The sequence below is a fragment of the Scophthalmus maximus genome, chromosome 17, assembly GCF_022379125.1.
Source record: "Scophthalmus maximus strain ysfricsl-2021 chromosome 17, ASM2237912v1, whole genome shotgun sequence".
In the NCBI taxonomy this organism is placed as follows: domain Eukaryota; kingdom Metazoa; phylum Chordata; class Actinopteri; order Pleuronectiformes; family Scophthalmidae; genus Scophthalmus; species Scophthalmus maximus.
In genome coordinates this window covers 3,097,058-3,235,000 of record NC_061531.1, presented here as the reverse complement: position 1 = coordinate 3,235,000, position 137,943 = coordinate 3,097,058, and the positions used below count along the sequence as shown (strand labels likewise).

Genomic DNA, 137,943 nt, shown 5'->3' with positions numbered 1-137,943 from the left:
AAACGTTAAGGCTAACATCACTGATGCATACAGATGTGTGCGTCTGGGTGTGTGTGTGTCAGTGTGTGTGTGTGATGTCAGATGGAAATGGTGATGGCCCTTCCCCCCCATTTGCTGCTGGATGTTTGACCAAGTCTGCATCTCGCTACCTGGCCCAGACGGACTGGACGAGTGCTTGAATCTTAATTGCCATGCACTTCAACTGGGACAACCAACACAAACACACACACACACACACACACACACACACACACACACACACAACATATGCAACATGCAAATGTATATCGCCTATATGTTCACATGCTACAAGCACATCAAATTTCCCGTCTACACATGATCACAATTGCTGTGTGTTGCACATTTCATGTGAAAAAATAAATGCGTGTAATACACACACAAACACACACTCACACTATTATCACACAAAATTCCCAAAGAACAAATGCACATTCAAATTGCACACACACAAAAAAAGCCCATCCTGCACAAACTCACAAACACACACACACACACACACACACACACACACACACAGGAAGTCACATGAGAAATCATGAATGAAAATCCACATTGTGCAGAAAACACTCACTCTTCTGCGTTGGCATGCCGCCCTGCTCGTCTCTTTACTACATCCGTGTCCATGCTTGCACTCTGCACTCGTCCCCTCTGCCTCTCTGGGCGTTCCTCCTTGCCTCCTGCATGCACATCGGTGTGTCGGCAAACATGCACTGACACACTGTCACAACGCATTCATGTCTGCCGACAAGCAGCCGGGAGAGGCTGGGATCAGAGCCCTGCACCACATGCACAACAACCCATCTGGGGGGGGGGGGGGGGGGGGGGGGTGTGTAGGAGATGAAGGTGCAAACGGACTTACCCAAAATCCTCTTCTGCAGGAGTGGCGGTGTCGCCGTCCCTCTTTCTCTGCATTCCTCTGTCTCTAAACCTCTGTTTTTACCCCTCCCATTGAAAAACCCAGCCACCACTCTCTCTCTCTCTCCCTCTCTCTCTCTCTTTCATCCCTTGTTCTCGTCTTTTACTCATCACCTCTTCTCCAAACCCCTACTTTTCACCGCTTCCTTCCTGCTCCCCGTTTCACTTCCTACAGCTCCGTCTCTCATTCATCACAGTCTCTCTCTCTCTCTCTCTTCTTCCTCTCCAGTGGCTGCCCGGCATCTCCTTCCTGCTGCTGGAAACTGCAGACTGTCTGGAGAGAGAGAGAGAGAGAGAGAGAGAGAGAGAGAGAGAGAGAGAGAGAGGGAGAGGGGTCGAGGGAAAGGGGGGGGGGGGGTGTCGAAAGACACTGGGGAGCAGTGGGAAGTGCAAACCAGGACACACACAGCCTCTGTCAGTTTGAATGAAATTTGTGCACACTCGGCTTGCCCCCCCCCCCTTCTCTCTCTCTTTTTCCCTCTCCCTCCCTCCCTCCCTCCTTCTCTCTGTCTACCAGACACCCCTCCTCCACTCTCCTCTCTCACTTTGCCCTCCTTCGCTGTGTCCTCGTCCCTCTGCCTCACTGCTGCCTTCAAACATGTTCACACTCCTAGACTGACATTATGGAGCTGCACTTACCAACACCCCTCCAGTCCACGCACACACACACACACACACACACACACACACACACACACACACACACACACACACACACACACACACACACACACACACACACACACACACACACACACACACACACACACACACACACACACACACACACACACACACACACACACACACACACACACACACACACACACACACACACACACATCTCACTCTCCGGGACCCAGACGGTTAACCCTTCTGATGCAGCTGCATGTCCCGCCTGTTTGTATTATCGTCTTCTTCGTAGTTGCACCAGTCAGTGCATTTTTATGTAACGACTGCATTTTTTCATAATGTCCTAAAATAACTTGTGCATAATCTGTATGGAAATGTTGTTCGCCTTACAAAAACCCACACACGGCAATTGCGATCTTGCCTCATGTGACGTGTAGAAGTGAAATTTACATCTGACCACCACATGTGCTTGTTTCATGTGAATTTCCACACATGCCTGTTGGCGAAAGTAGGTGTTTCAGATAGTATATTCGATCCGAAAACCTAATATTTTCAAAATATGATGGTTTACATTTGAGATGTGGAGTGTATAAAGGTATTGTGTCTGAGAAGTGAAATCTAATGTGACAGAGTGAGAGTGACAGTAAGTGAGTATTGTGAAGTTAGTATCACATGGAATGTTTTTATTTTTTGGTCAAATATTTCAAAGTCATGTGTTTTTATCACGGGAATTGATCACATTTTAATTATCTGATAATTGCATGTGTATATCACATGGAATGCCGTTTTACATTGATATTGTTCATTTCACATGACTTTATTACATGTTAAAAGCTTCATGTGTGTTTACATATTTTACATAAGCATGAATATACCATGTGAATTTATCATGTCATTGATACTTAAAATAAAAAAATCCTTGTGAAATGCTTTGTTACTACGTGCAAAACAGATAATTTTAGATGATGTACAAGTCTCAATCATTAGCATATATATCACGTGTCGGCTGTTTTCAGACAATGTTGTACATTGCACATATAAAACGTGTGACCATCAATAAGCGTGTTGTGAGTTCATCGGTGTGAACATTTTGTTGACTGAGACAAACCATGTTTTTACATACAAATGTTTATGTACTTGAAGAATCTCGCATATAATGTCTTACGTTTAATGTCAAATCCCATGTGTCTGTATCATGTTTCTAACATGTAAACTAACATGTAATACTATATGAGAAACTGATATTTACCATACGAGCAGCATTGCCGGAAGCAGGGTATTGTTTTCTCCCCTTCTGTGTGTGCGCGTGTGTGTGCTTGTGTGCGTGCGTGCATGTGTGTGTGTGTGTGTGTGTGTGTGTATGTGTGTGTGTGTGTGTGTGTGTGTGTGTGTGAGATGACTGAAAAACACGGAAAGATTTGCTAAAAACTTGGTGAGTGTATCTCCAGATGATTAACTTTTGAAGCTGATCAGTCAAAGGTCAGGGACAACAAGGACATGGTCTGAAAAACACATTTTCCAGGATATTACTGAAAGTAACTTAGAGACAATCCAAGCCATTAATCATAATGACGTCACTCTGAAGTCAGAAAACGACATCATATAGTGTAGTGATGCATTAACTTCTGCAATGACTAAGATCAGATCTGCAGCTTATTTAGATTAACCAATCATTTGTCATATGTACAGTCATGATGCTGTCATTATGAAATGGCATTATTTCAATATAACCGAAAAGCGGGAGAGGCCTGAAGCGCACATTGTATATAGGCTTATATATATATATATATATATATATATATATATATATATATATATATATATATATGTATAATATATAATATTTGTCCCACTTCAGTTTTCATAATGACACAAAATTGTTTTACACAATATCACAGATCTCTGTAGCAAAGTTAACATTACCTGGCTGGGGTATGCACAGTGTGCAGGGTATACACACTGTACATACCTATGTAAGATGTTTTCTTTAAAAAAAGAAAAAATATAAGATGTATAACATTAACATTGAGTGTAAGATTAAACCTAAGATGTAAGTGTAGAGATCACGCTACCATCGATTATCTAAAACATTTATAAATCCAGTTATACTAATAATGAATGGCACCATTCCCAATACTGATACTTCGTTGAACACCTTTTAGGAACACAGCTTCACCTGTCATACTTTTCATTTTAAGAGTTTCTTAAACCCCGGCACATGATACTACTGTAATATTGGGTACATCACTGTCCATGGCAGATCGTTGCGATCAATGATTATGAAACCATTTCTCAGATGTTCCTTCAGGTATATCTCTGTTCCTGTGGTTTGCCTCCATCCGCACCACCCCCTTTACTTGTATTACCATTACCACCGTTCCTTCACCCTCTTCCATCCCCCATCTCTCTCCATCATCCTCCCTCCTTCCTTAGTTACATATTGATTAGGTCACTCAGTGTGTGTGTGTGTGTGTGTGTGTGTGCGTGCATGTGTGTGTGGGTGTGTGTGTGTGTGCATACAAGCCTGGTCCTGCTGTGGTCAATGAGGTCAACATGGTGGCCAGACAGACATCCCCACCCCCATCGTTTTTCTTTTCTTTTTTTCCCCCCTGCCTCCTCCATCACCTTCTGCCTGCTCTTCTGAGGGTTAACGAGTGCAGTCGAGATTAAAGGAGAAAAAAAAAAAAGCGAACAGAAAAAAGCGAGGCAAACGATAACGTCAGCATCATTCCTGAGCTCATCTCACAGCTAGGTTGATAGCAGCTGACAGAAAATGAACGCGCTGACTTGTGATGTATATGACAGCTTCACATCCTGAGCTTAATGTGTTCGTGTGACAGGGTTCAGCACATTGCACCAAACCTTTATGTGGAGGGATGTTGGAATACTAAGAAAGAAGAGAAATCAATACAACCGCATTGTATTATCGTAGTTATAGAAACAAAAGGCACTGATATTATTCTTTGAACATAGTTAGGTGTTGTACCTCACCTCACCAATCTCACACCGCATTTAAAGAAGAAGAAAAAGATGGCGTGCTTTTTCAAACACCACTTGACAGTGACCGTCCCAGCTGACCCCTGCGGCCAACAGACTCAGTGTCTGCGTGGAGGAGGGGGCAGGATGGAGAGGAGTGCAGGGGTCAACGAAGGCAGAGGAAGCCTGAGAGGATGCACCACAAGAGGGAGGCAAGAGAGACAAATTAGTGTGATATAAAGATTAAATATGAACTCAGGTCAAGGAACTTACAATGTCACTGCATGCAGGTTGTCTGGCGAGGTCGTCTGTTGGTCCATCTGCTCGAGTTCAAATGCTGAGAAGCTCTTGTGAGCTGGGTGGACTCGAGTGCGAACGCGCTCCCACCTTATCACGTTGGACTGCAGCGTTATTACAGAGACCTGTGAGGCTTCACATTGCTTTATGTGTGGTAAAAACTAGGGCTGGGTTAATTTGGCTTTTCTTATGCCTTTAAGAAGCATTGAGAAGTAAAGGTGGTCAAAAATGTATTGATTTATCTTCACTCCACCTCCACTGTCATTCTGTTACTGTTGTCTGGCTCTCAGCTCGAGTGTTAGTCCTCTTCAGTAATTAACTGCTGACAGCATTCACGCAGTGCATTGATAGCTTCTTGTGGTTATCGTGCAATATCCTTCAGTCTTAGTATTTTAGGGGGGTGGAATTTGTATTTTCGAATCTGAATACAGAATAAAATCTAAATCCTTGTGAAAAACCTATGAAACTCATTAGTACTGACTTGCAAGTCATTTCAGTTAAACATAATAATAAAAAAAACACCTGTAAAAAAGTGTTTTTGGAGCAGCCCAAATAGTGTTGAAAACTGGAGAATTCACAATGTATGAATTGTTACTTTTTTCTGTTTGACACATTGAAATAAAAATTGGAAAACAATTGATCCTCCTCATTTAAAACAATACGCATTCAAGACTCTTTTATACGAGAATCATAAGCATCACACCATATCCAGGTAATTTATCAACTTCTACGCTAAACCGAGACAAACCTAAATGTCGTTTTGTAAAAGCTCTTTTAATTATGACCAGTTTTGTAAAATGCAAGTTTTTAAAAAACAAATCTTAAACCAAGAAAAATGCAATGGAAATACCCAACTTAATAACCCAAAATTAAATAATTAGCAGAGCCCACAACTGATACTACTTCAGTTCACTTAGATAAAGGACTTAGAGAAAGTGCTGGACAAGTTAACTTGTTTTAACTTGGAGCATATGATGTAGAGTACACAATATATCATATTTGGACAACAACTGTCCTCAAAGTTGAATAAACTAAAAGAAATAAAAACAGTTCAACTTTTCAGTTCATGCTTTCAAGTTGTGCCTAATATCAAACGTTTCACAGTGTAAGGATCTGAGGTCGTGCGTGTTTAAATTAGCAAAATACTTTTATTACATTACTACTTTCAGGGTTTGAATGCAAGCGTCGTTTTCAATGAACTATAACAACAGTCACTTGTGGAAAAACACTAATCCGAGTACTTTTTTCACCACTGGTTGCTATTAACGCTCACAGAGAGTTTTAATGTGGGTGATATTAATCAATGAGTGATGCTGTTTAAACGGATCTACTCTCTTTTCCATATAAGTGTGTTTTGGAATGTGATTAGTAGTAAATAGTACTTACCAACCAACACCGTTGCCGACGCTGCAGTGGCTGCCACTGGGCCGATGCACCGGGCTCCACACCGCCCCCTGGTGTCAGAATCAAGAATCACAGGCTTGCCCCCGCCTCCAACTTCCCCTGGTCCGACACCTGAGAGCCGACGCCAGCCAGTCGAAACGTGACATCATGAGCCACCTTTGACCCCCATTATGGATCAATCTCCTTCTTCCTGTAAATGGGGGATCAGGTCCAGGGATCAGTGTCTGTGCACTACGGCTCTCTCATAGGAATATCTGTACAACTGACTAAACATATAGTTCAATAAAACTTTACCTCAGTGTTTCCATTCTAAGTGACTTTGCGTATCTTCTTTTTTTTTTTTTTTACTGCACTGCATTTATTTGACAACTTGTCCCTTTCAAAATTGGATTTTACATCAAAGTTTTTTTTGCTTTTGCTACATAGCCAATATGTAGCACTGACAGCTGTTTTCTTAATACATCTACAGTGGTGAAAAACAACATTGATGTTGACTGTTGTTGTTCAAAAAGAAAATCAGTTTGAAGCCCAAAAAACACTGTAAAGAAGTCCAGAAATGGACACAAATTTGTGTATATTTGTTTGTTGTTGTTTTTCGTTTCCTCTTTATCTCCTGACACTTCGGCCTGACCCCTACTTTGACACCCACTGGGGAAAAGATATCAACATTTATATTGGGGGTCGATGGTCAATTTGGTGAATTATCTTCAGAGTGAATTACATTCATTTATCATTAATACATTTAGCAAAATTCCTGTTTTGTTGAGTTTCTTTTGCTAATAATACTTCAGTACATTTACTTAAGATTGTGAGGGTTTATACTTTTTCGCTTTCTCGTATTTAAATGGTAAACAGACTGTATTTATATAACACTTCTCCAGTCTTATGAACCACTCAAAGTAATTTACAGTACAGGTCACCCACACACACAGCGTGACTGTTTACCACACTTTTTCTGTCACATTCATACACTGCTGGAAGAGCCGGCAGCCGGGTCTTGCCCAAGGACTCTTTGATCGAACCAGTTTGTGAACGACCTCTAACTCCTGAGCCACAGTAGCCCGCTCAGGTACTACTCAAGTTAAGAAACCGAGTACTTTGTCCCCCACTTTACATTGCCACTCCACCTACACGTCAGTTTGCTGCAAGAGGCAAGTGTAAGAATTTGGTGTCAACTGCTCAGAACTATGTGAGGGGGGAGAGAGAGATTTAGCAGATGTTTAAAAAATCATACAAGGAGAAGTGCATTGGAGGAGACATTTTTAAATTGAAATTGTATTTTAAACATTTTAAATCCACAGTTGCAGAAAATAGAGCAAAATCGTACATGATGAAAATGCAAGTTAATTAGGAGAACAAGCCAGATAAGTAAAACAACTGTAAGACACCAGGAAATAACTGACAGATATATTGACAAGTTCTATGGTATAAATGTAATTTATTTTCTGTGAGATAAAACATGTTAGAATAAATAGAACACAACTGAGGATTCTGATGGGCTGCTTTTACTTTGATGAGACAACGATGTGAATGATTCCTCTTTACGTGGCAGCAAACCGTTATGGATAGTTCGTCGCTGAAAATGTGAAATGGTTTTCTGAATCCAGCACCAATGATGAAAGGGAACAAACACCCTGGTTCTTTCTTTTATCAAGCAGTTTGAGATTGAGTCTGTTCCTGGCTCAGCGGCTCCGTTTGGCTCTCCTCACTGACACTCTCCTCCTTTCTGTCCACTACGTGCGCTTCTTTTTCCTCGTCCTCCATTGTCAGTGCTAACCAGGACTCTTTGTGCAGCCTCTCGTTCGTGTCCACCTCCTGAACACTGGGCACTGATGTTACCTGCATGTGAGCCGGCAGGTGCTTGTACTCCTCCTCGTTCACGTCATAGTCCTGCATCTTTGAGTCGAGGATCCACCAGCGGCCGGCGAAGCCCACATCCAGCACGCGCCGGGGGAACTCGGCCCACGGCATTGACAGATTGGAGCACTGGGCTTCGTACAGCGTGGAGTCGAGGTCGTAGTTGGAGCGGTAAACCAGCGAGAGAAAACCCAGGTTCAGGTGGCGGAGTCGGCCGTCATTGCGGAGCTTCACTAGATTCTGCACGTGGCCGTCAGAGGTCCCGTTGCGGATCCACGGGGACAACAGGCCCAGCTGGTTGGAGCGCTCCAGCAGGGCTGCGTCAAAGGATGCGTGGTCTGGACTGGTGTGGAAACAGGCCCAGGCTCCACCAAGTAGGGTCGCGTACACTGTGGCTTTGACCGGTCGCTCCCAGGCACCAACCACTATCTCCTTGCAGGCCTCTTTATAATCTGAGACCAGGCTGCGACACCACACGCCTGCGGACAGCCGAAGAGAAGACATTTAGTCCTGCCTGAATAACCAATCCGATATATATCCTACATCTGCCAATTTTTTTTATTAATCCCTACTGTTAAAACAGTGGAATCTTAATTCGCAAGAAGACTTAAAATTATCCTTGTTTTAGGATTTTACAATGTTGTTTGTTGGGGTTAAATCTTTAAATCTCATAACAACAATTATCATGGGAAATTAACAAGAATAGATATATCAGGTAAATGTACATAAATAATGATGAAATCATAGAAATTGGTCTGAACGAAAACTAATTGTGCTGCGAGACATTGTCAGATAGGCTTAGTGCCACACTGAAAGTCACAATACCTAGTCACTGACTGTAAATACAACTAATGCAAAAACTCTACACGTGTTGTTTGCTGACAGATGATCCCCCCCCCCGAAAAAAAAGATGGTTGCGAACAAGCGGCAGCAATGAAACGGACCACACGCAGGTTAATCACGATTTCTGTTTCTATCGGGTCAAGAAGATGAGGCAAAGGTCAAGGGTCAAATATTCAGACCCTGAGGTTGTCAGCTGGTATGAAGACACTGGCGACAGGCCACCAACATATAGTTAGAACAATATTAATCAGGGAAGAGTCTGTATATCTATGTCCTGATGGCGGCATCATATTAGCAGACTACGATATTAGTGTAGCTACTCCAGTAATAATGCATCTTTCTTAGCCCCCCCACTACCGTTTCCCTTCCGCAGTGTGACAGTATGTCAGGACCTAGCTCGCGCAGCCCCTGTAGCCGGCTCGGTTCCTCACCTGCCCTGCTCTTTTGCAGCCTTCCCCAGCGGCTGGTTGGGGCCGGCGCCGCCGCGGCTTCTGCCGCCGCACAGAACATCCTCGTCGCTGCGCGCAGCGAAGCCATTGGAACGTGTTTGGAACCCCGGGGTACCGGTCACCTTCACGCGGGGGAGACGCTCGGGGCCGACGAGAGCTCGGGCTGACGGCTCGCGTGGAGCCAAAATGGTGGCCGCGGGTGTATCCGTTTTAGCCTTTCGACAAGAAACCCCTACCTCGCAAACGTTCCGCTTATTGACGTCAGAGCGCCACCGTGCAACGTGAACTGAGCATACCGCCCCCTACTGTATCGGAGTGTAACACCATGACGCTACGAGGATTTTACAGTATGCTAGCTATTCGATCAGTTAACTTTATTATCTAAAGAAATTGGACTGTACGTTCATCCGACGCATGGTTTTAGTGTAGACATTATTTCCTCATATATGTGATTATGTTACGGTGTATTTTCTTCAGGCACCAAAAATGATTTAATTTTTCTTAAATGAGTCTGTATTTTTTTTTTTTTAATTTTCATGTGGGCTATATTTTTGTTTCCCGGTCTGTCCTTTTTTGTATTTTTTGTTTTTTGTCGTTGTTGTTTGGTTGTTGTTGTTTTTTGTAGTTTTTCTGCATCCGTTACTCTAAAATAAATATATATTTTTTTAAATTAAACAACATGATCCACGTGACAGCTTTGTTTACGTGGTGACGTGTACCGGAAGACATGCTCATTCGACGGGCAGCCGGGAGAGCAGCTGCTGGGAGACAAGCGTAAGCGGCGTTTTATGATTATTCCCTGTCAGTTTGGTAAGCCTTCGCGACCCGTGTTGTCATATATTTATATCTATTAGCCACATTCACACGGTCGGTGCCAGGGTGCGTTCAGCCGAGCCGTCCTAACGCCAACGCCACCACACTCATCCTCCGGCGGACAGGTGCGACTTTTGAGCCTTTCGCCTTTCTGGTCACGACACATCAGGCGGGATAAAACCGCTACGTGTCTTGAGCACATGAATGTCATTATTGTTGTTGTGCTAACCTCTATATTTCAAGTTGTTTGCTGGTAGGTCACCCTGCATGGTTAGTAGATGAAACAGATGTCTGCCCTGTGAGAAAGATCTGAACTGAGTGATCAGGAGGCTGTGTGGTGAGAACACAGGGTCTTACCTCAGTGCTCATCTTCCCCCAGGTGTTCCGTGAGGCCGCTGAACCATGGCCAGTCCAAATGACCTCCAGTTCCAAGGTAGAGATCAGCGAGTGTAAATGTATCACACGTCTCTGCAGTAGTTCTTTTGTTGCTCGTTTCATGAGTTACGACCGGTGGAAATGAACTAAATCGTTTGAACTGCGACATCCGCTCCTTCTACTGGACCGTATGACCTTATAGAAGAATGAGGCAATGCAATTAGTAGAGACCGCCTAATTGTTTGGCCGATACAATTCTGCTGATGTGAGCCTTTCACAGACATACATGTCTGCAGCGGCGTCTTACGTTTGCCAATATGCCAAAACATTTATCATCCAGAATAAACAATGCAGAAAGATTTGAATGTATATTGGTTACAGTGTATGGAAAAACAACATTGTTTCTTCTTTTATTCATAGTTATTTATAATAAAGCCTGCGGTTAAAATATAATAACGAGCCTCAGTTATATTTCACAAAACGGCTGTGTGGCCCCCAAACAAAAAAATCCATGTCGGTCAGGCTCTAGAAATAAGGCAGGTTAGGGTTATTGTTAACCTGGGACACAGTGACCTCTGGTGGATAAGAGCAGCACAGCTACGGACTTTAAGAGACACGTCATTTGGTTCCACTCAACACAAGTTCAGAGGTTCACAAGCCCTCAAACACTGACATCTGATATTCTGTGGATAAGTTGTGTGTCAGTGATCAAAAACCTCCCGATCTGAATTTGGTTTGCTTCTTGCTTGTGTTGTGCTTTAGTTTCATCGTTTTTTTTCCTCATCACTCTTCTGCCTGATCGGCCAGTAGTAACTGAGAGGAAAACCTGATCTGCAGTAGAACAGTGTGCCTCGTGTGAACCCGGGCCCGGGGCCCATTGCCGCCCCGCTGCGCGACCACTGACTGTCTTTCTTACTCTCTGTCCGTCTGTAGAGTTTGAGGAAGCGGCAGAGCTGTTGTCTGCAGACCCGCAGGCCTCCACACTCAGCATGTCTTCCCCAGACAACACCGCCAGGGAAGGAGGAGTAGGAGGAGGCGAAGATGTGAAACTGGACCTATCGGAGGACGAGGAGGGTCAGGAGGAGAGTTCAGAGGTGAGTGAATCATCTGACTTGGCTCGTGTCACCACGTTATCTTTTGGGATGACGGCACCTGAGAGCGATGTCTTTGCTTTCAGCTGTTGGGAGGACAGAAACCAGCTGGTGGCTTCTGGACGTTTGAGTACTATGAGTCTTTCTTCAATGTGGACACTTTGCAAGTATGAGCCACTCCCTCACTACACACACAGGGCTTATAATGCAACTGCACTTGTGACTGAATGACGGACACAAATGTGACGATTCACAATAGTTGGCGTTGTTGTTTTGTTTGACGCCCCACCCTGCGATGCAGGTACTGGACAGAGTCAAGGGATCAGTGTTGCCGTTACCTGGAAGAAACTTCATCAAGCACCACCTGAGGTCGAACCCAGATCTCTATGGTGAGCCACTGGAGACATATTCACTTCTGTCCCCTTGCGTTAAAGACCATATGTGCAAATGTGATTTTAACATCTTTACTTTTTTTTTTTTATCATGGTGTTTGTTTTTTGTTTGCAGACAAATTTGCATAATTTATTTTAATTAATATTAGATATTTGGCGGGGGGGTCTTAGGTAGGTTAAAGGTCTTTCTCTTATTTTTGGAGTATGTTAGTTATTCAGGAACATACAATGTGCTGTTCTTGTCCATATTGAATTCATCATTCACACATTCACAGATTGGAGGTGCTTGTTAGAGCTATTTGATTCATTTAATTATTTTTAAACACAACATTTTCAGTTTTCTCACCAGGAACACCTGCTGGTGTGAATGATGTTTTGCAGAAAGATCTCAGAAGGCGTGCGATCAATAATTGTTGATTTGCATTAAGCTGGAATTAAGGGTTTAGATACTAATCAGTCCACAGTGAGACGAAGTGTAATTATGGAAAACATGTTAGCAGGACGCCCACTTCTATGGAGACTAGCCACAGAAATAAATTGACTCCAAAGGCACAAAACAGAATGTTCATTGAGTTAAGGAAGAAACCCAGCAACAGCTTCAGGGTTCGAGGAATTATCAGAGCTGGTTCACATCTTAGGTCATGAGTCTGCCTTTTGGAAATCATGGTAACGCATTAGCAATGCGTGCTCATTTGCACTCATTTTCTGTCCATGTGTGTGTGTGTTTGTGCTTCTGTGTGTTTAGGTCCATTCTGGATCTGTGTCACTCTGGTGTTCTCAGTGGCAATAAGTGGGAACCTGTCGACCTTCCTCAGTGAGATGGGAAACCCTGCTTACCACTACAGACCACAGTTCCACCGAGGTCAGTCCTTCACAGGTTCTGTCGTCGACCTGAATTCGTCCTGTTACTGTTATCGAGTTGAACAACTCTGCTTTGTCTCTGTTCCCTGCTTCCTGCTCGCAGTAACGATAGCTGCAGTTGTGATCTTCATGTACGCCTGGCTGGTGCCGATTGGTTTATGGGGTTTCCTGACCTGGCGGCAAGGGACTGAGAGGCAGATCGGAGGCTATTCCTTCCTGGAGACAGTGTGTGTCTATGGCTACTCCCTCTTCATTTATATTCCCACCTCAGTGAGTCCATCCTCCAGATTTACTTATGGGTGTCAGGGTTATAATAGAGGCTTACAAAGAAAGACTATTCCAAAAAAAAACCCACGTTGTTGCTTAGTCGTCGGAGTAAAAATGACAGGAGTTTAAAAACTCCCAACACCGTGCCACCTCTCCAATCACTTTAAAGCATGATCACTACAGGGTTTCTTTTATTGTAGTTGAGATTGATGAATGCAATAACAAATGTTTTCTTAGGATGCAGAAATGCCTCTCAAAAATTAAAATTTCCCCACAACAATGTAAAGTCAATTCCCCAAAATAAGTGAAAACATCATCCCCAGGTTTTGTGGATCATCCCATTCGAGTGGTTGCGCTGGACTCTGATCCTGGTTGCCATGGTGATCTCTGGCTCAGTCCTGGTCCTCACCTTCTGGCCCGTTGTCCGCGAAGACACCAAGGTGATGGCTGTGGCCACAGTTGTGACCATCGTGGTTTTGCACACGCTGCTGGCAATCGGCTGTAAGGTTAGTGAGCTCTGTGGATGTAGCCTCCTGCCAGCTGTGCACAGTTAAAACCTGACCACACAGTTAATTTCAATTTTCTACTCTTTTTTTTCTTCTTTCAGATGTACTTCTTCCAGACGGCCGTCCATGTACCATCACCACCAGCCCCTCCAACGCCCACCGTTCACTTAACACTGGCCACCAAACCCCATTGACCAAGGGCGGGAAGAAATGTTGGCAGGGATGTGAAGGGAAATGAAGGCTATTATGTCTGGAACCACAGGCAGATATAAAACCAAGTATAGATAATAATCATGGTTATTGTCATTGTGTGATTTGTTGAATGCTCCCCCACTGAGCGTGTGTGTGTGTGTGTGTGTGTGTGTGTGTTTGTCTGTCTAATTTATCCTGAGGGTGGTTCTGTTGTATCTGAAGTAGTTCTGCAATAACTGTACATTTTTACTGTGATGTTTTTGAATGTACTACATGTCGTTGGTCTGGAACGACTTCCTCAACACTGTGATCTCCCTCATTTCATCAGCAAGACTGAAACGCACGTTAAAAAAAGAAGAGAAAAAGTGTCATTTTGCTCAAGCAAACACATTCATGGACCCATGTTGCTGCCAATCGTCCCTTTTTATGTCTCACCACAGGGACAAGAGAGTTCTTAAGCTTAGGGAAATAAACTGATTAACTGGTTAGTCTGATGAATTCATGCTGATCCAGGAAAGCGATGACACTTCACCCTTGTTGCACAACCGTGCACCAAAAGCTGTTGAGCTAAAGTCCTCGTGACTATGAAGGATGTTTGTAGTGACTAAAGCTGTGGACAAGAAAATCACAGCTGCTGCAGTATGTCATTGTTTTTATTTGACTCATCATTTTTTAAATATCTATAATACAAGTAGGGAAAACAATGGCTCCTGAATTCTCATTTACTGAGGTCAAGTCAAATTTGAGTTTGTATGATACTTTATGTTTATGGCCAAATGCAGCCAATCACATTAGTCTCTGTAGCCTCATCTCGGCATGTGGATGTGTTTAATTAAAATGTTGAACGTGGTAAACCTTATACCTGCTGAATATAATCGAAGTTAATATTGTTACTTTGTTTAGTTTTTTTCCGGTCAGTGTGAATTTGCAGCTGGTTGAGCCCTCACAGGTCTGTTAGCACGGATGAAGACTTGACAGTCATGTTCCATGATACATTATGAAAATATTCTGTCGTGAAGCAGGGCTCTCTTCCAGAAGCAACAGCTAATACGTAAAATATTTCAACATGCACACAACTAGTGTTCATATTTCAAATCCTGTAAAATGTGTAAATATTTCCCCATGAAGCAGCCTGCTTCAGTCACAGCTGTAGGAAAGGAAGCGATTCCAGACTGTAGTGCAGTGTAGTGAATGTGCATCAGTGAACACTGGAAAGAAACACTAAGAGCTGAGCATCTCAAAACGTCATTTACAAGATGACTTCAGTTGTGTTATTTGCATAGATGATTTATTGTAAATAAAAATAAATAAATGCAAAGGATTCTGTTGTCATCACTGTGATGCGGTTTAGGGTTGTTTTTGTGTGTGCAAATAAACAGACTCTCTTCTGCTTATTGCTTAATGCGCTTCACCCAGTGTTTCATCCATCTTTTATAATAGTATTTACCACTGAAGGAGAATAAAATTGGGACCAAAAGCCATTTTAGATGCAGAGCAAAACCCTGAATTTCTGGATACGATGCCGTGATTCTGGATCCGTCAGGCCTTGCTGACTGAGATCACCTCGGTTACTCTTCCCAGCATCCGATAAACCAGGCTAAAACAAGACTGAAGTGAAAATATTGAGTACCAACCGCAGACAGAAAAGCAGTCACATACCAAAAACCGGCATCACTTGACTGTTGACTTCTTCTCAAATCAGACATGATTAAATGAGAAATTTGCCAAATTTGGTTCTTGTATTTAAGCAAACTTGTACAATGACTACTTGAGTTCAGACATTTAATGGAAAAGTTTGGGACATATGCCTACTACAGTAGGAAAACCAGAGGAAGGTACTATGGAAGTTCACTAAGACATCGTGTGGCACATGTCCCCATTAGAAAAGCACAACTTTTTGTTTTTACACTCAGATTTTTTTAAAAAAAAAACATAAACAAAACAGAACATATGCTGGTAGCTACATTTGTCACCTTTGGACAAAGTTTTTTTGTTCAATTCGAGTCTTCGTGACTCAATTGCCTGCTAGTATTAGTTATTAATCTTCTTTACTAACTCATGACATCGAAAGCAAATTTACCAAGATGTTTTAAGTAATCATGAATATCTAATAACATTCGTTCTTTTTTATGAAAAAAAAAGGATATTGGTCAAAATTCATGAGGTATTGGTACCAACTGTCAAGGAGCTGCGATCGTTTTCTCTTTCACATTTTCATGAGCACGAGATAGAGTTTCTGCGCCCGTTGAGAATCCAGGTCCCTCACATGAGCAGCCACTTCGCAGTCCAGCAGCAGGTGCAGTAAACCTTCACCACATGCATTGTGAGCTTTTATTTTTCTCGAATCTGAATTTCTTCTACTCCCGGAAACGTGCAGGCCCCTTCTTGAATTCTATTTTCTGACAGATTGTGCAGATTAATTCTCCCGAGTCCCAGCTGTACAAGCTTCATGCTGCACTATGGTGAACATGAAACATGTAACATCTACATACTGTACTTCAACATTTAATATTGATAGTAAATGACACAATGTGCGTGACATTTTTTTTTAATCAAACGGTGACTTTGTGCATGTTACCACCAGTACAACTTCACAAATGGACATCAAAATGTTGGGATGGGATAGCATAGCGTCCGCTTTAATATGATTTTTATTAGTTATGTCCAATAGTTGTGATGGTTTTTTTGCTCATCTTTTCCAGCTGCACACGGCTCCTTCAGTTCCTTTGAGCACTGCATTGTGGGAGAGAGAAGTGTGCATCATCAGCACCCGGAAGAACATCTGCTGTACTTAACATGCACTCTCTGGATTAGCTTTACTCCAACTGAATCCTCTTTGCACTGAAACCTGCCTAGAGTCAGTATGTAGTAAGGATTTGGAAAAGTGTCTAAACATTTGCTTATTTAAATTCCCTTTTTTTTTTAATTTTACGTATTGCTTGCCCTGGTGGTTACTGCTGTTCTTGCTGCCAATGTGGTTACACATCTGCTAAAATGATTCCATTCCTGAGGGTACGTCCAGTTACATTTTTAAACATTTTCATCTACATTTCAGCCGTCCGTCCAGAGACTAATATCTTTAGACCCTTCTGAGCAAACATTTCTAAAACCATGGTTTCACTTTGTCATTATAGATTACCGAGGGTCGGTTGTTGGACAGACACTTCATTTTTCCATTTGAAACTAAACCTACAACATATTGAATTGTGCAAAAAAAAAAAAAGGTGAAAGGGTCAGAATGCTTTCTGATGCCACTATGTTGGCGTCATGTCGTCCCTGGCCTTCTGTAATTACACATTTTAAACGCTGATGGGACAGTACAGCTCCTGTACAAAGGAATCTCCTGAATTCTCCATCCTTGAACTAACTAAACTAAATCTCAGGAGACTGAAAAGCAGGCTCAAGAACTCGCACTATGCAGTTAAACCAGAGGCTCGAATGTTATTACGAGTTCCGCTCCCTGTCCACCTGTTCAAGTCTATTTTATTTGGGTATGAGTAGGTTATCATTTGAAGAGGTAGAGACGTTTTCTCTCGTGTATTAAACGGTGTTGAGTTAAAGCTCTTGGCATCGACCATACCGCGCGTGCTCAGAGCACGACGCTTCAGTTCATTTAGATAATTTGGGCCTGAAGAATTGCAGCTGCTGCAGAGACGTCTGTGTCGTGGACGGAGGAACTGCTCGCCACAGTATTCGGGGCCGACGTTCTCTGGCTGTTTGCGGAGCAGAAGAGTCGATTGTCAGACAGTGAGAAAGGTGTTATTACTGCTTCGTCAAACACAGAAATAACAGGACATGACACACAGGCTTCCTATTACACTTTTCCATGATAAAAGTGGACGCCACTATTGGCTACACAGAGCAAAGATTCCAGGACAAAAAGGGACACGATGGCTAAAGGCTACCACATGGTGAACATCTGGCGTGTCCGCGGTCTACTTCACAAACTAGAGGGAACAAATTAAAGTACTACAACACCCGATTCCAGGATGGGGCTTGGAACATCTCCACCCCATTTAATTTGCTCTCTCTTTTTTTTTTTTTTAATTGTTGGTTTTTGTGACAGAGAAAAAACAAAAACAAAATAAAGACAACAAAAAAATAAATCCTACAAACAGAATTTTTTTCCTCAGCTCTCTTAAAACTCACTAAATCATAAATTCCAAATGAACAAAGTCCAGCAGCTGTGACACTGGAAGCAATGCATACACGTGTCAGTCTTTCTCTCCATGACTAATAAAAAGGGGGCGAGGGCGCGTCGGGTGTCTTGTGGCCCATGATATGCTGGCGGTCATACATAGTGAACCGATGAGGAGGGAGGTGGGTGGACAGGCCCAGTGTCCCGTGCCTCCACATTGAAGGTTCTTTGCGACAGTCTCACAGTCTCAAAGGAGGTTGGGAGGAGAAGCAGAGGGGAAGAAAACAAGGATGTAAACTCGGACGCTCCATATCCAGCACAGCGCTTCTCCCTTGAGCAGCCAGTGGGCTGCCGCCTGGGCTATTGGTCCTTGCGGGTTCCCTCTCCAAATCGTCTTCTTCCAACTGCCAGAGTAATCTGGCTCAACAAATGACTGGCGGCGGAAGAGTGGCTGCAATGTCCTCTTAGCCAAAAAAGAAAATAAAAAAATACAGGTGCTAAATGAAGAGGGCAGGTGACGGGAGAGGCAAGGGGCTTAAGGGTTCTCATATGAGCACAGGCAACAGGTTTTGGGGAGAATGTCCTACATCCATCTGGCCATCTTCCATGCGAATCAGAGTCTGAAAGTCCCTAAGTCTCATTCTTCACTAAACACAAATGATAGTGTCAAACCAAGACACCGAGGATGCTTGTAAAACGAGACTGGCAGCGTTCTATAGTTCGAGACTACAAAGACACACAAGTGAGGTGACAAAAGTTATTTTTCAAATTTCAGTGTGTCCAGTACAGTATAGACAGCTCATGTGTGTTGGTGGGACAAGAGTTAGCCTAGCTCCGGCAGAAATGGGACAAAATGTAACTTCCAGGATGTCTTCTTTTAATTGCTTGTCAGATACGATAAAAGGTGTCACCTGGCTTTTTGGAACGGTGCTCAAACCTGGCAACCCCACTCAAAGGTGGGTTGTTGTAAACTACAACAACCCACCTTCAGGGTGGAGGAAAAGGAGAGGCTATTTCTCCCTTTTCCCAGTGATGCTAGCCACATTACTGTACACTTAAAGCTGCACTTAACATTTTTTTCTCATTAACAACGGATCGAATGACTATACTGAATGTCACCCGTGGAGGTAAAATATTATTTCCACCCAATGACCATGATGAAAGCTTCCCTCATTTGAACAGAGTTTTACAGCTACTTTCATCTATTTATTTCATTTATCTCATCGCAGAGCATGGAAGGTGACCAGCGTTTTCCCAAAACCTGAGTAACCCTAAGTAGAATGCATCAAAGTCGCAGCTTTGAAGAACAAACACAAGGTAAAGAGAAGAACCTGGACGCTTAGATTGTACAACTAACAGTAAAAAGAATCTATTCAACAGGACGCCTCGGTTTGTAGACGGCCTGTTTCTGATATAATTGCCTCTGCCTGCAAAACAAATCATCTACACGGAATAAACAAGGAAGATATGTTTTGAGATTTGTGTGCACTGATACTTTAAAAAGGAACCAATTCGCCTGACATGAGTCAGTCTCTTGAGAGAAGTGCAGAGAGGCTGTGTAAATGTATTTGTGTCTGATATGAAGAGCCAAGATGGCAGCTAAGAGGCGAGTGTTGACGATGATGATAATAGTGTCCTGTTGCACTGATGAAACCCTCCAGTGTAGAATTCTGGGATAGAGGTGTGGGAGACTTCTGGGAACGGACTGATGCTGGTATCTGGCAACAGGTAGATTCTTAGGCAAGAAAACGTTTTTTGGGGGCAAACACTCTGGGTTCATCGTAGCAGTAAAGAAAACCAGGGGAGTGGTGGGGATGGAGACAGTACAGAGGGTGAATCCCCAGGAAGAGGACAGGTGATAACTGCTGTGCATGTGTCGCAGTCCCAATGTGAACCCCAGGAGGAGCAACGGTGAAGGAGGTTTCCGCTGTTTGCAAGACAAGAGTCTGGACGGATAGGAGAGTGTTTGACCGCTCATACCATGATGGACTGAACGGACTAGAATGGGGTCGACGAACAAGGGGAGGGGGGGTCCCAGTACAGCGCTGGTTTTGGTATATTGGTTTTGGCGGCGGATCGGAGGATCAGTCAGGGTTGACGGATGGAGGGGGTGGCAGACTGAGGAGGTCCCACTGGGAAGGGTTGGGGATCTCATCATGCGGGGAGGCGGGGGAGGGGGCTGAAGAAGCCATTAACGAAGTCCTCGTCTTAACTGCCGTAATGCATGGTGTTGCTGGGGATGACCATTGGAGAGGCCATGGAAATGGCAGCGCCGCCCATGGTGAACTGGTTGGTGACAGGATAGTAAGTACCACTGCTGCTTGGGCCCGACTGGCCTGTCGTGGCTCCTGATGGGAGAACAGAGTATGACATTCAACACTGGCGCTGAGGACGACTGCACATGGCACATTGTCTGTGTAAGATTCACAAAAAAAACTGATTTCATCGTTTTCATTTCTGTAAAAGGTGCACGTACCCTGCACAATGCCTGTGCTCATGATGGAGCCCATCCTGGAGTGGGTGTGGTTTACAATTCCTGTGTTCACTGTGACCAGTCAGAGAGGAAGCACAGTTAATGACACATTTTAGCCGGTTGCTTTCTGTGCAGACGCCGACAAAAACCGGCTGCATCAGCCCCGTCACTCACGGTGGCGGTGTAGCAGCTAACTGTCTGACTTTAGGAAAAAGTGTGCGCGCAAGCAGCTGGGGTTTTTCAGGTGAATAAAAAAAGTTGAAAAAGCTTGTTGCAGCGTTAAGGACTGAATATAGTTGAAATGAGCTGATGAGCCGAGCTGGACGTGTCAACTCCAAGAGAAGTCCTGGAGCGAATCAGGGCCTGTTCAACATACGTTACATTATGTGGAGCTCCTATCTTTGATGCTTCCTTTAGTCTTGACTGTTCTAAAAGATATAAAACAGGGGTGGAGATCCTCCAACATCAGGGCCACGTACAGTTCGCACAACAATTTGAACTGACCTGCGAGACAATTCTTAGCATGAGACGACAAATCCCTCTGGCAAACCCAAAACATCAAAAGGCACCACTTCACTGACTGATTAAAATAATTGTGACATTTTATGAAAGAATTCCAAAAGGTTTTCAGGTTCTGCTCTAAACTAAATGACTGCAGACAGAGAGAAACAGACGCCCGCACTCAACGATTTTTTTAAAACTGTCCAAGTAAACATATCCTTCAGGATGGTCCCTTCCGGCTGTGAGCCTGTCATCATGTCACTCATTGTTAACATGCGTAATGGGCGACTGTCAAGGAAAGAAGACACGCAATTCTGCGCTTGCCAAGAGAAATGGACAAACAGTCTTGAATAGGCATCGCTGAACGTATTACTGATACAGCACAAGAGATTTAAAAAAAAAAATTAAAAAACACTGAAGGACAAGACAGGAATTTTGCAGTTTTTCTCTCAGGCCTGCGATGAAACAAGAGATAACAAATAAAGACCAACGGAGCATTTTTGTGCATAGGATCACTGTTGAAGCAGTTCCAACCATTGCATTACAGAGATTAGAGTGTGATATATGTGTTGCAAACATTTGAATGGCCCTTGACAGGTGTATGGTTCCCCATCCCTAATATAGACAATGGTGTTGTTTTTAAGGCAGCTGAAGGAGAAACTTATCATGATTTCACATGTTAAACGACAGTGGTCTAATTCAGTAATGATCCTACAGAATACATCGTGTCAGCCTTGTGACTGGGAAGTTGGCAACAAATTGATCAAAGTCTTGTCCTACATCGCTGTAGTGCTCACTACTCCTCTGTACAGTTTGTTTTCATGCATGCCTGACACTTTGTGCTGCACTGCAGACTTCTGTCGCCCTCCTATTGATTTTCCCCGAAACAATAAGTTCCACGAGGTGTAGAGAAGTCGGCAGGTGTGAGATCCGTACCCAAGGGGATGAGGTTGTTGTGAGACACTGACGGGCCGCTGCCAATGACTGTGCTGAGGTCATAAGCTGCAGGCATCCCTGGAGAGGGGCAAGACAGAAAACACAGCAATAAACATTTACCCCCACTTATGTGAACACTGAGGAAAATTGTGAGGCAGTTTTGTAGAGTTTTTTAGTAGAGCCACTATGAACACAAGTTTACAAGTTTCTAAGTTTACAACGCAGTTTAGCATTAGGCTATGTAGCTTGTCTGAAATAATTACAGATAACATGTTAGTTTTCATTAAAACTTTATTTTTCTTCAGTGAGGTTATGTTTGATTCTGCTTCTTTGGGGATGAAATTAAGCCCAGGGCCTGTATTGTGCAGAGGTACACACAAGGAAAACAAACACACTGAAAATAATGTGCTCGGAGCTGTTTTGGGCTTCGTTTCTATGCGGAAACGAATCTGGCAGGAATCAGATATCGGCCTTTGTGGATCCAGTCGTGTCAGACGTAACTGACAAACATTAAGGACATTTATTTGATTTTCTTTAGGGATCAAATGAAGCATAGAGCTACAGATGACACCGTGACACGTCTTGATCAGGAAATCTAGAAATATTTGATTTGTAAAAAAATAAAAAATTTAACAGGTGAAATGGGTAAGTGCAGATATATGGAAGAATGCCATTACATGGGGTTGAACATTTTCCATGTGGACACAAAGTAGACAACTCCAGCTCTGATCACACATCAGCTCAGTGCAGCAACTGTTCACGACACCAGTATTCCTGGTTGATGCGATGTAAATGCACAATTCCAGAAAAACTCAGGTGATTATTAAAATGTATACAAACCTAAAAAAAGGCATACCACCTTGCAGTTAATTCATGATTACAGCCACATAATTCCGTGCACGTGGAAGATGAAAAGGCAATACCTGGTATTACCCCATATCCAGAGTTTCAGCCATTTCCTGTATCTTAGTTTTCTGTAATATTCAGGAAAACCTGAGGCGGCGTTCCCTCTGCCAACATATGGAGGATATGTTTCATCTACCAGTGATCATGTGTCTGTTCACCTGATACAGCCATCCCCTGATTCATGCTGTAGGCCCCAGTGTTCCACATATTCTCAGAGGGGGAGGTGTAGTGTGAGCCAGGAGGAGGGTTGGGGGTGGAGCCTGTGTACCTGCAATCACATACACATACATGTTGGAAATCATAGACACAGAATGTGATCCCCAGCTCAACCATTTTAAAGTGCCGTCGACATACAGGAGTGTTTACTGGAGACCAACTCACCTGAAAAAGGGGTTCTTCAAGTCCAGGAGGTTGCTGGACTTTGATCCTGTCTGGTCCACCTGGGCGACAATGCTGATGTCGTAGCTTTGCCTGTTGGGAAGGAGATGAGCGTTGTATAATTTATCAATTAAAAAAAATCACATCATTTTAAATACCTGACACAGAGTCAGTTATTCGGCAGGGTGCCCTTGGGGCCTGTAAAGACTAGCTTGGTATTTTGGGAAATTTAATTTGCTTTCTTGATGAGTTACATGAGATGCCACTATCGTGTCCATAGCCTAAATATGATGCCAGCAGCCTGTTAGCTTAGCACAAAGACTGGAAAAAGGTATGTAATTAACCTAAACGCATCTCAAAAGCTCACTGATGAACATGTCATATCTCGGCGTTATAAAATAACTCAGTGAAGTTACAGAGAGGAAAGCGTGTATTTATTCACTCATCACATTTTGGGAATTTTATTTACATCATAGCTGGATGGTGGCCTGACTGATTTCAAAGACAATCACTTTCCCCTGGTTACTTTGGATACCAGAACACTTAACATTTGCATCCATCGTTTCTATTTCCTCTTTTCTATTCCTTTTCTTTCTAACGTAGCCAGTTCAGCACTTCCTATATTTCAAGTTTTCTTCTAGTTCAAATTACTTGTGCCTCAGTTTTATTTAACATACAAGGACTGAATTGAGTTTCTGACTAGAATTAGGCACTAAGTGGGCACAATGCCAGACAGAACTAAATCATAATTACAAGTTCACGCGGCTCTCATACCTCTTGTTGGCCACCAGCATGGCGGTGCCTGACAGTGTATCCCCAGCCTTGGTGAAGAGGGGAGACTGCAGCAGACAGCGCACCTGGTACCAGTGGGTGAGAGGTTCTGTGGGTGCTGTGGACAGCCATACTGTCACCCTGCAGGAGGGGCACAAAAGGGGTTACCGTGGTTCTGATTAAATGCATTTCTCGAGATTCATCACACGCAAAACTGTCCATAGGTCTACGAGTTACTTACACAGATCCAATGAATGCCACATCAAACCAGAAAGCCAGGCCGTGTACCAGGCCAGAGTGCATCATGTGGAACTTAAAGGGAATCTCTATCCTGTGATCCAAAAGAAAAGATCGGAGGGAGACATTGGGTGTGATGCAAACATTTCATAGACTTACCCATAAACACACAAGCAAACAAACACACACCTGTAAAGATCCTCTTCCTTGGCCTCCAGGAAGTTGACTGTGTATTTAACCGACTTGGCCATCAGAATACGGATGTCAAATGTGTCCTGTGGAGGGATAACTCGGCTTATCACACATGACTAAAGCACAACGCAAAATTCCATTCGCAGGCAAGACTGTATCCCAACCTGAAGAGAGACTATTTCCACATTAGTTGACGTATTATGAAGCAGAAGTAATCATGCGGTTAGACTCAGGATGGTTTCATTAACCGGGAAGCACCCGTAACACTCTCAAAAAGTAAACTTTCATGGAAGTGAGAGCCCCAAGCCTGTTTGTTGTGTACAGTCATTGAAATCATGAACAAGTGTAAACCACTGTGTATGCATGTGGTGGATAACTTACCACAATTGGCTGGCGGAAGTACTCATCCACAGCTGCCCCCCGCAGAGCAGATAGGTCTACACCGTGAAACGAGGGCTGGTACCTGAGGGCGCAAAGATCAGATATTCCCTCTTTACTGTTCCTTAACTAGTTAACTGCTATAAAAATGGGGAAAAATTACAACTAAAGCCATATTTTTGGCACAATCTCAGAATAATATATATTATTTTAACGTAGACGAAGTTCTGAGGGTTGGGAAGCTTAAGGTAAGCAGCCTGAAGGAGGCAATCCTCCCTATCCTGGCTCCCACCATCTTCTACAGGGTCTTAACTTACTGCATTAAAGCCTTTTTTTTGTTTTCAAAAATGGAAGCAACAAAACTGTTTTCAGACATGAACTCATGGAGTTTACTTTACACATATGAAGAACGCAGCAGGAGATTTTCCAGATCAGACGCGTTCACAACGGCAGGCAAATCTCCCATTGTTTTTGTAGCTGTATTCTCACTGGGCTCACTTTCCAGAAATTGTACACAGGTTCTTTCTAGAATTATGAACACACCCAAACAAGAATTCCCACATACTTCACACAGGCCTGATCACCTTCCCCCATTCTTTAAAATCACTTGTACATGCAAATCGGTTCTTGTAAGATTCTCATTGTGTGCAGTGGAGCAAACTGAAAAGCAAGTGAGTCAACATGCAGCGAAGGATGAGGCCCCAAAAAACAAACACTTCTGAAAAGTTCAGGTTGTCGGAAGGTCCACTGTTCCCTAGCCTCATCCTCACCAGAAGTTGGCCTTGGTGAATTGCTCCATGTAGAGCTGTTCGTCTGTGAAGGGGGCCAGGTGGACATCACCGATGGTGGGGAACATTTTACCTGAGACATGCGCACACACACACACACACAGAGGTGAGTCAAGAAAAGTATTTTACTGACTTACAACACAGACATTAATCAGAATTTTCTAAAATGGCAAAATAATTTTGAATGTTTAACCCGTGGCTACATTAACATTTGTGTTAACTCCTTTTGTGTTAATCTATCAGGTGATGTCTAAAATTAACTGAAGGCAGTTGGCAGGAGAACAGGACTCCCTCATCCTTTATTTTGCTCATAAACTGACACTCGGTTGTCAGTTTATGAGGAACACCAAGCCAAAACAAATATATTCTACTTCATGAAGGTGATGTTTAGCTTTTGTTCAAACTGTTAAAGAAGCATCAATTCAAATGTTGCTGCACTTTTGTATAAAGGCAGGTATTTCCATTATTTTGTCCACCCCATTCAAATCGGGGAGGCTAAATAACAGATATGCCTTCCTGTATAATGCAAAACAGTTCAACAGCAGAACAAGTCAAAGCTGCCAAAATGATCATACCAGTTAATCCACGTTTTACTGAAACTGTGTTTATAACAGGACAGGTCAGTTAGACTGCATTCGTTTTAGCTAACTGTTCCTAATAAACTGACAACTCTGTATTTTCCCATTAACATGTGCGCCAAACCTTCTCACCATTGGGTTTGAGGAACTTCTTGGCATGCAGGTAGCTCTCCAGCATGCGCTCATTGAACAACATGTAGCCCATCGGCTCTGAGATGATGATGTCCACCTGCTCTGACAGCGTCACCTCCTCCACCTTCCCCGGGATGACGACCACGCGCTCCCCTAAACGGTTACTGTTCACCAGCACCTGCAAGGCACAGGACACTTACACTATAGGGCTGCACATCCCAGTTTAAGTGTGGATTTCATTTTGGTTGGAACTGAGTGACAAATAACCCAAGTGGTTCAAATTACATCAGAGACGGGTCATGTGCGTGTCTGTACCTCGGCGTGCTGTGCCATGGTGCTGGCCTCCACAGCGTAGACTTTCCTGGCTCCTGCTTGGGCTGCGAAGAAAGAGAGGATCCCCGAGCCACAACCGACATCCAGCACCACCTGAACAACAGAGGACAGGAAACAACGTCACTGTCAGCGGCAGTCAGCGCTACACTTCCAGCTAAAAGCTGAGCAAAGGTTAAAGTTTGGAGTGATGATTCGCCAATTTCAATCACAAACAAGTAAACAAATACATTTCATTTATATAACTATAAAATGAAATTGTTATTCTAAAGAAACTGGGTGTTAAATAGCATGCTCACCATCCAGTCCCTCGGAAGGATGTGAGCAGGGCTAACAAACCAAGTACACAGCTAAAATGAAGGATGGGATATCAATGTGTTCTCCTGTTTGTTTACAATGATCCACATCTTAAATGATGCACCATGTAGATATTAAACCGCATGTGGACAGCCGAATGCAGCACCATAGTACAGTCCAGGCCATAAATATTACACTCTTTTTTTTCTTCACGCTCTGGGATTTCAATCTAAAATAAAATTATCGATAATACATAGAAGTGCCAAGTCTGAGAAGATCTGATCTGTGAGGCACATGTAGCCCTCTAAACCCCTACCCAAACCAGGGTTTATATTCCAATCCCATCCCTCACCCTTCCCCTAACTCCTACCCGAACCAAGGTTTCTCTCCACCTCTTTCTGCCCACCTCCCCTCTCCCCCCAACCAGTCGAGGCAGATGGCCGCCCACAACTGAGCCTGTTTCTGCAAAAAAATTCTTCCTGTTAAAAAAGGGAGCCAAGTCAAGTGCTGCTCATTGTGGCAACTGTTGGGTTTTTCTCATAGTGTGAGGTTGCGACCTTACTATAAAGGGCCTTGAGATAACATATGTAACGATTTGGCCCTATAAAATTGAACTGTATTGAATTGAATCATGTTTTATCCTTGTGGAGCACTTTGTGGCTTGTGTCTGTGAAAGGTGCAATAAAAATAAAGATTACTTAGTTACTTACTTTTAACACATGACTGCCCACATTGTAAGGGTTAAAGAATGACTGGTCAGATACACATGAAGTCATAGTTAATATTTCCTGAAAAATCTATTCTTCTATACTTCTATTTTGAGCCAAGTAAAAAAAGGTGTAACTGTCCAAAGACTCTTGGACAGTTAATCTTATCCATCTTTACTGCGGCAGGATTTATGCCCTTTGGTCATTTGGAGCAGCTATAAACACGTTTGTCAACTCTTAATGTAAATAAGTTGATTTCAAATGATGCGTGGGATGGAGGGATTACCTTGTCCTTGAAGTCAGTATGGTTTTGGAGAATAGCCCGTTGGTAAGTCCCTGTTCGTACGTAGTCCTGCATCATGTTCTGTTGCTGGGAGAGGTAGCCATAAAACTGCAGGGAGACAAGGAAAAGATTGATTTATTTATGAAGTTTTTGAATTTGAAGTCAATTTTGTATAGGCCAATTCAGAACAGACGTTAACAAATATTTAGACATTTCGATAGTAAAATGTATAATTTTCATCCGGTTTTGCAGTCAAAATGGGGTCAGAGAGGTTTTCATATTTGCCGTAAATAATTCTTATTAATACCAGAATGAAAACACTTGTAAAAACAAAGCGAAACAGTATTTTCTCAGCAGTGGTATTGAAGCATATGGACCAACCAACCCAGTTAGCATGAGAACCGACCAAAGTTAGCAGGTACAGGTAAGCGACTGATGAGCTCAGTGGCTATGTGGTCTGTAAAACGATGCTAGTGAGGGAACTCCCACTCTTTTTGTTTGGTGGACATCAGCAACAAGAAGCTCAGGCTTGTTGCGTTCGAAGTCCGAGGCTCTTTTTTGCTTTGATGTCTGACACTAATACAGTGTCAATGACAGAATGATGAAGTCCCTGCTTTCTGAAACTGAAACGATCTACACACAAAGAAGTTCCGTCTCTCCAGTCAGAGGACCATGCCTACTAAATCGCATGTGTAGTCGTCTCAGATCAAAACCCTCTGGGTGCTCATCTTTTTTTTTCAATTTTTTTTTTTTCAAATGAATAAACAGATCAAATAATTTACAGACCAGATGATGTGCCCCCCCAAAAAGATACACATGTATATAATTTCAGTTGGCTTCTTTTAAAAGCAAAAATAATTAATAAATTTCCACAAACAGGACTCTTCTTTAGTGTTTCCTAATGAAAGTTATTTAAGCAATAGCTCACGACAGGCCGTGGTATACGCCTATTATATCACAGTTAAGGGGCGTTGTTCGGCTGGTGACCCCCTTAACTGTGATATAATGACAGTATATCATGGCCTGAAGTGAGCTATTGCTTTTATCAAATGATTACAAGTATGGCGAAATGAAAGAAAAAAAAGTAGTCTATCCTGGCTGCCTGCATAGCAACCGCCGTGCATTGCAACCGCTGCAACTGTAGCGTTCCTCAGAAAGAAGGCTTTGAACCGGTAGCTGGGTTCGCCAGCAATTTAAGTCCACAGGCTAATGTGGGCCGTGGCCCATGCCAAAACTACAACCTTTCAACCTCACCGTGTACTTTGTAACACGGCTATGAACCAATCAGATTGCTTGATTTGAGCTACCCGTTTTATAAGAAAGACAAAGTGGAAGTGGGAGTGGAAGACAAAGTCAGCATGGTAGTAGTTAATGGACAACTGTTGTGTTTGAAGTGTGTGTGTGATTGTGTGTGTGTGATTGTGTGTGTGTGTGTGTGTGTGTGTGTGTGTGTGTGCGCGCGTACATGCGTGCTGGTTCCTCTCACCTGGAAGTACTGTACAGCAGAGGACTCCTCTGTTCTGTCACTGAAGACCGAGTGCTCACTGAGGTGTCCGCGACAGTTCTTCAGGAGATTATAAAAAGACTGAAAGTCTGAAGCAGAGCACAAACACACAGACATGAAAAATTACAGGTCGTGCTTTGGCTACATTACACTGACGACATTAATGAATATACATACTAGAGTCCAACCTATATGGATTTTTGGGGGCCGATGCCGATACAGATACAGCGGCTGATCTATATATATACTTTTTATTTTTTAATCTCTCAAAGTGTTCCAAAGATGTCATTATCAGCCAACCGATATATCGGTGGAGCACTGATACATACATATACATGCAGCGTAGTCAGAAAGGACAAAGACAGTATTACGTTTTCATTGTTTTGGGCCAATCACACACATTGGGTCCGAGATGAATCCATGAGTGATGTTAATATGCTGAAGTATTTGAGCATGTGCATATTGAGTATACAGTGTCTTGTTACATCCCCCACTACATTTTACATTTTGTTAGTGCTTATAAATATCTGTCATAAACTCTAAGAGATTACCTGTAAAAAAAAAAATCTCAGCCTAGCTAGTTAGTTATTGACTGTACTACTGTTACTATGACTGGACTCTCATTGATAAAAGGTGTGTGTCAGGGTGAGGTGAGACTCATGAAACCTGCTCCACACTTTGTGGAAGGTGTACCAAGTGTGTGGGGAAACACAAGCCCACTGCTTACATAACAAACTCTGGCACACTGGCTCACTAACAGAAAGGAGGGACAGACAAGGTAGCACTGGAGTGACCAGGAGGAACCCCAAGTATTGTATATGTATTTATCTGATTTCTACACTGACACGGTATCATTCTTTCATTTTTCCAATGCATGTTTGGTTACACAGTAAATTACTTCTACACTAGTAGACGCATATTTAGTATATTTTCCTATTAAATCACGGAGCAGACGTCGGAACTTTGTGTTTTGTGTGTTACTCTGTGTGTCAGTATCGGGTCATTTTCTGTGTACCTGCAGGTGAGGAGAACTGCAGCAGGACGCTGTTGCAGCCCAGCGTGATGATGAACGACTGCTTCCCCACGCGGCTGCACTCCGTCTCCCTGGAAACCGAACACTTGAACACACTCGCCTCCTCTCCTGCAATGAAATGGAGAGGATGGAAAGAGTTAAGACAGCACAAGACGTATAAAACCTCTGAAATTTCAAAAATGACTGATGTACAATATGCTGCTTAAACTTCACTTTTATTATTATTATTGACTTCAAAATGTCAATTTTTAGATTTTTCGTGTAATAATTGTCGCTGCATTTTGCATGACAGGCAAAAAGAGACTGTTTACTCTCTGTTGGTCACACATTTAAAATTTAACACACCCCGCTGCTGTGTGGGAGAGCTGAGCACAATGCAGCCGCAGCCTCTTCATCTTAGTCCTCTGCTCAAACGTGCTGTGGGATTCTCAGTTACTGAAATTTGGTATTTTTTAAAAGCTTGAAATTGCTAATCAGGAATCCATATGCAATTATTACTCTGGGACATTTCATCATAAAAATGTCCCGCCAACATCAAGGTGAGACTATTACGTACCTACCGATGAGAATCTGTCTTCCCTGTTCCTTGATTTACATTTACATTTGCATACATTTGCAGGGGACATGTTGCTGCATCCTGGGCTCAGCCCAACACGTCTGATTGGTTTAAAGAAAATCAACAAGGTAGAGGTTTCTCCCCTGGAGCTGAATGATTATGGGCGCAGCCGGACCATTCACCAGCTACGACACCGCGCTGTGGAGATAGGTCTAGATATACATTACAGTCATTCTGCTGACGCTTTTGTCCAGGCGACTTACAATCTTGTTAGTCAAATCATATTTCAGTTTTCATTCTATGATTGGCTCTAGGCCCCTCTCCTGCTTTTGTGAGCTTTATTTTGTGAACTCTTGCTCATCAAATGATCAAACACTGATCAATTCATAGGCTTCTAAGACAACTTTTCTCATTGTGGAATGGTAAAGAAATTGTGTCTTTGTTTTAAACTAATGAATTTGTTGGTACCAAGTAACCTAAGGGTTCACGTTTCCAAGTAATATGCCAGAGGTATCAATATTTTCACACATCATCTGTGGCAAGTTCCTTAAAAATGTACACCACAATTATACTACAAGAATTTTAAATATTTACTCGCAATTTATTTTTTTAATCCTATATTAAAAATGCATGAACTGCGTAATAAAGGTGACCTTAATAACAAGTCGCAAAAGTGAGAATGCTGACATGTATTCCTGGAGCTCCTGTCAGGTGACTGAAAGTAAACACTGTGTAACGTAAAGCAGCCTGTGATATTAAGATGAGGTCTGCCTGACGCTGAGGACTGAACGCTTTACTTATAGTAGCAGCCAAACCTAAGACCCTGCCGGGTGCTGTCGATGGTCAGTCTGACAGTGACAGACGGTTAATGTGTTTGTGAGAGAAATAGACAGCGAGCGAACGCTGGGCAGAGCGCGCTGCACACAGCACTACAATAAAGCAATGGCACAAAACACTAAGTTAGAGATCTTTGGTGATGTGTAAAAATGTACAGATCATTATGAAACTGTGACGGGCCGCCACAGTCTAGATAACTAATGGGAAACAGTATAAGACGTGCGTAGGGTAGGCATCGCCCCTCCGATGTTTTTCATTCACTCTGTGGAAGCTGGTTTTCATGCTGTGCAGGAATAAACGATGACTGTGTGCTGACAGCAGCACAACTGGCATGAACTCAATGTTATTATTGAAATCAGCCTTTCCTGTCATTACATACTTGGGAGTTTCTGAACTCAAAAATGCGATTTTATCAACAAATAATACTGAGCGGGTAAAGAAATCTTTACGATAAATGACATGGGGCCTAGGAAATTTGTATGTGGAAAACAAGGCAGGCTCACAGAATTCCATCTATTCCATCTGCTCAATGCAAAACACATCTGCAGGTCGGGGGGAAAAAAAGGTTCGGGATTATAAAGTAGCCTTCACTAATCTAGGACCTATGGACAGGTTAAGAGCAGTGCTTCAGTTTAAAGCGATGCATCTACTGGAAATAACCCAGTCACGCACCTCTGTCCTCAGTTCTCCTCTCAATCACTACAGAAGGTTATCAAACTGCAGGTGGAACTGAGGAGGCAAAAGACACCAGCTGAAGGAACTAAATAATCATATAGAGCTGGATAGTTAAAATAACAAACAATCAAATCAACAAAGATGTGAAAAGAACCTACGGTTATGAGTGAGACTAGTTTGATATTTCAATTTAAAAGCAGAAAACCTCTGGGAAACAATGGATTACACGATGATAAAAATATCACAGGACTGAGATAGCCTGTATGTCTGTTTAATATCAAAGCAGCACAGGACATTTCCTGACCTATGTTCCAGACAGTCCAAAAGAGATAGATTCCACATTTCCCACAATGCCACTATTATTATCTTTTCATTAGAGACTGCTTGGATCGTAAAAGACTCCATCGTTCAAACTCCAGTTGGAAACAGAGGCTTTCAGTTTGTTTTGAGTCTCTATTCTCACCCCAAGTTGAGACAAGCCTATTGACATTACTATGGAGTATTGGAATTTACAGGCTGACCAGTACTGACTGATGATGTAACTGACATGTAGTCTGTGTTACCCCTTGAAGTAGATCCACTTCTGATAAAAAACCCTCTGTTGAAATGAAATAAGAGAAAGTCAGAGGTCTGTAGCTTTCACACGTCATAACACTGGGACAGTTTCCTCCTTTAACTTGAGAGAAATGAGCCTTGATCAAATGAGTCAGAGCAGCTGCTGTCTTTGAAGAGGATCGACTTTGTGTATTTGGCACCGTGCCGTTTCCTATTCATTGCTGGTCTTGTCGTCTTAATCACACCGTTGATTTATTCTACTCCTCTACATCATGGATCTAGAGTATGTACATAATTGGACAGGACATGGTAACAGACTGACCACAAACGAGCCTGCTGCTGACAAAGCAACATCTGTCAGAATAAACCGCTGTAGACTTGTGCCTGCGAGAAGCAGGAGCTTCTGTTGCAGGAGTTGACGGCGGCTGGTGGAGAACCGTTTTGTTTTCTAGGATTCTAATCCTGTGTTGGAAATGAAAAAATTCAAAACAGGATTCAGATTAGATGCAATTGTGAATATAATGCTGATAAATAATAAAATGCTGGACACCATGATGTTTTAAAAGGATGCATTAATCAAGCACAATGCATATCTGTCCTTTGTTAGGCTCAGTCTTTCACAGAGGTAAAAGGGGCAGTAAGCGAATTTAATCCAATACACTTTTTGGAAATAATTCAGCGAATATTTCCTCCGCTAGCTGTCCGTCCCGTGTGTTTTTCGGCTCAGCCCTGGCTCAGTAAATTGGAAAAACAAAAAAACACTGTGTGCAGTTTGTAAACATCACTCCCCGACACTTTAAGAGATTAACTTTTGCACCTAACCTTAGCAATATCGGTCTTGCAGAGCCAGGGCAGCCAAAATGGGTCAAAGTCTGTCCTCCTCCATCTGTCGGGGGCTGCAGCTGTGACAGCAGGAGAGCTGCTACTGCTCTCGCCAGGACTAGCTACTCTCCATCAGCAACAGAGCTGCTAGCACATTTGCCACTTTAGCTAGAAAGTGTGGAAGTGGCCCCAAATCAGCGATTCATACAGTTAAGCAGATTTAAGAGCAATATGGAGAAAAACGTTTGGGCCACTTTTGTCTGCAGTCTGAACATAGCCTTTGAGTAGAAGGCATATTTTACCAAACCGCAATCAGGTCTCTGACTGCATGAAGAGAAAAAGATTCTCTGGTCTGATGAGACAAAAAACTTAACATTTTGGCCAGAACTCCAAACACTATGTGTGTATTAAGACCATGGGCATTTGGTGAAGTATGGCGGTGGCAGTGTTGGCTATGGGGTGGGAGGGGGATGAATACAGCTAAATACTGTGGGGTCACTGAAGAAAGGCTGCTTCAGAGTGAACAAGCCTTAAGACTGCAGTGATGGTTCACATTTTACCATGACAATGACACAAAGCACACACCCCAGACCCAGGTGAGAGTGGCGAGGCTTCAGGACAAATCTCCGGCTGTTCTTGAGTGGCCCGGTCAAAGCTCAGACTAAACCCCACAGAACATCTGTGGAGGGACCTGAAGATGCTTCCTGTTGACTCGGATGGAGGTTAAGAGGATCTGCCAGGGAGAGTGTGATAAACTGCCCAAATCCAGGTGTGTTCAGCTCGGAGACATAACCAAGAAGACACAAAGCTGTAGCTGCTGCCTAAAGGGACGTCTACGAAGTAGTGAGTGTTTTTAGTTTTAAATTAAAATTTTCCAAACATTTCTCAAACACATTTTTACTGTCATTGTGGGATATTAAGGGTAGTGTGGTGAGAAATTTGAATCCGTTTAAAATTAAGTTTACAATAAAGACTGAATGTTGATCTATTGTGCAGGCCATTTTACTCAGTCTAACCAAGTTTAATTAACCAATCCTGATAAGCATACTTTGCATACTGGGGTTTTTTCAGTAAGTTTTGAATAATGTTTGACCACATTGTAAAAAAAAAAAAGTGTGCATTATTTAAGCTGCATTTTATGTAACTTTACAGAAATAACAAAGATTGAAATGATCAAAATGAAAACCTTGTTAAACTTAAGGCTTGTGTCAGAGCTAAGAACAGACACATGACTGGACGTGGCAGTTGTCAGTGTATCTAAATAACTTGCAGATACTTCAGTAATCCAGATTCACAGATCACATAGTTAGAGCTTAAAGAAATGTGAGAACATCTCATCCCTCAACACACAGTTTGAGTTTACCAAGATGAGCTCATTTAACTTTTGAACCAAATGTAAAACGTTTAATTAGTTAAATTAATTTCATTTGAAAATATTATTCAACCCAGCAGTATAGCCTAAAGATGCTCTTTAAATTCAACTTCAGTTACACACTGAGAGAAAATAACTGGTTAAAAAAACGGAAGCTGCTCCATCACTCGGCTGGAGATGTTGGGACTACGGACAGACTCTCCAGTTGTACAGCTTTGTTTGTTGTGTTGTGTCAAAGTGCGTTTCCTCACCAGCTTGCAGAGAGCAAAGGAACTGCTACACTGACATTTTCACCTGTCATGAAGTTTAAATCATGGTATGAATGACAAGTTAGCGACAGCTGGTATGAACTGCTGCAAGTCATTTTAAGCAGCAAACGATCGGCGCTGGACTACAGTGGGAAGCCACTGCCTGAATGTGTTGTACAAGAGTGACAGAACTCAAGAGTCGTTTGCACCGGTGCCTCCAAATCCTTTTTCCCATTCGCACATTCTAAATAATTACACAGAAGAGCGCTGCCCAGTGGTCAATTTTTGCTAACCCTACACCCACATATTTTCCCCCCCAAAACATTTAGTCTTCAGACTCCCAAACAATGCAGACTCAGTTCGTCCGGCCTCACACAGCTCCCTCTGGACACACAGAAGGTTTTGCACATCTACAGTCATACACTGTGAAAAAGACTTTGATGCATAACATTAGTGGAGTTCCCCTTTAATGCACGAATGTTGTGAGATATATTCAGAGACATCCTATAGTTGAGGTTGTGAAGATCCAGTGCTTAAACTGTAACATTAAAACCCGTAGCTGCGTTCATTCTTTACCTTTGATCATGTGATTTCATCAGATTTATATTTGATGGTCTGACTATGTCAAAAATACACAGATCTGCTAGAAGAATTTAAAAACAGTTAATAGTTTTTAAGTTGTGGCTGATCTGTGCATATCTGGCACACAGAGGATGTGGTGTTTTTCTTATCATTATCACTTTCAGCAGCATGCAGGTAAATTCTTCCAGACAACCTTGTCCAAATCCCCAACGGGCGGCCTGTGACGCTGTTTCAAGTCTTAACATTCACAGTCACGGACACACATGGGTGACAATGGGAGGGAAAAATTAGTGGAGAAAAGGGATGACAATGCCCCCAGCCAGAGGGTAACGAGGGGTCACTGGACAGGTCGGGGAGTAGGAAAATGATGTGAAATGCGCGCCTTGGTCTTCGCAGGCACCGGACCGAGAACCAACTGAACACCTATGGGAGATGTTGGACTGACATGTTAGACAGCGCTCTCAACCACAATCATCAAAACACCACATGGGGGAATATCTTTTGGAAGAATAGTATTCTTCCCTCCAGAGGGTCCTTGGACACGCAGAGTCGATGGCCAGGCACAGTGAAGATGCTCATGGTGGCCTTTCATTTGACTTCTCACCCATCCGTACGTAATTCTGCATTGGCGTGGCCATTTCTATATTCTACTAAAGTTTTGAATTTTTCATTTAATTCCCACAGAGAGAAATTTTTTGCAGGATATGATTGGGGGGGAGGGGGGTCTCAGTGGCTTGCTTTAAAACGCAATGCTCAAAGATCTTCAATGTATTCCATAACATGCATTTATTTATTTATTTATTTTTTTAAAAAGGGCGCTTTTCTTTAACCACGGCATCGGAGTAGAGGAGGCCAGCAGCGCGACCCCTTCTTTCCAGCGGGACGTCCCGCCGAGCAACAAAAGCTGCGGAGGACCGGAGCGGAGCGGCTCGGATCCGGCGTCCGCACGGGGAGGAGGAGGAGGAGGGGGGGGGAGAAGGTCTATTGTTCCGATGAGAACAAAGATGAATGCATAAGTAATGAGGGCCCGGGTCTCGCTACGCCACCCCAACAGAACGCCCCCGTCGAGAAAAGTAAAAGCTGGGAAAGTTTGCGCGTTCTGCCGCTCCGAAGACGGGACGTGCCGCGGCGCTGCGCCCGGCGCGGCGCGGCGCGGCGGCAGGCGGCCGGAGCGCGGGGCACACGGCGGCGATGCCCTCTGCTCCCCGCTCCGGCACTAGTCCACAAGAGCTAATTCACAATGCTAAACAGCGATATCGCATGAGGCGAGTCTCGTTGGGGACAAAAGGGGAACAGGCTCGACATTTTTTTTTTTTTTTTTTTTTTTTAAATAAATCAATAAATAAAACGTCCGCCCAGCGGGCACATCAAAGTGACAGAAACACACGTTAGCGAGCGCTCAAGGGCAAAAGAGTTGCGGTGCGGGCGGCTCCGACGCACCGCGCTGGCGCAGCGCTGCTGAAGCCAGGCTAGTTGCATTGTTTAACTAGCATTAAACTACACATTACTTAGCTGCCCCCTGCCTCTCGGCGTGACTTGACGAGGGCTACGCTACATGTGTGTCGCGCTGGATTTCAGTCGAGGTTCTCCCACGCGGCCAACTTGCGTGGGACCGCGGACCCCTGAAGTTAACAAAGACCCGGGAGGACGCCAGAGCACAAGGGGGGAAATGTGGAGCTCCGCGGGCTCCCTCGTGACAAGCAGGGGGAGGCGACGTGGTCTCTCAAGGCGGATTAGCTTCTCGGTGGCTAGCGCTGCGCACGGCCAGATTAGCGGCGCGAGCGTTAGCACTGCATAGCATTAGCACTGGCAGTTGAGAGAGGCCGGAGCGGGCGAGCGGGGAGCTGCTGCGGGGAAAAGGTCAACTCACCATTGGAGAGATTGATGAGGGCCGCGTCCTGTGTGGTTTTGACTTCTAACCGCAGGGGCTGCTGCTCTGAGTGTCGCTGTATGTCTCCATTCGCGTCTCCGATGGAGAGGAGCCGCACGCCGGGGAACACCGAGACCGCCATCTTCGATCTGGAAGTCGAGACAGGTCGGTGGCGCTCACATCCAACCGCGCACCGCTCTCTGCTGGAGGCAGCGCGGGCGTCCGCGCGAGGAGCCGCCCCGGCAGCGCCCCCTGGACGGTCGGAGCGGGTATTGCCTGAACTCAAAATGGCATACGTAATGACTCCGTTTTGGGGGGGGGGCTCTCACACATGTTCACCCCACCCTTACCAAAAGCAATCATTATTTTCTAGGACCCTGGATTACGTATAAGCTGTTATTATTCATCATAATTAGAAATGCCGTATATTCATTTCGATCTTGTTACCTTCTGTTCATAGCTGATTAGCTGTCCTGTCCTTCATCATGTTTGTGTCAAAGTGTTAGGGTTCATGGTAAGAATTGGGTCTAGGTTACGGATGGGCATTTAGGTTAGGGTAAGGGTCCATGCTTTTTTGTCAATGAGTGTGTCTGTGTAATCATGACATAAGGCTCGCCAGAGGGCAGGTGTAGTAGCGTTACATCTGTAACAGGAATCAAGATTTTTCTGTGACGAAAAAATACTTTATCCTCTCTGTCTCTTTCAGTTGCTTCTACTTGCCAGTATCCACTGTTCAGCTTTTGATTGTAGGAGCATTTTGAATTCCAAGTCAAAAGATTATTTAGGCGCCCCTTATTTTACCAGGAAGTCAGAGATATAAGCTTCATTTTGACCCTATTCCCCTGCAGTTTGCATTAAGTTAGATCATCAATGATGTTAAAGTTATTACAGTTGGGTTGTTGTTTTTTTAATGGAAGATGCATAATTCATGCCAGATACTGTGTCAGACAGAAATGACAAACATAAACACATATATTGGTGCATATTAAAGTTGCACACAACAAAGAGATTGTTTGAACTGTAGGAACTAGACCATTTGTTCACACTGTGAGCAAGATCAGCAGTTACATATCAACTTCTAACATTATATCATGTTTCTATACTGTGCATTCCATATTATAGACCCCTGAAAAGAGCAAAACATTTGATGCCCAAACACATACATCACACCAGATTTAGAACGATAACCATAACTACATTTATATTCTGAAAGTTTCAGCATCATTCCATAGTGTGTTTGTGCATGTGTGAGTGTGTATGGTCATGACTTCTTTATCTTCAGAGGCGGTGGGGCACATGATAGGAATCCACATCGAAATGATCAGGCATCTGTTTGAGTGGGTTTTTTTTCACTCCTTCACAGTCCTTAAAAGATAAGAAATTGATTTTTGCTTCAAGGGCTGTGTCTTGTGCTCCAAAAGACAATATGGTCATTGTTCAGCAGCTGCAAAAGGGAACAGGAGACAACAAATATCAAAGCAGGGAAGAAAATAATTTTATAATATTCAAAAAAAGGTCACAACAGGTCACCTCCGGCATAAAAAAAAGAGTAGAGGAACACTCACATCTCAGAGCAGGACACATGACTTGGGAGGCCTGAAAGGGTTATCACTGGAAGGCACCCCAGTGAGGAGAGGGTCCTTGTGGGCATTTTGCAAACAGAAGGTCTTCAGTTCTGCAGCAGCCTGAGAAACCTGAATAATACACAATATATCAGGGCATTATTGAAATTAGACTGGTTAAATTAAATTACACTGGTTATTCATGTGGCCATTTAGTTATGTTCAAGTGAAAATGTGGGGGGCAGTAGGACAATTACAGAAAATAAAGGTGCACTCCCAGATTTTGTCACCGTGGGACAAAAACAAAATGTCTCTACCGGTATTTAAAAAATCAACCATTAACAGGTCAAATTTGGGGGGCACTACTGGCATTGTAACAAAAAAAACTAAGTATAACCAAAATATGAACAACTATAAAGGATTCATCAAGATGATCTCCTTTTTTATTACTATAACAGACAAGGTTCACTGGCCACTGTGACCAGCATGTCACAAATATTGGATGATGACGAATGCTGTAAATTAATTCATCTGTGATGCGTGTCCTCCTGAGGTCCAGTATGAATTCCTTGGTTTTTGTGGTGTTCAGTGACAGGTTATTCACTTGGGGTACGCCAGTGCTTAGTGTGATGGAGGAGTTTTCACTCTGTGTGGGCGTTTTGTGAGGAAGTCTTTGATCCATATGCACATGGGGACGGAGAGGCCTAAGTCCTTTAGTTTGCTGACTAAAAGTTCTGGGATGATATGTCAGTTACCATTAATGATACTTACAAAGGTATGCCTACATAATGTTTGCTAACCCTCGCTAGTAGTGTGCTTGTGTTTGTGTGTGTGTGTGTGTGTGTGTCTCCAGATGAATACGTTTTGAAGCTGATGGGTCAGAGGTCAAGGTCAACAAAAATATGGCCCATGAAACAAACAATGGCGCTAGAGAGAAAATTACCCATCATTTAAAATCATATGATTATAAATCTCATGAAGAGGTCATGAAAAGGTCAGAAAATGACATCAGGCATAGTACACAGTGCATTTTTTGAGGTATCTCTGCATCTTACAGGACTACAGACACAACCTAAAGCTTATATAGATTGGGAAAAAACTTATAATCATATGGTAGAATAATGTCATCATGACATAACTATGAAGTCAGTGTAGAGATGTATTAATCATTGCAACCAATACACTAGAGACAGTTTAATTAGATCAACCAATCATTTGTGATTGTAGGGTATAAATTATATCTTGATGACATCATTATAAAATGTTATTATTAGAGTCTGAAAAAGTTCTTGTTCTTCTTGTTCTTTTAGTTTAATCGCGAGAGGCACCTTGCATTTAAGGTGTGTTTACAACCATCCACTATGCTGGAGTGTGGGCCAGAGCTCAAAAAGAAAACTCAAGGAAATTCTCATCATCAATCTGGTATCTTTCAAAAACTCAAACAAAGATCTATACTTTCTCTCCTCAACGCTGACCAAATTCCCAAGATTCCAAACTTTCCCCCCTACATTTCCTCCATTATGATATAATCATCTTTTTTTCTGTTTGCGATCACAAATTACATGTTTTACACTTTCCTCCACCACACACTCACATCTCCCATCAAATGCGTTGTCTTATTTAACCCCTTGTGCCCTATCCTCATTCTTGAAAGGATTTGTTGATCTCTGCCTGACAGGGGTGTTATACAGCTTCACCCCTCTTGTGCTGATTTTTGTTGGGGAAATTGAAACATTATGAGAAAATGTGACCCGTAGTTGCTTTTAACAACCCCTAGCATCACACCTTAGTGACGACTGAACTTTCAATTCGTCTTCACTAACTCACTAACTAACTTATGTGAATGGGTGAAATTCATCAGGGATTTGTTTATTCTAGGGGGCTCCTCCTCTACTACAGCTTTACTTCTAGGGGTGGTTAACACATGCACACACACACACTCTTGAATCTTGTCTGACTTTTGTCCTAAAATAAGAAGCCGCCCCAACAATCCCACCAGTCACACAGTAGCACAATCCACAAAGCCATCACTGTGCTGCACCAGCAGAGGAACGTCTGGTTTTACCACCATTGCACTGCACACCAGGAAAGGGCTGAAGTTTTCTGGAGTTCAAATAAGGGACCTTTACAATTTCAGCAGGTTTGTCGTGACAGACAAAAACACCACAGGGATATTTCCATTAGAGGGAACAATTTCCTAATCTCAGTCGTTATTATACCGAATCACAGAGCCACTGTACAATCATCGACAATATATTTTCGAGCCTACTGGTATTAAATCCACTTTCTTATTTCTTGGATAAATTCTTAGGAAATATAACATAAAGTAATCTTTACATTCAAAAATGACTTGTCCATTAGAAAATGCAGCGTGCTCCACTGCAGGGTGCTAATAGTTTACTGTAGATGAATAACAGGGACTGACAGAGCCGTTGGTACTTCGGTCGGATGGGAAGTTTGTCCAGTTGTGACGAGTTGTGTCGAGATGTGAGCTCGTACCTTGATCCTGTGGACACTGGCCTCCAGACGGAGCTGCTTCACTGCCCTCTGGGCGATGGCTAGACTGCTGTTGGCGGCGCTGCTGTTTGACATGACTGAGCCAAGACAACAGGGAAAAGTGGCCGAGGCGTCAATTCACCTACACGAGCCGCTCGTTCGCTCCGAGGCGGCAGCGGCAAACAGTTTCCGGTCACAAGTTTCAAAATAAAACACTCACTCCCCGACAGCCACACGCGGAACATGAGAGGAAGAAGGAAGTAGACTTAGGACGGTTGCAACACTTTTTTTTCTTCTTTTTTTTTGCATTTCTCTCAATTATCAAATACTATTTGTACTAGACCAACATAGATGTTTATATATTAGAATTTTAACTTTTACTTTCGATTTTTGTCTCTTGTAATCTGAAAATATGTATGGCTGAACAAATTCAAATCTTCAAATAGGCCAGTACTTTAGTACAGTACTTGAATACATGTAGTTACATTCCAACACTACCCAATGCAGAGCATGAGTACTGACAACGGCAATATCAACATATTTTGTTAAAAGTCACTGAAAATAAGTTTACAATATCAATATCCAAAACAATAACAATCAGACCATGTTCGCAGATTTGGTGTGCCACTTTATATCATTTTTCACCCAATCTGATTAAATATCATTGGTAACTGTTGGAAATAAATTGACCAAAAGGTGAAAATCTTTCACTTTTTGGACAATTTATTTATTTGTGCCAGAGTGTTTGTCTCCTTAAATTTCTGAGCCAGGTGTTGCATAAGCAACGTTATGAGTTGAAAACACACTGAGCAGATTAAATCATTTGAAAAAAGGAGCAAAGTCTACATTGTCATGAATGTACACTGGAGTTTTGTGATAAATTTATTTTATTTATTTCAGGAATATAGGAGCTGTCCTCTAAAGATCTACACAGTATACTGTATTCTTTGTCGTTTTTTAAAAGATTGTTTAACAAATCCCATTTATATCTTCACATTCTTTAAGAATAATTTGTTATTTATTCTGTATACACCTTTCAATTGATAATATTTATACAGTTATCTAAAATAACATTATGAAATTTATTGAAATAGAAGTACAATAGGGTGGAAATTGAAAATGTTAAGCCAAACAATATGCATGAATACAGTACTTTCCCACTTACCTTTAAGTGGGTTGGAAGAAAAGTAAAAAAATATTTTTTTTTCATTTACCACCAATCAACTAATTGATTTTCTTAATTTAGGGGGGGGGGTTTTTCTGGTTTTTTAATCCCTTATTTTTTGCCTATTTTCTTACTTACAATTTGTATTTTCTTTTTACATGGCCTATAATGTTACTGCTTTGAATGTTTTGTGTTGAAACCAACAGTAGCCTCATACTGATTGATGGAGGCCTATTCCTTTATATATTTGACTTGTCAGTTTGGTTTGCTCCAAAGTATCTGACAGAATAATAACAAAAATAAAACTGGACACAAAGTTGAATGTTACACTATGAGAAGCATCTGACAACGACTTTTGTTAGTATAACACGATATTTTGGGGAGACTGCTCTTATTGCCTGGTAAGTGGTAATTAGCCTACGTGTAGTAGTAATATTAACCTATATATATACGTGCTATACGTTCATTTATTGGAGAAATTGGTAGTAGGTGCTGATGCGCCTCGACCCGTTCGGTAGATGCCGCTAATGAAATAAGTTGGATGTCAAGCGCCATGAAGAAGACGGTTCCAGTCTTACAAATAGATATGGGACACCCTACAGTCCACTGGCCGGTTGTACCACCATGGATTTTACCAACACCAGAGATAGACCTCACTATATTTGAAGCAGTAAAATCCAGTAAGAGGACTGCAGCTTGCAGTGACATAGTGGGGGAAAGACTTAAGAACACCTGGGGCAGTATATTCAAATTTATACAGACGGGGCCCAAGACCCCAAACTGGGAAGGTCAGGGTTCGCATTTTGCATACCACATATGGGGATTATAAAATGTAAGCGACTTACTGAGGGGGTTTCAGTCTACACAACAGAGCTGATGGCCATCATTTGGGCCCTGCAGTGGATAGAATAAGTGAAACCAGGGCTGAAAGTTTTATGTTCAGACTCTGCATTAGTTCTCATGATGCTGAGAGGGAAATTTGGGAGCCAGATCTGACCTTATGGTGGAGCTTTTAACAGCACTATACAACATTTAGCAGGCAGGAGAGTCATTGGGGTTCCTGCGGGTGCCAGCCCATGTGGGGATAGAGGGGAATGAGCTTGCTTTCGGGGCAGCAAAAGGGGCATTGAAAAGGGAGGTTGACACCAGAGTGACTGTGGGATTGACTTAGTGGCAGTCCATCATAAAGCAAAATATAATATGTATGGCAGGAGGAGTGGGAAAGGGAAAAGAAGGGGCGTCCTTACTTAAGCATTCAGAGAAATGTGATAAAGAGCCACTGGTATGTAGGGAAGAAGAGAAGGGATGCAGTCCTGATGACGAGGCTAAGGCTGGGACATTGTGGGCTGGCGTGGGATTTACTTTAGATGGGAAAGCATGAGGATGACGTGTGGAACCTGCAAACAACAAACAGTGAAACATATATTAATGGAATGCATTGAATTTTAAGAGAAGAGAGAGCGGCTATATGCGGCAGTAAGAGACCTGGGCGCTGAAACCGTGTCGATGAAAAGTTTACCTAACCCCTAGAATAAACCAAACCGGAAGAGTAACAGTAGTCATTGAATACATCAAGGAAACTGGACTGATCCTATGGATTAGTTAAAAAAAATGGATATAACTATGCCCTGAAGGTGGCAGCTGTGGGAGCCACGCTAAACTTCCAAATATTCATGTTTTGTTCAGTTTAAGAACAATGGTTGTTAAAGGCAGCAACATTTAAGTTTCTGTTGAATGGGTATGCATATTACTGTCGCTTTAGCAGGAACTGCTCTCTGCATGGCTATGAATTCATGGTGGCTTTGATGTTTGTTCGTGGCTTTAAAGTCTCTTCATGCCTTTGAAGTTGGTTAGTTGGTTCAGTTGAGTTTCAAGAACCGACCAAGCCACATGGTTTCTTCACTGTAGGATACTTTTCTGTGCGAAGAACACTTGGCTTCGGATACTCCTGTACGGTTTCGCAAACTGTGGAGTTTGATGTTCTCGTTTTATTATCCTTTTCATCGGAGTACAGTGAAACTGTTTCCTAGTACAATTAGTGCACACGATTCCACCTGAGGAAACCAACAAATCTCAACAACCCACAGCAGCAACGTGCCCTCAGGCATCTAGCCTGCCGGAAATTAACAGGAAGAAGAAGAAGTGGAACAGTTTCCCCGAGTAGACTTTAAAATGCTGTTTCGTGTGAGTACTGCCTTTAGTTTGAATGAATCAGCAAGTGTCTTACTTTAAGACAAGTCGATGGTTACTGTACTGGACGTCTGTATCTCGGTTTGTGTACTCAACCCCCCCAGAGGGTTATTTTGAGTTAACAAGAGCAGACTCCTGTCTCAATAAATGACGAGGGAGTCACAACTGCACTTTTGATGATCATTGGGAAACAAAAACGTATAGTATCACTAGTCAACTCTGACTAAAACATCTTAAAATAGGAGGGGTGGGAGGTCTGCAATCTCAGGGTTATTATTCATCTTCTAACTTTTTCTGCAGGTGTAATCACTCGATCATGACTGTCCCCAAATAGTCATGTGACACGCTGTTGGAAGACAATGACACAGTTGTAATTTGCAATATTAACATAATATACAGCTTGGGAATTTTTTTTTCGCTTTTGATATTTCAGTATCATGATATGACATTGTGGACGTCTGTGTAACATTTTAATCTCCTTTTCAGAAATGTTACACCCCATTATTTTTGAATTATCACGGTTTGTGCTTGTCTTATCCCCCACTTGCTGCTTTATGTTGAGCTAAATTTCATATAGATATGATAGGATTAGTGAAGGTTTTTCCCACTTACATTGTGTTTTCAGATGAGTTTAAATTATACGTGAAATCCTTGAAAATAACCTCTTTGCTTATGTTAATGGATATTTTTTTGTTTTTTCATCACGTCTGTCTTTCAGAGGGTGTTGCAAATTGGAGGGCTGACACTAAGGCGGTCCATCCACCACAGTCCCGTATGGAGGAATCCTCTCATACCTATAGTTGTGGAGCGGACGGTGAGTGAAATGACTTGATCTGCTCGGCTGTGTTAAAAGCGGCGATGTTTGTTAATGCTGCCCAATACAAACATAAGCCCGAAGAACTTCCTCACTAAAAAGACCTCCACAAAAATTAATTTCTTTATACCATGAAACCAAAAGATAAGCCAGTTGAAAACTCAAGGATAATCCCTTCCCCACCTCACTATTTAGAGTGAGCAACATTTTTCCTTCAATACTTGTCCACATTCTTATTCTTCAGCATAAAAACACAAATATTTATCTTCATACAGGCTTTTGCATTTGCTCGTCTGAGGTAGAGTTTTACTTGGAAAAATGCTCTGGTGCATAGGAAGCGATTGGTGTCACATTTTCAGTAACAAGTTTAAGAAGAACTGCCACATTACAAACAAAAGAGAGGAGAGAAGGGGGAAACCAGATTACATTCAAACTGTCAGTGTGCAGAATAGAATATAGTTTGATTTTTGTATGTGCTTTTGATAGACACAACGCAATGCACCACAGAAATCGAGGATAGAAATCAAGTGTGAATGTTGATTACAGAGCATCACAAAAATCCCGGAGAAAAAACAAAAAGTGTTATGTCTGGTTGAATTCAGACAGCTCATGTGTTGTATCATTCCCTGTTAATAATGTTACTGTAAAGAGTGTTATATTCTATAATAAGAGGGACGTTGCAGTTATTCCAAAGTGTACTACAATATTTTAGATTGGTCCTGGACCTTCTACTCTTCCATCGGTCAGATTATTTCATAACACAAGGAGGATCAACTTCCATTGGTCAGTTTATTTTATAACACAAGGAGGATCAACTTCCATTGGTCAGTTTATTTCATAACACAAGGAGGATCAACTTCCATTGGTCAGTTTATTTCATAACACAAGGATGATCAACTTCCATTGGTCAGTTTATTTTATAACACAAGGATGATCAACTTCCATTGGTCAGTTTATTTCATAACACAAGGAGAATCAACTTGCAGAGACTAGAAAATCAGTTCTGATACTTGGTTCACTCTTCATCACTGTAAACTGCACAACAGCTGTATTTATTTTATAGATATCTGCAATCAGTCATTGACTTGATGGGGAGACAATGTAAATTAAAGTTATAATTCTTAAAAAGCTGTCTCCACTCTGCAGTTTGCTGTTTAAATCAGATCGAAAGTCCCTGCCAATGTACTGAAATGAACTAAATACAGTGGTGTGAAGGAAACCAGTCCAAAACCAGTACAGGATGTTTGTATAATGCAGATTTTTTTGGGTCACTAGATAAGGTTCTTGGTGTAATTGAAGTTTTAACAAAAAATGTGACACTTTTTCAGGGGAGAGGAGAATGGGCGCACAGCCTCCCATGGGAGAGAGTAATTTGGGTTACGGGTCCTGTAAGTGTCTTCCTGAAAGTTGAGATTGATTAATAATGAACTTGAGATTTTTTGTTTGTTTATTTGTTTGTATCCTAAACATGTTTTCTCACTCCTCTGCTCAGATCGATAATAAGGTAGCAGGAGATGTCATTCGGAACCTGCTATTTCTCCACAATGACGATGAAAAAGAAAAGATCCACATGTACATCAACAGTCCTGGTAAGTGGCATCACTGACGACAGGAGGGTTCAGAGTAGCAGTATGTTGTTGTAAACCAACTTACAGTCCTGGTAATGTACTTGACATTACCTAAAGAAAATAAGGTATCAGCCCTTTGGCTTGGAGCAGTGGACAAATACATAAAAGCATCTTGAATTTTTTTTTCAATAAAACATTACTTCACCTTTTAAAACTTGACTGGGTATTGTCTGATCTATTGTCTGATCTGCCTCCACTACGTTCCTCTCTGAAACATTGATAATACATATTTCGCATAGCTTCTAAACAAGTTCATGCAAATAATATTTATTTTCAGTTTTCATTTGTATCGTACAATTTATAACATATTATTTGTCTCATTTCTAAGATGTTCTGTCCTTTTTTTTCATTTATTCCCCCAAGTTGATTGGTAATTTGTTCACATAGTGAGTTTGACGTCTCTCAAAGACGTCCATAAGTGAAACAATGTTTCTTAAGCAAATGGAAATTTAAAATGAACTGAGAGGTCCCAGACTAATACGTATTTGAGTATTAGTCTGGCTATGCAAGGCTAGACTGCGGCTGCATCAGTGCCAAAGTAGCGAATTTTAAAATGAAATGATCTTAATGGCGATAACTGAAAAAAATGGTGAATATCAACGCTGATAATCAGCCAGGCCGATAATCGATCGAGCCCTAATGTGGGGCCCTTATATTGGTTCAGCTTCTCTTTATCTCTCTTCTCCTCTGCCAGGTGGTGTCGTGACAGCAGGCCTGGCCATCTACGACACCATGCAGTACATATCAAACCCCATCTCCACCTGGTGTGTCGGCCAGGCAGCCAGTATTGGCAGCCTGCTCCTGGCAGCGGGAACCAAAGGGATGAGGCATTCACTGCCCAACGCCCGTATCATGTTTCACCAGCCAACAGGAAGCTCCATTGTAAGTTGGTCTTCCTAGCTCCATCTTGTCCACGTTGACAAACTTATAGAGGTGATTATTTCACTGAAACAAGGAAGTCCTATTCATGCGTATGTTGTGTGTCCAGGGTCAGGCAACAGAAATTGCCATCCACGCTAAGGAGATTATAAAACTGAAGAGACAGATCATTAAGATCTTTGCATATCACACAGGGCAGCCACTGGAAACTATTGGTAGGTTTTCTCAGCCTTTTATCTACAACCTACTCTGGTTATCTTCATCTCTTTTGTGTGTTTGTTTCCAGCTACATTTTCCTGCAAAAGTTCGGTCACAACTGGTCCAGTTCAGCTGCCATTCCTATTTAACTTCTATAACTTAACATGGTGCAATAGTCAGTTCTGTACTACCAGCACCTCTAAGATCAGTCATCAATTACAGTCATTTATCTCTTAATTATTTGACCAGGCACAGTAACCTGCTCGAGTTTGAGCTGGTTGTCAAGCAAACTCCTGAAGCATATTCCCCAAAACAGTTTGGTCTAACTGTTGATCAAATGACTGTCATCTGAAAGGAGTCATTCATAGAGACAAACCCACAGAAAACCATCACCCAGCACTGCATTATCTGTAGCAACTGCTGCAGGTGATGAACATGGATGTGCATCTTCAACTTACTGAGCTGGATCTTTTTCCTAGAGCAAAAGTAGGCTGATAATAAATAGTGGTGTTTAAAACTCGCCCCCCACTGGCCAAAAAAATAATTAAATCAATTAATGCAATTAAAATTGTGTGACATGTAATCCCATCTCCCCCTGGTATTAGGTTAAAGGTCATGTATATCACCTGTAAATGGCTACAGGAGAGATGTTCCCAGTGATATGATGTAATATTAACATCAGTAGATACAATGGTGTGACGTGCATTTTTTTTTTTAAATGGGAGGTCGTCTGTGTTCAAGAACAGCAGCTCATTTCTATCATTAGAGAGGAGCATATAATCCAGTGATCAGTTGGAATAGGCCTTTTGTTAATGAATGCTCCATTTCTCCTGTGTTGTAGAGGGTTTACTGGAAAGGGATCACTACATGAGTCCCATGGAGGCACAGGATTTTGGACTAATAGACCGGGTCCTGGTCCACACGGCCCAGGCAGGCCTGGATGAGTCGGAGGCGGAGGCTGCAGCACTCAGCTCCTCTCCAGCTCCAGAGCAGGCCCCCCCCCGTGACAAACACCGACGATGAGTTGAATTCGTTAAATCAAGATGTTTAATGTATTTGATTATATTGTAGTTTTGGTGATTTTGCAATGTTATTTTTAATTAAAACATGTAAATATGAAATTACTTTAATTAACTACAAATAAAACCTTTTAAATGATTTGTTCATACTTGACCCTCCGCTCTTTTTACACACTTGCACAGTGCATAGTAAATTGTCTGATGCTGCTTAATTTTAATAGTTTAAAAGGTCGATTTATTATGATCTGCAGCCTTAAACCGTTTTTTTTCACTATTTAAATACCTACAATAGGGTTTTAAGCTTCTCAGTTGCTGGCGATGGTAAACTATTAGGACTTCAGATGAAGAACAGGCAGTTCACGTTTTGGGAATTGTGGTCAAAAGTATCTTTATTTTTATATATATATATATATATATATATTCAAATACAGATTATACAAAACCCTCAGCAGTCTTCAGTGGACATCTCTGCAGCAAGGAGGAACAGAACAAGAACAGAAAACTGTGTAGAGAATCTCCTTTAGCTTTCTTACTTTCTCTCAGGGTTGAATAATAACCAACTTGTGTGTGGAGTTCAAAAAATTAATTGACTCATTTTAAAGACCTGTTACCAACATTTTAAAATGATGTTGTAAGTTCATGGCTCATGTATGTAGGAATAGGGAGGTGTGGGCTGCTGCTGCTCCTGGCTATTCTTACCCACTCTGGCTTATAGGACATTGGAGAATAGGAGGACAATTCATCAAGGGGTCGGTGGACCAGGACCCGGTCTATTAGTCCAAAATCCTGCGCCTCCATGGGACTCAGGTAGTGATCCCTTTCCAGTAAACCTTCTACAACACAGGAGAAATGGAGCATTCATTAACAAAAGGCCTATTCCAACTGATCACTGCATTATCTGCTCCTCTCCAATGATTGAAATGAGCTGCTGTTCTTGAAAACAGACAACCTCCCGTTGAAAACACTAATGCACGTCACATCTTCATGGTATATATTAATGTAAATATTACATCATATCACTGGGAACATCTCTCCTGCAGTCATTTACAGGTGATATACATGATCTTTACCCTACCACCAGGGGAAGAGAAGATTACATGTCACATTGAAATTTTACTACATACAATTTTAAATGCATTAATTTTTTTCTTTTTTTATGGGCTAGTGGGGGCAAGTTGTAAACACCACTACTTATTATCATCCTATGATGATGTGCGGGCAAACATTGGCGTACTTGGTACATATCTGATGAATTGAAGACAGATACTCCCTCTACTCTTAGCTTTGTTTTAGTCTCCACCATCCGCTAGGAAAAAGATTTGACTCAGTAAGTTGTAGTTGCACTTCCATGTTCATCACCTGCAGCAGTTGTTACACCTTTAGACAGCCAAGTGGAGCACTGGGTGATAATTCTCTGTGGGTTTGTCTCTATGAATGACTCCTTTCAGATGACAGTCATTTGATCAACAGTTAGACCAAACTGTTTTGGGGAATATGCTTCAGGAGTTTGCTTGACAACCAGCTCAAACTCGAGCAGGTTACTGTGCCTGGTCAAATAATTAAGACATAAATGACTGTAATTGATGACTGATCTTAGAGGTGCTGGTAGTACAGAACTGACTATTGCACCATGTTAAATTATAGAAGTCAGATATAAATGGCAGCTGAACTGGACCAGTTGTGACCGAACTTTTGCAGGAAAATGTAGCTGGAAACAAACACACAAAAGAGATGAAGATGACCAGAGTAGGTTGTAGATAAAAGGCTGAGAAAACCTACCAATAGTTTCCAGTGGCTACCCTGTGTGGTTGGCAAAGATCTGATTGATCTGTCTCTTCAGTTTCATGATCTCCTCAGCCTGGATGGCGATATCTGTAGCCTGACCCTGGACACACAACATACGCATGAATATGACTTCCTTGTTTCAGTGAAATAATCACCTCTATAAGTTTGTCAACTTGGACAAGACGGAGCTAGGAAGACCAACTTACACTGGAGCTTCCTGTTGGCTGGTGAACCATGATACGGGCGTTTGGCAGTGAATGCCTCATCCCTTTGGTTCCCGCTGCCAGGAGCAGGCTGCCCATGCTGGCTGCCTGGCCGACACACCAGGTGAAGATGGGGTTTGAGATGTACTGCATGGTATCGCAGATGGCCAGGCCTGCTGTCACGACACCACCTGGCAGAGGAGAAGAGAGATAAAGAGAAGCTGAACCAATTTAAGTGGCTCATGTTGGTTTTTTGATAAATAGACTTTTTTTTTGTTTTATAATACTCGTTACGTTAAGTGAATGTTGAAACGAAAAAGGAAACTGGACAGTGAATGTTTCACCTTTTTTTTCTTTCCAATTTAGTTGTTAAGTTTTGCATGACAGTTTTCAAACAGAAAATAAATTTAGAGATAGAGTTAGAAAATTATTTTTGTTATTTAACAAAAATATTTGTTATCAATGTTTCAAAGAGGAGGGTAGCGGAGGCAGATCAGACAGTCAAGTTTTGAAAGAGGAACTAATGTTTTATTGAAAAAATATTCAAGATGCTGTATTTGTCCACTGCTCCAAGCCCAAGTGCTGATACCCTATTTTCGTTCAGTAATGTAAAGTACATTACCAGGACTGTAAGTTGGTTAACAACACCATACTGCTACTCTGAACCCTCCTGTCGTCAGTGATGCCACTTACCAGGACTGTTGATGTACATGTGGATGGGTTTGCTGGTGTTTTCTGACTGTAGGAAGAGCAGCTGGGCATTTACCAGATTGGCTGCAGAATCATCAATCTGAGCAGAGGAGGGAGAAAACATGTTCACAAAGCAAACAAATAAAACCAACAAAAAATCTCAAGTTTAGGAGATCGCTTACATGACCCGCTAAATAAATGATTCTCTTCCTCAGGAGGCGAGAATGGAGATCGTGCACTTGTTCTCCTCTTCCCTGAAAAAGTGACACTTTTTAGTAAAAAACTTACAATTTACATTGTCTCCCCATCAAGGCAATGCCTGATTGCAGATATCTATAAAATAAATACAGCTGTTGTGCAGTTTACAGTGATGAAGAGTGAACCAAGTATCAGAACTGATTTTCTAGTCTCTGCAAGTTGATTCTCCTTGTGTTATGAAATAAACTGACCAATGGAAGTTGATCCTCCTTGTGTTATAAAATAAACTGACCAATGGAAGTTGATCCTCCTTGTGTTTTAAAATAAACTGACCAATGGAAGTTGATCCTCCTTGTGTTATGAAATAATCTGACCGATGGAAGAGTAGAAGGTCCAGGACCAATCTAAAATATTGTAGTACACTTTGGAATAACTGCAACGTCCCTCTTATTATAGAATATAACACTCTTTACAGTAACATTATTAACAGGGAATGATACAACACATGAGCTGTCTGAATTCAACCAAACATAACACTTTTTGTTTTTTCTCCGGGATTTTTGTGATGCTCTGTAATCAACATTCACACTTGATTTCTATCCTCGATTTCTGTGGTGCAGTGTTGTGTCCATCAAAAGCACATACAAAAATCAAACTATATTCTATTCTGCATACTGACAGTTTGAATGTAATCTGCTTTCCCCCTTCTCTCCTCTCTTTTGTTTGTAATGTGGCAGTTCTTCTTAAACTTGTTACTGAAAATGTGACACCAATCGCTTCCTATGCACCAGAGTATTTTTCCAAGTAAAACTCTACCTCAGACGAGCAAATGCAAAAGCCTGTATGAAGATAAATAGTTGTGTTTTTATGCTGAAGAATAAGAATGTGGACAAGTATTGAAGGAAAAATGTTGCTCACTCTAAATAGTGAGGTGGGGAAGGGATTATCCTTGAGGTTTCAACTGGCTTATCTTTTGGTTTCATGGTATGAAGAAATACATTTTTATGGAGGTATTTTTGGTGAGGAAGTTCTTCGGGCTTATGTTTGTATTGTCCAGCATTAACAAACATCGCCGCTTTTAACACAGCCGAGCAGATCAAGTCATTTCACTCACCGTCTGCTCCACAACTATAGGTATGAGAGGATTCCTCCATACGGGACTGTGGTGGATGGACCGCCTGAGTGTCAGCCCTCCAATTTGCAACACCCTCTGAAAGACAGACGTGATGAAAAAACAAAAAAAAATATCCATTAACATACGCAAAGAGGTTAGTTTCAAGGATTTCACGTATAATTTAAACTCATCTGAAAACACAATGTAGGTGGGAAAAACCTTCACTAATCCTATCATATCTATATGAAATTTAGCTCAACATAAAGCGGCAAGTGGGGGATAAGACAAGCAGAAACCGTGATAATTCAAAAATAATGGTTCAAAGTCATTGTGACTCATTTAGTTTGAATGAAGTCTGCAGCTGAAGATTACACACATAACTGGGATATTATTAAAAACATGGCTTAATTCCTAAGGGTGTAACATTTCTGAAAAGGAGATTAAAATGTTACACAGACGTCCACAATCTCATATCATGATACTGAAATATCACAAGCAAAAAAAAAATTCCCAAGCTGTATATTATGTTAATATTGAAAATTACAACTATGTCATTGTCTTCCAACAGCGTGTCACATGACTATTTGGGGACAGTCATGATCGAGTGATTACACCTGCAGAAAAAGTTAGAAGATGAATAATAACCCTGAGATTGCAGACCTCCCACCCCTCCTATTTTAAGATGTTTTAGTCAGAGTTGACTAGTGATACTATACGTTTTTGTTTCCCAATGATCATCAAAAGTGCAGTTGTGACTCCCTCGTCATTTATTGAGACAGGAGTCTGCTCTTGTTAACTCAAAATAACCCTCTGGGGGGGTTGAGTACACAAACCGAGATACAGACGTCCAGTACAGTAACCATCGACTTGTCTTAAAGTAAGACACTTGCTGATTCATTCAAACTAAAGGCAGTACTCACACGAAACAGCATTTTAAAGTCTACTCGGGGAAACTGTTCCACTTCTTCTTCTTCCTGTTAATTTCCGGCAGGCTAGATGCCTGAGGGCACGTTGCTGCTGTGGGTTGTTGAGATTTGTTGGTTTCCTCAGGTGGAATCGTGTGCACTAATTGTACTAGGAAACAGTTTCACTGTACTCCGATGAAAAGGATAATAAAACGAGAACATCAAACTCCACAGTTTGCGAAACCGTACAGGAGTATCCGAAGCCAAGTGTTCTTCGCACAGAAAAGTATCCTACAGTGAAGAAACCATGTGGCTTGGTCAGTTCTTGAAACTCAACTGAACAAACTAACCAACTTCAAAGGCATGAAGAGACTTTAAAGCCACGAACAAACATCAAAGCCACCATGAATTCATAGCCATGCAGAGAGCAGTTCCTGCTAAAGCGACAGTAATATGCATACCCATTCAACAGAAACTTAAATGTTGCTGCCTTTAACAACCATTGTTCTTAAACTGAACAAAACATGAAAATTTGTTCAGCCATACATATTTTCAGATTACAAAAGACAAAAATCGAAAGTAAAAGTTAAAATTCTAATATATAAACACTTATGTTGGTCTGGTACAAATAGTATTTGATTAATTGAGAGAAATGCAAAAAAGAAAAAGAAAAATAAAGTGTTGCAACCGTCCCAAGTCTACTTCCTTCTTCCTCTCATGTTCCGCGTGTGGCTGTCGGGGAGTGAGTGTTTTATTTTGAAACTTGTGACCGGAAACTGTTTGCCGCTGCCGCCTCGGAGCGAACGAGCGGCTCGTGTAGGTGAATTGACGCCTCGGCCACTTTTCCCTGTTGTCTTGGCTCAGTCATGTCAAACAGCAGCGCCGCCAACAGCAGTCTAGCCATCGCCCAGAGGGCAGTGAAGCAGCTCCGTCTGGAGGCCAGTGTCCACAGGATCAAGGTACGAGCTCACATCTCGACACAACTCGTCACAACTGGACAAACTTCCCATCCGACCGAAGTACCAACGGCTCTGTCAGTCCCTGTTATTCATCTACAGTAAACTATTAGCACCCTGCAGTGGAGCACGCTGCATTTTCTAATGGACAAGTCGTTTTTGAATGTAAAGATTACTTTATGTTATATTTCCTAAGAATTTATCCAAGAAATAAGAAAATGGATATAATACCAGTAGGCTCGAAAATATATTGTCGATGATTGTACAGTGGCTCTGTGATTCGGTATAATAACGATTGAGATTAGGAAATTGTTCCCTCTAATGGAAATATCCCTGTGGTGTTTTTGTCTGTCACGACAAACCTGCTGAAATTGTAAAGGTCCCTTATTTGAACTCCAGAAAACTTCAGCCCTTTCCTGGTGTGCAGTGCAATGGTGGTAAAACCAGACGTTCCTCTGCTGGTGCAGCACAGTGATGGCTTTGTGGATTGTGCTACTGTGTGACTGGTGGGATTGTTGGGGCGGCTTCTTATTTTAGGACAAAAGTCAGACAAGATTCAAGAGTGTGTGTGTGTGTGCATGTGTTAACCACCCCTAGAAGTAAAGCTGTAGTAGAGGAGGAGCCCCCTAGAATAAACAAATCCCTGATGAATTTCACCCATTCACATAAGTTAGTTAGTGAGTTAGTGAAGACGAATTGAAAGTTCAGTCGTCACTAAGGTGTGATGCTAGGGGTTGTTAAAAGCAAATACGGGTCACATTTTCTCATAATGTCTCTGTCCTGTATTAAAGCCTGTGGCTCGACCTCAGAGTGAGACTTTTGAAATTAGAGATAACGACGGCTTCATTTCCCCAACAAAAATCAGCACCAGAGGGGCGAAGCTGTATAACACCCGTCAGGCAGAGGGGAAAGTTTTTTCCCAATCTATATAAGCTTTAGGTTGTGTCTGTAGTCCTGTAAGATGCAGAGATACCTCAAAAAATGCACTGTGAACTATGCATGATGTCATTTTCTGACCTTTTCATGACCTCTTCATGACATCTATAATCATATGATGTTAAATGATGGGGAATCATTTTCTCTCTAGTGCCATTATTTGTTTCATGGGCCATATTTTTGTTGACCTTGACCTCTGACCCATCAGCTTCAAAAGTTACTAAGCACTGGCGTACCCCAAGGCTGTGTGCTGAGTACAGTTCTCTACTCCCTTGTGAATAACCTGTCACTGAACACCACAAAAACCAAGGAATTCATACTGGACTTCAGGAGGACACGCAACACAGGTGAATTAATTTACAGCATTCGCCATCATCCCATATTTGTGACATGCTGGTCACAGTGGCCAGGTTTCTCAGGCTGCTGCAGAACTGAAGACCTTCTGTTTGCAAAATGCCCACAAGGACCCTCTCCTCACTGGGGTGCCTTCCAGTGATAACCCTTTCAGGCCTCCCAAGTCATGTGTCCTGCTCTGAGATGTGAGTGTTCCTCTACTCTTTTTTTGTGCCTGAGGTGACCTGTTGTGACCTTTTTGGAATATTATAAAATTATTTTCTTCCCTGCTTTGTCTCCCGTTCCCTTTTGCAGCTGCTGAACAATGACCATGTTGTCTTTTGGAGCACAAGACACAGCCCTTGAAGCAAAAAATATATTTCTTATCTTTTAAGGACTGTGAAGGAGTGAAAAAAACCCACTCAAAAAGATGCCTGATCATTTCGATGTGGATTCCTATCATGTGCCCCACCGCCTCTGAAGATAAAGAAGTCATGACCATACAGACACTCACACATGCACAAACACGCTATGGAATGATGCTGAAACTTTCAGATGATGAATGTAGTTATGCATAGTTCTTAAGCTGGTGTGATGTATGTGTTTGTGCATCAAATGCTTTGCTCTTTTCAGGGGTCTATATTATGGAATGCACAGTATAGAAACATGATATAATGTTAGAAGTTGATATGTAACTGCTGATCTTGCTCAGTGTGAACAAATGGTCTAGTTCATACAGTTCAAACAATCTCTTTGTTGTGTGCAACTTTAATATCTACCAATAAAATTTACCATGTGTTTATGTTTGTCATCTGTGACTGAAACAGTATCTGGCATGAATTATGCATCTTCCATTAAAAAAAACAAAAACCCAACTGTAATAAGTTTAACATCATTGATGATCTTACTTAATGCAAACTGCAGGGGAATAGGGTCAAAATGAAGCTTATATCTCTGACTTCCTGGTAAAATAAGGGGCACCTAAATAATCTTTTGAATTGGAATTCAAAATGCTCCTACAATCAAAAGCTGAACAGTGGATACTGGCATAGAAGCAACTGAAAGAAACAGAGGATAACGTATTTTTTCTTCACAAATCTAGATTCCTGTTACAGATGTAACAGTGTAACGCTACTAGACCTGCCATCTGGCGAGCCTTATGTCATGATCACACACAGACACACTCATTGACAAAATAGCATAGACCCTTACCCTAACCTTAACCATTACAACTAAATGCCCAAATCCGTAACCTAGACCCAGTTCTTACCATAAACCCTAGAACTTTCAACCCGCAAAATGTCCTTTAAAGTTGTAAGGACAGGCCAAAAACACATGTCTGTCCATGATGTAATCTTCTGCTGGCCTTGTCAAACACCAGATGCTCTTTTTCTTCGGATGAATATCATAGGGTCATAAGTGTTTGTTTTTGTTAATTGAAAACCTATTTAAATTCCAGAGTGAAGGGAAGAGATTTGCCCTTGGATTCACCTGCTACTAAGATTCCAAACAGTTAAGGAAACATGAACTGATCTGAAACGCTGTCTGTGTTCACAGAGCTGTGACTGCACGGCTGCCTTTGTCAGGAGTAAACCAAAGTTTGTCATGAATCGATGCCAATTCGTTTTGAGGCTCGAACAATCGCTTGGCCGCCGGTTTGTCTGAGCTGCCATGAGTTGGACGCATGCTGTCGTGAGTCACCGCCCGACAGTGGTGTGAGCGCCTCCGTTGCGAAATGGGTTTTATGTTTCTTTCCTTTTCCGTCAAAGTGGGATCGAAAGAGCCACACGCTCGATGACAACATTTTCAAACGAATCTTATAAAGTCTTGTGGTAAATTCGGCCTATAGATGTTTTTTCCTCATCTCTCCTCTGCGCTGCGAAATTATTGCAATATAATTTGGGCCACCTCCAAAGCCTCACTTTGGCGCTTTTGTGGGTTAGCGGCAAAACTCCAGGAGCCTCTTCACTTCTTGAATGAGCTGTTTCATGGACAGGCCCTTCTGTCCATAAATCTAGAAGACTACAAATAAGTATGCAACAACCATACAGGGGAATACTGTGCAGTTAAATATATACTTAAAACGGTACATATTTAAACTAATGTACAATAAATGAAACTGTACATTACAACTAATGTGAGCTAGTTATCACAAAAAACCCTGTAGAGATCCTTTTTCCTTTTCCCTTTTTTTGTCATTTAATGAAGATAGACGCAGGTGTTACTAATTGAAAGGTTGTTCCCAGAGCCTAATTAATGAATGTGATTAGTAACACCTGTGTTTCCCATGTCAAAATGGCTGCTGGGGGGAAAAAGGGCAAATCAACACTGGCAATAGTGACAGTCAGTTAAATGTCATTCCTCAGGTAAAGAACAAACAAACAGGCCTTTGCCTGTTACTTCTTTACAATTGTGTGATTTGTGTAGTTTTTTCTCTTCTTCCTCATGTCCACGTGTGTTTGTTTTGCAGGTGAAAGGATGGACACCCAGAGCCAGGTTGTGGACAGGTTGCGGGCGGTCTTTCGTTCAGGCGTCACATTACCAGAGCAGTTTCGTAAAACGCAGCTGAACAAGCTCATGTCCATGATCAGAGAAAATGAGCAGCAGATTTTGGATGCGTTGCACAAAGACCTCGCCAAGGTACAAGAACGTGTTCTCACACACACACACACACACACACACACACACACACCCCCTCAATACTGAGTCTTACAACTGAACCACAGGGGCTGACAGCCTGATGCTAACCAACCGCAGCCGTCTTTCTGCGGTTTAGTATTTTTTCAAGCCTGTAACAAAATTTGAAAGTAAGCGCTGCTACAATTTTGATTCTGACACATTTAACATTGTATACAACTATTAACTGTACAAATGTACATTTGATTTGATGATTTATAGACATTTGGTACAACAAAAGCACACACTCCGTGTTTGACGAACACATATTTGTTTGCCTGCCACAATCGGACAAGCACTAACTTCCCTTTCTGGTTGCTGCTCTTTCTCATCAGCCAAAATTTGAGGCCGTCCTGTCTGAGCTTGACATAGTGTTCAATGAGGTGTACTACGTCATCGCCAACTTGAAAACCTGGATGCAGCAGGAGTATGTCGGTAAAAACATGGTAGGTTGAATAACGCTTTAATGAAACTGGCTGTCGCATACGTTTTCTATACTTGGGTAGGACATTATTTCTTGTTTACCTTAAATTATTTCTTGATTATTATTGCGTAACTTATATCCAAAGATTTTCAGATTACAAATTAAAAAAGTAATTTAACGACAGGCTGAAGTTGGTTTTTTGTTTTGTTTGTTTGTTTTTGCTGTGATCACATCCAGCAGTGGTTCAAATGTGATGCCACCTGTATTTATTCAGCCTGTAGTATATTTTACATCACAGCAAGGCCACAAGTTAAACCTCTGGAGGTGAGAAAACATGTTTCACAGCTGTTGGTAAAAGGGTGTTAAAGTGATTGGGTTTAAATGCCAAGAACACTGAATCCATACATTTCCCTGAATGCATCTTTCATTATGTCCTTTCCTGCTTCTTAAAGATCGACTCATTTACAATCCCACCACTACAGTTTGATAAAAAACTGATTACAGCATCTGGGTTTTCATGTCAAAGATTGGAAAAACTTTTAATGCAACTGTTTTCACAGCCAAAATGTTGTCAATGAGTAAACTGAACTTGTAATGCCCGGTTGGATAGCTCTTTTGAATGTTTTTAATGCAATCAGGCAATTTTAAAAAGCTCGTACATTTAATGTTTTTTTCTTATCATGAAATTATTTACACTCCTATTTCAAAGTATGTGTATTTCTTTACATTGTGGTTTTTTACATTTTTTAAATTTTTATTTCAGGCCTGGCTAGGCTTGATGACTGTTTTGTACGGAGGGAGCCACTAGGAGTTGTGTTAATCATTGGAGCTTGGAACTACCCTGTGCAACTCCTTTTGATACCCCTGGTTGGAGCCATTGCAGCAGGTATCATTCACATCCATAAGTGAGCTGTTAAAGCTGCAATAATCAAATCTTTTTAATCTATACATTATATGATATTTAATATTAAAATAAACTCATTAATTTTGTTTATATAGTGCCAAATCACAGCAAACATCACATTATCAGTGGTCTATCATAGTCAGGCTGTGAGTTGGAGGGTTTACAAGCTAAATCAGGTCTGAAAACAACATTTAACAATCTTAGAAACATGTGCAATGTAACTTCTGTTAACTGATGTCTTGATGTCTATTTTTACATCAATATAAATACATTATATATTATTAGAATTATATATTATTACAAGATATAGAAATTGAAAAATGTTGAAAAATAGCCTTTTGTGAAATGTTGGGGAAAGTGTTTATGGGGGGGATCCTTGATCTGCACCAAAATTGAATAGGTTAATATCTGGCATATGCCCCACCCATAGACCAAGTTTGGTGCAAATCAATTCACTACCTTTGGTGTGATCAAACTAACAACCTCTCTAACAGAGAGAGAAAACATAACCTCCTTGACAGAGGTAAATATAATGATATAGTGGAGAAGAGTTGTGCACCATTTTTCATTTTGATGGACAAAGATATGAAATGAGTAACACATTTTACATATAAATGTCACGCATACAGGTCTTGCCTACTCATTGGCTGATGTTTACACTAAATTATACTCAAATCAAGCGATCTGATTGGTTCATTGCCGTGGTATAATAAGCGTATACAACGGCAATGACGTATCAGTCTGCACAGGTCCGTATCACTCCCCTACTGAGGAATACTAAGGGTCGGTAGTTGTCAGCTGTATGCAACTAATGGTAGCAAACAGACTCTGACGTTAGCATGCATGCTAATCGCTAGCTTGTATAAAAACACAGGCACTGTTACATTAATGCATGACGTATATTAGGGACTAATAAGCAGAACCGTAATTCAACATTTTCTCACGGTTACCTGGTAACCCTACTCTGCTCTTACTCGTCTCTCTAACTTCTTCTCCTTGGGGGCATGTCGACCCATTAAGAATCACTAGGAACCTCCTTGAAGGACTACTAGGACCTATAAGGCTACATCCTCGTTAGGTTTTTGTTTTAAAAAGCATCACTGCTGCCCTGCCCCCGCTGCTGAAAATAATCCTTGAGGAAACACTGACCTGCATTTGCTTTCTGATTGTTTTTTTATCAGTCATGACCTGACTTGACTGGTACCAGTGGACTACCAGCAAAACATAAACACTGTCAGTAACAGTTCCACTTCACTGTCATCGCTCAGAGAAAAGAAATCCCTGCTCCTGAAATTTCACCATTATTTTTTCTATGTAGTATTTATTCTCTAGTATTTTCTGTAACTGAGTAACCAACGGCAGAGTAGAATCTGCTTGCTGTTTACACCAGTAAACACATGCCCAGTGTATGTGAATGGTCACGTGATATGGTTTCAGGTTGGCTGGTATATCGATAGAGATTATTACTGATACGGAGCTAAAAAAACTAAAATGTAGTAGTATGGATATAGAAGAAAAGACCCATAGGAACTTCAAGAGGACCCATTAAGCCTCCTGAATGGCCACTACAATCTCCCCCCTGAACATCCAAATGGACCTGTAGAATCTTGTCATTGACCACTAAAATTTCCACAACTGTAAAAATATAGGATGCTCTCAATGACCAAACTTTAATAGAGCCTCATCAATTACCACTTAAATGCAATACAATAATACAACTTTATTAATCCTGAAGGCAGTTTGGTTCTGGGCCAGCAAAAAAAAAAGGATAGACGTGCACTGACAAAAATCACAATAACAACACAATAAAAGCGCTGTTCAGCTGCGTTGACCTAAACAACCTAGAAGACCATCAGAATCTTCCCATGGAACATTAGAACGTCTTAAACAACCCTGGGATCCTCCTTAATAACCAAATCTGCACTTTTGCAGATTCACTTTGACCACATCTTCTACACAGGTAAAAGCCTCCATGATGGATCAGATTTCTGCATGTCAATGTGTTTTGACTATAGATTTGTCCATGTTGATCTTTCACTGGTCTAAAGACCAGAATGTCCCCAGTGAGACCTGATATCCGTATCCAGAATATTTAATTTTCAGTACGACAGGAGGTAGCAGAGACGCCTGTGCACTAGACCACTTAAGACTGTAGCAGTGAAACCTGAGTATTCTGAACTGAAAGATGTTTTATTACTTAAGAATTCAACTTTTAATCTGTGACCGGAAGATGTGCACATATTCTGGCTTGAAATGGGGACTGTGCATTTTCCCCCTTCACTGAATTAATGTGAGTCTCAAGAGTGATATAAATCTGTTCCTTTGATCATTTAATGTTGATCTGTTGCTCAACACTTCTCATACAAATTGGTTGCGTAACTCGGTCTGATCATCTAGCTTCCTTTTAAATTATTCAGTATGCAGTTTACAATAATGTCAAATTGGCAGTCTGATATTTAAGTAACACATAAGAAGTTGAAGACCTTTAATAATAAGTGGTACTTTTAAACCCAGTCCAGTAAGCATGCGGCCGTTTTGTTTATTCTGTTATCTGTCCAACTGGGGCTGTGCAATGTGACGATATATATCGTGTGATGAAAAAACATCTATAATTTTTTTTATCGCATTGTGCCAATTATTATTAATTGTGCAAATGACCCTGAAAATTCTTCCACAAACTGGTTCCCACAACAGTCTCCCGACACTAACCTCTTTACTGCCCATCCAAGAATTATGTCAAACAATACAGAGGGTTCACGGAGGAGAGCTACTAAAGTGGGGAGTGGAGAGCACAAAACGAATCCCACTCACATGTTGTCCATGACGCAACATTTGGTCAGGTCAACAATCATGAAAGTGAAGGAGACAATAGCTACTGTTACAACTGAACATCTGCAAAGACATGGATGCAGTTAATAAGGTTGAGAATGGCCACGAGTAATTTGCAATAGCTAACAATATGTATGGTCTGGATATGAAAAGACCTCTGTCGAGTAGTGAGATTTTCATCACTGCACAGCCCTATGTCTAACACTTTATTCCATTGATGACATACTAGCAGACACATTGTCTTGAAATACAGTTCATGCTGTACAGAGGAACCACACTGACTTCTCAGGCTTCTTGTAGGTTCTCAGAGGGTGGCACGCTGCATCCTGCAGGCAGCTTCAGTCCACTTGACTCCAGTGACCTTGGAGCTGGGCGGCAAGTGTCCGTGCTTCATATACGGTCGGGTGAACATAACAGCTGCTGCTCGACGCTTGGCGTGGTCAAAGTTTTTCAACTCTGGCCAGAGTTGTGTGGCTCCGGATTATGTGCTTTGTTCACCGGCCACACGGGACGCCCTGCTGCCTGCACTGCGTCAAATCATGAAGGATTTCTACAGCACGGAGCCTCAAAACTGTCCCGACCTGGCCCGTATCGTGACGCCCCAACACTGGACGCATGTGATGGAACTGCTCGGTTTCAAAATAAAACACTCACTCCCCGACACCCACACGCGGAACATGAGAGGAAGAAGGAAGTAGACTTGGGACGGTTGCAACACTTTTTTACATTTTTTTTGCATTTCTCTCAATTAATCAAATACTATTTGTGCTAGACCAACATAGATGTTTATATATTAGAATTTTAACTTTTACTTTCGATTTTTGTCTCTTGTAATCTGAAAATATGTATGGCTGAACAAATTCAAATCTTCAAATAGGCCAGTACTTTAGTACAGTACTTGAATACATGTAGTTACATTCCAACACTGCCCAATGCAGAGCATGAGTACTGACAACGGCAATATCAACATATTTTGTTAAAAGTCACTGAAAATAAGTTTACAATATCCAAAACAATAACAATCAGACCATGTTCGCAGATTTGGTGTGCCACTTTATGATTTTTCACCCAATCTGATTAAATATCATTGGTAACTGTTGGAAATAAATTGACCAAAAGGTGAAAATCTTTCACTTTTTGGACAATTTATTTATTTGTGCCAGAGTGTTTGTCTCCTTAAATTTCTGAGCCAGGTGTTGCATAAGCAACGTTATGAGTTGAAAACACACTGAGCAGATTAAATCATTTGAAAAAAGGAGCAAAGTCTACATTGTCATGAATGTACACTGGAGTTTTGTGATAAATTTATTTTATTTATTTCAGGAATATAGGAGCTGTCCTCTAAAGATCTACACAGTATACTGTATTCTTTGTCGTTTTTTAAAAGATTGTTTAACAAATCCCATTTATATCTTCACATTCTTTAAGTATAATTTGTTATTTATTCTGTATACACCTTTCAAATGATAATATTTATACAGTTATCTAAAATAACATTATGAAATTTATTGAAATAGAAGTACAATAGGGTGGAAATTGAAAATGTTAAGCCAAACAATATGCATGAATACAGTACTTTCCCACTTACCTTTAAGTGGGTTGGAAGAAAAGTAAAAAAATATTTTTTTTCATTTACCACCAATCAACTAATTGATTTTCTTAATTTGGGGGGGATTTTTTTCTCGTTTTTTAATCCCTTATTTTTTGCTAATTTTCTTACTTACAATTTGTATTTTCTTTTTACATGGCCTATAATGTTACTGCTTTGAATGTTTTGTGTTGAAACCAACAGTAGCCTCATACTGATTGATGGAGGCCTATTCCTTTATATATTTGACTTGTCAGTTTGGTTTGCTCCAAAGTATCTGACAGAATAATAACAAAAATAAAACTGGACACAAAGTTGAATGTTACACTATGAGAAGCATCTGACAACGACTTTTGTTAGTATAACACGATATTATGGGGAGACTGCTCTTATTGCCTGGTAAGTGGTAATTAGCCTACGTGTAGTAGTAATATTAACCTATATATATATACGTGCTATACGTTCATTTATTGGAGAAATTGGTAGTAGGTGCTGATGCGCCTCGACCCGTTCGGTAGATGCCGCTAATGAAATAAGTTGGATGTCAAGCGCCATGAAGAAGACGGTTCCAGTCTTACAAATAGATATGGGACACCCTACAGTCCACTGGCCGGTTGTACCACCATGGATTTTACCAACACCAGAGATAGACCTCACTATATTTGAAGCAGTAAAATCCAGTAAGAGGACTGCAGCTTGCAGTGACATAGTGGGGGAAAGACTTAAGAACACCTGGGGCAGTATATTCAAATTTATACAGACGGGGCCCAAGACCCCAAACTGGGAAGGTCAGGGTTCGCATTTTGCATACCACATATGGGGATTATAAAATGTAAGCGACTTACTGAGGGGGTTTCAGTCTACACAACAGAGCTGATGGCCATCATTTGGGCCCTGCAGTGGATAGAATAAGTGAAACCAGGGCTGAAAGTTTTATGTTCAGACTCTGCATTAGTTCTCATGATGCTGAGAGGGAAATTTGGGAGCCAGATCTGACCTTATGGTGGAGCTTTTAACAGCACTATACAACATTTAGCAGGCAGGAGAGTCATTGGGGTTCCTGCGGGTGCCAGCCCATGTGGGGATAGAGGGGAATGAGCTTGCTTTCGGGGCAGCAAAAGGGGCATTGAAAAGGGAGGTTGACACCAGAGTGACTGTGGGATTGACTTAGTGGCAGTCCATCATAAAGCAAAATATAATATGTATGGCAGGAGGAGTGGGAAAGGGAAAAGAAGGGGCGTCCTTACTTAAGCATTCAGAGAAATGTGATAAAGAGCCACTGGTATGTAGGGAAGAAGAGAAGGGATGCAGTCCTGATGACGAGGCTAAGGCTGGGACATTGTGGGCTGGCGTGGGATTTACTTTAGATGGGAAAGCATGAGGATGACGTGTGGAACCTGCAAACAACAAACAGTGAAACATATATTAATGGAATGCATTGAATTTTAAGAGAAGAGAGAGCGGCTATATGCGGCAGTAAGAGACCTGGGCGCTGAAACCGTGTCGATGAAAAGTTTACCTAACCCCTAGAATAAACCAAACCGGAAGAGTAACAGTAGTCATTGAATACATCAAGGAAACTGGACTGATCCTATGGATTAGTTAAAAAAAATGGATATAACTATGCCCTGAAGGTGGCAGCTGTGGGAGCCACGCTAAACTTCCAAATATTCATGTTTTGTTCAGTTTAAGAACAATGGTTGTTAAAGGCAGCAACATTTAAGTTTCTGTTGAATGGGTATGCATATTACTGTCGCTTTAGCAGGAACTGCTCTCTGCATGGCTATGAATTCATGGTGGCTTTGATGTTTGTTCGTGGCTTTAAAGTCTCTTCATGCCTTTGAAGTTGGTTAGTTTGTTCAGTTGAGTTTCAAGAACTGACCAAGCCACATGGTTTCTTCACTGTAGGATACTTTTCTGTGCGAAGAACACTTGGCTTCGGATACTCCTGTACGGTTTCGCAAACTGTGGAGTTTGATGTTCTCGTTTTATTATCCTTTTCATCGGAGTACAGTGAAACTGTTTCCTAGTACAATTAGTGCACACGATTCCACCTGAGGAAACCAACAAATCTCAACAACCCACAGCAGCAACGTGCCCTCAGGCATCTAGCCTGCCGGAAATTAACAGGAAGAAGAAGAAGTGGAACAGTTTCCCCGAGTAGACTTTAAAATGCTGTTTCGTGTGAGTACTGCCTTTAGTTTGAATGAATCAGCAAGTGTCTTACTTTAAGACAAGTCGATGGTTACTGTACTGGACGTCTGTATCTCGGTTTGTGTACTCAACCCCCCCAGAGGGTTATTTTGAGATAACAAGAGCAGACTCCTGTCTCAATAAATGACGAGGGAGTCACAACTGCACTTTTGATGATCATTGGGAAACAAAAACGTATAGTTTCCCTAGTCAACTCTGACTAAAACATCTTAAAATAGGAGGGGTGGGAGGTCTGCAATCTCAGGGTTATTATTCATCTTCTAACTTTTTCTGCAGGTGTAATCACTCGATCATGACTGTCCCCAAATAGTCATGTGACACGCTGTTGGAAGACAATGACACAGTTGTAATTTGCAATATTAACATAATATACAGCTTGGGATTTTTTTTTTTTTGCTTGTGATATTTCAATATCATGATATGAGATTGTGGACGTCTGTGTAACATTTTAATCTCCTTTTCAGAAATGTTACACCCTTAGGAATTAAGCCATGTTTTTAATAATATCCCAGTTATGTGTGTAATCTTCAGCTGCAGACTTCATTCAAACTAAATGAGTCACAAGACTTTGAACCATTATTTTTGAATTATCACGGTTTCTGCTTGTCTTATCCCCCACTTGCCGCTTTATGTTGAGCTAAATTTCATATAGATATGATAGGATTAGTGAAGGTTTTTCCCACCTACATTGTGTTTTCAGATGAGTTTAAATTATACGTGAAATCCTTGAAACTAACCTCTTTGCGTATGTTAATGGATATATTTTTTTTGTTTTTTCATCACGTCTGTCTTTCAGAGGGTGTTGCAAATTGGAGGGCTGACACTCAGGCGGTCCATCCACCACAGTCCAGTATGGAGGAATCCTCTCATACCTATAGTTGTGGAGCAGACGGTGAGTGAAATGACTTGATCTGCTCGGCTGTGTTAAAAGCGGCGATGTTTGTTAATGCTGGACAATACAAACATAAGCCCGAAGAACTTCCTCACTAAAAAGACCTCCATAAAAATTTATTTCTTCATACCATGAAACCAAAAGATAAGCCAGTTGAAAACTCAAGGATAATCCCTTCCCCACCTCACTATTTAGAGTGAGCAACATTTTTCCTTCAATACTTGTCCACATTCTTATTCTTCAGCATAAAAACACAAATATTTATCTTCATACAGGCTTTTGCATTTGCTCGTCTGAGGTAGTTTTACTTGGAAAGATACTCTGGTGCATAGGAAGCGATTAGTGTCACATTTTCAGTAACAAGTTTAAGAAGAACTGCCACATTACAAACAAAAGAGAGGAGAGAAGGGGGAAACCAGATTACATTCAAACTGTCAGTATGCAGAATAGAATATAGTTTGATTTTTGTATGTGCTTTTGATGGACACAACGCAATGCACCACAGAAATCGAGGATAGAAATCAAGTGTGAATGTTGATTACAGAGCGTCACAAAAATCCCGGAGAAAAAACAAAAAGTGTTATGTCTGGTTGAATTCAGACAGCTCATGTGTTGTATCATTCCCTGTTAAAAAATTTACTGTAAAGAGTGTTATATTCTATAATAAGAGGGACGTTGCAGTTATTCCAAAGTGTACTACAATATTTTAGATTGGTCCTGGACCTTCTACTCTTCCATCGGTCAGATTATTTCATAGCACAAGGAGGATCAACTTCTATTGGTCAGTTTATTTTATAACACAAGGAGGATCAACTTCCATTGGTCTGTTTATTTTATAACACAAGGAGGATCAACTTCCATTGGTCAGTTTATGTCATAACACAAGGAGAATTAACTTAAAGAGACTAGAAAATCAGTTCTGATACTTGGTTCACTCTTCATCACTGTAAACTGCACAACAGCTGTATTTATTTTATAGATATCTGCAATCAGGCCTTGATGGGGAGACAATGTAAATTAAAGTTATAATTCTTAAAAAGCTGTCTCCACTCTACAGTTTGCTGTTTAAATCAGATCGAAAGTCCCTGCCAATGTACTGAAATGAACTGAATACAGTGGTGTGAAGGAAACCAGTCCAAAAACAGTATAGGATGTTTGTATAATGCAGATTTGCTCACTAGATAAAGTTGTTTTTTTGGTGTCATTTAAGTTTTTTTCTAAAAAGTGTCACTTTTTCAGGGAAGAGGAGAACAAGTGCACGATCTCCATTCTCGCCTCCTGAGGAAGAGAATCATTTATTTAGCGGGTCATGTAAGCGATCTCCTAAACTTGAGATTTTTTGTTGGTTTTATTTGTTTGCTTTGTGAACATGTTTTCTCCCTCCTCTGCTCAGATTGATGATTCTGCAGCCAATCTGGTAAATGCCCAGCTGCTCTTCCTACAGTCAGAAAACACCAGCAAACCCATCCACATGTACATCAACAGTCATGGTAAGTGGCATCACTGACGACAGGAGGGTTCAGAGTAGCAGTATGGTGTTGTTAACCAACTTACAGTCCTGGTAATGTACTCTACATTACTGAACGAAAATAGGGTATCAGCACTTGGGCTTGGAGCAGTGGACAAATACATGGAAGCATCTTGAATATTTTTTCAATAAAACATTAGTTCCTCTTTCAAAACTTGACTGTCTGATCTGCCTCCGCTACCCTCCTCTTTGAAACATTGATAACAAATATTTTGCATTGCAAGTTCATGCAAAAAGTCTTTATTTTAATTTGTATCATACAATTTTCTAACTCTATCTCTAAATTTATTTTCTGTTTGAAAACTGTCATGCAAAACATAACAACTAAATTGGAAAGAAAAAAAAAGGTGAAACATTCACTGTCCAGTTTCCTTTTTCGTTTCAACATTCACTTAACGTAACGAGTATTACAAAACAAAAAAAAAGTCTATTTATCAAAAAACCAACATGAGCCACTTAAATTGGTTCAGCTTCTCTTTATCTCTCTTCTCCTCTGCCAGGTGGTGTCGTGACAGCAGGCCTGGCCATCTACGATACCATGCAGTACATCTCAAACCCCATCTTCACCTGGTGTGTCGGCCAGGCAGCCAGCATGGGCAGCCTGCTCCTGGCAGCGGGAACCAAAGGGATGAGGCATTCACTGCCAAACGCCCGTATCATGGTTCACCAGCCAACAGGAAGCTCCAGTGTAAGTTGGTCTTCCTAGCTCCATCTTGTCCACGTTGACAAACTTGTAGAGGTGATTATTTCACTGAAACAAGGAAGTCATATTCATGCGTATGTTGTGTGTCCAGGGTCAGGCTACAGATATCGCCATCCAGGCTGAGGAGATCATGAAACTGAAGAGACAGATCAATCAGATCTTTGCCAACCACACAGGGCAGCCACTGGAAACTATTGGTAGGTTTTCTCAGCTGTTCATCTACAACCTACTCTGGTCATCTTCATCTCTTTTGTGTGTTTGTTTCCAGCTACATTTTCCTGCAAAAGTTCGGTCACAACTGGTCCAGTTCAGCTGCCATTTATATCTGACTTCTATAACTTAACATAGTGTAATAGTCAGTTCTGTACTACCAGCACCTCTAAGATCAGTCATTAATTACAGTCATTTATCTCTTAATTATTTGACCAGGCACAGTAACCTGCTCGAGTTTGAGCTGGTTGTCAAGCAAACTCCTGAAGCATATTCCCCAAAACAGTTTGGTCTAACTGTTGATCAAATGACTGTCATCTGAAAGGAGTCATTCATAGAGACAAACCCACCCAGCGCTGCACTAGCTAAAGGTGTAGCAACTGCTGCAGGTGATGAACATGGAAGTGCAACTACATTTACTGAGTCAAATCTTTTTCCTAGCGGATGGTGGAGACTAAAACAAAGCTAAGAGTAGAGGGAGTATCTGTCTTAAATTCATCAGATATGTACCAAGTACGCCAATGTTTGCCCGCACATCATCATAGGATGATAATAAGTAGTGGTGTTTACAACTTGCCCCCACTAGCCCATAAAAAAAGAAAAAAATTAATGCAATTAAAATTGTATGTAGTAAAATTTCAATGTGACATGTAATCTTCTCTCCCCCTGGTGGTAGGGTAAAGATCATGTATATCACCTGTAAATGACTGCAGGAGAGATGTTCCCAGTGATATGATGTAATATTTACATTAATATATACCATGAAGATGTGACGTGCATTAGTGTTTTCAACGGGAGGTTGTCTGTTTTCAAGAACAGCAGCTCATTTCTATCATTGGAGAGGAGCAAATAATGCAGTGATCAGTTGGAATAAGCCTTTTGTTAATGAATGCTCCATTTCTCCTGTGTTGTAGAGGGTTTACTGGAAAGGGATCACTACATGAGTCCCATGGAGGCACTGGATTTTGGACTAATAGACCGGGTCCTGGTCCACCGACCCCTTGATGAATTGTCCTCCTATACTCCAATGACCTATAAGCCAGAGTGGGTAAGAATAGCCAGGAGCAGCAGCAGCCCACCCCTCCCTATTCCTACATACATGAGCCATGAACCCACAACAGCAAAACTATCAGTTCTACAAGCACCACTTCAGAATTCAGTCCCTGACAGCAAGCCGTATCCACCATGGTCGTCTAACAGCTACTCTCTTCCCCCTTCAGGGACAACACTGCATTCTACACATGTAGAGGCACAATGCAGTGATCGGGCCTGACATGAAGGGAAGTCATCAGACACAGTTTCAAATCGTTTTAAAATGTTGGTAACAGGTCTTTAAAATGAGTCAATTCATTTTTTGAACTCCACACACAAGTTGGTTATTATTCAACCCTGAGAGAAAGTAAGAAAGCTAAAGGAGATTCTCTACACAGTTTTCTGTTCTTGTTCTGTTCCTCCTTGCTGCAGAGATGTCCACTGAAGACTGCTGAAGGTTTTGTATTATCTGTATTTGAATATATATATATATATAAATAAAGATACTTTTGACCACAATTCCCAAAACGTGAACTGCCTGTTCTTCATCTGAAGTCCTAATAGTTTACCATCCCCAGCAATTGAGAAGCTTAACCCTATTGTAGGTATTTAAATAGTGAAAAAAAACGGTTTAAGGCTGCAGATCATAATAAATCGATCTTTTAAACTTAAAATTAAGCAGACATTTTACTATGCACTGTGCAAGTGTGTAAAAAGAGCGGAGGGTCAAGTATGAACGAATCATTTAAAAGGTTTTATTAGTAGTTAATTATAGTAATTTCATATTTACATGTTTTAATTAAAAATAACATCACAAAAACACCAAAACTACAATATAATCAAATACATTAAACATTTTGATTTAACGAATTCAGCCTCTCGTCACGCTATATTTTGTTGGAATCGTCGGTGTTTGTCACGGGGGGGGGTCTGCTCTGGAGCTGGAGAGGAGCTGAGTGCTGCGGCCGCCACTGGCTCCGGCTCATCCTGGCCTGCCTGGGGCGTGTGGACCAGGACCCGGTCTATTAGTCCAAAATCCAGTGCCTCCATGGGACTCATGTAGTGATCCCTTTCCAGTAAACCCTCTACAACACAGGAGAAATGGAGCATTCATTAACAAAAGGCCTATTCCAACTGATCACTGCATTATATGCTCCTCTCTAATGATAGAAATGAGCTGCTGTTCTTGAACACAGACGACCTCCCATTTAAAAAAAAAAATTTGCACGTCACACCATTGTATCTACTGATGTTAATATTACATCATATCACTGGGAACATCTCTCCTGTAGCCATTTACAGGTGATATACATGACCTTTAACCTAATACCAGGGGGATATGGGATTACATGTCACACAATTTTAATTGCATTAATTGATTTTATTATTTTATTGGCCAGTAGGGGGCGAGTTTTAAACACCACTATTTATTATCAGCCTACTTTTGCTCTAGGAAAAAGATCCAGCTCAGTAAGTTGAAGTTGCACTTCCATGTTCATCACCTGCAGCAGTTGTTAAACCTTTAGATAGTGCAGCGCTGGGTGATGATTCTCTGTGGGTTTGTCTCTATGAATGACTCCTTTCAGATGACAGTCATTTGATCAACAGTTAGACCAAACTGTTTTGGGGAATGTGCTTCAGGAGTTTGCTTGACAACCAGCTCAAACTCGAGCAGGTTACTGTGCCTGGTCAAATAATTAAGAGATAAATGACTGTTATTAATGACTGATCTTAGAGGTGCTGGTAGTACAGAACTGACTATTGCACCATGTTAAGTTATAGAAGTTAGATATAAATGGCAGCTGAACTGGACCAGTTGTGACCGAACTTTTGCAGGAAAATGTAGCTGGAAACAAACAAACTAAAGAGATGAAGATGACCAGAGTAGGTTGTAGATAAAAGGCTAACCTACCAATAGTTTCCAGTGGCTGCCCTGTGTGGTTGGCAAAGATCTGATTGATCTGTCTCTTCAGCTTTATTATCTCCTTAGCGTGGATGGCGATATCTGTAGCCTGACCCTGGACACACAACATACGCATGAATAGGACTTCCTTGTTTCAGTGAAATAATCACCTCTACAAGTTTGTCAACTTGGACAAGATGGAGTTATGAAGACCAACTTACACTGGAGCTTCCTGTTGGCTGGTGAACCATGATACGGGCGTTGGGCAGTGAATGCCTCATCCCTTTGGTTCCCGCTGCCAGGAGCAGGCTGCCAATACTGGCTGCCTGGCCGACACACCAGGTGGAGATGGGGTTTGGAATTATCTGCATGGTGTCGTAGATGGCCAGGCCTGCTGTCACGACACCACCTGGCAGAGGAGAAGAGAGATAAAGAGAAGCTGAACCTATATAAGGGCCCCACATTAGGGCTCGACCGATTATCAGCGTTGATATTCATCATTTTTTTCAGTTATCGCCATCAGCCATTTGTTGAGCCGATTTGCCATTAAGATCATTTCATTTTAAAATTCGCTACTTTGGCACTGATGCAGGCGCAGTCTAGCCTTGCATAGCCAGACTAATACTCAAATACGTATTAGTCTGGGACCGCTCAGTTCATTTTAAATTTCCAAAAGGCGTTACCAACGGATGCAGGCGAAACCTGTCACGTTTGTTTAGTGATGTGAAAATGTCAACAGACTAGAGCGTACAGAGAGGAGAGGAGACAAGTTGCAAGTCACAAATTTCTATAAAAAAGACTATTTTTGTATTTTACTCAGTTTTCAATCAGAAAAGAAATTATTTGATAAGCAGGAACCATAAAATTAGTATTTTTGCTTAAGAAACATGAAGTAATGTTTTATTGAAAAAAAATTCAAGATGCTTTTATGTATTTGTCCACTGCTCCAAGCCAAAGGGCTGATACCTTATTTTCTTTAGGTAATGTAAAGTACATTACCAGGACTGTAAGTTGGTTTACAACAACATACTGCTACTCTGAACCCTCCTGTCGTCAGTGATGCCACTTACCAGGACTGTTGATGTACATGTGGATCTTTTAATTTTTATCGTCATCCTTGTGGAGAAATAGCAGGTTCCGAATGACATCTGCTGCTACTTTATCATCGATCTGAGCAGAGGAGTGAGAAAACATGTTTAGGATACAAACAAATAAACAAACAAAAAATCTCAAGTTCATTATTAATCAATCTCAACCTTCAGGAAGACACTTACAGGACCCGTAACCCAAATTACTCTCTCCCATGGGAGGCTGTGGGCCCATTCTCCTCTCCCCTGAAAAAGTGTCACATTTTATGTTAAAACTTCAATTACACCAAGAACCTTATCTAGTGACCCAAAAAAATCTGCATTATACAAACATCCTGTACTGGTTTTGGACTGGTTTCCTTCACACCACTGTATTCAGTTCATTTCAGTACATTGACCCATCTGGCAGAGACTTTCAATCTGATTTAAACAGCAGACAGCTTTATAAGACTTGCAAACATTATACACATTAGTACACTTTGGAATAACTGCAATGTCCCTCTTATTATAGAATATAACTCTTTACAGTATAGTTTTGAACAGGGAATGGTACAACACATGAGCTGTGTACCTTCAACCAAACATAACACTTTTTTCCCCCGGGATTTTTGTGGCGCTCTTTGATCACCATTCACACTTGATTTTTATCCTTGATTTCTGGGGTGCATTGTGTTGTACCTGAAAAGTACACACAAAAATCAAACTATTCTTATACTGCATTCTGACAGTTTGAGTATAATCGGCTTTCCCCCTTCTCTCCTCTTTTGTTTGTAATGTGGCATTTCTTATTATACTTGTTACAAAAATGTGACACTAATCGCTTCATATGCATCAGAGTATCTTTCCAAGTAAAACTATCTCAGACAAGCAAATGCAAAAGTCTGGATGAAGATAAATACCTTTTTTATCCTGAAGAATAAGACTATGGACAATTATTCAAGGAGAAATGTTGCTCACGCTAAACAGTGAGGTGGTGAAGGGATTATCCTTTTTGTTTTCAACAGACTTATCTTGTGGTGTCGTGGTATTCAGGAATTTAAATATAAAGGAATTTAAATGTATTTTTAGTGAGGAAGTTCTTGGACGGGTGTTTGTATTGTGCAGCATTAACAGACATGGTCGCTTTGATCACAGCCGAGCAGATCAAGTCATTTCACTCACCGTCTGCTCCACCAAAAATGCTTTTGGATGATTCCTCATGAACCTGATTGCTCCCACTCCTCCAATTTGAAACAACCTCTGAAAGACGGACATGAAACAAAAACAAAAAAAATTTAATTTAAAACTTGCAGCATTTTTTAATGTAAGACAAAGTGTTATTGTAACAACCCCAGAAGAGCAAGAATGTACATAAAGATGACACATATACAGAATGTAAAAGAGTAACATAATTAAAACAAAGGGTCCATTAACATAAGCTTATTAGAATGATAACGTACAAAGAGAACAGTTTTTGTGCTTTTGTTTTACGTCCAATTCTTTTCTTAGGATTTCATGTATAATTTATACTCATCTGAAAATAAATGTAACTGGGAAACTTTCATGACTCCTGTCAAATGTATATGAAATTCAACTAAACATAAAGCGGCAAGTTGGGGAAAAGGCAAGCACAAAGTGATTAATCAAAATTTGTCAAATTTTTCTCATAATGGTTCAAAGTCTTGTGAATCATTTAGGTTGAAAGAAGTCTGCAGCTGAAGGTAGTAGTCGACAAAAATAACACACATAATTGGAATAATATTCAAAATTGATGGCTGAGTCCTAAGGGTGTAACGTTTCTGAAATGGAGATTGAAAAGTGACACAAACGTCCACAATCTCATATGGCGATACTGAAATTTCACAAATAATACTAGAACACAAGCAAAAGAAAAATTCCCAATCTGTATATTTTGTAACTATTGCACATTACAACTATGTTATTGTCTTCCAACAGCGTCTCACATGACTATTTGGGTTCAGTCATGATCGAGTGGTTACACCTATGTGGCTATGTTGTTAGTGTCAGCCAGAGTTATCTACCCAATTTATACATTAACCTAAAACAAACAAACAAAACAAAAATTAAATTAAATTAAAATTAATTCTGAAGGCTGTACTCATATGAAATAGCATTGCAACAACTTTTTTCTGCTTCTCTGGACACTGTTCAATTCTTTGGACGCTGAAAGTAGTGGTGCGAGGGGGGATGCAGCACCCCCTACTGTCGAGGGGTTGTAATGGCAAGGCAAAAGATCGCTTTATAAATCAACAAAAACAAATGTTTTTCGAGAGGATTATGAACCCAGGGTTACATTGTCTGACTGATGCTCATTAGAAGTTGTTGTTGATTTGCTTCTCTGTACATGTTACGTTAATGTTCACTTACTCGATGATATGTGCGCAGTTAGTTGTAAACGTTTGACAGTTCATTCTCGCTCCTACACAGTGGGGGGTTCCCATAAACCCAGACAGCCTATTCACCCATGGTGTCACCACCTGAGGCTTTTGTATGAATGAAAAAAAAGAACATGGAGAACTTGAATAAAATAACATAACAGAATTAGAACTAATAACGATGAATGAACTTAAATTAGCACTATGAAGGATTTGCTCTCGGGGTCCCCCTACAGTTTGGAAAACAGTATTGTCTTCTACTACTGTCGCAAAACTCTAGGTACAGTGGCCTATTTTTCAGCATGTCATATGAATATGATAGTAAATGGACTGCATTTATATAGTGCTTTTCTAGTCATATAGACCACTCAAAGCGCTTTACAGGAAAGTCCCATTCACCCATTCACACACATTCATACAGCGCTGCTATTTACCGCGCATTTTTCTGTCACATTCATACTCATTCATGCACTGTCGGAAGAGCCGTCAGAGGCAAGTTAGGGTTAAGTGTCTTGCCCAAGGACACAAAGGGAGGGAAAGGGAGGGGGGGGGGGGGGGGGGGTTGGATAAGAGAGGACATGGACCCTGAGAGCCAGCAGAGGATTCAGAGTTTGCAGGATCAGCGTGATGCGGACATGCAGGCCAGAATCCAGGCGTTGGACCCTCCTCCAGAGGGTCATGACAAGACTCCCTGGCTTGATGTTTGATGTGCTGGCCTTGCTGGAGGATTCTGAACCGCCGAGAGTCCCTGATGGAGGTGTTCTCCAGTGGTGCACCTGTTCAAACTGCAGGGAAATGAGCACTGACCTGGAGAGACTCTGCTGCAGGCAAACGCCAGAGACCTGCGTCAGTAACATGGCCCATATGCGCCTGTATATACTGGAAGAAAGGGGTGTTAGGGTTGGCTCGGGCAGCCTGGAACGACATATTTGCAATTGAAAATGACCAGGAGCCAGGGGTAGAGCAAAGGCTAAATAGTCACTCAGCCTATCGCCAGTTTGTGCTCTGGCAGCACGGTCGCCTTGGGTTGGGCAACAGAGTCGTCATCCCGAGCTGCTGTGTGTGGCGAACCAGAGACACTTTTCCAGACCCAAGGGCACAGTATATAGGTTTCAGGGTTCACCGGATCATGTAGACAATAATAATACTTAGAAGTTTGCTGGAAACAGTTTGATATTACCATTGTTCTATTTATCCTTTTTCACTTGTTTGAAAATGAATACAGACATTTTTGCACAACTGGACACTTTAATTTTTTTAGCACTACACACACACATGCACACACGCACACACACACACACACAGATCTCAGCATTGACCTTGGGGAACACCTTCACCACGAGTCACATGTGCCCTAACTAGCGCTGCTGTTGGGGGTGGATGTGCTGGAGCCAGAAGACCTAAGCGCCTGGGATCATCTGGCCTGAGGGTCTGTTCCCTAGGAAGACCACCTCCACTTTGCAGCCTCTTTGCAACAATGGCCCTCTGCAGGTCTGGAATGTGGGAGTAATCCTTTTCCACCTTCAATGTGTAGACACTCCAGAATTTGGACCGCTTGTTGTAGTATCATCTGTAACTACAAAGATAGTACCAATTGTAAACCAGTCTTGATTTACAACTGTCAGAAATACACTGTATGTGGTGTATTACAGCATGCCACTTCGGCTTCAGAAATAGAAACCAGAAATAGAAACGTGAACTCTCTCGCCTTCTGTACACACAGCGAAACAATGGTTTTGTTTACATCATTGATTCACTTCCCAAAAACGTACCTTAAATTCCTCTACCGAAGATGCTTGCTTAGCAAAATACCAGAAATGGTTTACAATGTCCCTGATCCATGGCAAAAGTTCAGACTGGTCCTTCATCTCACCAGCCTGAAAACAGGATGTGCCAGTGTGAGACAAACACCATCAATATGCTGCTGCTTTTCAGCAAGATATGTAAAAGGTTGAAATCCTGTTACTAACAACTCACTCATCTAATATAAGAACATTGCTTACCCGTCGCAGCTTCCTCCCCAAATTCTTCGCCGCATGCCAAATATCTGGGGAATGATGTAGACCCCATTGCTTGTATTTGCCATCTGGTTCTGTGGAAAAAGAAGCCTTTAGAATAAAAAAAAAATATTTCAAACAGTTCAAACATTACAGCCATTTTCATTACTCAGCAAAGCAGAAATTTGTGGGTGGGCATCGGTCACCACTTCCGATATATGGATCTCCGGCAGGAGTGCGTCCATTGTTCGGATGAAACACTACTTCTCCATAATCACAGAGTTTCTGTTTGTTTCACGCTTATCCAGAGAGACAATGTGCACGATGTCTCTAGATTCCTGCTCTTTGGTTGTATAGGTGCAATACTGTGCACAGTGCCTTGCAGAATGTAGAGCATAGTGGTCAATATTTCAACCGCGCAAATCATAATCTCTTTCTCTCTTCCTCACACAGAAACACACACACATACACCCACACACTTACCTGGAGAGTCCATTCTGCCACCACCTAATGAAAAGACAAGACAAAACATTACAAAAGATACCACAACATGATCTTGATCAGTAATAGCAAACCACAGATGTGTCAATATCATCATAGGTGACAAAGGTATCAAAGCAATGTCTTACCAAGAACAACCACCGTGTCCTTTTCACGCAAACGGGGTCAGAACGTCGGCTCGGATTTTCTGCCAGAACTCATCAACTGGTTCGATGCAGTCGGTATCCTGGATTTTGAAAAAGGTAGACTCTGCCACCATCCCCAGTTGCATGAAATTGAAGAGAAATGCAACTTTCCTGTAGTTGTTCCCGGATAACAGGATATTTGTGGACAACATGAAGTCCCCCCCTTGCATCCCATACTTCAAAAGTGGCTGGGAATTCCACTTCCAGGGAATGTGTCCAAAGGGGCATAGCTACAATCAGTAAATAAAATAAGAACAATAAAAAAACAACACACAAGAAAAGCAATACACTTACTAACTCAAACACTACTACACTAGACCAGACTAACCTACAAATAACTGAAAGTTCTCAATTATTCAACACAAAACTGTCATTTCAAACTCCATGTAGCATAGAGCATGTGGATGAGCGAAATAGCTATGCTACTCAAGTCAGAATCAGATTTCTCCCCAGAGTCAGTCCCTCCTCCTTCTCCTCCAACACACAACTATTGATTGTAGTACACACATACGCACACGCACACAACGAAAGCAAATACTGTTTGCTTACCCATGGTGGTCATCCTGGGCATTTCACCCCAGTAATTCGGTCAGAATAGGTTTCAAATGGTCTGTCGCATCTGTCATCTGGTCATCGGTGGGGTTGGGAACAGCTACATCGAGCACAGTCTCGTCCATGGATATTTCTGGAAGCTGCTCGATATTCCCGACCTTGGAAGCTGCACCACCAACTCTGCATAAAAAGGCAAAATATGAACAGGTCTTAGAATTTTGGATAGTGGAAACTACTACTACAAGTACTACCCTACAATATGATTGTGCATGAGATGAAGCTCGTGAATATAACATACCGTAGTTGGAGAAAAGGAATACATTCATCATCAGAGCTGTCCCCGTCCTTACAGAATCTTGGGTCTGTCCAGCTCTCATCCATTTTCCATACTGTAAATAAACACACATAACCATAAGCGGGAAAGACATATCAATAACACAAAATGAATACCGAGTCATTAGACAGACTTACATGCTGTTCCTTGGGTCATTTGCTGCATCCTCCTCCGGAGAGTCATGCTGCTCTTCTTCCTCTACAAGATCCAGAGGTTGCATGCTGCAGACACAGTATAATAGATGTGGACAATAATAGTATAGATTAGTAGGCATAGTGGGAAAAAGAAAATGTGCATTCGGTCCACATTAGTTCAAGCAAACAACATTCAGTCACTGTCTCAGATAAACTAAGGCAGGCATCACTCGCCTGCTGTACTCAACACTCCTCATACTGTTCCATTACAGTCATGTGCAATTTGTTTGTGCCAGTAACAGGTGAATGGCACAAGAAGGAAATTCAGTTCTGTCAGAATCTGGTCCGCACAAAGGGGGACTTCACACCTTTACCCTCCCCGTCCAGTTCAACTTTCCCTGTCCCTACTTTTCAATGGAGACATGATGGCTAAGAGGGCAAAGGAGAGGGCATGCCTTGATACTTTGCCTGTGCTTCATTTTAACCAAGTGCAAACACGACTAGTATGTGAGTGTTGTGCGACAGTAGGCAAGTCTTGCAGGAAAGTGTGCAAGGGATACAAGACAGAAAACCAGAGGCTCCCACCACCAACTCCAAGGACTATAGGCTTCTGCTATAGAAGCTCACCTGGCCTCTAATACAGCGACCTCTTCTGCCCTAGCGCCTTCTTCCAGTATTTCAACACCTTCAATGGGAAATTCACCCCTGAATCAAAACAGAAAAGAGGACATGAGAAAAAGTGTAAAAGAAAAAAAACAGACAAATGCTGGCCCAGGAAAACATGCAATACCTATCATGGTCCGACTCCTCTGTGATACTCGAGACCACAGGCTGTGGAGGTTGGCAGGGTTGTTTGTGGGGAGTAGATGTTACTAACTTTGAAAGCTACAGGGAAATAACAGAGAATGTAGTTGTCTTATTCAATTTCACAGCAACAACACACACACATTGTATCATTGTGATAATGATTTCCAAACCTAGGTGCTTGTCCCCGCTGAAGTGAGCTAGTGGCTTGGCTCTGGCTAAACATTCTAAATGTACATGAATTGACATTCTACAAGTCACAATCTGTATGGTTACACTCAGCTTAGGTGCTGATAGTTTAGGTGCTAGTGATAAGCAGGAATGTGAGAAGTCAAAAATCCCATAACTGGGGAATTACTTTGCTGATTATTCAGAACAAGCAACACATTTGAGTTGGAATTTTGGTGCGGTAGTCATCGTTTTCAATCACTGCACTGAACTCAAAAGCCTACATGTTTGTAGAATCTAATCCCGATTGATAATTCGCTCCTCTACTAGCATCGCTGGATTCATGATGATAAATGGAGGACCAGATAGCTTCCGTAACATAGTCAGGCAGACAACAGATTCAAAAAAACTAGAGATAGTATGCAAGCAATATACTTACTAGTCCAACAGTATGACGGCCAAGTCAGCATCGGCCGGGCACCCCTCCTCCTCCTTTAGCTCACGCCAGTGAGCGAACGCTGGACCAATATTCATCCTCGTCCGGCCTTTGATTTTGTCACTCTCCCTTTTTTTCTTAGACTCCTCCGAAAAAACCTTTGCCTTCTTCGGTTTCGTTGCTGCTTCGGCCATGACATCAGCGTACGCACATTCAACCTACTGTAAGTCGATGTACCATCACAAGGGTCTTGGGGTTGCTTTAAATTCACATGTAAACTGCACAGCTGCAGCAGCCACGAGAGGGAGTGATCTGAAACGTGCGTCTCAGACATGTATAGGCGCATAAAATGAAGATGGCCTAATGAGATTGTGTTTTTGTTACTGATGTTATAGATAACGATTTACACACTCATATAGTTACAACACATTATTTCCTTTAATTGTTTTAATAATGAAATTATACATTTCAGCAGAGTATATGTTGGATGTTATGTGGAGCATTACTTATATTTTCCACACATCTACATTCGAAGGGGCCTTGTGGCACATGGTGTCACCACTACCCGAGGCTTGTATATAAGTGAACAAAATAACACAGAACATTACAACAAAACAGAATGAAGATTGGAACATATATAATGGCGATGACTGAACTCAAGTCAAAGTCATTCATTCATTCATCGTCTACCGCTTTATCCATTTAAGGGTCGCGGGGGGTCGCTGGAGCCAATCCCAGCTAACATTGGGCGAGAGGCGGGGTACACCCTGGACTCTCACATTCACACCTACGGTCAATTTAGAGTAGGTGTGAATCTCCGAGGAAGCCGGAGAACCCGGAGAGAACCCACGCATACATAGGGAGAACATGCCAACTCCACACAGAAAGGCTGAACTGGGATTTGAACCCAGAACCTTCTTGCTGTGAGGCGAAGGTGCTAACCTCAAGTGAAAGTATGTATAAACAAATTGACAACGACCCTCGGGCAGTGGCGGTTTTGGGCACGGGGAAGCGGGCAGCCGCCTGGGGCGGCATTTCTTCATGACGCATGGGGGGCGGCACGAGCACTTCAAAAGTGAGATTCAAGGTAGAACCGCCACTGCCCTCGGGCCAAGTCCCGGGTTCTGTAAGCCACAGCCCTCAGAACGTCACACGACCGTCGTACACGTTCTCTCAGCACCCTTAACTCTGACTGACTTCTAGCGTCCCAGAGAGAGGGAGAGAGATGCTCAGGACATAAGTTCCCCCAGCAGTCTAGGCCTATAGCAGCATAACTAAGAAATGGTTCAGTAAACACCTGAGCAGCTCTAACTATAAGCTTTATCACAGAGGAAGGTTTTAAGTCTAACCTGAAATGTAGACAGGGTGTCTGCCTCCTTGACACAAACTGGGAGCTGGTTCCAGAGGAGAGGAGCCTGGTGGCTGAAGGCTCTGCCTCCCATTCTACTTTTACAGACTCTGGGAACCACAAGTAATCCTGCATTTAAAAGTGATCTATTGGGATAATATGAAACTAGGAGCTCTGTAAGATAGGATAGAACCTGATTATTAAGGGCTTTGTAGGTTAGGAGCAGGATTTTGAATTCAATTCAGATTTTTACAGGAAGCCAATGTAGAGATGTTAACACTGGAGAAATATGATCTCCTTTCTAGTTCCTGTCAGAACTCGTACTGCAGCATTTTGGATTAAATGGAGGCTTATCATCAGACTTGTTGGGGGTCTGTTAACCTACTGTACTTGTCAGTTTGGTTTGCTCCACAGTAACTGACAGAATCAAAACAAGATTAAAACTTGACACACAAAGTTAAATGTTACACTATGAGAAGCATCTGAAAACTTTTTATCAATATAATACTTTATTTTTTAGGGAGACAGTTCTAATCGCCTGTTGATCAGCCCGTGTAGTAGTAATTACCTATATGGGCAATAGGTTAATTATATTTTTGCATTAAAGTAGTATTTATTAGCTGTGGCTGTTAATGTCAATGATATGGCTTTTATATTACTACTTTTGGTGTGTATTGTTTTTTGTTTGTTTTGTAGTGTGTTTGTTTCGACCATTCCTGGTGTTTCTTTAAAAATACATATCTCTATTTGGTAACCAATAGCAACATGGTAAAACTCTAGGTACTGTCCCACGAATATTGGTTGATGGAGGGCGAAAGAATGTGTTCGTGGGGAAAATGGGAAGTGTTTGTGTGTAAACAATTTTGTAGGTATCATGCGTCTCAATGTGAGGAGATGGACAGGATAATAAGAGATAACTGGATTCAAAAACGAATTTAAAAGCAGTATTGTAACATCTGGAATGTATGTTTGTGTTTAAAATTGTTCAATAAACATAAAGTTGAAGTAGTTTTCATTGGGGATTTGGTAGCAGGAGCGGAGGAGCCTCGACCCGGTCGGTAGATGGCGCTAATGAAAAAAAATGGGACACCAAGCGCCGTGAAGAAGACGGTTCACTGGGCAAAGTGGAACCGCTTCCGGGTTAGTTGGGAGTCACACGCAGGGGGGAAAAGACTTCCAAAATGCTATTACGTGTGAGTACTGTCTTCAGTTTGAGTGAATCACTGGCGAGTGTCCCAGTGATAAAACTGCTTGGATGTGGAGCGGGTGTTTGCTGTCGCCGTCGCCGTGCGAGGCGTTGACCGCGGCGGCTCGTCTGTTGTGTAACCTTCACTCCGCGGCATCGCCTCTGGACCTTGTCGGCGCCACACTGCAACGGCACTTCTGGCGCTGGGACATCGACAGAAACAAAACGATTCGCCGTTCGCGTTTGGGGGGGGGCATGACATCACAGTTATGGACGCGGTTGCCTGTTTCCAAGTCTCGCTACGTTGCTTTGGCCTCACGCGGCGGCCACAGGTGGCGATGCGTGTATGTAACCTGGCATTTGAAGGAACCCGCTGCAAGAGTGTAAGGATCGCACCAGTTTGAACGGGACACTGAGAGAACAGCAGACAATGTCACCTGTGGTGGGATTTGTGGCTTCCGGAGAGGCTGTGCAGGTGACTGCTATTGAACTGAAGTAGAGCCGGAGACGGCTGGAATCTAAACTGTGTGCAGTGACATGACACGTGCAGTAGGGGGCGCTGCAACAGGTGTAATGTTCCTCACTTCCCCTTAATTGATATGGTAAATCAATGTCACGATTTACACGCGTTTCAGTGGCAACAGTGCAATTAAAAAGAAAGTTTTCTCGTCCATTGGGAGCTGGGGGTATTGCGCTCCGGACGTCCTGTGTCACGATACGACATTGTTTGTTTGTTTACTCGGTCGCAGGATCGGCAGCCATCTTTGTCAACGGCCCCTGGCAGTAATACAGGGCCGACTCTCGTCTGAATGAATGACGAGAGTGTCACAAGTGCACATTCAATGATCATTGGGAATCAAACACGATATGTATAGTATCCCCCCCGTCAGCTTTAGACTAAAGCCTCTTAAAATGTTTGGCAAGTTTGCTCCAAAACGAGGTTGCAAGTGCATTTTACTGAAGGTGTAATCACTCGATCACGACTGAAGCCAAATGGTGATGTGCAGTGTTTCCCCTACCAATTGAAACCTAACCCTAACTCTACCCCCTCCAAACCAGTAAACCTAGGGGAAACACTGATGTGTCACGCTGTTGGAAGACAATAACATAGTTGTAATGTGCAATAATTACATAATATACAGATAGGGGATTTTTGGTTTGCTTGTGTTATAGTTTTACTCGTGAAATCACGGTATCACGATTGGAGATTGTGGACGTCACGGTATAAACCCGGCTAGTTGTCTGCCGGTGGAAATCAATTCCCAATGGAGGAGATCCAGACGGAGTCTGGCAGAGCAAATGGAATGAACTCCCAGAATTCATCCCAGGCTACTTCAGCTACAGATTTAATTCAAATTTTAAATGAGTCACAAGACTTTGAACCATTAAACTACCAATAATCTTTGACAAAACTTTTTAGATGCTCTTACGTGGGTACTGCCTTAAATGTGAGTGAATCCGCATGGGCATTACTGTAAAACGGATTTTATATGAAAAATTCTGTATGTTTGTCATCTTCATGTACATATGTTTATATATTTTTTGCTCCTGTGAGGATGTTCCATTGACACTTTGTCTGCTGCAATTTTTTTTTATTTAAAATAACGTTTTATTTTTGTTTTTCCATCATGTCTGTCTTTCAGAGGGTGTTGCAAATCGGAGGGTTGACACTGAAACACAGCAGGTCCATTCACCACAGTCCCGTATGGAGGAATCCTCTCATACCTATGGTTGTGGAGCAGACGGTGAGTGAAAATGACTTGATCTTCTCTGCTGTGTTCAAGGCGGCGATGTTTGTTAATGCTGCACAATAAAAACACACGCCCGAAGAACTTCCTCACTAAAAAGACTTTAATAAAAATGAATTCCTATTTACCATGACACCAAAAGATAAGTCAGTTCAAAACTCAAGGATACGTCATCTCCACTAACATGCTCAACTCACTGTTTTGTTTTGTTTTTCCCCAATCTGTTTATTCCATTTTCCAACAATGATATAGACAAAACAATGAACAGTGCAAAAGTGGTCCAAACAGGGTATCATGCAAATGTTAAAGCAAAGACAGAGCACTATTAAGACAATACAAACACTACAAACAAGGGACAAAGACAAAAAAAAGAAGAAAGGAAAAACAAAAACAATAAAAATAAAGGCTGTGGGCCGGTCTTCCGCCCGTCATATATCAGTTAGTACATCACTCAGGGATATTTGGAAAATGCATGTCTCGAATGTATTGAAAGAAGGGGTCCCATATTTTATTGAATTTTCTCAGTGAGCCCCTTAGTATACATCTAATTCTTTCCAATTTGACAAACCCAAGAACTTTCCTTATCCAACGGGTATGCAGAGGTGGTGCGGGAGATTTCCACTGTAATAAGATCAAGCATCTGGCGAGTAGAGTGACAAAAGCTCCAACGCCTTTTTCTGAGGAAGAGAGTGATAGCATGGGTGGAATTACGCCAAACAACGCCACCATAGCATTTGGATCAATTGCTTTCCCAATGACCTTGAAAAATGAACTAAAATTAGGCTTTCAGAGAGCCAAATTTTGGTAAAGTGAGCACGGTGTATGATTTTTGGAATGAATAGCTCCAACTCGTTCACGGCCACTTCATGAGCTTCCACCGTGCACTGAAGAGGTTTAATTAGGCTTTTCAAATTCTTGCCTCACTGGTGATATTTCGGAGCGCAGGCTTGTTGATAGAGCGTCAATTTTCCCGAATATGTCACTTTTGAGGGACTCCATCATGGCTTGTGGGTGTGTAGCATCAAGGGGGTTACCAACGTTAGTTTCCTCCATTGTCAGTGAAGCAGAGTGCAGTGTTTTTCTGCCTGCCCTCGCGGAGTCTTGCTTTGGATTAGACATAGGGTTCGGTCAAAAATCTAAATAAGACAGCCAGAAAGTTTCCCAAGTTTGTTAACAATGGTTTCGGACTGATTTTGTGAAAAACAGTACAATAAAAAGTGTATTTAAGGCACATTATCTCAGAGCTGTAAGGGGACACGTCGACTCCCTTCCGTGCTCCATAGCGCCCCTCCACCAACTCACTGTTAATGATAGAGTAAGAACGTGGACAAGTATTCATGACAAATGTTGCTCACTCTTAAGTATTTATCGACATCCAGGCTTTTTCATTTGCTCGTCTGAGGTACAGTTTTTTAGGTCTTAAAAAGCTGTCTCCAGTGTGTAGTCTCTGCCAGATGGGTCAATGTACCGAAATGAACTGAATACAGTGGTGTGTAGGAAACCAGTCCAAAAATTGACAGGATGTTTGCATTATGCAGATTTCTTTATATTTGGTGAATAAATAAGGTTGTTTTGTTGTTGTAATTTAAGTTTTAACAAATGTGACACTTTTTCAGGGAAGAGGAGAACGAGCATATGACATCTATTCTCGCCTCCTGAGGGAGAGAATCATCTGTGTAATGGGTCCTGTAAGTGTCTTCCTGAATGTTGAGACTGATCAAGAATTATCTTGAGATCATCATTTTTTTGTTTGTTTGTTGGTAAAAATGTTTTCTCCCTCCTCTGCTCAGATTGATGATACTGTAGCCAGTCTGGTTATTGCCCAGCTGCTCTTCCTACAGTCAGAAAGCAACAACAAACCGATACACATGTACATCAACAGTCCAGGTAAGGGGCATCACTGACAACAGGAGGGTTCAGAGTAGCAGTATGTTGTTGTAATTGAACTTACAGCCATGGAAATGTACATTACTGAAAGAAGATAGGGTATAAGCATTTGGGCTTGGAGCAGTGGACAAATACATTAAAGCATCTTGAATATTTTTTCAATAAAACATTAGTTCAGCTTTCAAAACATGACTGACTATTGTCTGATCTGCCTCCGCTAACAAATATTTTGCATAGCTTCTGAACAAGGTCATGCAAAAAGTCACTATGAGATAAGAGACAAGATAGAATTTATTCACTCCACAATTTCTGACTTATTATTTGTCTAATTTCAAAGATGTTCTGTCCTTTTTTTATATTAACCTTTTTGATTGGTAATTTGTTCACATAGTGAGTTTGACGTTTGTCAAAAACATGCACAAGCGAAACAATATTTCTCAAGCAAAAATAATAACTCTATGGTTCCTGCTTATTTTCTTATTGAAAACTGAGTACGTTTTTGTTAGGATTATTGGAAAGAAAAAAAAACTCTCTCCTGTCCCCTGCCAGGCGGTGTGGTAACAGCAGGCCTGGCCATCTATGACACCATGCAGTACATCCTCAATCCCATCTCCACTTGGTGTGTCGGCCAGGCTGCCAGCATGGGCAGCCTGCTCCTGGCTGCGGGGACGATGGGGATGAGGCATTCACTGCCCAATGCCCGTATCATGGTTCACCAGCCTTCAGGAGGCGCCAGGGTTAGTTCGTCTTCTTAGCTCCATCTTGTCCAAGTTGTAGATGTGATTATTTCACTGAAAAAAGAAAGTCTTATTAATGCGTATGTTGTGTGTCCAGGGTCAGGCAACAGATATCGCCATCCAGGCCGAGGAGATCATGAAACTGAAGAGACAGATCAATCAAATCTATTCCAAACATACTGGGCAGCTGCTGGAAACCATCGGTAGGATTTTTTCAGCTGTTTATCTACAACCTACTCTGTGGTCATCTTCATGTTTGCCAGCACAACATTATAGGCTGATAATGAGTAGTCGTGTTTACAACTTGCCCCAAAATAAAAAAATCAAATCAATCAAAGGGACAGTAAGTGATCTTAAAGAAATTAATGTTTGTCAAATTTACCAATATTTCCTCACAGTCTGCTAGCTGTTGGTTCTGTTTGTGCGCCGCAAAAGAATTTGGGTTTTGGGCTCAGCCCTGGCTCTGTAAGTCGAAACCAAAAAAATGGTGCAGACCGCAAATTACAACACCGCTGGTGCAGTTTGTAAACATCACTCTTCAACACCTTAAGAGACGTGCTGGCGAATGGCGCTACGACTTATGGGGTTCGGCCTCATGGTTAGCTGGTCGATCTCCCATACCCGAGGCTGCGGGTTCGCGGCCCTGTAAGAGCAGTAACACCACAATAACAACAAAGAGAGAAACAAGCTTTCTCCAAAATCACTTACTGCCCCTTTGATGCAATGAAAATTGTATGTAGTAAAATATCCATGTGACATGTAATCACATCTCCCCTGGTGTTAGGGTTTAAGGTCACTTATATCCCCTACAGAAGAAATGTTCCCAGTGATATGATGTAACATTAACATCAGTAGATACCAGGAAGGTGTGACGTGCATTAGTGTTTTCTGTTTTCACGAAGAGCAGCTCATTTCAATCATTGGAGAGGAGCAGATAATGCAGTGATCAGTTGGAATAGGCCTTTCTTCAATGAATGCTCCATTTCTCCTGCGTTTTAGAGGGTGTGATGGAAAGGGATCGCTACATGAGTCCCATGGAGGCGCAGGACTTTGGTATAATAGACCGGGTCCTGGTCCACCCGCCCCAGGCAGGCCAGGATGAGCCGGAGCTCGTGCAGAAAGAGCCAGCGGCGGCGGCGGCAGCAGCAGCAGCAGCAACCAGCTCCTCTCCAGCATCAGAGTCTCCAGGTCCTGAGCAAGCAGCCCCAGGGACAAACCCTCCCTCTTCACACAAACCTGAGCCATGAACCACCACGGCAGAGCTGTCTCAGTTCTGTTAGTACTTCTTCAGGACTCAGTGCCTGACAGCTGCTGACAGCAAGGCCCATCCTCCATGGTTGTCTTAGGAGCTACTCTCTTCCCCCTCAGTAACAACGCTATGCAGTCTACACATGTAGAGGCACCATGTTGGCTTCATGCAGTGACTAGGAGCTGATCTACTTGTACATTAAGTGAATTCATTAGATACAGTTTTAAATTATTTGAGATGTTGGTAACTGAGGAAATTAGTCATTTAAATTTTTGGACTCCATACACAGGAGGGAAAGTAAGAAAGTTAATGGATATTGTCTACACTGCTTTTTTTCTTTTGAGCCATCTTGTTCTGTTCCTCCTTGCTGCAGAGGTGTCCACTGAAGAGTGCTGTGGACCTTGTATTTGAATACTCATATTTGTAATAAATGATAATTTTGACCACAGTCCCCAAAAATGTGAACTGCCTGTTTCCTTCATCTGTAGTCCCAATGGTGTTCAAATTTCTCCCACAAAAATGGCAACACTCATTCACAATGTCATGTGGAATCATCATCACACGCATCTCCTCTGTGTACACTCTAGTCTGTTGACATTTTCGCGTCACCAAACAGACGTCACATGATTCATCTGCCTCTTGGGAATTGATGATGAACCAAGAGGTCCCAGACCAATATGTATTTAAATATTAGTGTGGCTATGCCAGGCTAGAGCGTGGCTGCATCAGAGCCAAAGTAGCGAATTTTAAAATGAAATGATGTCATTGGCAAAGAAGCTTAACAAATGGCCGATGGTGATAACCTTGAAAATTCAATTCAATTTTATTTGTATAACGCCAAGTCACAACATAGATTGTCTCAAGGCACTTTACATAGTGAGATCAAGACCTCATAATATTACAGAGTCCCCAACAGTTCCCACAATGAGCAGCTCTGAAACTGTGGAGGAGAAGAAAACTCCCTTTTAACAGGAAGAAATCTCTGGAAGAACCAGACTCAGTTGTGGGCGGAACATCTGTCTCGACCGGTTGGGGTGAAGAGAAAAATGGGGGAGAGAGGAGAGGTGGGCAGAAAGAGGGGGAGGAGAGAGAGAGGACAGTTGTACAGCCGCCGCTTTAATCTCTACCAGACTGATACTACAGAAATAATACTGACACTTGTAAATGCAGTGATGTTATTAATGATACTAGTAATAATAATAATAATAATAGTCAACAGATTCAATAGGGCTCTCACCAGCATTGCTGGCTCGTGCCCTAATAACGAGGGGTTCGGGTCCTGTAGCTCTGCAGTCAGAGAAACACTAGGAGAGAGGAAACAGAGTTAGTGAGATGTAATGTAAATACATGGGGGCAGAGAGAGAGATGCTCATGATATACGTCCCCCAGCAGTCTAGGCCTATAGCACCATAATAAAGAAATGGTTTATTAAACACCTGAGCAGTTCTAACTATAAGCTTTATCAAAGAGGAAGGTTTTAAGTTTCACTTTAAATGAAGAGAGGGTATCTGCCTCCCTGACACTAACTGGGAGAGGAGACTGGTGACTGAAGGCTCTGCCTCCCATTCTACTTTTACAGACTCTGGGAACCACAAGTAGTCCTGCATTTACAGAGAAAAGTGATCTATTGGGATAATAATAATAATAATACATTTACGTAACTATGAGCTCTGTAAGATATGACGTAGCTTGATTATTAAGGGCTTTGTAGGTGAGGAGCAAGATTTTGAATTCTATCCTGAGTTTTACAGGAAGCCAATGTAGAGATGTTAACACTGGAGAAATAGGATCTCTTTATGTAGTTCCTGTCAGAACTCGTGCTGCAGCATTTTGGATTAACTGGGGCATCCTAACAGTAATGAATTACAGTAGTCCAGTCTAGAAGTGACAAATGCATGGACTAGTTTTTCAGCATCCTTTTGAGATAGGATGTTTCTAATGTTCTTGATATTGCGCAGGTGAAAGAAGGCTGTCCTAGAGACTTGTTTTGTGTGTGAGTCAAAGGACATGTCCTGGTCAAAGGTGACTCCAAGGTTCCTCACAGTAGAGCTGAAGGCCAAGGCTATACCATCTAAGGTAACTATATGCACATTTAATATACAGACTGGGCCTGTGTGACTGGTAACAGCTGAGCTCAGAATGAGCCCAGATCTGCTGAGTCCATGTGGTGAGAAGAGAAGGGGTTACAGTGTGGGACTGTAGGGGAGGGGAAGAGAAGAGGTCATGCGTATTTTCTATTTTCGCCTGCACCTCTCTGGACAAACTCATCACCACATGATATATATGTGTGATATAAAATATAAAAGGGGCTGGTGGTTAGCACTTCCGCCTCACAGCAAGAAGGTTCTGGGTTTGAATCCCGGTTCAAACCAACCAGGACTTCTGTGTGGAGTTTGCATGTTCTCCCCGTGGGTTCTCTTCTCCCACAGTCCAAAGACATGCAGAATGGGGTTAAGATAATTGGAGACTAAATTGACCGTAGGTATGAATGTGAGAGTCAATGGTTGTCTGTCTCTGTATGTGGCCCTGCGATAGGCTGGCGACCTGTCCAGGGTGTACCCCGCCTCTCGCCCAATGTTAGCTGGGATTGGCTCCAGCCCCCCCGTGACCCTTAAATGGATAAAGTGGTAGACGATGGATGGATGGATAAAATATAAAGTGTAGCTCACTTTTTATGTTGACAACACTGTCACACCGCAATTTATTTATACATACTTTGACTTGAGTTCAGTCATCACCATTATATATGTTCCAATCTTCATTCTGTTTTGTTGTAATGTTCTGTGTTATTTTGTTCACTTATATACAAGCCTCGGGTAGTGGTGACACCATGTGCCACAAGGCCCCTTCGAATGTAGATGTGTGGAAAATATAAGTAATGCTCCACATAACATTCAACATATACTCTGCTAAAATGTATTATTTCATTATTAAAGCGATTAAAGGAAATAATGTGTTGTAACTATAACAGTGTAAATCGTTATCCATAACATCAGTAACAAAAACACAATCTCATCAGGCCATCTTCATTTTATGCGACTATATATGTCTGAGACGCACGTTTCAGATCACTCCCTCTCGTGGCTGCTGCAGCTGTGCAGTTTACATGTGAATTTAAAGCAACAATATGTAAGATTTCCACCTTCATAATATATTTCCAAGACCCTTGTGATGGTCCATCGACTTACAGTAGGTTGAATGACACGTCTGTCGTAGCCTGACGGGGTCTGTATCGCTTTCACTGGCACTACGGAACTTCGGGGTGCCGGTAGTAACCCAAAGCACAAAAAAAACAGGTTAGAGGCCAGGATCACCACAGTCACACCTTCGGACAATGTTTTGTTGGAGTAGAACACTGCATTGAAATTAAGTGGGTTTTTTTTTTATTGGTAATAAAAAGCATAAAAGTTACTCTTCATATTTATTTACATTATTTTATGGAAAACATTAAAAACCAACAAATCACTCCACTTACAAAAAGACCAAAACTATACAATAGAATCACAAAGACACTTAAGGAGGTTGTTAAAATGTAAATCACCCAAAGATTCTAGTGCTTAAAGTGTAATGGTTTTATCAATTGAAAAGTGACTTTTTTCTTAAGTGTGCAAACTCAAAGTAAAGTATGTGACATGACAAACCCAGTTAGAAAAGGTAGATTTTTTTTTCTTTCTCTTAGGAAGAATAATAAAAAAATTGTAGATATAAAATTGCAATCGGTGACAGAGAGACCATCATAAAGTGGCTCAGAGGTCTGCTTTTAGGATGAAGGTGGGCAAAGTGACAGAGCAATAGTATGTTAATACAGAAGCAAACAACTTTCACAAGTTTAAAAAAAATGGAACTACAAATCCTGATTCTATATTAATTTCCCCAACATTCACTCATGCAGCACACATTATAAAAAGCTCCTCTATGTTCACAGACAACACACACTCCACCTGCGTGTCATCACATGAGAGAGCAGCTGCTCTTGGGTGAGGCGCTCCAGCGCAGCCAGCTCAGTTTGTTTTCGTTGTACGGTGGGTAACGCAGCCCGTTGAGTCTCTCCAGAGCCCAGCCACGCAGCATGCAGCCCCGCCGGTGGCTGAACGTCTCGAAACCCCAGCGGCCGTGGTAACTGCCCCATCCACTGGCCCCTGGATGAAGTACAAACCATAATGCCAGTCAAAAAAAAAAAGGGGGGGGGGGAAAGCATGCAGATACAGTGACAATGGTTTCCCATTTATATTTTGAATGAGATACCCCAAATTGTTACTTTGGGAATATTCCTTGACATGATCAGATGGACTTAGAGTCTGCATCTTTGTCGCCATGGGCCCTGGAAGGAGACAGTGGTGGTGCTTTAGGCTAAGTGCTATTGTCAGCAACATGTTGCAAATAGCAGGTGATCATTACCATTATTTTCCTGGGAAGCACTAGAAACTGAGTACAGCAGATGATGATGGAAAGTCTTTAGTTTTTTTTTCTACAAACTGCAATGTGGATCCAATGATGGCACAAGGAAAAGTCAAAGTATCACCCAAGTTAATACAATTTATCCTGAGGAGGCCATGGATGTCTTAACCAAAGATATTGAAAATTCAACCTATAGCTGTTGAGACATTTCACTCAAAACCAAAAACCGGGAACCTCAGTGTGTTACTAGAAACCTGTGGAATAGTTCATTAGGGTTTGATGAATAAAAGATAACTCCAAATATGCACTGGAACAGCTTTAAAGATTTTAAAAGCACTTTCCTACTGTAGTTGAGCCATGTCTCAGCTGTTAACCAGACACTTCCTGAAAGGGTTACGTCGTGTATAAGGTTTAACCAGAGCTCCAGCCAGAATACATACATAAAGCATGAATGATTCTTATTTTTCATACAGCCATAACGGTTCACATCAAATTAATTTCACCACCTACACATGTCTACTCACGGTGTCTTTAACCATACGCATGTCCACCGTCCTGCCTGTTTACCTTGTAAAGCCACATGAGGTCCAAGTTTCATTTTAGCTCAAGAAAGCAAAGCTCCCATCTTATACATATATAGTGGAGGATAACCTATTATCAGATGACCTAAATAAGAAGAATAGTCTTAAGAAGAGTGTGTCTGAAGAGTTTGGCTGAGAAAACTGTATAGAAATCATCTGCATATATAGTAGAGATATAACGGTATGAAAATTTAACATGGTTATAGTGGCCAAAATAATATGCATTTTTATTTTTAAAATATGATGAAACTGTTCAAAAAGATACATAAACCTTTCAAAAGAATGGCTCATCGTTCTTATTTTCTTGAAAAAGAAAAAAAGCACCAGTAAGAGACCAAAAATACTGTCTTGTGTGGAGATGTGCCTGTGTTTGATTCTGTTTTTAAAAAACCACCAGAAATAAATCAGACTTGAAATAAAACAAAACATCTCTCGCTCGTTCTCTCTTTCTCTCTCTGGTAAAGGTGACACCTACCTACACCTCCGAAAGGCAGGCTCGGTAGGGTCATGTGGAGGATGCCGTCATTAGAGCAGAATCCTCCACTGCTTGTCTTATTCAGCACTGTGTTTACCACCTGCAAAAGGAAAGACAAACTATGTAAAATATAAGATGACATGCGGTATGCACTATAAAAGGCAGTAAGGCTATAGAGTCCCATGGTCTTACAGATGATTCGTCAGAGAAAACATAGAGCGCCAACGGCTTCTCTTTGCGGTTGATGAAGTCGATGCCTTCCTCCAGAGACTCGACAGTTAGGATGGGCAGGATGGGGCCAAAGATCTCCTCCTGCATCAGGGCATCGTCTTCAGCCACGTCCACGACCACCGTGGGAGCTGAGGGGGGCACAATGACAGGAGCCATTAGAGAACATTGAGAAATTATTTACCTTCAACCTCTTTATTAAAGAGAAAACAATAGCATCCATCAATTGATTCCATGTTAAGGATGGCTCAGCAAAAATATTATTTGTGACAAACTAATTTAAAAAAAGTTAGTTCTGATAATCAACTAATAATCCACACCAGAACCTGCGAGGAGGGCATGAGGTCAGTTTGTAGGTCAGACACCCGTGGACTGACGAAGTCTGGGAGCGTTACAGGAATAACAGTATTCAACAAGGACACGGTGCAATATCAATTAAATGTTAAATAATTAAAAACTGCACCATGTTACAATAATTGTCTAATATTTAAAGTTTAGTTTTAGGTCTAGGTCATTTGATCTGCATCAATTCAAGAAAAGTCAGTTTACCTGTGATCACACCCACAAATCTGATTACACCTTTGAGTTTGCATAACTAATTGCATAAACAATGATGCGTACCCACCCCAATCAGGCCATGACAACTTTTTTATTTTGGAATCATGCCATCTCTTAATGACAGTCATCCTGATTAGACACACCACAATAACGAATAATAACTAAGGAAAGGGACTACATTTCTGATCAATATAAGCTTTAGATCATCTCTATTTTTTGGGAGATACACTCACAAGTAATATTCCCACCAGTTTTGGTGGACGATGCAGGTGGAGTGTGCTCATGTGGGCCTGCAAGTTTTCTACACAATTTCTGAATGAAAAGCAGAGCCCCAGTCTCATGAAGGCAGGGGAGGAAATGATTCCAAACACAATGAGACAAAAAATATCCAAGAATTTGTAAATAAAAGGGAAAATTATGACCCGTCAGTGAAACTGAGCAGTGAAACCGCTCCAGCAAAGTGCAGCTGAAGAGAATCCTCTGAATGCAACTTGTTTCACCTGGGGTACAGTCGAATTGTCAAATTGGCTTAGGAAGTTTCCTAAATCTTGACATGAACCGGTAGTATTTGATCAGCAGCCATGATAGGAGCTGTTCAGATTCTCTAAATGCAAAAGAAAGGAGCTTCAATGCTTCCTTTCCTATCTCCTTTTGCATAGGGTACACTGGAGCTTCCTTTGTGAGAGTAAGGAGATATAGACTTCCAACAATTCATTGCGGCAGCGATATTTAACGTGACGCGCCATACTTCCGAAGTAGAAGTAGAAGAGTATGAATATTACCCAGAAGAGACGTTTAGTCATCATGTAAGTTACTGTTACATATGAATCATTTACATCTGATGTCACAAGGTTGTAAAACAGACTGAAACATGCTGGATGGAGGCGCTGCGTTTTTTGTAGTCCATCTTCGGAAATTTGTAGTTTCACCACGGCAGATGAACGTCAATAACATCCGCCGTCACGTGATGATGTAGTATAGTGAAAGTCGAGTTGGATTCTCTGAGCTGCGCTGTCGGCTTTTCCTAAGTACCATCAGTTCTCCTTTACACCTTTCCTTGACCTCATGATGTTTTCCACGGAGGTCAAGGAATAGGAGACAGGAATAGTAGATAGGAAGGACATTTGACCTCACCCCTGAAACCAACATTTTGTATGGGTTTAGGGTCGCTCTGTGATGACATCAGACGTTGAATGGCTGAGGCCGTTGTGATAAAAAAAATTTTTAAAAAATGGTTGCACTGACCTTACAGTAAGTTATTAAATATAAGCATTTCATTGTCGTTTAGTTTTTCCAAAGTAATTGGCTTCATATTTTTGGGGCTTTGATTAATAAAAATTATTAAATGAACAGGATTTGTTGTCATTTAACATGTTAGTGATACTGACCAGCAGTGAACTGATTTTGTTTTATACTAGTAGGGGGAAGCACATTTCTATGTGATACATAAAATATTTGCATCTGAATAGACTGGACAGATCATTTATGAAAACAAAAATTGACTAGACTTAAGGGCAGGGAGATGATCTTATCAAAAAATATTTTTGCATGATAAGATCAAACTACAATCATAAATTTATTGGTGTGACTTGGCTGAGAGGTAAGACAGTAGTACATGCTGCGACAAGACAAATTATTGCTTGCCATCTGTCATGCCTTGAAAGATCATTGTAAGGAGGCGCCAGGGACGGATTTTCCAGGATTAGAATGTAAAACAGAAAGGAATCACAAGTAGTGTGTAGGATGCGGACGGACATGTTGACATTTAAATGACAACCTCTGTAGTCTCATTTCGTTACTTGTAAGCAAACGCCTTTTGTGAAGACGTAAAAGCTTTTTACAAAAAGAAAAAGTCGGGCATTTAGTAATTTATTTCAATTAAAAATGTGTTGAGCTTGCGTTCACCACATACCTTACTTTAGACATCTAACCAAAACCCATTCAACTTCAGGACGGGGGAGCTGGATCTGTAAAATTCTCTGGGGTTTTAGCATTCCTGTAGCATTTCTGCTTTACCATGCTTACAGATGTGCCTCACAGAGTGCCCTGTAGTTAGTGGTTTGGAGTTGGTTGCACAACATTGAAGTGATCATGCTAGACAGAAGGTGTAAAAAAAAATAAAAAAAACACCCTATACCTACTCTGATCAATCCACCCAGGCCTTCACCTACATCCTTATGTCTCACCTAATGCAGGAGTTGGGAGCTTGCCAGCCTGCAAGTCAGCCATAGTTTCTGGGTTTCATTCTAAAAAGTCCCTGCGCAGTGGAGTTCCAACCCTTGCATTTGTTACATGGCTCGTGCTGCAGTTTAACCTTTTCTTCATTTCACATAGAAAAGCAATGTTTGAACCGTTCTCCAACGCCACTTATCACAAAACCTACACTGCACTTTCCTTGGGTCCTCAGCAACTCAAGTCATCCAGATGAGCACTTGATGAAAAAATTGAAATGCAGACTGAAGAGATTTAGAGATTAGAAATGTATAATTAAATCATCTCTTTAGTTAGGGCTAGAATAGGGGAGAGGTATGTTCAATCATTTAACAAGTAAATCATTTGTTAGTAATGCTGGTGTTTGACAAGATACACATGCTTGTGATTTAAGAATAAGATTTTGTGGAACATAGTTTAACTTCCTGAAATTAAAACTTATCTTTTACTGATTAGTGCAAAGTATTGCAGTTCTCTAAGTCACCAAACTCTGTCTCTGTGCAGTCCTTCTTAACCTACCTATGTACTTGTCCTCCTGGTTGCCCTCTCCTCCCATAACAACTTTGCCATTGGACCTCCCGAGCAGTTCCATCACATGCGTCCAGTGTTGGGGCGTCACGATACGGGCCAGGTCGGGACAGTTTTGAGGCTCCGTGCTGTAGAAATCCTTCATGATTTGACGAAGTGCAGGCAGCAGGGCGTCCCGTGTGGCCGGTGAACAAAGCACATAATCCGGAGCCACACAACTCTGGCCAGAGTTGAAAAACTTTGACCACGCCAAGCGTCGAGCAGCAGCTGTTATGTTCACCCGACCGTATATGAAGCACGGACACTTGCCGCCCAGCTCCAAGGTCACTGGAGTCAAGTGGACTGAAGCTGCCTGCAGGATGCAGCGTGCCACCCTCTGAGAACCTACAAGAAGCCTGAGAAGTCAGTGTGGTTCCTCTGTACAGCATGAACTGTATTTCAAGACAATGTGTCTGCTAGTATGTCATCAATGGAATAAAGTGTTAGACATAGGGCTGTGCAGTGATGAAAATCTCACTACTCGACAGAGGTCTTTTCATATCCAGACCATACATATTGTTAGCTATTGCACATTACTCGTGGCCATTCTCAACCTTATTAACAGCATCCATGTTTGTGCAGATGTTCAGTTGTAACAGTAGCTATTGTCTCCTTCACTTTCATGATTGTTGACTTGACTAAATGTTGAGTCATGGACAACATGTGAGTGGGATTCGTTTTGTGCTCTCCACTCCCCCCTTTAGTAGCTCTCCTCCGTGAACCCTCTGTATTGTTTGACATAATTCTTGGATGGGCGGTAAAGAGGTTAGTGTCGGGAGACTGTTGTGGGAACCAGTTTGTGGAAGAATTTGCACAATTAATAATAATAATAATAATAATAATAATATGAATAATAATTGGCACAATGCAATAAAAAAAATTATAGATGTTTTATCATCACACGATATATCGTCACATTGCACAGCCCCAGTTGGACAGATAACAGAATAAACAAAATGGCAGCATTGTTACGTTCCACTACTGGACTGGGTTTAAAAATACCACTAATTATTAAAGGTCTTCAACTTCTTATGTGTTACTTACATGTCAGACTGCCAATTTGACATTATTGTAAACTGCATTCTGAATAATGTAAAAGAAAGCAAGATGACCAGACCGAGTTACCCAACCAATTTGTATGAGAAGTGTTCAGCAACAGATCAACATTAAATGATCAAAGGAACAGATTTATATCACTCTTGAGACTCACGTTAATTCAGTGAAGGGGGAAATGCACAGTCCCCATTTCAAGCCAGAATGTGTGCACATCTTCCGGTCACAGATTAAAAGTTGAATTCTTAAGTAATAAAACATATTTCAGTTCAGAATACTCAGGTTTCACTGCTACAGTCTTAAGCGGTCTAGTGCACAGGTTGCACTGCTACCTCCTGTCGTACTGAAAATTTAATATTCTGGATACGGATATCAGGTTTCACTGGGGACATTCTGGTCTTCAGGCAACATGGACAAATCTATAGTCAAAACACATTGACATGCAGAAATAGGATCCATCATGGAGGCCTTTACCTGTGTAGAAGATGTGGTCAAAGCGATTTTGCAAAAGTGCCTTGGTCTCCTCTGCTCCACCTTGAACAACTGTATAACAGTCCTGTCAAATCAAAAGTCACCTTTAGATTCACGGTGCCAAGTATCACATGGCAACTGAAGTCCAGTGACTGGATTTTACAATATTATCAGATGGGACAAATTAATGACAAACCTAGCTCGAGGCTCACCAACACTTCATTCACAGTGTCATTACATTATTTACAGAACCTAGAAAAGATAATATGGCTCCTCTTAGTTATTAAGGAGGATCTCAGAAGACATTCTAATGTTCCATGGGAAGATTCTGATGGTCTTTTAGGTTGTTTAGGTCAACGTAGCTGAACAGCGCTTTTATTGTGTTGTTATTGTGGATTTTGTCAGTGCACGTCTATCCTTTTTTTTGCTTGCCCAGAACCAAATTGCCTTCAGGATTAATAAAGTTGTATTATTGTATTGCATTTAAGTGGTAATTGAAGAGGCTCTACTGAAGTTTTTTTGTGCTCATTGAAGAATAACCCGAGAGCAATCCCCTAGGAGTCTTTCTGGAGTTTTAATGGTCATTGAGAGCATCCTATATTTTTTTACAGTTGTGGAAATTTTAGTGGTCAATGACAAGATTCTACAGGTCCATTTGGATGTTCAGGGGGGAGATTGTAGTGGCCATTCAGGAGGGTTAATGGGTCCTCTTGAAGTTCCTCTGGGTCTTTTTGGCTACATCCATACTACTACATTTTAGTTTTTAAGCTCCGTATCTGTAATAATCTCCATCGATATACCAGCCAACCCGAAACCATATCACGTGACCATTCACATACACTGGGCATGTGTTTACTGGTGTAAACAGCAAGCAGATTCTACTCTGCCGTTGGTTACTCAGTTACAGAAAATACTACAGAGAATAAATACTACATAGAAATAATGGTGAAATCTCAGGAGCAGGGATTTCTTTTCACTGCGCGATGACAGTGAAGTGGAACTGTTACTGACAGTGTTTATGTCTTGCTGGTAGTCCACTGTTACTGGTAACCCCTGGTAGTCAAGGCAGTCAAGTCATGACTGATAAAAAAAACATTCAAGGAGGTTTCTAGTAATTCTTACTGGGTCCTGTAGATGGTTAAAAACATAGGGGGATATTGCGGTGATGCGGTGACCAAAAGGGGTAATGTCCTTTAACCAGCTCTGCTCTTCCCTCCAGCAGGAGGCCACACGCCCCCGAGGAGAGGGAGTAAGAGAGACCTCTCGGGGAATGATACGGACCTGTGCAGACTGATACGTCACTGCCGTTGTATACGCTTATTATACCACGGCAATGAACCAATCAGATCGCTTGATTTGAGCTACCCGTTTTATAATTTAGTGTATACATCAGCCAATGAGTAGGCAGGACCTGTATGCAAGTGACATTTATATGTAAAATGTGTTGCTCATTTCATATCTTTGTCCATCAAAATGAAAAATGTTGCACAACTCTTGTCCAATTTATCATTATATTTACCTCTGTCAAGGAGGCTAAGTTTTCTCTCTCTGTTAGAGAGGTTGTTAGTTTGATCACACCAAAGGTACTGAATTGATTTGCACCAAACTTGGTCTATGGGTGGGGCATATACCAGATATTAACCTATTCCATTTTGGTGCAGATCAAGGATTTTTTCCCCTCCCACAATCACTTTCCCCAACATTGCACAAAAGGCTATTTTTCAATTTCTATATTTTTTTATATTACATTACATTTAGTAATAATATCTAATTCTAATAATATATAATGTATTGATATTGATGTAAAAATAGACATTGATGTCCAGAGATTTAGCAATTTGAACATTTTGGTGCAGATTACTAGATGACTTAATTTACCTTCTTTTTTTGTTTTATAATACCTAGACACGTTGGGTTGTTTGGTCTCGGCTCTATTTGTGTCATAGTGCAATTCTAGCTCTGAAATGTTTTTGACTACCTTGGACAAAAACCTAAGATTGTGAGATGGATTAAGTATCTTGAGTACACGGAAGCTTCATGTTAGAAGATTCCTGTTGTTGAAAAATAACTGACAATAGGACTGAATTTGTCATTTTAACAGAAAAAAATTAATTAAATCTTGGAAACAACAGACCTGAGATAGATACTTGGGGATGAGTTCTGCCATCAGATTGGCTGTGGCACCACTGATCTCTGAAGGCTTGATGATTACACAGTTTCCTAGATGGAGAGGTCAACATCAAGACATCAGTTAACAGAAGTTACATTGCACATGTTTCTAAGATTGTTAAATGTTGTTTTCAGACCTGATTTAGCTTGTAAACCCTCCAACTCACAGCTTGACTATGAGGGACCACTGATTATGTTATGTGTGCTGTGATTTGGCACTATATAAACAAAATTAACGAGTTTATTTTAATATTAAATACGAGCATATAATTTATAGAAATAAAAGAAAGATTTGATTATTGCAGCTTTAACAGCTCACTTATGGATGTGAATGATACCTGCTGCAATGGCTCCAACCAGGGGTATCAAAAGGAGTTGCACAGGGTAGTTCCAAGCTCCAATGATTAACACAACTCCTAGTGGCTCCCTCCGTACAAAACAGTCATCTAGCCTAGTGGCCTGAAATTTAAAAACAAAACAAAAACTGGAGTGTAAACAATTTCATAAAAAGAAGAAAACTGTCATAAACGTACCAGCTTTTTAAAATTGCCTGATTTCATTAAAAACATTTAAAAGAGCTACCTAAAAGGGCATTACACTTATGAAGTTCAGTTTACTCATTGACAATATTTTGCCTGTGAAAACAGTTGCATTAAAAGTTTTTCGAATCTTTGACATGAAAACCCAGATGCTGTAATCAGTTTTTTCTCAAACTGTAGTGGTGGGATTGTAAATGAGTCGATCTTTAAGAAGCAGGAAAGGACATAATGAAAGATGCATTCAGGGAAATGTATGGATTCAGTGTTCTTGGCATTTAAACCCAATCACTTTAACACCCTTTTACCAACAGCTGTGAAACATGTTTTCTCACCTCCAGAGGTTTAACTTGTGGCCTTGCTGTGATGTAAAATATACTACAGGCTGAATAAATACAGGTGGCATCACATTTGAACCACTGCTGGATGTGATCACAGTAAAAACAAACAAACAAAAAAAAAAAACAACTTCAGCCTGTCGTTAAATTACTTTTTTAATTTGTAATCTGAAAACCTTTGGATATGTATAAGTCACGTATTAAAAATCAAGAATTAATTTAAGGTAAACAAGAAATAATGTCCTACCCAAGTATAGAAAATGTATGCGACAGCCAGTTTCATTAAAGCGTTATTCAACCTACCATGTTTTTACCGACATACTCCTGCTGCATCCAGGTTTTCAAGTTGGCGATGGCGTAGTACACCTCATTGAACACTATGTCAAGCTCAGACAGGACGGCCTCAAATTTTGGCTGATGAGAAAGAGCAGCAACCAGAAAGGGAAGTTAGTGCTTGTCCGATTGTGGCAGGCAAACAAATATGTGTTCGTCAAACACGGAGTGTGTGCTTTTGTTGAACCAAATGTCTATAAATCATCAAATCAAATGTACATTTGTACAGTTAATAGTTGTATACAATGTTAAATGTGTCAGAATCAAAATTGTAGCAGCACTTACTTTCAAATTTTGTTACAGGCTTGAAAAAATACTAAACCGCAGAAAGACGGCTGCGGTTGGTTAGCATCAGGCTGTCAGCCCCTGTGGTTCAGTTGTAAGACTCAGTATTGAGGGGGTGTGTGTGTGTGTGTGTGTGTGTGTGTGTGTGAGAACACGTTCTTGTACCTTGGCGAGGTCTTTGTGCAACGCATCCAAAATCTGCTGCTCATTTTCTCTGATCATGGACATGAGCTTGTTCAGCTGCGTTTTACGAAACTGCTCTGGTAATGTGACGCCTGAACGAAAGACCGCCCGCAACCTGTCCACAACCTGGCTCTGGGTGTCCATCCTTTCACCTGCAAAACAAACACACATGGACATGAGGAAGAAGAGAAAAAAACTACACAAATCACACAATTGTAAAGAAGTAACAGGCAAAGGCCTGTTTGTTTGTTCTTTACCTGAGGAATGACATTTAACTGACTGTCACTATTGCCAGTGTTGATTTGCCCTTTTTCCCCCCAGCAGCCATTTTGACATGGGAAACACAGGTGTTACTAATCACATTCATTAATTAGGCTCTGGGAACAACCTTTCAATTAGTAACACCTGCGTCTATCTTCATTAAATGACAAAAAAAAGGGAAAAGGAAAAAGGATCTCTACAGGGTTTTTTGTGTTAACTAGCTCACATTAGTTGTAATGTACAGTTTCATTTATTGTACATTAGTTTAAATATGTACCGTTTTAAGTATATATTTAACTGCACAGTATTCCCCTGTATGGTTGTTGCATACTTATTTGTAGTCTTCTAGATTTATGGACAGAAGGGCCTGTCCATGAAACAGCTCATTCAAGAAGTGAAGAGGCTCCTGGAGTTTTGCCGCTAACCCACAAAAGCGCCAAAGTGAGGCTTTGGAGGTGGCCCAAATTATATCGCAATAATTTCGCAGCGCAGAGGAGAGATGAGGGAAAAAAACATCTATAGGCCGAATTTACCACAAGACTTTATAAGATTCGTTTGAAAATGTTGTCATCGAGCGTGTGGCTCTTTCGATCCCACTGTGACGGAAAAGGAAAGAAACATAAAACCCATTTCGCAACGGAGGCGCTCACACCACTGTCGGGCGGTGACTCACGACAGCATGCGTCCAACTCATGGCAGCTCAGACAAACGACTGTTGGAGCCTCAACACGAATCGGTATCGATTTATGACCAACTGTGGTTTACTCCGCGCAGTCACAGCTCTGTGAACACACACAGCGTTTCAGATCCGTTCGTGTTTCCTCAAGTGTTTGGAATCTGAGTGGCAGGTGAATCCGAGGACGAATCTCTTCCCTTCACTCTGGAATTGAAATGGGTTTTTCAATCAACAAAAAACAAACACCTATGACCCTATGATATTCGTGGTGTTTGACACGGCCAGCAGCAGATTACATCGTGGACACGGTGCGTGGGTTACTCTACCTTTCACTCTCAGTCCAGTCCCTCACACCACCAGGCTCCGCCGACCGAGTGCTATGAGACAGTAAACTCCCCGGGGTTTCCGGGTGTTCTCCCTTTTCAAGCCTCGCTACCGGTTCACGTCGGAGCTCCGGTGAGTGGGAGGGGAGACGCGGTTTTCGTCGATCTAGTATAACGTGTCTGACGCGTCAGACGACAGTGACCTGCGTGTTCAGTCTGGGTCGCCTTGACCCAGTTGTGCAAAAGCTATCCAACTGGATTTTGGATAATGGGTTTGGATCAAATCTTTTTTGTAAAAATGGGTTGTTCCAAGGCAGAACACGGATTATGGATTTGGATTAGATCGCGTAATCCAATCTTGGTTTTAATCTGGATGAAACCTTCAGGTTGCGTTGTTCAAAACTTTTTGGTGGTGTTGGGATAACTTTGATCCAAAAGAAATCAGGACTATCCTGATCCCAGCAGAAGGGTGGATTCAGACTGGATTTCAGGAACAAAATGTTATGAAACACTAATAACCATGTAGTAAATTACATATCTGACTGTTTAAAAGACAATGGATAGCTTGTATTGTTATGTTTCTTCATTTAAAGACACTGCTGGGACTCCACTGACTGTTCTACCTGTGTGTTGTTTACATACCAACATTAGCCTTCAGTCCCATTGAGAGCCCTGGTAATGCAGATTTGGTCATCTTGATAAATTTGTATCTGGATCAGGGTAATCCAATCCAATGGTGCTATGAAAAAACAGGAGGAAAGTAATCTGGATTACACGATCCTGGATAGCAAAACATACGATTGCCAAATACAGATCATTTAAATCAAGATCCATTTTTTTAGAACTGAATATTGACAGAGGTTCTGTTCTTCCATCAGTCTTTATTGTTACTTCAGCTCTTCGCCAGCACCATTCCCTCGTCCCTTCACTTCCCAAAAGGGGGGGGGGGGGGCATCACTCAACCCAATCCTAAACATGATGATGATGTTGCACTGTTTGGACTTTTTATATATTGGCATATGTTAGATAATTTAGAACAACATGGAAAGTTATTGAATTTAATGTGGAGGGGTGCTTCATCCAGACTGAGTTTGATTTGGAGATGAAGCATGAAGGATTCACAAATTCTCACTTTGACACACTTAATTAATTGGGAGAGCCTTCTACTCACGCAAATACAACTACTGCACACGGCAACTGAGGTCAAATTCTTGATACAAATAAGTCGTATCAAACTGTTAGACACAATCGTGTCACATCATTAAATCACACCTGAATAAATCATCATTAATACAAAAACTTTATTCTCACAATATCAAAATTGACAGACCTACAGAGATTTGTGGATTTAAAGGAATAAAGAGAGAAAACATCGGTGAAGATAGTGACTCCAATCGGAAGTCATTACATGAATGGTGTTTGTTTGTGATGATGCTGAGCAGCAGCACTGGGGATGTTAAATAGTGACTCACATGACAAATGACAGTTAAAAGGAAACGTAAGAGCAAAAAAAGGATGGGGGTCTTGGTCGTTTTTGTATTTTAACCTGGCAGCAACAATTGTTAAAAAATAAAAAAAACAAATAGAATGAATGCATTGAAGGAATTCCTTTAACGATAAAAATAGTGAAACTTCCTACATCTGCATATTTTTGCAAAAGCCAAAAAATTCTAACTCCCTCCAACTTCTAAAACTAAATGACAATGTTCGTCATGAAAAAAAACACTACAATTGTGGTGGAGGTTAAAGTCAAAGGCGGGAGAGTGTCGTATCTAGAGAGAGTGAGAGAGAACGACTGCAGGTGGAAACGGAAGGAGGGCAGAAAGAAAATGACCATCTTATATATCTGAAGAGAAGTGACAGCAGTCATGGCCCCAGTATCACCCTCCCCCCTACACCTCTCACAGTGACTGCTCTGTCAGGCGTGGGCAGTATGGAAAAAATCCAGCTCTTCAAGCTGAAGCTGTTTGGAGCTCCAGAGGGCGTGGCAGGTTTTCTGTCTCACTGCTGCGAGTTCAGACTGACAGAACCGTCCAGCAGCAGGATGGAGCGCGGTGGGGGGGGGGGTGAAATGGTACCGGAGGTTTAAACAAATCGCAGCCGTCTGCTCAAAGACTTCACAGGAAATAGTCGGCTACTGGCTTCTTGGAGGGAATGCCCCTGGTTTCTTGTGGCGCTGCCTCGAATATGATGAACTCCCGTTGTAGATGCTCATCCAGCTCCAAGATGGCTGCCACGTTGCCACATCTGAATATCCAGAGAGGGGACAAAAACGAAACCGGTTAGGATAACCGATAAGAAAGTTAGAATGTAAACAAACACTCTCGGACAATCTGTAATGTCAAACTAGCTGTGTGTACATTTACTGCTAAATGTATGTTGTGTTCAAAGTGGGTAAATATACGGTAGGTATTTGAACTGATAGTGCAACATGGAAATAATCAATATATTGACTGATTTAGTCATTCAAATTTATTGTTCTTGGCCTCTCCTGTTGTTCAGTTTAAGATAACGGTTCCAGTAATGCTTATGAATGCAATATATTCATGATGTACAGATAAGAAGATTACTGAAGTACAATATGATGATTCTCAGGCAAGTTCTGGAGTTCTAAGTCTTTGTCTGTGATTTCTAAGAGGATTTATGGACATAGTCTACATAATGATATTCTCAGGAAGTGTTAAGCAACATTAAGGTTGGGTATCGTATCCCCTTCTCGGCCAGAACCTACCGGACCGTATCACAACAGATTTCGGTTTCTCTTTTCGGTGCCTGTGCCATTTACTGTAATTGTTGCACTGCTTAGAGGTATGGCTCAAAATCTGTGCAGGTCAAAACCACGTACGCAGTATATATGCATTCAGTAAATATACACGCAGTATATATACATACTGCATGTATATATGCATATATTAGTTTTTTCCTGTAATAATATGATATTGTAAAGTTGGGGCAGGACTTTATAGGGACTCTGCTTCTGCCTGCTCCTTCTCACACACATCCTTGTTTTGTTCTTTGATGGAATCTGAGTAATTTTTTGGTTGTTGTTGTTGATGGTTCGAGATAAATAAAAAAATCAAGTCAAATCAGACATGATACCATGAGCAGAACAGTATCTGCAAGCAAAAAACACAATGGTGAGCCAGCATTTCTTCTCCATGTGCACAACTGTGGTTCCATGAGCATGGGGCTAACAAAAACCTGATCTCGCACTTCCCTTTAAGCTTGTTACTGCTCAACACCGCCGCAGTCGCCTGCTCATCAGGCTGAATTTTGAGACTTGAAAACAGGAACAGCAGATGATGCACATTGAAAAGGCCCCATATTGGACTGCTCTATGCCAAGCTGAAGTATAGACGTAAGGTTGAAGCAGCATTAAGCACTGAAACTGTTTAGTGTGAAATTATTGTTGTTGTGTAGGGTTTCATGCATTATGTGAATTGTTAAAAGTTAATTATAATTAAGTTTCAATTTGCCTTCGCAAAAAAATCCATTCTCATTGTTGACCGTAGCTTTGTGCTTTTTTTTAAAGGAAACAAGTATCTAGGTTTAAAAGTGTCAGGGAACTGTTTTGAAAGTATCCATTTAGGACCAGAATCGGAAAAAACCCTAAGAGACAAAACCCTAAGCAACATTAAATCTGGAGAGAAAGTTCTGCGGAGAACATTTTTTAAACAAACCATAGGCTTTTGAGGTACATTAACGGTGTCTGTTTGAAGTGTCATTGCTGTAGATGCAACCGTTCACTGTTTTAAAAAGCAGAGCAGCAGCCAAACTGAAATAACCAACTTCTTATTGTTTTTAATAAAGTGGCAGAGATCATTGGTCTCGCGTCTCTTCGGTTGCACCTTCCCTTCAGAACTACAAAAATTAATTCATGTAGTTCTTTGTTATGTCAGAGTCAGTAGTGTCTTGTGAGGCTTTATATTCGGAATAAGGCTTACACATTAGCTTATACGATTTCTGCTGTATTTCATTTGCACACACTGCAAACAAATAAGGATGACCACATACATTTCTGATAAACTAAACTGACATTTCATGACAAATTTATTCACTACAACTTTTGCCTGTATTTAAGAAAGACATTTCAGAGGATCAATGATGCATAAAGTTTTCTAATGCCAATCAAAAAGGGCAGAACAGTATTTACTGATTATCATCATATGTATTACACCGCTCCTTGAGCACACAACACACTTCATACTGCGCTGGATTCAATCAGGGACAACTTCAGTTTCACTGTAACTTTACCTGTAGCAGTAGTTGGGTGCCGACCACACTGTGAGCACAGTCTCATTGAAGTGCCACTTGTAGCCCTCCATGACCAACTGGTGTGCTCGGCAGATCATGTGGATGTCGTTGGCGGCGTTGAACTGGGCCACCACGTCACTTCCAAACAGGTATCCAGCACCTCTGGGACTCACCCCCCACCCTGTGGTGTCTAGGAGCAGGAAGAGAAAATTGGTTGGCGGGAGATCAGATTCTAACATGGTTCAGGCTTGTCCACGATGAAAATGATTGGTGTACCCACTCATAAAGATTTTGAAAGCTTTAATAGGAGAAGCTAAATAACAATGATGAAGATCGGAGCCCAGGCACAGCTTCACAGGAAAGAAGATAAAAGACCAGAGAGAGAATGTGACCATGACCACACAGACAATTGAGAGCTGAGAAGAATATGAGTGATGGTGTGTAAGACAGACGGTGAGAGTCTGTGACAGAGAATAGAGAGAGAGAAAAGCAGACTGAATAAGAGAAAGAGCAATGTAACGTTATTGCCACAGACAGACTATGTTGATAATATTGTGTACAGGAATAGTTCTGCCTCTCCCAAGCTACAAATGTTTAACTGTTTTCAACATAATCCACATCTGGTGTTGTCTGTTTAAAGCCCCGGACACTCCACACAGGACAATGTATCTAAATCTGTGATCGTCACACCCAAGTGCTCGTTCGTCGGCTCTCATATCCCCTGATATCAAATATAGACAGGTCATATGTAAGACTTGCATTCATTGTTCAACTGTTTTGAAATATCGATGAAAATATTTCAATGACTTTTCCAAAATAACCCTTTCAGGACTTCATGTTTTTCCCAAAAATGTTCCAGAAAACAGAAATTACAGATTCCACAACTTTCTCCTCAGGTTTTGCATGACCTGTCACAAACCATGCCAGTTTGCCCTTCAGCATTTAAAAAAAATATTTGTTTAACACAAATAAGCTTATTATTTAACAATGCAGCGTTTAAAATTCTTGACTGATTCCTGTATACCTTCAGGGTCCGACCACAGGAGGTCACACATGGGCCCATCGTGGGGCACCTCCTGTTTTCTGTCAATGGTCCGGATCTGGTCCAGAGTCTGGATGGAGGGAGACAAGCCACCGTGCACACAGAAGATCTGAGGGACGGAGAGAGAAACCAAATCAAACCACACGACGGAGCAGATATAACAGATATTATAGCAGCAACACCCGAGAAAACCAACTGCATGTAACTGAATTCAGTGCATCAACCTCCACTCTCAGTAAAGTTCAAAGCAGCACTGAACACTGCAGCTCACCTTGCCATCAATGATGGCAGAGAGGGACAGGTAGTCAAAGATCTCTGTGCAGTATCTCCAGACGGTGACCGAGCCATATTTGCGGAGGCACTCGTCGTAGAAGCCATAGACCTGGGTGATTTGTCGGGACTCGTGGTTTCCCCGGATCAGGGTTATCCTGTCTGGATAACGCACCTTAAGAGCACAGAAGAAGCAAAACTATGAGCAAGAATAATATACGCAGACATGACAAAGAAAAGGGTGAGAAAATGAATGAAAAATGCTTAAGAAAAAGAAAAGTAAAGTTGTGCTTGAGTAAAAATGATGCAGCAAAGGTGAATGGAGCTTTTCATTGTAGCTCTGTCCACCCCATAGTTAAAATAATTTAATACAGATTTTGACTGCTCTCCTCTGTTTACTCTAATTGCACTAATTACATTCACGTCAGCACAGTGGACATGGATTAAAATTCATGTGTACCTTAAGAGCTAGAAGAAGGAGGAAAGTCTCCACACTGTAGAATCCTCTGTCCACAAAGTCACCCATGAAGAGATAATTTGTCTCTGGGACATCTCCACCGACCTGCAAATTGGAAAGATGATTAATAACAAGTAGTCTCTGATTTTATAGATTTTTTTTTTTAAACCACACTGTTTTAAGTGATGTCACCACCATATTCTCAGTGGCACTTGACATGTATCATACGTGACCAAGCATTAGTTTAGCAGGAGAACAGTCTACCAAACAACTACCGCATGTTCCTTTCATCTTTTAGCCATCCAGCACGACCAACCAACTTTAAAATACAATAGTGTGTGTGTGTATATAACAGCAAACAGAAACTTACTCTAAATAGCTCTTTCAAGTCATAAAACTGACCATGTATATCGCCACACACCTATGAGGAAAATCAGGAGAATCGCAGTTAACACATTTATTTGGCTTCTTTGAATTTCAGAGCAAACTAATTTTGCAGAGAGAAAAAAATAAACATGTTACTTACTGTGACAGGAGAGTCTACTCTCTGGACATTGCTTTCTTCAACCAGAATCTCTCTGAAAAAACAGATAGAAATATATGGTTTCAGGTTCTACTAGAGTTTGTTACCTTTTTTTGTTGACACAGTCCAAAAGGCCAACCGCTGGACATAGAAGAAGACCAGGTGAGGATTACTTTGTTGTAGAGCGATGCCCTCTGGTGGTCAGTCTCTTAACCAGAGAGGCAGACACCACCAAGATGAAAACCACACTGTTTTTATTTCTTTTAGTGCAGCTTAACAGATGAATATTGATATTTGAAATTTTTTTGGGAATATGCCCCCTCATTTCCTGCCATCTTTTCAATGTCAGCTATGTATTAAATGGAAGAAAAAATTTACTCCAATCTCAAAAACAGTACACGAGCAAGTTTCGCAATGTAATAGATAGTCTGTATGCACCATGTCACTAGAGTACACATTGGTATTTTAATTATACTGCTTTATGTTGCCTACATGAAAACTGAAGTAACCGGCGCGAGTCAAAAGATCTGATGAAACTGCTGCATATGATGAGCATCACATACATTTTATTTTATTTTTTGGTTCATATCGATGGCCAACGTGATCATTACCTGGCTTTGGCACACAGTGCTTTGACTTCATTTTCCTTGATGAGCTCGCAGCGTCTGAGCTGCTCGATCTGTCGGTCCAGGTCACTGATGTCCCCCATTGTCACACACATAGGGAGAGCTGCTCGCACACACTCCTCTGCTCGCACACACTCCTCTGCTCGCACACACTCCTCTGCTCGCACTACAAGCAACAGGCGCCGGAGCGGACAGCCACAACAGCCTCCCTTCCCCCGGAAATGAGCACGGCTCCTCGGCTGCTGTTCGTCGGGCTCTTACCGGGAGGGTCCTCCGAATCACCAACTGTAAAGAGAAAAATACAGCGAGCGGTCTAGTGCACGTCTGTCGACTACAAATCTCGGCGCTAATCTAACCCACATATATTTTACAGCGGCTCGATTGGGGCCATTTCACGAGACAATCCCGTAGTGTGAACCGCGCATTGACACAGACAACACTGACGTTAGTCGTCAAAGAATGTGGGGCCTATGGGCGTAGCTTAACGGCGAGCTAGCCATTAGCATGTTAGCTTACATCACCGCTAACGACGTCAGCGAACTACTGATTCCTTGATAACTTAGCCAACCATTTTGTAAAGGGAATTCGTCCCGGAGGCCAATACTAATGTACAACTAACACCACAGGACGACTACACACCCTTTGTGGGCTTAACGGGGGACGTAGTGTATCCAGGTCAGTTGGTGAAACGCTGTGTGTTAGCAGGCTAACCAACTTGTGCAGGCGGCGCAGCGCTACTTCGGCTAATTTCGTGAGCGAACAAGCTAATGCTAGCGAGGTAAATCAAAAAAAAAAAACCTCCTAACATTTCCGCTAAATCGACGGAACAAAGGTACGAGTGGTTACCGTCGAGTGGTCGGTGGTTGAAGTTTGAGTAGGAGCTCACGTCGGTATGTTTTATTCCACGGATTGGGTGTTTTTTCTGTCGCCGACCGCCGGCCCCGCTTGCCCCCGGTCTTTGCCGGTTCTCTCGCTCCTGCCGTGCTCACCGCTCATGAACAGCGACGACTTGCCTGTCACTTCCGGTGTGGGGGACGCGCATTGCACGGGACACACGACGAGGCGTGAGACTAGAAGACGGACTGCGGATCAAATTAAATTGTCAATTACATTTTCCTCCTGGTAACTACGCTGTATGAATCTTGTACATTCTCATATCCGGTGTTTGTCAATACGGGATATGGGAAAGATGAAATTGTAAGATTATTTATGAAGGACATTGAACTGGCACAAACGACTAATCAAAACATAGTTGTTTAAAAAACACATTTGGAGAATTACTTTAATACCAAAAAGGAACGCATTATATATGAATTGCTATTAATTTGCAGCTACACAACCACATCATTCACCAAAATGCAACTCAACTCTCAGTTTACAAGTGTGCTGACGAAATAAGTAAATTAATCAATTGGTTGATTAAAAAGAAAGTTAGTCAGCAATTTTAATTGTTTTTTTTTTCTATTTCTCAAGCATATTACTATTCCCCAATATCTGTCTCTTGATTTTAGTGTTTTGCTGCTTACCTCTTTTATGTGATCGTAAACTTCATATTTTGGGGGATTTGAGCTGTTGGTTGAACAAAGTGAGCTATTTGAAGATGCCAACATGAACATAAGTTCTGAAAATGTTTTCTGATGATTTTAATGGACCAAATCACAACACGATAAACACTTAGTCATTTGCAAGGTTTAAGCTAAATGATCAATTACAAAACAGCAATCTTCTGTTTTATTTCTGAGCAGAATGGTTTTGAATGACAATCTATGATATTTAGACGGCAGGCGTGGTGTTGGACTCGAGTGACTCACCAACACCAACACTATCTAAAACTATGACTCATGGGCAAGAACGTGCAATGTAGATTTAAATGACCAGAAGCAACAATCAGATTCCATTGTATTGTAAAATCCCCCATGAAAATGTATCTACATTTGTTATTTTAAAAGAAAATTACCAATGATAATGCTTTTTGCCCATGTAGACAAAACAAATTATCCCAAAACAAATTAAACATATTATACAAATATGCAATAGGACACATCAAAATATTTTAATCATGTAAAGATTTGTTCAAACAAGTACATGATCACAACAATATCATCACATTGTATCAAAGTTGTGACAATTCAACAGCAGCAGAATCATGTAAAATGTTGGCATTTAAAAGGTTCAGCAGGAATGTGCAGGCTGGTACGTGTTAGGGAGACAAACAGAATCACGAGTTGCATACAACTGTGCTGGTTCTTAGATCATTATTACATGATTAACTTGAATTCATTTGAAAAAGCAGGAAAAACTGAAAAATTAGAAGAACTTGAGCAAAACAAAAGCAAAGACAAAGTGCACAACAGAGCAAAATGCCCTGGTAATGTTGACAGTCCGGACATACTAAAAATAATAACTGTTCATATTGTTTTGTATCAATTCACTGACTTAATTTCTTTTTAAAATAATTGCCATTTTTCAGTGTCTGGACAATGTTTCCCAGATCAGTACAATGTATGTGAAATACAATACCTATAGCCACATCTGAAAAAAAAACATTGGTAGAAACATTACATTTCTGGTCACTGAAGTAATCACTGTTTTAATAGTAACAGTGACGACCAGGCAACACCAAAGGTCAGCTAGTTAAGCAATCACCTGATTCAACAATGTTCAAAGGACACAGCATCATAAAACACTTTAGTACTGAGGCGCTTCTAACTTCATGGTGGATTTTTTTCTTTTTAATAAAGCAGGGTTTTATGTGTTCAAAATAACTGTGTTAAGGCAAACATTATGCTGTTACAACAGTCAGTACTCAGTGGTTGAGCTCTTGATCTGTGTCCCCAGAAGTAAGGACACAAAATCAACATGAAATAAAATGGAATAATAGATATTAAATGTCTCACAGCATCAGTATAAAACATAAATAAAACCTTTAAAATGATAAATTATCAAAACACATTTTGTTCGAGGTTGACTACCATTATACCATCATTTTATTAAGTACGAAAGCTCTGAAAGGTAGTGAGGTCAGGTCCCACTTATTATTTTTTTTTAAACAAACAGAATACAATAATAAATCCTAAAGTCAGTTATTGTGCTGTTGTTTGGTGTTTGTTCAGATCCAATTTAATTTTTGCTGTAAACTCACAGACGTTCACTATAACTAGCTCACTACTACTACAAACTATAAGACAAGACCAATAAACATTGGTTTACTGTGTCCTGTCATTCAGAAGCACTTTTGTTCAGGAAACTCTACTAAAATGTAATTGAAATAAAAATATTCTGATTGTCATATGTTTTGTTTTTAAAATGTGTGTTCCTTTAAAAGATAACACTCAAGCTACAGTGAAAGCGGTCTGTATGTTGCCTGTTTGTTGAGCCAAATTCTTGCGAACCCAGCTGGAGTCTGAGAGAAAGCAGATGGCCTCACCTCTACCAGCAGTACCTGCAGACAGTGAATCACAGCAGAGGGAGGAGGACAGAGGACTGAAGCTGACTCACGTCTGTCTTATTCATCCTCTCTAAACTCCACCAAGGAATGATATTTATTTTACTGACATTTTTGATTTGTTTCCAGTGACAGATTATTGAGTTAGTAGCGACTTTACTGTTGAAAACTTGTTATATTTAAAAAATAAATAAATCTTACCCTAAATATCGATGCATCTTTTTATAATAGCCTCATAGCCATCTGAATCAGAATCAAATCTTAAGGGACCTAGAGAGAAGAAAAAAGAAACTCCCCCAACCACCACCACCAGCAGCAGCCACCGGAGCCCAGACAGCATCTAAGCCCTTTGAAAATCTGTGGAAAACCCAGAGTTTGTAGAGTCAGAACTATTTAAGGGTTAAATCTGTTTTTTTCTTTAATGGAACCCACCCACATTATGTTTATTCATCCTACTGGTCAGTGTGTGGGCAGGGTCACAGGGAGCAGAAGTATCTGTGCACAGGGAAAGCAGCGAGTCCAGCCAGAGCGATGCCCAGACTGTCTCCTACACTGGCAGCCGCCATGGCAAACTCCCTATGTCTGTCTTCACTCTGTGGGAGAACAGACAGAAGTCAGGACAGACACGCACTGGACACTTACTGCAGACACATCAACAACTCAAAAGCATATCAGTGGCAACATTATCATACATGAAGAATCAATTTTTGACTCCATCAGCCAAGCAGACCTGTTTCTCAAGTAGAATGTGGACAGAATTTAACAATGTTTAAGGGAGACAACAAATCAACTGCGACATACTGTAATCAAAGGACCTGTGTGTGATCTAGTGGCATCTAGTGGTGAGTGTGCAGATTGCAACCAACTGGATAGTGAGTTGAAGAATTTACATGAAAGGTCCTCTAAAGCAAATATTTGATTTGTCCACTCTAGGCTACTGTACAAACATGGAAAACTTCGTAGAAGAGGCCACGCTCCCCATGTAGATATAAATGCTCATTCTGAGCTAACAAAAACTCAATGCTTCTCAGTTATAGGTGTTTGTACTGTAATAAAAAACACAATTAGGAATACTATATTCCATTTCTGCTGATAGATTCCCCTCAATCCTACACACTGGACTTTTACGACCTCATTAAAAGGATATTCAACTATAACCAGAATTTGAAATTATAACAATAAATTGTTTAACAAACCATTTTAGGCGATAAGGAATAACTACTACACTCACCACTATGAATTCTGTTTTTGCATTTTTTTGGATCACTTTTAAGCAACCATCAATTAAATCAAAACACATTATAGCAGGTGACATTTAAAGGCTTTCAGCTAGACAAAGGGATGTAATCCGTTCCTAAGCAGTGTGGTGTTTCACCGATATAAGCGCCAACGTGGACATGACAGTAAAAAAGACGGTGAGGCTGAACTTAACCATGGAGGCGCTTTGGCAAAAAATGCTAATAAGCTCACAATGACAACCCTAACATGCTGATGTTGAGGAGGTAATATTTGAGCTATGTCTGAGGCCACAACACGATAAGAGGTCGCAACGCAATTGGTTGAACCCTATTCTTATGCCTCCCATACACTAGACGAATGAGAAGACTGAAAAGACTTTTAAATGACTTCAGTCTGACACCCTCTCACATCTAAAGACAATTTGTCATTAGTCACAGAGTTTTTAGTCGCACTCTAGCCACCAGCAGCTTTTAGCCACTAGGTACCCGAGTGTGTGTGCAATGGTCTGTCCAGAATATATAAGCCATATAAGCCAAATAGAAAAAAGAGGCTGCACAATGTGGAGACGACCGGAATAGATGCTGCAACAGTGCATGGAGACTCAGGTGAAGCCTTGAACGCCGCAGTTTTGAAACTACCTGGTTGCTCTGTCCCCTGCTCTGTCCCTGTTTACACAACCAGGTAGTTTCGAAACCGCGGCGCTCAAAGCTTCACCGGAGTCTCCATGCAATGGTGCAGCATGTATTCCCCGACCCCTACACGCTTTTCTGCTTCCTGTTCGGTTCTGGAAAGAGCTCACCTATTGTTTATAGACAATGTTCATGTCATAGGTAAAAAAAAAAGGTTGTCGTTTGATTTTAACTTTAGTGTGAACCCTGACCCTTACCCCCTTACAACAACCATAACCATATTTCAATGAAGAGCAGCATTTAAATGCTCTAAAAGTGTCAAATTAAAGAAAATATGCAAGATGTTACGTCGTCGCCCACCATCTTTGGAATTCCAGTAGACCAAGCGGTGTACCGATAAACAAACTCATTCCTGTTGTCGTCTCGGCCTCAAGCACACCTCTAATATTTACTATTTTCTCCATCTTAGACTAGAATGTTAGCATGCTAACATTTGCTAGATTGCACTTTACACAAAAACAGCTGAAGCTGATGGTAATGCAGTCATTTTGTGAATGCTTTGTCATAAACTAAAGCATTGGACCAACTGGAATTTTCATCTGACGATGGTTGTAGGGATTACAGTTCAGTCCAGCTGCTTTTTACGGCACACAAAACCCCATTTAACAAACTGCCCGGGGAAAAGTTGACCCCACCTCCTTGCTGATGAAGTAGAAGGTGTTGACGTACGCAGCTCCACCCAGCAGACCCTCATAGAGGACAATCACAAACACCAACCAGGCACTGGGCAGGAACTGGAAACGCACTGCAAATAATAACAGCACTGCATTCAGCACCTGTGGAGGCGAGAGAGGAGGGCAATGGGAAATCAGCACTTTCATACAAGACAGAAAGCAACTGCAGTAAATAAAAAACAGTCAGCAGGCACAAGTTGAACCTCAACAGGAACGTGACACCTTATCAGTTGCTTCTATTTGGCTTAGTCTTTGAAATAATCAATTTCTGTAATACAGATATTTCTGGCATTTTTGTACCGTTGTATTCATTTCTATTCCAGGTGGGGAATTAATATTCTGTTTTAAAGAAGGGGCACATTTGACGTTTTTTCAATTTATTATTAACAGCTTGGTGATGAGGACAGATGTGTGTGGTTCTTTATAGGGATCGATCGATTATCGGATATTCAATATTTTTATGATTATTGTAGTGCTGTCAACTTTAATGTGTTAATCTTTGCATTAATTGTGAACTATTTAACGTGTTAAAATATTTTCACTCCATTGACGCATTTTGTTTACTTCCTGAGGTGGCTGACGACGTGTGCCACATAACCGTTACCCATTAGCCATCTTGCTGAGGATGGATACGGACAAGGAAGGAGTTTAAGGAGTTTAAAGTACGTTTTGTTATGAAAAAAACACGCGAAAAGTGACACTGGGAAATATGCGATACACACGCGAAACAGGAATTGGTTGTCACTTTCCCGATGGATGTCAAAAAGAAAAGCGATTAATATATCGCAAGATACTCTTATGTTGAAAGAAACAGTAAGTAGCTTGAGCGGACGCTCTCTGTGTTATGTGGAGGGAGAGAAATAACTTGAAGCGTTAATATGTGGTTCTGCGTTAAAGTCAGCTCAAAGTTACGCTCTTCATCTGTTGCAGTGAAAACGCTCAACATGACAGAAAAAAGCCCCGCATTTGTCTGCCCGATGATTTTTTGAAAGGCAGAGAATGTGAAGATTGAGTGTTGTTATGGTTTCCAGGTCGAGACACTCACTGCCTGTCACATCACAGCTCACACAGGAGATGGTTCCCTGACGTGTCCAGATATTTAACTGATAGATATCTGGACAGGTCGGCGAGGCCTCAGTGAGTCACTTTGGCCTTGATGGTTTTATTGGAAATCTGTATTTCACAGGAGAGAATCTGTGCTCAAAGTTAAAAAGATGCTATTAAAAAACAGTATGTGAATTTAAATACTTCTTTTGTGTTGATTTTACATTAAATCCATAATTTTACATTTAAATATCCATTATTACAAACTTAGGTCTTAACAAAAAAAATTGATTAATCGCGATTAATCACAGCAAATTGTGCGATTAATTAGTTCATTTTTTTTAATTGATTGACAACACTAGTGTTAAGGTCTTGTTGAAAGGTTCTATGAATGAAACTTATGCTTTAAGGCATTAAAACAAAGTTTTGTGTTAAGACTTTGTTTTAAATATGTGTTTAAATATCGGCTAGCGGTCTCTTCGATTAGTAATATTTCTTTTCGGTATCGGCCCCGGATAAAGCCATATCGGTCGACCCCTAGTTCAACAGAAACAAAATGGAAATCAACATGCATTCAAGAATCAAAAATAATGATAACAAATTTAGCAATAGTTCAGGTGATAACAATAATATAATAGATGGTATAAATATACAGGTCCAATTGGTGAGCACCAGACCCTTTATTATTCTTTGCCATCAGCTTAATTGCTGTTTTTTTTTTTTTTAAACTGTGCCTCCCCCACCCCTCGCCGCCAGAGGCCAAGGGGTGTGGCAAACTCACTGTATCCCCCTATAAAGGATGCATCACTTCCTGCATTACTCCCTCTCTCTGAGGAAGATGTTGCAGTGATATTATTGTAAAAAAAAAAAAAAAAAATCAAAACTCAAATCTCCATTTCTCACCTGTAGCCAAGAGAGAGCCCACAGTTTCCTGATCTTCACACAGCACAGGGAGGATCGGGAGACCAGCACACCCACCTGGTACAGAGTCTGGTACCTGAGCGCACAAACACAAATAACCAAACTGAAGTCTGCGTCCTTAGACAACTTAAATAAAGTTACTCCTTCAGAATACTACTTTCGTGAGGTGAACTGACCAGCGATACTGCTCTGCATGGGACAGGAAAAAGTCCGGGAAATACAGGAGTTCCATCTGGAGAAGGAAATATCTGCATCATTTTTAGGTTATCACCTGCAATGTTTTCCTTTTTTTATGTTTTTATCTGTTTTAGTATCTTCATAAATCAGAGGGAAATTTTAACAACATCCAGTAAAAAAAATGTGATGCCGGAGAACTTACCAAGCCCTGGTTGATGAAGTACTCAGCAAAGTAGACCAGTCCCAGGGGAAACACAAACTTCAGCAAGCCCTGTCAAGAGGAATAATCGTGTAACCACACAAACACTCAAATACTGACGTGTAATAAAGAGTTACACTTACTTTGATGACATGCAGTTTTTCTATGAAGGTGAGAGGCCCAGTAATCATGTCCGTAACTTTGAGAGGGAAGAAAACAAGGTCGGTGTAATTATTCAAATGCAAACACTTCACACCTACTCGGGAGAAAACCAACGTATAACACAGGGAGAACCTGCAAACTCCAAACAGAACCTTCTTGCTCTGAGACGAAAGTGCAAACCACTGTGCTGATTTGGTCACTGTATTCTAATAACTTTACTAAGCATTAATCATCATGCTTGTTTGGGATTTGTCACACGAGTTTGTGACATGTACCTGGGGTTGATTTCTCCTGCTCGTCCTCTTGGGAACCATCCATCAGCCCCTGGCTCTCCTCCGAACCCACAGCAGCGTACTCCGCCCCCCTGCTTTTCCACTGAGGCAGTGAGGCTGGAGGAACCAGCAGGAAGAAATAGCTGGTGGTGGATGGTGAGACAAAGCCAAGGAACAGGAGCAACATGTTGGTATGAGCAAAGAAACAAGAACCAATTCAAACGATTTCACTGATGTTGTACTGTACAGTACAGGATGTAACAAATTAAATTAGAAAACAAAGACCTGTGAAGGACACATATGGACCGACACATAATTACAATTAATTCTGTTGACGCTTTGACTCTTCACCTACCCGGCATCACCAGGCCCAATACTTTGGTTTACCTGTAAATCATCTCCACCAGCCTCCGCTGCACTTTGTGTTTTGTGCTAATTAGCGTAGTAGTGTCAGCATGCTAACACGCTAAACTCAGACGATGACGATAAACATAATGCCTGCAAATGTCAGCATTATCATTGCGGTCAATGGTTGATTTTGCCTTTTTACATCTTTTTAAAAGGGGCAGTAAGCGATGTTGCAGAAAGATTGTTAGCCGTTGATTTTTTTGACTGCACTGGTCGGGGCTCAAACCCACAGCCTCAGGTATGGGGGACGGACGCACCAACCACGAGGCCAGAACCCCTGAGTTGTAGAATTTATATCTAGCACGTCTCTTAAGGTGTCCTGGAGTAATGTTTACAAACTGCGCACACAGTGTTGTGTGGTGAGGTCCGCACCATTTTTGTTTGTTTTCAATTTACCGAACCGACAGCTAGTGGACCATGAGGATATGTTTGCTGAATTTTACAAAAAGTGTATTGGATCGCTTAGGGCAGTGTGAGTGGCCTGGCCATCGGGGGAGGAGGGAGGGGGACAATCGCACTTAAGCACAGCACGGATCAACCGGGCCAAGTGTGAGTGCGCCCTTTTACTGCCCCTTTAACTGTTGGCAGAGACAGTAAATACATTCATTAAATCCAGGAAAAGCCAACTATTCCAAGAAAATGGTGGAGCTAGAAGCCACCCACATCCCGATACGTCTTATGTGATTTACTTGGTAGTTGTCAGCCTAAACTAGAGCTATAATCCTCAGTGTCAGTGTCGTTTACAAAGGAACAAAGTCAAAGATCATGATGACAAAAACACTTTCTCACTAAACTGGTTCTGCACATTGTTGACAAGTAAAGACAACAAACACAGAATTTCCTTATATCTGTGCTTCCATTCCTACCTAATCACCATAGCGACTGGGATCACCAGCATAATGAGAAGTGTGATCTGGGGGGACAGGCCTACTTGGGTGAGGCCTGAGTAGAGGAAGGCTCCAGCAACACCAGCGCCACCGGTACCCGAGCCCCAACCGCCGAGAACATCCCTGAGACATAAAACCAATGTTCACAAACCAAACTATACCTGGTCATAAGAATTTAATAATAACCAATAATTACAAAAATTAGACATACACATGCTTTGTTAGATCATCAGCAGCTAAAAGTTTCTTCCAGGACATGAAGTTTGCTTCAGATAGAATCGATTGTGGTCATATTATTGTGGCATGACATTGCTTCCTCCTTGAAGATACATTCAAAAAGGCTCCAATATCAGGGTTTTCAGAGTTGAGAGCCGGAAAACATTAAATGGCACAATTATGAAATCAAGGATGTCAGATGATTCTCCTCAAAAAGATTTCACCAGAACTTGAGTTAAACACTAGAAACTCCCTGAATTCCAAGGTTCCTAGATCCTGGGGAACGTAACTAGGGTCAGAACGTGGGTATACAATCCAAAGACTTTCAAAATAATAGGGGCCTCCATAGTCTAGTCATAGAGGCCCATGGAAAGAAAAAAATGGATGAAAAACCTTTATGGCAAGTTAAAATAAAGACAGTTAGTCCAACTTGAACTTCAACAAAAGATTTATCTAATTTCATCAATTGACTTTTTTCTATTCCTGACAGAAATACGCTTTCATATAACCGGATAACAACACAATAACAAAACTTTGCATGGAAGTAAATACTTGGTCATGCGTAATGCAGCGGATGTGCAATTTGTAGTGGCTGGGGGTGGGGGAGGGGGGTACAAATGCTTGTTGTCCTCTAACTGTATGATCTCTGTTTTAAAATGGTTCCTTTTACAAACGTTATTGGATAATGTCCCACCTTGCGATTCACAGGCCAAACCTTACAGCTACAAATTTTGTCAAGTTGATGTAAAATTGGAAAAATATTGAGTGATTACCTGGTGAAGAAGACGGTGAGAGACAGGAAGGACAGTTCTCCTAGTCCAGCGCTGAAACTGGCAAAGATCACTCCTGCGAACACAGTGGCAGACAGACAGTCTGAGCGAGTGAGGTGGGGAAGGGCAGCGGTGCCTCTAACGTGCTCGTGAAGTACAGAAGAGTTATCATCTCAGGGCCGAGTTGTGTGATTCAGTGTTTTTCATAAAATATGCTGTTTTCGTTGTTGTCAGATGAGAAGAAACACCAAGCTAAAGGTCTGAGTGTTCACTTTCTGTGTTGATGCAAATGAATGCTCGTCTTGGAAGACACAACCTGTGGTGCTGTTGAACTGTATAGCACTATGTAAGGAAACGTGTACAGTTCAACAGTACCACAGCTCAACAGGGCTAAATTATATTCAGAATATTGAATCAACTCACAATCATTTTTAATCTGGTGATTTATCCTTTACACTCTAACATTGTTATTATTATTATTATTACTGTAACTGAAATTCCATTATGAACTGTCCAATATGTCACCTTCTTTCACTTAATCACTTCTTCCCATAGAACTAATGTAGTACGAAAATAATTACCTGAAAAACAACCTGAAAATAACACAAATGCAAATGAATGAATTTAAACAGCAGGTATGATGATAAATATCTGCGGGTCACGATAACACTGAAATGATATCAAATTTCTGTTAAACAGAAATGTGATATAGCTGCTGCTATTGAGATAAGATGACAGGAAATTAAAGTTTTAAGCTGTGACTCGTCCATCATCCACCAATGATGATAAAAGCTCTAAGTGAAATGATTAATAAAGGTGGCTTTACCCAGGATGCTGATCCAGACAGCTGACGAAAAGGACACAAGGAGGAAACTTGTCGTTGCCATGATGACACAGAATAACACTCGGAAACTATAATCAAAAACATAAAATTAGAACATTTCTGACAATCAAAATAATAGTTTTTTTTAAATCCCACCAGGATTAGGGAAGGACTGTTATCACAAAACAGCTAGACAACCAGTACCAAGGAAGTGTTGAGTACTTCCTTTATGGATATGGCAGTGTAACAGTGATACAAAAACAGGCAAGTGGAAGCAACTGGAAACTGTTGAAAATAATACTTTAGTTTTTTTTGCGATGCAGATAGTCTTAAGGTTTTGTGCCCTTAATTTTTTTTTATCGCTGCATGGCTAAATACAGCAACACATGAAGTACAGAAGGAAAATTTTTCTACAGTGAAACAACATTTTAATCATTAGCAATGCATTGGCATTAGTTATTCTATTTAAATAATCCATACAATAAGTTACCATAATTATTCAGCTTGAGAGAAAAAAAAACATACAAATTGCAAACATTTGCTGCCGTAAGAAATACCAAATTCACCCTTGGCCTTGATTTTAATCAAATGCTAGTCCGCTGCAATCAAAGCCTTTATTGAACATGTTTAGACTTAATAACCATGGTCTTACCCATAAGGCAGTTTGTGGATTACAAAAGGAGCAGAGAGCTTGATGACGAGCGTTGGGAGGATGTCAGCGAGCAGCACAGCCTGAGGAGAAAAGCATCAGAAGTGTCATCGAGAGCTCAGTCACATGCGGATAAATCTTAGTCCTCATCGCAGTGTGACACATGCTGGACAAAAGAACCACATTCAATCGTTACAGTGACAGGAACTTTATTTTTTATTTTTATTTTTTACTTGGTTTGGACGGCTATTCTTTGTGTAAATGTAAGCAAATTACAAAAAAACTGCGCAGGGGGATTCTGAAGTAAAGCTAGCTGTAGGGAATTTCATTTCTTCTTTTATTCTTAGATTTATATTCCATGTTAGTTTCAGTACCCGTTTATTCATTGTATGTTTTTGGCTTATTTTAAAACCACACCATGAGAAACTATTAATCATTTTTTTCCCAACATGCAGACTGACTGAGGTTCCAGTCCAGCGTTGTGTTGTGTTGTGAATCTCCATTTACCGCAGTGGAGACAGGATTGCAGTCATAGCGGCTGCTGTTGCTGCTGTTCCCAGCTTGGAAATCCACGGCCAATGTTGTTGAAGTCTAGAATAGATATAGAATAGGTGAGAAGTGAATAATTTGCTTATAGCCTTATATCTAGACATACTTCACGGCTTAAACAGTTAGCAACAACAATCTAAAAACATTCTTACAGATGCTGTGGCGTTTCCTGACTCTTGTTTTTTGAGGATGTCGTGGGCGGCGCTCAGCATCACCACATAGGCAAAGTTGTTGCACAACCCGAGGAGCCTGAAGAGGTCATCGGAGGAAGGGACAGATAATACAGTGAGCACACATATACAGATGCATCAATAACCGACAACTAAACAACAGAAATTGACATTTTTGAAAGCTGCTATTGTACTACGTCGCTAGACTCGCTACAATCATATATATTTTTGTCACCTGTACCCACCCCCTTCGTATTGATTACAGTCTTTTTAACACCTATTTTACGCTTGAGTTTTTTCCCCGTTACCTGAATGAACATTATCTTAAACGTGACTTGCTCCTTAAAGCATTCCATTTTCATTTTCTATTTACAAGATTCCTTTTTTTTTAATGTGATCTAAATCTTATCTAAACAGATAAAAAAAAACACAAGTAAACATGTCTAAGAATACACTTTCAACTTTTGATGATGGACAGTGTTTGACACAAGCCTCTACTGACCTATTTGTACTCAGAAGGAATTGGATAACCAAGACAAGAGAGAAATTGATTTCTTTCTCCTAAAGCTGCTGAATATTTTGTCAGTATTTACATTACATCAGATAATAATATATTCAATTTTAAAGCGCTGAAACAGTAGTGTCAGGACCTTGTGTTTGTCTAACACTGATCATCTGTCTGACAGTCAGCATATGTTACATTTCTCATGTAGCACACAACTGAAAGCCGAAGGGGCGTTTATGGAAAATTGGAAAATGGACAACTAAACTCAGGTAGTTTCAAACACTCAACACTCACCAAAACCCCGTCCAGTTGCGCCATTGTGAGCAACGTCCTGCGAATAGAAGACAAACAAAGACCTCAAGTAGCAACAGCAATTGCAATGTCCGTCAGGTCGCCGACAGACTGAACTGCTGACAGACTTCAGACCCACCATTGGCGTCGGGGCGCTGAACAGGATCTGCGTTGACGCTGCCAGTCTCCATGTTCACACGCGAGCCCAGGCTAAACTCGGCAGTTAGCAGTTAGCATGACTACGTTCAAACGCACGGTGACATCGCTCACCGGATGCTAACGCCCCCCCTCCGTAAACACACAGGTGTTGGTTAATCAAGAGCCGAGGGAGGTTTGTCTGTTTTTATTATCGGATTTTTTTCTTCACTCCAGATAGACGTCACATGACGCATGGTGTCTCATACAAATAAATACCCGCAGAAACGACGCCGCGCCTGAAGGTTCCCTTTCGGTGACTATAGTTTGGATACAAACTCATTTGGGAACTTTTAGGGTTATGATTCTAATGGACGTTACAGTGTGTTGTCTCATCACAAACACAAGACTCTCCCCTATCACGAAGGAAAAAACAAACAATCATCGGATCCAATAAAATGTGGTCAACTGTGGTGCCTTCACTGTCCCTGGTACCAGAATAACTCGCTGTATGTCATATAAACACTCGGTTTAGAACAAAAATCACAAAATAAATAAAACAATCTTTTAAATATTCATTTGTTAACTCCTTTTATAAATCATTAATATATACAAAACAAACCTTGGAAATTAAGCATTTATATATACCTGGTTTACAGATAGACTGTTAAAAGTTATACATCTTCACTTGTGTCAAACGCATTCTAAACTCTGCAGTAATTAACATGTTCTGTTTTCTAATATTGAGACATTATTGAGAAAGTGAAAATACAAAGTTACAATTGTATCTATTATTGTTGGGGTCAGGATAGGTGGCACAGTTCCAATACTTGATCAGGGTTGTGTTCTTACAATTCATGGTGGTTACTTTACATTTCATACTTTGCATTCATCTTTGCAATAAACTTAGGAAAACGGACACGAAAACCAGAGGTTTAGTTTAAGTCTAATCTAAACTCAAACAGTACGTCATCTAAATAACTAATGGCACGATCACTACGTCGTATCATAACCATGTTATAAGTACTACAACTGTGAGATGAAGGTAATGTTAGAGGAATAATACTTCTCTATGAAATGTTTTCTGTCACAAAAGAGGACATGCATGACTGTTTTACCATAAACATTTACCGGCTAGATAGTCGTCAAACAAGCCTTCGGTTCAGTCAAGGTCTCTTCAGCTAACATTACCTAAGAAAATATAACGAACGCTAGATTCCACTCAGTACTGAATCACTTTGAATATTACAGTGCAAATTAACACTGGACCTCTATTGTGAGTTGGCTACTTTTGAGATTAAAAACCAAGGAAGCATAAAGGCTGATATTGGTATAATGTAAGCAACAAGGCTACAACTAATGCAGTTGATAACGGCTGTTAGATTTGCAGAAGTGTGCGAAATATCAAGCATTGACAATAGTATTATTGGCGAAGGGAGCCCCTACAATCAAATTCTGCTTAGGGCCCCATATAGGCTAGGGGGGTGATTTATCTGTATTCAGTTTTTGGAAGTTAATCTTTGTTTAATTTAGTCTTACACCATTCAAACTCATTCTAATAGAATCAAATTTTTTTATCTTGATAATCTGATGGAAATGCTCCATATTACAAATCCTTCTTATGATTACTTTGACTAATGGTGATAACAGGATATCTTAGTCTGATCTCTGTATTTACAAATGCATTACTGCCTGTAACATTTGGGAGATACACTGATTTGCTCTCTTGCCAAGAGTTGGATGAGAAGATCAAAACCACTCTTATATATGAAGCTAGAGTCATCAGTTGTTAGCCTATCTTAGCATAAAGGTTGGAAATAGGGGACACAACAAGCCTATCCTTGTCCAAAGCTAACAAAACCCACAGCATCCCATAAGCTGTATAATTAACACATTTACAGGTGCATCTCCACAAATTTGAACAGATTTTTTTTTTAATCATTATCAAAAAGTCAAACTTTCATATATTCCAGCTTCATCACACGTGAAGTGAAAATCTTCAATCTTTTTCCATTTTAGTTAAGATGATTATTGCTTACAGCTCATAAAAATATGAAATCCAGGATTTCAAAATATTTGAATATTTCCAAAGATCAATAATTTTAAAAAAGTAATAACAAAACACGACTGTCCAACTTCTGAAAAGTATGTCTATTTTGCATTTCATACTTGGTCAGGGCTTCCTTCGAAGCATTAATCATCACATCAACGCAGCGTGGCATGGAGGTGATCAGCTTGTGGCACTGCTGAGGCGTCACAGTGTACCAATGGGTTACAGGTTGGTTTCTCTGGGATGTGTTCTGTACTTTAAGGCGACATGATTCTTAACCATAGCAAACAGAGTGGAATCATTGGTTCAATGGATCAACATGGGTCCCAAAGGGTTTAATAGGGGCCGCTCTAATGATAAGTATTACTAATGCTGATGTCCTCCATTATTAAATGTAGGATACTGGGTGATGGTCCATTTGGCACTGACTGCCAGTGGCAGTGACCAGTGGCAGTTCTAGACCAATTTTACCATAGGGGCCAAGCTGGGGCCCAGTTGTTTTGTCAGAGGGGCACATTTAACCCGGGGAAAAACAGACAAAGACAGTGTTCAAGCTTCCAAAACTTTTAGTTTAGCACATTAATTACAGTCTTCAAGACTTCGCTGTTTTTCACTTCTTCTTTAATTTTGGCTCGAACCATGTCTGCCAAACAATCCAGAACCTCATTCTGAATGATTTTGCTTGTATAATTTGCATTATGAATGGAAGTCAACCTTTTTTTAAACAACTTTGTCATGGTTAGCAATTGTCTCCAGAATTGCCATGAATTTGTCTTTATTATCTGCAGACTCATTGTTTCCTCTTTGAGCAATATTTTGTGTGGCAGTTGGTAGCAGCACTTCCCCTATCGTTTTCATGTATTCCCGGTTTTGTCTAACCTGTTTGTCATGTTCCTTGTTTAGGACATTCGCAAGTGTTGCATTAGTTGTCACAGCTCTCTGATAGTCCCTCCGTGTAATCATTGCTTGTTTGTGTTGCTCAGACCTGGCATGGATTGCAAAGCCCCCCTCTCTGAAGGTTGCTTTCTTCCAGCTCTTGAATCTGGATGGTGATTCAAATACTGTGTCTGTGCTATTGGGAGGGTTAAAATGTCTGCAGCGGTAACAATACGCAGAGTCTGATAGTTTAGAATACTAAAGCCTTGGGTGAATGTTGTACCAGGCTGCTTGGTAACGCCTTCTCCTGTCCCCCATCAAGGTCCTTGGGAAAAATCTTAAGTTCGGCTGCATTGGTGGGTCTTCTTTACATTGGCTGATATCTGTGGAGAAAGACAAATAAAATAAAAATATATAAATAAGGCACATATACCATAGTAATCAAGAAACACCAATGGGATATCTATATTGATTGATGAATGACAGGTTTGATTAATCTCAATCATAAGACTACACACTTCTACATTGACACACCGTATGCAATATAATTACATTTTTTCAACATCACAAACCTGATGGTGCAATATTTGTGGATGCACGTATCCTCTGTCTGTCTCACACTCCGCTTGTATGTCACTCTCAGGATGTTCACTCATTTCTCCTTCCTGTTCTGTGCCCTCACTTTGAAAACCCGGGTTCGGTTGAATTGCCAAATTTGCTTAGGAAGTTTCCTAAATCTTGAAGTGACCCCGAAGTATTTCATCGGCAGACTCACATCAATAACATCCGCCGTCAAATAATGACACAGTATAGTGAAAGTGGAATCGGATTGGATTCTCTTAGCGCCGCTGTCGGCTTTTCCCAAGTCCTATGAGTCCTCCTTTAAACCTTTCCTTGACCTCATGACGTTTTCCACTGAGGTCAAGGAATAGTAGGTAGGAAAAGACGATAGGAAGGACAATCTGAATCCACCCCCAGTCTCTCCGGGTTTCTCTCTGTGGCGCTCTCCACTTCCTGCTGTTTCAGAAACTCTTCTCAACACCTGGTTCTGTCTCATTGTCTGCCTCAACATTGTAATTTATATTTTGGGGGGCAAGTAGGACATAATGTACTTTTTTCCTTTTTTAAGTGTTGTGGTGGCCTTTGTGCTTACATTTCGTTCATCTATATAGCAAAAACCGATGGAGATGAATGTATAAGTTTGTCATAAACTCAGGACAACCACAAAAAATGGTCATCGACATTGTACGTTCCTGCAAACCAAGGATACGTTTCAATAATTTCCATTACGTGTCATATGAACATCTCTATGTGACGTACTTCAGATGAAATGAATATGAGTTGACTTTCTTGGAGTCGTCGCTACATTTTGCGATGAATTTTGTAATGTCATATCAGCGGTTTGCAGAAAGGTTTAATGCCAAGTTTGCCAATATTTCATTCTGCCGATTGAGTTGAACCATTCATGAACACAGAAATGTTCCTTCCAAACACTATGACAAAGCTTACAACATGATGTAATACAAGCAGACTGTTAGTTGTTTACTACACTGGCTGCTACGGTAGTCAACAACACTTCCTGACCAGAAGTCTAACCTTGTGACAATTACACAAATGAAATATATTTGCTCCCCTTCAGCTCTTGGTGGTAGTCTTGCAACGTTTAGGCTTTGATTCTTGCTGCTGCTCACAGCTGACAGCTGGTTGGGCGCTTGCTTTGTTTTGAATCGCGCTCTGCAGCCAGCGGCGGTGTACCGCTTTAAGGGGTCCGACTAGAATGTGGAGCCATGAGTCACATTTGTTCCGCCGGTCGCGTCAGCTCCATATCATCACGATAAACCGATCATTCTAAGCAACATGTATGATCTGCAGGTGAAACCCTGATATATGAAGATTGGTCAACTTTCTGACGTCCCGCTGTGAAGAAGTTTAACACGCATGCTACACGTTCAGACTCTGAAGTGTTAAGATAAAGCAGCTAGACACGATGCTGCTGATGTTTGATGCTGAAAGTATTGCCTCATCATCTTTTTTTGCCTTTTGTCAGATAATTAAGTCTTGAACACATCCCAGAGTTGTCTGTCAATTTTAATTTACAATGTCTGTGTAAACAACGACTTTGAGTTGCTGGATCTTTGTTACCTCCACAAAGGTTTTACCCCTTTCAATTTTGGCACGGATGCAGAAAATTGAACTTAACATTGCAAGATTTATTAATGCTTGAACCTTGATGAGGAAAAAACTAAAATATGGCATATTTAGGGGACTGATATCTATGAGTTTGTGCATATTTCGGAGGGGACTGTTGTGACTCCGCAGAGGTATTAGATCTACTGAGTTCCATGAACTCCATTCCATTTAACACAGACTTAACACCAATAAGGAGCTTACGTGGCTGTAAAATGAGAGAAAAAAAACACAACACATTTGTCAAAAATGTCAGTGTTCATTTTTACAGGCAGATTCTTGACTGTGTAGTCGCTTAGCAAAACTCGCACAACACCAGACTATGTTCTCATCATATCTGAACAGGCAGTGGTATTTCTCATCAAAAGGCACATCTGGTCAAAAGCACTACAGGCAAACCTAAAATGTATAGTTTCACTCATCAGTTGCAAATAAAACCACATTCGTTCAATTAAAGCAATAACATTCCCTCCATCAGTCTGACAGTTTCTGAATCTTTCAACTTTGGTGCCAAAACTTATCCATATAAAATGTTTGAATGGAAAAATAAAATACATTGACAGAATTAAGAGGAAAACTCATTCCCTTGCAAGGAGGAAACTGCCCAACACTCCTGCCAAAGTAAATACCAAGCTAATTATGGTCCTGGAAATCCACATCAAATTAAAAAAAAACATTTCTTTACTTAATGTTTTTGATCTGTTGATCAGTCCAGCACAGACAGTCGTGAGAACAGTTTCAGTGAAGGTATTCAGCACCTGTGTGTCCTGTCCTGTCCCGATCGTTGGTTTCCTCTACATGCACACACTGGACACTGGACGTTTTCACCCTACAGTTACATCTCTGACCAAAAAAGCTTTCCCACCATTCGTTCATCACAAGCATGGTAAATCCAAGTGGGTACACACAACAGACCTTTACTATGATGAACATCTTAACTGAACTGCTCTCATCAAAGGTATGACCTGAAATGGGTTAACAGCAGTATGGTCAGTGCATGTAGAGGTACTGGAGCCACAGTGCTGCTCATAGTGGTACATGTGCATGCGGCTGCAGCTGCAGCTCTGTAGCTTGACGTAGGACAGGCTGAGGGGGGCTGCCGTCTCTCTCCGTCTCCGTTGCTGAGGCTTCCTTCCCGTTGTCCTCGTCCGCTTTCAGTTTCTCTGCCTTGGCCTTGAACCTCAGCCCGTGACCTGTCAATCACAGGCAATTACATTGGGTATTGATTATTCCATTTTGTTTTCATGAACTCATGATCAAGTCTGTGAAGGCAGTGAAGTCTTCAAAATATTTTGTCTGAATGAATGTTGCTTTACAAAGATATGAAACGGAGAAACACATCTTCACACCGAACAACTGGAACCAAGAAATGTTTGGTATATTTACTTATTATTAAAGGTTCAGTGTTTAGGATTTGATTTAATAATAATAATAATAATGTATTAAATTAATATCAAAATTATTTTACAAAACAAACAATACATTTATAATTATACACATTCCATGAACGAAAAAGAAGAAGAAACATCTTTTATTGCCTGTCCCTTCCATATGAATAACATAAATACAAATGGCCATCCTTTTTTTTTTACAAATCAAAACTGAATCAATATAGAAATCTTCAGAACTACTCCATGCATACAACAGTTTCATTATTTGCTCTTTGTAATTTTTTCAAATCGAAAAACTTTTTGAGGAATGTTTTAAATCATTGTCCAGAGAATTCCACAGTTTCACTCCATATACAGAAACACATCTGCTTCGGTGTGGTGCGAGAGTATGGACATTTCAACTTGTATTTCCTTCTGTGCTCCTCATCATTTGATATAAACAGCTTCTGTATATTTTCAGGTAGAAGTCCATTTCTGGCTTTAAACATAACCAATAGTATTTTTAAACCAACTGAATCTTTAAGTTTCAACACTTTGTTTTGTTTGTCAGTTTGTTGGTATGTTCTCTTACATTGACCTTGTTTATGAGTCATATTGCTCTTTTCTGTAACATGTACAAGGGTCTATGATTTGATGACATCTAGTGGCGTGGGGTGTGTGTGTGTGTGTGTGTGTGTGTGTGTGTGTGTGTGTGTGTGTGTGAGTGTGTGTACTGACTTGGACAATCTGCCACCTCCTTGAAGGCCTTTTTCTTACAGCAGCCTCGACACAGGTTGAAGACGCACTTATTTCCCTGGAGAGCAGAATAAAACAGTATCACACACAGGACAAGGCTCATACCGAGTCTTTGTGAAAATAAATGAATCATAACACATTCACAATTTTAATCACTGATGCCTCTACAAAATAACAAGTTTTCAATCCTTAGAGGAACTGGGTTATTTTGGACGTTTTTTAATCCTTTTGATTTTGCCTTCATATATCACATTAAAATATGTTTACGTGACGATGTTTTATGGGGTTTTTTCAGCACAACTTTGCCTACATGACCAGACAGTACATTTTTAACTTTGACAAAGTATATCAACATAATAGACCACAAAACTTGAATGACATCACGTGAATTGATCACACTTGCAGGATTTTAATTTGCCAGAATATCCTTTCAGATATAATTGCTATAACAAACTTCATCATCATTTACATAATGAGGAAAATTAACTGATCTATATATCTGTGTACATGACCACTCAACCCCATTAGTGCTCTTCTGTCACTTTAAATCAAATTGACACATGCACGCACACAGAGCTTACCTTTGGGTTCCCACACTGTTCACATTTGATGTACTTGGCTTGTGGAGAGAAAGACGAGAGCCACCATCAGACTGTGCACTTCAAATTTGACAGTGTGCATTTGGATCAGGAAGTGGTGGGTTGGACTCACGTTTCTGCTCGGAACAGAAGTTCTTGTGGGGGTTGCGGGATCTCTTCTTCTGCTTGTTTTTGGAGAGCGTGTCCGCGGATCCATCGGAGTCCTCCAGTGCCCTCTTCTGACACACAGCCTTCTTCACCTCTGAACCCTGGCTCTTACCGTTGGCCACCGGCTCCTTCGGCCTGTGAGGTGTAGTCAGTCAACTGTAAGACTATTATACAAATATTTTCCTTTTTTTACTATCCATCATATAGCCTTCTTTGATAGGTGTCGTGATGCATGATTACTTTATGAACCTGGCTCAGTGAAAAGATTATATATAGACCAGTAAAAGCAACGTGGTGACTCACACTGGTCTGACGTACGGCTGGCAGATCCAGTGGGGGAAGGGCAGGCCGCCTTCCTTCTCTTCCACATCCTTTCCTTTGGCTATTTCTTCCTGCAAAAACACACATGCAGTTATTGGTACAGGAAAACATCAAGCGTCTAGTTAGTGTTACAGTCAGCTCGGATAAGTCTCAAACAGCTGAGATATGAAAATGTTTATTCGACAGGGGCCATGGTCAGAGATCATTATTCATTTATTTTTTTATTATTTGTCATGTGGTGAGCAGCCTGAAGTAACATGGTATTAACATATTCAGTCTGTCTGGATAAGGAAAATGCATATTAATTCAAGAAATATAAATGCACAAAGAACACATCAGTCAGAAATTAAGAGGCGTCTGAAGGGCGATGCATATCCTCCGCATATGTTTTGTGTATGTGTGTATATATACATATATATATTTGTTCAGTTTCTACCAGGCAGGACTAAACTGAGTGGATATCGCTTTTTTACTGTGAGTGTTCACACACAAGCAAACAGTTCTCAGCAGCAGGCAGGACACTTGTACAGACCTCAGCTGTACAAGTGTCCTGCGTGCATGCGTCGTCGTCGTCGTCCCCCGCATCCCTATTTAGCGATCAGCACCTAAAGTTAATCATTTGGAGACAACCTCCCAAGAAAATTCATACCAAGTTTGTTGAAAATGTTGTGTCCATTTGCGTTGTTGAGTTCTTTTGCGCATGCACGCTATTGCTATATGTTTGGTCAAGCATACGTCAAGCTCATGATTATCAAAATAACTTTACAACAGTTTCTATATGGAGGATCAGGATACCTGACAGTGACTGACTGAGCCACAACATGCAGCTCTGATTAATAACCGATGTACAGTATGACCAGTCATTGTCACCTGCTGAACCCAATTACACAGATCCACATGGGGTCAGCCTACTCCTGAAAAACCTGACCTTTACTGTGTGAATATGCACATTTGAATGTTTTCCTTGAAGCTTCTTCTGATTTGGGGAGATGTGCTTTGATTCCTTTCAGTTTTTATTCTAAAATTTTAGTTTTAGTAACAGTTACCTGGCAGCGCAGCCTCAGCTTTTTGCTGACGTCTGCCAAACTTTCGAGGTTCTTCACCTTGGCCAACTCCTCCCTCAGGTCGTGGTGGAGCTGTAACCTACACACAGACACACAATTTGAATGAAACAGTACAGTGTTACCTAGAATTGTCTAGAAGCCATATCAGATTAATGATATCAATATATATATGACAATAACGTCTTTTCTTCTAGGCAAATGGCAATATGTGTTGTGGTTTATTGAATAGAGCAACAAGTCACCATGCCTCATCTCGCTTTTGCAAAAACATAACAGTAAAGAAATGTCCTGCTAATTCAGAAAAGTTAAAATAAGGACTACCACCATATTAACCTTATTAAAAAAAATCAGAATCAAACATAGATCTTCACACCACCCACCCCTTGTACTACACTTCTATAAGTGAAGTAGCTGTTCAAGGACTCTGTGTTGTGGGACCTGTGGTATTAAACCACATTTGCTGTTGAATCAAACTGGACTGACATTATAACAATTATAACTTGATGGAAGAATTTCTTATTTCACAAGTAAAAGCTTTGAGGATATAATATCACGAGGACTAGCTTAACTCTGGACTAACAGGACCATTCTGAGCTGTCAGTAAAGCAATGTTCATGTATTGTGTTCAGCCCAACAAAGCATTTGCATATGTACACAGATACACACACTCAGACTGGAGCAGACGGACATACGTGTGGTGCCAGAGCTTGAAGAGGTGGGCTCGTACATAGGACAGAGTGCAGGGAGGATACCGCTTCACCAACTCCAGATACTCCTCAGCCATCTCCCACACTGGGGGGCTGTTGCCCTCAAATAGCGCTGGGTTGTGGAGGTTCCCCTCTAGAAGTAAAACAAA

At 41.2% G+C, this 137,943-nt stretch overlaps 14 protein-coding genes across 25 annotated transcripts in view; 5 read left to right on the top strand and 9 right to left on the bottom strand.

Moving 5' to 3' along the window:
• Positions 1-7,667: 7,667 nt before the first annotated feature.
• Positions 7,668-9,606, bottom strand: timm29 (translocase of inner mitochondrial membrane 29). Its single transcript, XM_035615269.2, has 2 exons — positions 9,378-9,606; positions 7,668-8,582 (listed from the first exon to the last, which is right to left on the bottom strand). The coding sequence occupies exons 1-2, from the start codon at positions 9,481-9,483 to the stop codon at positions 7,897-7,899; spliced, it is 792 nt and encodes a 263-aa protein (XP_035471162.1). The 5' UTR covers positions 9,484-9,606; the 3' UTR covers positions 7,668-7,896.
• A 457-nt stretch (positions 9,607-10,063) lies between these two features.
• On the top strand, positions 10,064-15,213 carry yipf2 (Yip1 domain family, member 2). 4 transcript variants are annotated; one of them, XM_035615262.2, is made up of 10 exons: positions 10,103-10,169; positions 10,250-10,333; positions 10,588-10,641; positions 11,517-11,677; positions 11,761-11,841; positions 11,976-12,063; positions 12,812-12,928; positions 13,031-13,197; positions 13,518-13,700; positions 13,802-15,213. In XM_035615262.2, exons 3-10 carry the CDS (start codon positions 10,611-10,613, stop codon positions 13,892-13,894), a joined length of 921 nt encoding a protein of 306 aa, XP_035471155.1. In that variant the 5' UTR covers positions 10,103-10,169; positions 10,250-10,333; positions 10,588-10,610; the 3' UTR covers positions 13,895-15,213. The 4 variants fall into 4 exon arrangements, with proteins under 4 accessions (XP_035471156.1, XP_035471157.1, XP_035471155.1 ...); XM_035615263.2 differs by lacking the exon at positions 10,250-10,333 and having other exon boundaries at positions 10,064-10,169; XM_035615264.2 differs by lacking the exon at positions 10,250-10,333 and having other exon boundaries at positions 10,101-10,205.
• Positions 15,214-16,424: 1,211 nt separating this feature from the next.
• Positions 16,425-38,203, bottom strand: carm1 (coactivator-associated arginine methyltransferase 1). 2 transcript variants are annotated; one of them, XM_047328081.1, is made up of 16 exons: positions 37,972-38,203; positions 30,437-30,562; positions 29,404-29,510; positions 27,921-28,025; positions 26,616-26,726; positions 26,301-26,478; positions 25,573-25,663; positions 24,806-24,887; positions 24,422-24,507; positions 24,237-24,326; positions 23,999-24,136; positions 23,228-23,317; positions 23,005-23,114; positions 21,905-22,018; positions 20,507-20,575; positions 16,425-20,378 (listed from the first exon to the last, which is right to left on the bottom strand). In XM_047328081.1, the coding sequence occupies exons 1-16, from the start codon at positions 38,111-38,113 to the stop codon at positions 20,239-20,241; spliced, it is 1,779 nt and encodes a 592-aa protein (XP_047184037.1). In that variant the 5' UTR covers positions 38,114-38,203; the 3' UTR covers positions 16,425-20,238. The 2 variants fall into 2 exon arrangements, with proteins under 2 accessions (XP_047184037.1, XP_035471149.1); XM_035615256.2 differs by having other exon boundaries at positions 21,941-22,018; positions 37,972-38,201.
• Positions 38,204-38,856: 653 nt separating this feature from the next.
• Positions 38,857-42,357, bottom strand: LOC118288791 (guanine nucleotide-binding protein G(I)/G(S)/G(O) subunit gamma-5). Its single transcript, XM_035615276.2, has 3 exons — positions 42,033-42,357; positions 39,537-39,665; positions 38,857-39,415 (listed from the first exon to the last, which is right to left on the bottom strand). Exons 1-2 carry the CDS (start codon positions 42,123-42,125, stop codon positions 39,540-39,542), a joined length of 219 nt encoding a protein of 72 aa, XP_035471169.1. The 5' UTR covers positions 42,126-42,357; the 3' UTR covers positions 38,857-39,415; positions 39,537-39,539.
• Positions 42,358-44,973: 2,616 nt separating this feature from the next.
• LOC118288787 (ATP-dependent Clp protease proteolytic subunit, mitochondrial-like) lies at positions 44,974-50,061 on the top strand. The gene is made up of 7 exons (XM_035615271.2): positions 44,974-45,378; positions 46,103-46,198; positions 47,527-47,586; positions 47,691-47,787; positions 48,521-48,708; positions 48,815-48,920; positions 49,745-50,061. The coding sequence occupies exons 1-7, from the start codon at positions 45,367-45,369 to the stop codon at positions 49,924-49,926; spliced, it is 741 nt and encodes a 246-aa protein (XP_035471164.1). The 5' UTR covers positions 44,974-45,366; the 3' UTR covers positions 49,927-50,061.
• Positions 50,062-50,293: 232 nt separating this feature from the next.
• Positions 50,294-55,175, bottom strand: LOC118288789 (ATP-dependent Clp protease proteolytic subunit-like). Its single transcript, XM_035615273.2, is given in 7 exon segments — positions 50,294-50,755; positions 51,702-51,807; positions 51,914-52,101; positions 52,604-52,700; positions 52,783-52,854; positions 53,913-54,008; positions 54,833-55,175. Coding segments are annotated over 7 exon segments (786 nt in total). The 5' UTR covers positions 54,845-55,175; the 3' UTR covers positions 50,294-50,540.
• A 470-nt stretch (positions 55,176-55,645) lies between these two features.
• Positions 55,646-57,842, top strand: LOC118288792 (guanine nucleotide-binding protein G(I)/G(S)/G(O) subunit gamma-5-like). The gene is made up of 3 exons (XM_035615277.2): positions 55,646-55,776; positions 57,120-57,248; positions 57,358-57,842. Exons 1-2 carry the CDS (start codon positions 55,684-55,686, stop codon positions 57,243-57,245), a joined length of 219 nt encoding a protein of 72 aa, XP_035471170.1. The 5' UTR covers positions 55,646-55,683; the 3' UTR covers positions 57,246-57,248; positions 57,358-57,842.
• Positions 57,843-58,640: 798 nt separating this feature from the next.
• On the top strand, positions 58,641-72,561 carry LOC118288788 (ATP-dependent Clp protease proteolytic subunit, mitochondrial-like). Its single transcript, XM_047328082.1, has 10 exons — positions 58,641-58,734; positions 59,513-59,682; positions 60,054-60,164; positions 68,474-68,569; positions 69,809-69,880; positions 69,963-70,059; positions 70,598-70,785; positions 70,892-70,997; positions 71,925-72,058; positions 72,231-72,561. Exons 1-10 carry the CDS (start codon positions 58,656-58,658, stop codon positions 72,255-72,257), a joined length of 1,080 nt encoding a protein of 359 aa, XP_047184038.1. The 5' UTR covers positions 58,641-58,655; the 3' UTR covers positions 72,258-72,561.
• A 579-nt stretch (positions 72,562-73,140) lies between these two features.
• LOC118288790 (ATP-dependent Clp protease proteolytic subunit, mitochondrial-like) lies at positions 73,141-75,286 on the bottom strand. Its single transcript, XM_047328083.1, has 5 exons — positions 75,220-75,286; positions 75,016-75,115; positions 74,167-74,354; positions 73,955-74,060; positions 73,141-73,727 (listed from the first exon to the last, which is right to left on the bottom strand). Exons 2-5 carry the CDS (start codon positions 75,032-75,034, stop codon positions 73,651-73,653), a joined length of 390 nt encoding a protein of 129 aa, XP_047184039.1. The 5' UTR covers positions 75,035-75,115; positions 75,220-75,286; the 3' UTR covers positions 73,141-73,650.
• Positions 75,287-84,937: 9,651 nt separating this feature from the next.
• On the top strand, positions 84,938-91,122 carry LOC118288784 (caseinolytic mitochondrial matrix peptidase proteolytic subunit). 3 transcript variants are annotated; one of them, XM_035615265.2, is made up of 7 exons: positions 84,938-85,007; positions 86,697-86,798; positions 88,418-88,489; positions 88,592-88,688; positions 89,238-89,425; positions 89,523-89,628; positions 90,425-91,122. In XM_035615265.2, exons 1-7 carry the CDS (start codon positions 84,939-84,941, stop codon positions 90,670-90,672), a joined length of 882 nt encoding a protein of 293 aa, XP_035471158.1. In that variant the 5' UTR covers position 84,938; the 3' UTR covers positions 90,673-91,122. The 3 variants fall into 3 exon arrangements, with proteins under 3 accessions (XP_035471158.1, XP_035471160.1, XP_035471159.1); XM_035615267.2 differs by having other exon boundaries at positions 84,951-85,060; XM_035615266.2 differs by lacking the exon at positions 84,938-85,007 and adding an exon at positions 85,154-85,528.
• A 2,960-nt stretch (positions 91,123-94,082) lies between these two features.
• On the bottom strand, positions 94,083-106,478 carry aldh3b1 (aldehyde dehydrogenase 3 family, member B1). Its single transcript, XM_035615257.2, has 10 exons — positions 106,324-106,478; positions 105,043-105,212; positions 104,563-104,673; positions 103,724-103,844; positions 103,351-103,436; positions 101,220-101,301; positions 99,645-100,037; positions 96,321-96,487; positions 96,129-96,228; positions 94,083-94,813 (listed from the first exon to the last, which is right to left on the bottom strand). The coding sequence occupies exons 2-10, from the start codon at positions 105,202-105,204 to the stop codon at positions 94,626-94,628; spliced, it is 1,410 nt and encodes a 469-aa protein (XP_035471150.1). The 5' UTR covers positions 105,205-105,212; positions 106,324-106,478; the 3' UTR covers positions 94,083-94,625.
• A 1,123-nt stretch (positions 106,479-107,601) lies between these two features.
• LOC118288673 (serine/threonine-protein phosphatase 4 catalytic subunit B) lies at positions 107,602-114,532 on the bottom strand. Of its 3 annotated transcripts, XM_047328051.1 has the most exons (10): positions 114,339-114,517; positions 113,648-113,777; positions 113,478-113,611; positions 112,870-112,921; positions 112,714-112,764; positions 112,347-112,448; positions 111,888-112,061; positions 111,599-111,725; positions 110,575-110,764; positions 107,602-108,567 (listed from the first exon to the last, which is right to left on the bottom strand). In XM_047328051.1, exons 3-10 carry the CDS (start codon positions 113,585-113,587, stop codon positions 108,438-108,440), a joined length of 936 nt encoding a protein of 311 aa, XP_047184007.1. In that variant the 5' UTR covers positions 113,588-113,611; positions 113,648-113,777; positions 114,339-114,517; the 3' UTR covers positions 107,602-108,437. The 3 variants fall into 3 exon arrangements, with proteins under 3 accessions (XP_047184007.1, XP_035470899.1, XP_035470898.1); XM_035615006.2 differs by having other exon boundaries at positions 113,478-113,777; positions 114,379-114,532; XM_035615005.2 differs by having other exon boundaries at positions 113,478-113,777; positions 114,339-114,516.
• Positions 114,533-115,521: 989 nt separating this feature from the next.
• On the bottom strand, positions 115,522-127,996 carry cln3 (CLN3 lysosomal/endosomal transmembrane protein, battenin). 4 transcript variants are annotated; one of them, XR_004785910.2, is made up of 16 exons: positions 127,722-127,995; positions 127,586-127,622; positions 126,769-126,865; positions 126,575-126,658; positions 126,071-126,150; positions 125,422-125,507; positions 124,599-124,671; positions 123,589-123,732; positions 122,318-122,457; positions 122,024-122,079; positions 121,884-121,952; positions 121,681-121,736; positions 121,487-121,580; positions 119,501-119,641; positions 117,139-117,530; positions 115,522-116,934 (listed from the first exon to the last, which is right to left on the bottom strand). XR_004785910.2 is itself a non-coding variant. In XM_035615004.2 (16 exons), exons 1-15 carry the CDS (start codon positions 127,771-127,773, stop codon positions 117,414-117,416), a joined length of 1,326 nt encoding a protein of 441 aa, XP_035470897.1. In that variant the 5' UTR covers positions 127,774-127,996; the 3' UTR covers positions 115,522-117,294; positions 117,370-117,413. The 4 variants fall into 4 exon arrangements, 3 of the variants coding, with proteins under 3 accessions (XP_035470897.1, XP_035470895.1, XP_035470894.1); XM_035615004.2 differs by having other exon boundaries at positions 115,522-117,294; positions 117,370-117,530; positions 127,722-127,996; XM_035615002.2 differs by having other exon boundaries at positions 115,522-117,294; positions 117,394-117,530; positions 127,722-127,996.
• Positions 127,997-133,069: 5,073 nt separating this feature from the next.
• Positions 133,070-137,943, bottom strand: part of dus1l (dihydrouridine synthase 1-like (S. cerevisiae)) — an 8,189-nt gene continuing 3,315 nt past the window's right edge. Inside the window, exons 8-14 of the mRNA XM_035616167.2 lie at positions 137,780-137,927; positions 137,070-137,166; positions 136,006-136,094; positions 135,668-135,837; positions 135,538-135,575; positions 134,939-135,014; positions 133,070-134,023 (exon numbers count right to left, since the gene is read on the bottom strand). Coding sequence (XP_035472060.2) covers positions 133,857-134,023; positions 134,939-135,014; positions 135,538-135,575; positions 135,668-135,837; positions 136,006-136,094; positions 137,070-137,166; positions 137,780-137,927 — 785 coding nt within the window. The 3' untranslated portion in view covers positions 133,070-133,856. The remainder of the gene's footprint in view (positions 134,024-134,938; positions 135,015-135,537; positions 135,576-135,667; positions 135,838-136,005; positions 136,095-137,069; positions 137,167-137,779; positions 137,928-137,943) is intronic.

Coding starts and splice junctions, on each gene's coding strand:
- timm29 (XM_035615269.2), bottom strand. CDS start 9,483: ATGGCTTCGCTGCGCGCAGCGACGAGGATGTTCTGTGCGGCGGCAGAA. Junction 8,583..9,377: donor GCTGCAAAAGAGCAGGGCAG/GTGAGGAACCGA, acceptor GGCTGTCCGCAG/GCGTGTGGTGTCGCAGCCTG.
- cln3 (XM_035615004.2), bottom strand. CDS start 127,773: ATGGAGACTGGCAGCGTCAACGCAGATCCTGTTCAGCGCCCCGACGCC. Junction 126,866..127,585: donor CGCAACTGGACGGGGTTTTG/GTGAGTGTTGAG, acceptor TGACCTCTTCAG/GCTCCTCGGGTTGTGCAACA. Junction 122,458..123,588: donor CCAGTCGCTATGGTGATTAG/GTAGGAATGGAA, acceptor ATCCACCACCAG/CTATTTCTTCCTGCTGGTTC.
- yipf2 (XM_035615263.2), top strand. CDS start 10,611: ATGGCCAGTCCAAATGACCTCCAGTTCCAAG. Junction 12,064..12,811: donor GTCGAACCCAGATCTCTATG/GTGAGCCACTGG, acceptor CTGTGTGTTTAG/GTCCATTCTGGATCTGTGTC. Junction 12,929..13,030: donor CAGACCACAGTTCCACCGAG/GTCAGTCCTTCA, acceptor TCCTGCTCGCAG/TAACGATAGCTGCAGTTGTG.
- LOC118288791 (XM_035615276.2), bottom strand. CDS start 42,125: ATGTCAAACAGCAGCGCCGCCAACAGCAGTCTAGCCATCGCCCAGAGG. Junction 39,666..42,032: donor CCAGTGTCCACAGGATCAAG/GTACGAGCTCAC, acceptor TGTATTATTCAG/GTTTCTCAGGCTGCTGCAGA.
- LOC118288790 (XM_047328083.1), bottom strand. Junction 74,061..74,166: donor AGCCAACAGGAAGCTCCAGT/GTAAGTTGGTCT, acceptor TTGTGTGTCCAG/GGTCAGGCTACAGATATCGC. Junction 73,728..73,954: donor GCAGCCACTGGAAACTATTG/GTAGGTTAGCCT, acceptor TTATTTGACCAG/GCACAGTAACCTGCTCGAGT.
- LOC118288792 (XM_035615277.2), top strand. CDS start 55,684: ATGTCAAACAGCAGCGCCGCCAACAGCAGTCTAGCCATCGCCCAGAGG. Junction 55,777..57,119: donor CCAGTGTCCACAGGATCAAG/GTACGAGCTCAC, acceptor CACAGTGGCCAG/GTTTCTCAGGCTGCTGCAGA.
- carm1 (XM_047328081.1), bottom strand. CDS start 38,113: ATGGCGGTCTCGGTGTTCCCCGGCGTGCGGCTCCTCTCCATCGGAGAC. Junction 30,563..37,971: donor CCTCATCAATCTCTCCAATG/GTGAGTTGACCT, acceptor ATTTCATTGCAG/GAGAGGAGGCGAGTGTGTTC. Junction 23,115..23,227: donor TTGAAGAACCCCTTTTTCAG/GTGAGTTGGTCT, acceptor ATGTGATTGCAG/GTACACAGGCTCCACCCCCA.
- LOC118288788 (XM_047328082.1), top strand. CDS start 58,656: ATGCCAATTCGTTTTGAGGCTCGAACAATCGCTTGGCCGCCGGTTTGT. Junction 69,881..69,962: donor TCATTTATTTAGCGGGTCAT/GTAAGCGATCTC, acceptor TCCTCTGCTCAG/ATTGATGATTCTGCAGCCAA. Junction 70,060..70,597: donor CATGTACATCAACAGTCATG/GTAAGTGGCATC, acceptor CTCCTCTGCCAG/GTGGTGTCGTGACAGCAGGC.
- aldh3b1 (XM_035615257.2), bottom strand. CDS start 105,204: ATGGACACCCAGAGCCAGGTTGTGGACAGGTTGCGGGCGGTCTTTCGT. Junction 104,674..105,042: donor TGCACAAAGACCTCGCCAAG/GTACAAGAACGT, acceptor CTTTCTCATCAG/CCAAAATTTGAGGCCGTCCT. Junction 101,302..103,350: donor TCCCCAAGTATCTATCTCAG/GTCTGTTGTTTC, acceptor TTGATTTGACAG/GACTGTTATACAGTTGTTCA.
- LOC118288784 (XM_035615265.2), top strand. CDS start 84,939: ATGAAAAAAAATGGGACACCAAGCGCCGTGAAGAAGACGGTTCACTGG. Junction 85,008..86,696: donor CAAAGTGGAACCGCTTCCGG/GTTAGTTGGGAG, acceptor TCTGTCTTTCAG/AGGGTGTTGCAAATCGGAGG. Junction 88,689..89,237: donor CATGTACATCAACAGTCCAG/GTAAGGGGCATC, acceptor GTCCCCTGCCAG/GCGGTGTGGTAACAGCAGGC.
- LOC118288787 (XM_035615271.2), top strand. Junction 46,199..47,526: donor CTATAGTTGTGGAGCGGACG/GTGAGTGAAATG, acceptor ACACTTTTTCAG/GGGAGAGGAGAATGGGCGCA. Junction 48,921..49,744: donor GCAGCCACTGGAAACTATTG/GTAGGTTTTCTC, acceptor CCTGTGTTGTAG/AGGGTTTACTGGAAAGGGAT.
- LOC118288673 (XM_035615006.2), bottom strand. CDS start 113,587: ATGTGTGTGACAATGGGGGACATCAGTGACCTGGACCGACAGATCGAG. Junction 111,726..111,887: donor CTGCCATCATTGATGGCAAG/GTGAGCTGCAGT, acceptor TCCGTCCCTCAG/ATCTTCTGTGTGCACGGTGG. Junction 108,568..110,574: donor GCACCCAACTACTGCTACAG/GTAAAGTTACAG, acceptor CTGGATATTCAG/ATGTGGCAACGTGGCAGCCA.